Source organism: Phalacrocorax carbo, chromosome 14, assembly GCF_963921805.1.
Source record: "Phalacrocorax carbo chromosome 14, bPhaCar2.1, whole genome shotgun sequence".
Taxonomy (NCBI): domain Eukaryota; kingdom Metazoa; phylum Chordata; class Aves; order Suliformes; family Phalacrocoracidae; genus Phalacrocorax; species Phalacrocorax carbo.
This window is the reverse complement of record NC_087526.1, coordinates 9,972,767-10,097,776: the sequence shown is the minus strand read 5'-3', so window position 1 is coordinate 10,097,776 and position 125,010 is coordinate 9,972,767. Positions and strand designations below refer to the sequence as shown.

Genomic DNA, 125,010 nt, shown 5'->3' with positions numbered 1-125,010 from the left:
GGGTACAGCACTCCAGGCGTGGCCTCACCAGTGCTGAACAAAGGGCAAGGACCACCTCCCTCGACCTGCTGGCAATACTTCACCTGGTGCACCCCAGGGTGTCGTTACCCTTCTTTGCAGCAAGGGCACATTGCTGGCTCATGTGAAGGTGCAGGGGGTATGCAGCTAGAGGGCATGAGTGCAAGAACTTGCCCAGTCTAGCACTGCAAGAAGGGTTGCTGGGGCACAGAGCTGTCCTACAAGAGCCACGCTAGCATAAGTAGCGTTACCATCTCATCTTGTGCTTTCCAGCTTAGCAGAGCTGGGTAATTGCTTTGTCTATCAGAGCTCCTTGCATTAACAGGCAGTAATTGGCACCTGTGTTAAAGAGCCTGGTTTCAATTACTGCTGAATGCAGCTCAAACTCCAGAGCTGGGAGATTACATGGGGGAGGAGCGGTAATGCTCATGTTTACTCTCTGTCTTTCCACCAGGTGTTCCTCTTCCCCCAGGGATGAAGCTTTTGCATTTCTTGCGTGTGCCTTGGATCTGCAAAACCACCAGCAAGGGCTGCATGGGAAGCGTAATGGTGTGCCTCTCAGGAGCACAGAGAGCAGGCATAGCTGGCACGGTGCTCAACCCTATTCTTTTTCATGTGGATGTTTCTTACAGAAGCCTCTACTACAAGTCCTTCGCTGAATGGTGGGCTAGCAAGGTATGGGAGGGAACTGGTGTAGATGGTGGTGTTCCCCCAGCCCCATGCAACAACAATCCTGGGAGCTTTCCCAGACTCTCCTCTCAGCTATACATCTCTCTTCGGCTTCCCCTGCGTCAGCACTCCCCTGTGTGCTGGGCTCAGCCACCTCCTGCTGCCATTCATCATTTCTGATCCAATAACTTACAGCACCGTTCAAATGCACAGGGAATTGTTTTCTGTGTTTTAGAGCCATGAGCCCTTAAATTTCCATTTGTTTAGTGGGTGATGAATGGGCAGTTGTGGTTGGTGCTGGAGCCATGTGGAGAGCAGAGCAGCTAGTGCTCCCTCTCACAAGCTTTGCACCAGGGGCATTATCAGTTTGTGAGGCAACAGCTGTCTGGGGCTCCCTTTCCAACAAAACTCCCTGGTTCAGTTCCTCACAGGGGTCAAGGGAAGGGTTTGGAGGGGCTAAGGCAGAACATTTGGGCTTTATTTCTGCTCTGTGGGGAGACTTTTATGCCTGATGTCTGGGAGGGCAGAGGGAGCTGCTGTTTGGGGTACCAAAGCCAGGACAATCAGTTGTGCTACAGAAGCACCGCTAGGAGTCTTGGGCCCTTCAGCTGCCTGAAAGACTGATTCAGATAGTGGGTAGGAGCCCTTACATTGGGAAATGGGGATAAATGGAGATCCTCAGCTCAGAGTGCGGGCAGTGGAACAAGGAAGAAGGCTGGAATGGGTGGCAGAAGTGCAGAGGGCTGGCTACAGGCATCTGGGGAAAGACTGTGCTGGCATCCAAGGAATGCTATAGCTTAGCAGCTTCCCAGCGGCAGGAGAAGTCTTTCTTGATGCTGGTGGCTCTTGTAAGATAGCCATTGCTCATAGTGAGGTCCAGGACTGCTGGGAACAGTCACCAGCAATCCTTGGGGAGGCTGGCCCTGAGCAACCCCAGCATACAGCAATGGCGATGACACAACTTGTTTGATTTGGCAGCTGTTATCCAGTGCTGAGAATGGCCATCCCGAAGACAGTGAGTTATTTATCACTTATCTGTATGTGTTTCCGTGCCAGTCAGTCCATCTTCAGCTAATGGACTCTTTGCTGGGTCTGTGCTGCTTTTGCCTTTCTTCTCCCCAGTAACCTGGAGGCAAAGGCTGCACCTGCACCACAGTGCTTAAACTGTGGAGATGTGGGGCATGTGGGGGGCATGGCTTGCTTCCTTCTTTCTCTGTGTGCCTGTGTTCTTGCAAATGTAGTTTTAAGTCAGTCTTACAGCACTTTGGACCTGTATAATGGTTTTAACACTGGATGTAAGCTTTGCTGCATGGCTTTTGTCCTACAGTGTGAGTCTAAGTCCTGCCTTGAGCTCTAATAAATTCCTGATCTAAGCTGCTCTGCCTGCACTGCTGATGCATTTTAGTTTTTCCCCTTTTCCCTCTCTCTTCAGGCTGCAGGCCACTGGGAAAAGAGGCCCCTAGCTCTGTTCTCCTGCTCCAAGGCACAGTGCAGCAGCCATTCCTCTACCCTGTACCTCCAGTGCTTGCATAAGTGGCAGGAGTAGGCACAGAAGGAGTTAAACAGTGCTGGAAAAATTGGTATTTAATCCATTGCTGTCCCTTCTAGCAAACCTAGATGGGAAAATGCCTCCCTGTTGGAAATAGCGCCTCTCGGAAATGGAAATGCAGGATGGCTGGGGATTAGGGTGCCTATCGCTGGAAATGGGTTTCTTATCGTCTCTCTGAGCTGAATTGGTGGGACAGCCTCTGAAAATTGAATTGCCTTCCCTGTTTTTCTCTCTGCCACTGCATTTCTCCTGTGCTCCAGCATTACACCCACCTTCCCAGCCTCCAGCCTCCCTTGTCCCCATCCTCAGCAGAGCAGAGCCTGCCTCCGAGAGGGTGCGTGTCTGTGGAGAGGGACCGTCCCAGCTGGAAGGTGGGCAGGACTGGCTACCTCTGGGAAGATTCATCCTTTGGTTGCTTAAGGCCAGGAGGGTGTAGTCCCTCTTTCCAAGCTTCCCTCTCACCTTGCAAGGACAGTGGTAGCCTGCCACAGCCCAGTTTAGGGCAGCATGAGTGAAGGTGTGAAGCTATCAGAAGATATCAGACACAACTAGAAACGAGAGCTGGGGGCAGGGCAGGGGGGAGGCAGAGGGAAAGGTAAGGGTAGGTGGAACAGATCAAGGAGAGACCAGGTTGAACACATCAGAGCAGGAATGAGAATGACTCTATAAGACTAGGAGCAGCCTGAACCCTAGGTCTTTGCTCTGTTAGCTGGAGGCATCTCCATCAGTGCTCAGGCTCTGTCCTGGGATGGCCAAGGTGGCTCTTTCAGTTCTTCCTCATAGGTTCTGTTCATGGTTTGAAACGTCCCACACCACAAGCACCAGTCAGCCTGTACCCAGCTCTGCGTTGGCCCCAGGTGTCCCCACAGAGCCCAGGCAGTTCACCGCTCCCCGGGCCCAAAGCAGGTTAGGCTGAACACGGACTGAAAGCTTTCTCACTGTGCAGACTGCAGACCACAGCCAAGGATGTGGGTATGCTGGCTGTGGGTGTCCAGGCGTAGTGTCAGGGATTTATTTTAAGGTTTTTGTTTCCAGGTTTTGGTTTGGGGATAATTCTGTTTTACTGAGCTGTATTTTACCATAGGTTGCCAGTGCCTGATTTCATCCTTGTCTCTGTCACAGTATGTTTTTTTGAGGAATTTCCCATCTCTGTTAGAGTTACGTGTAAGCCATAAGCACAAGAGGTGCTGACTGTACACCTGTCAATGGCTTTTCAATGTACCAACATGCAGCCATGGGTGCTGCTCCAATGCATAGGTGCTGCCCTTGATTCTTCATCTGCCAGAACACATTGAGTTTGAAAATAAAAAATATTCAGGACTAACTGGGGAGTTTTTTTGCTGCTTTTACAGGGCTACCATCCGTGGTTAATGGAATCTGAAGCAGGACTCTCTTTCAGAATAGCCCCTCTGCACTGAGCTGGAACACATAAAGTAATTGCTGGCCATCAGGGCAAAGCCCTAGCTAAGGGCCTGGTTCCTCTTGCGAGAGCAGGCTTTGCTCAGGTTGCATGGGCTTGCTGTCTGCCATCTGAAAGGGTAGAAGTCCTCCCTTCTTCCTCTTCTTGCCCTCTGCTGAAGGACTGACTCAAACTGCTGACAAATAATGGGAACTTTGATTGTACAAGTGTTTCCTTACATGCTGAGGGGTAACTGCAGCCAGGTCTAGCCTCATCAGAGAGGTGGGGAGCCTTTATCTCCGCAGCAAAGGAAATTATGGACAAAGGCATTATGTTATTTGATGACCCTGTTAAAGAGCTAACTCCTGGAGTAGGATGCAGATCTGCCTCTTGATCCCTAGCAGCATCCACACTTGCATGGGGGGACACACTGCTTTGTTATGCATGATGCAAGCTCAACCTCAAGTGGTGGCCTGGAAAGCAGGGTCAGGGTTGGGGGCAGACCGCTGGCAGCCACAGAGCAATCCTTAACGCAATTTCAGAAAGTTTCATTGTTCCCAGCCCCATATGCTTCTTCACAGCCTCAGACCTGCCCCACGGCCCTGTGTGTGGGGAATGGAGCCACGGAGTTACCCCAGAAGTATTTTGCAAGGGGGTCGTTTCCCCAGCTCTTGGTCCAGAGCCCAGTTCCTTAGTGTCCAGGTCCGCCTGCGCTCTGGCACAGGAGCGGTCTCTGTGGGGGCCAGCACAGAGCTGCCTGGGTCACCTGTGGATACGAAGGGCCACCCAGCTGGGCGCAGCTGTGCCTGGCCTGGATGTGTATTTTGCCCTGTGGGGCCATTGCGGCCCCCTGGGTGTGGTCGTGTGTTTTACAGGTTATCCAAAGCAACTTCTCTTCCATTTTGGACTAAAACTGATAAATCAAGGTGACTTTGGGGAGAGAAATAATTCCTTTCGCAGGATTTGCATAATCCTAGCTGGTGATATGATAATGGTGTTTGTTAAAGACAGAACACAATGAATTAATACTGTTAAGTTACTGCTGCAAAATGCAAAGCAGGTAATTTACTGTGGGTGCAAGGAAGAGTGTGAGTACAGCAGGCATGGCTGTGGTACCATCGGGCACAGCCAGGGTGTAGCACACAGTCAGCAGCAGTTACTGCTTGCACTCTGCTTGGCCCTGGCTAGAAGCTGTGCTGAGCCTGTCCAGGGGAGGATTACCTGTTTCAATCCATTTCCCCACTGTGTTTGTGGAGTTGGGACCTGCTTTGCCTCCCAGATCACTCTGGAGAGCCAGCCCTGCAGGGCCAGTCCGTGCTGGAGGAGGGACAAGGGAGCTGAGGATGAGATGCATCATGCTGGTGCTGAAGGGGACCACCTCCAGGTACAGAGATGCCCTGGGGGGCTTGCAGTGGTGAGGAGATGGGCCCTGGCACTACACTTCTTGCCACCTTGGCCACCCCCAGCAGCCAAGAGACTTTGATGCCATTCAGCCCCTAAGAGGTTTTCCTCCCCCTGCGAAGAGTGAAGGCTCTGTGGCAGGTAAGCCAGCCTGGAGACCTGCTGGCTCTAGCCCCAGTCCTCAGCTTTCACCTTGTGCAGCCAGGCTCAGCTGGGGAGTGGTGCTGCAGGACAAGCAAGGAGGAAGAGCTGGTATGAGGCAGAGGTGGAGAGGCTTGGGAAAGGTACACTGGTGCCCCACTTGTTCCCTGGGCTGGTGCTGCAGTTCCAAAGCCATCCTTGCCTGCCAGACCCCACTGGAATCCTAATGCACCATTTATCTCTGCAGCTCCACAGCTCTATCAGAGGGAGATGCTGTGCAGGAGCCAGAGCAGGATTTCAAGCTAATTGGATTCTGTGTCTCCGTGGTTTCCCGTGTAGGCAGGCGACAGGGATTAGTGCAGTGTTTCTGAGGAATAGAGGAGAGCGAGGATGACCTGCATAGGGATTTCCTCCTGCATAGTCTCCGCTGCTAGCTTCAGCAAAGGACTTTTTTGGAAAGGCTGTCAAGGTGGAAGGGCCCAAAGCAACATGTCCCCACTTTATGGTAGCACTGCTGTCCGAATCGTTTGTGCTCATCCTAAATCTTTGAGCTGGGTGCAGTCCCCTTCCCAGGGAAGGAAACAGCTCAAACGCCTCCCGAGCCTGAGCAAGCCTGACAATGGTCTGGTCTCTTCTGCTCACTCCATGTGGGGAGAACCAGACAGGGAAGTCAAAGAACTGTAGCTCCTGTGCGTAACCAGCCAGCTGCCTGAGCTTGCTCCCCTTTCCCTCCCCGCTTCCCTTCCCAGGCCTAGCTGCTGGCTGGGAGCAGTGCGCATTTGAACCTTCTCCCTTCCCCCAAGTTCCTAGCCTTGTTTTAGAGCCTGTCAGGGCGGGAGCAGGATTCACCTCATTAACACAGATTTATTCCTCTATAAACATTTCATTCCTTTAATTGCAAAGCAGTCATACTGCAGGCAGCAGTGGTAATGGCTCCATTTGCACTTGGTGTTGAGGCAGTGCGCCAGGTGTGAGAGCCTGCAGCACAGCACGCGTGGCACACAGCTGAGTGCACATGTAGTTATGACATGCCATGGTGTCTACATGTAGAAGTGTGTGCTGTGCAATGCAGGGTCAGCCAGTCTGGATAAGCGTGTGGCCCTGAGCACCCTGCTATCCCAGCAGGTATGTGGTGTCCCTAGTTCTGCAGTAGGGCCAGAGTGTTGCCCACACTGTGGAGAGGAAAGGTAGAGGCCCAGAGGTGCCAAGACCCTGACTCTACAAGCATTGGTAACAGAACATTGAACGGGCCCACGTCAGCTGTCCCTTTGCCCTGTGCCCACCCTGTGACGTGCACACGGACATAATCACCTTGCTGTGCACCCTGAAAGCTGTCAGAGTGCTGAGTGCCCAGTGTCTGCTGTGCTGAGGGACAGTCCTCAGGCACCTGGGTGGTGGGATGGAGTCCTGGGGCAGCAAGAGCAAGGCAAGGTCTTCTGAGGTCTCTGGGGCAAAGGGGTGTGCCTGGGGTCACCGTTTCATGGCTCCTGGTGTGACAGTACATATCTTGGGCTCCCTGAGCTGTGATCTGTGGAAAAGCATGTTCCCCAGGTCCCATTGCCTTGCCAGATTCAGTACTTGCCCAGACAGCACAGGCTGACCCATGCAGAAAACTGAGGGTGGAGAGAGGGTCTGAGCCTTCTTTTCTGGTCTAACCCAAACTGAGCGAAGATGCTTCCACCACTACGATCAGGGAGTGATCCCCCAAAGAGATCTGGGATGTGGCCTGTTCCTGCCCTTGTCGCTTACTCCCCATGGCACTACCAAAATGCCAGAATCTCCTGAAAGCTCCCTGGCAACCCCTTCCTGGCAACAGAGCAGCTCTGGGGCCCCGCTCAGCGAGGCATCGATGCAGGAGGATGCACCCAGTCAACAGTGTCTGCTGGGCTCTAAATGCATGGGCGGCAGGTATTTGCCAAACTGCTGTTGCAGTTCATGGTCTCTGTTCTTCCACATGTTCATCCAAATGTTAATTTTATGGATGCCTTTATAAATCTTGTGGCTTTCCCCTGTCCACAGGCTACATAGATTTCATCTTGTTGAGAGGTGACACTTCTGGCCTTTGGTACCAGGCTATCAATTTAATACTCAGAGAGTAATAAAAAACATGGGATCATATTAACTTGTGATTAATCTGCTGCTCCTTCCTGTAACTCCTTCTGTGCCATCTGAAACCCTAGGATGCTGAATAAGTGTTTCAGCTGCCGGCAGAGCCACAGGCTTGGGGCAGCAACAGCCAGAGACAGCCTCCCAGCTGGAACAGCTACACGGTTTCCAAATGGTGAGCTGCTCCTCTGCTTGCCAAGAAGATGGAGGTTTGTGCCCACCTCTCTGTTAGACCTGGAAATCTGGAGAAATGCATGTATCCCACCTCTGAGACCCTTCCACGTGTTCTGAGCAGGGCACACCTGCAAGTCTGCCAGCCGCACAGAGTATTGGTTTGCCAGGCTGAAGGGAAAGGCATTTCTCTGCTCGTTGTGAGAGCCTTGCTGCCGAGGAGCCTGGAAGAACACGTTTAGGTCATTCCATCAACATAAAGGTTAAATGTTTAGCTGCAGCTATTGAAAACAAAGCAACAGCAGCAGCAACAACAGCGAAAGAATTGGATGCCTTATCAATGTCTGGGTTTAAGATCTGCATCTAAGCACCTACCAGGTATAGTGCACTGAGGTCCTCACGGGACAGTGCCCTGTGCCAAGAGCACTGCCTCGCAGCACTTTTTCACCTGCGGGCAGCTATGCAACAGCTCAGCCCCACTTCACCCCAGTCGATGGCTTTGCAAAATGGATTTTTGGGCTCAAATTTTTGCCTGGGGATTTTGAAGAAGTGCCTGATGTTTTAAAGCACGTCCATATAATTTCTGTGCTCTCTGCTGATTAAGAGGGCCTCTTTATGTTTTAGCCTTACTTTCAGCCTCTCAACCTCTGTGAGAATGCCAGTGACCTACTCTTAGAGTTATTTGAATATAGATCCTTTTGTGGATGTAAATAGGAACCTGGAAGAGTCATTTTTTTCTACCCTGCACATCTCCTGTTTCAGTAAATCAGTAGAATTCTCATACATTTAACTTGCTTTGCAAAAAAATACTTTATAAATTTACATTTTAGCATCATAAAGCAGGTTGTCTTATGGACAGCACGGCACACTCCTTTCGTGTCTTCATAACAACTTGCAATACGCATATTATTAAAAGAAAAAACTAAAACCTCATCATGATGCAATATGTTTAACAGTCCCGTAATGCCTGAATTCCCTCTTCCTGCCGCATTTGTGGGCATGTCACAGCAACTATCCTGCTGCCAAGCCATTGTCTCTGGAGTTTGGGCTCACCCTTTGCAGTCCTAGAAGACCTGCAGAATCCAAGGCAAACAGCAAAAGACACTTTCAAGACACAGGCAGAGGTCCTGCTCCATTCCTCCCTGTGCTCTGTCTCTCTCTGAGCCTTTCCGTGTCACGCTGTCTCCCCAGAGCCGGAGCTCTTCCAGGCTCTTGCTAGCGCGGTCTGCCTATGATAGGGCTCTTTGTGCTTCAGCTGTGCTCCAGTCACACCCTGACAGATGAGGGGGCTGCAGGGGCCTTTCCATGCTCAGGAAGGGTTGTTCAGTTTGTAGTCCTGTCTGCAGCATCCAGAGAAGCACCAGGTGCTCAGAGCCCTCTCTTCCATGCCCAAGGCCAACTCTTTGCTCCATGCAGGAGGCAATGGCTCCTGGCAGCACCTGTGTGAGAGCTGGCGAGGGGCTATGCTGAACAGGCCTAGGTGCTATGGCTGCCTTGCAGTGGCAGCTGGCACCTCCTTGGGGATGGTGCCAGGTGCTCTCGCTCTGGTGCAGGTTGTTGGCATTAGCTGCTGGTCTGTGTAAACTGCTCTCTATACCCTGTCACCATTTTTTTTATTGGTCTCTGGCAGTTGCTGCCCCGTTAGATTGAGTGTATGATCCACTACAATCCACAGCCAGCTGGCCCTAGTGATGAGAGAAGCACAGCAGACTGACCCATTGGGGGGACTTCATCAAAAGGCTCAGTGGGGAGCCGCCATGTGACTCTACTGGCTCAGAAACTGAGCTCCAGTGTGAAGCCTTGGCCCCCACCATGCTGCTGTGCATCAGCCCAGCCACAGGGAGCTGCTGAATGAGGTGGCTCTGGGGTGCAGGTACCTAGTAAGCATCCAGGTCCCAGCTGAGCTGTCACCTGAGTAGCAACACCAGATGGATGTGGAAAGCCTTCAAATTCAGCACGTGATCAATACTAAACTGATCTTATGGAGTCTCTTATAAGATTACCCCAGCCTCATGCATCCAATTGTAAAAAAGTCACTCAGCACACTAGGGAGATGTGAGAAACGCTGCAGACCCCATTTAGGATGCACAGAGCCAGGGTAAGTGACTTCACAATGGTTTCTTGCAGTAAATAATTCATCTACTTTACATTTGGTTGTATTGCTACCCCCATGCTCCTGCCTCCATTCCTTTCTACCAGTTTCTCTCTCTTGTCCTGAAATTCCTGTGCTGGGTGGTTTCTGATTCCCTATGACACACATGTGTGCTTGTACGCACACAGAGGCACAAATCTGTCCTGGTCCAACTTTTACTGATTGCCATACTAGGGAAAGCAATGCTGGGTAGAGATGATGCTGTTTCATTGCTCAGCGTCAGAACTGGGATGGACTCAGTCCGGGCCCTGGCCTGGCTTTTCCACCGTGGTCTCTGCCCCAGTGCTGCTTTTACATGGTGCCAACATGCAGAACTGTTTGGAATGCATTAACGATGCTAATAGTAGTTCTATACTAATTAGTAATGCCGTTTGAACAAACTCTCTCTTTATGACACAAATTGTCAGCCAGCCAGGTGCAGAGTAGGGGCTGCAGCTGGCACATAGAGAGTGGCAATGAAGGGGTAGAAAGCTACTCTGGCATGGGACTAGGCTGTGGCAGGCACTCCTCACCTGGTGCCCATCCAGAAGCCCTGGGGTCCCCCATGCAGTCAGAGCCAGGAGGGACAAGGCAGCAGCTGGATGGGAACCAGTACGTGGGGCATGCCGCATCTGGGCTACGGTGTCTGCTGGGCTCTGCCCTGATCACACACACCAGTGCGGACTCTGGTGGCCTTGCTGAACCGGACGGCTCACGTGTCAATGTGGATTGCTACAGCTGCTAAAAACAGGTTGATGGGAGTCACTGCCATGGGATGAAGCCTGTCTGGCCCTGTCAGCTGAGGCAAGGCTGTTACGTGCATCTCAAGCCCTTGGCAGCATGCTAACTCCTGGGCCATCCTGGTTCTGGATAGTTTTGTAGGAAAGACCGAGTACAAATTGGCATGTGTCTCTTTGAGCTGAAAAATTATTGCAGTCTGGAAGAATGTCAGGACAAGCATCACACCTGCTTGTCCTGCCCTTGTTCTGCTCCAGGCAGTTGGTCCTGGCCACTCTGGAGACACAACATGGGCTAGAAGGACTCTTGGGCCAGGCTTTTGCTGCTCCCTGTAGGAACCATTTTGACTGTGTCTGGAGCCCTGTGGATGCCTTACTGGGAGTGCTCTCATTTGCACAGGTGGGTGCTGTGAGTCTCTGATCCCACCTCTGGTTCTGTCCACCTCTGATCACTGTGAAGGGCAGGAGAGTTGATATCATGGTGCCTGTGGTCTGACCCAAACTGTATCTTCAGGAATAGATTGTCCTTTTCAGGTGTTGCCCAGCCATCTCCACTGGCTCTTTTAACACTCCTTCCAGCAAGGAAGCAGGTGACCTTTTGGAGAGAAATGGTCCCATCATCATCATGGTATTTTGCATGCTGTCCCCTTGGGATCTGTAAGTATAGGCCAAATCAGAGTTATTCTAGTCCTCTGCTTTGAGAGGTGCCAGAAGGATCCCACCATCTGGGAGGCAGTGGCTGCTCTGGGTGTTTTGGCTCCAGGCCAGACTCCCTGAAATGCCTCCAGGGCGTTTCTTGAGGTGCCTCTCAGGGGCACCCACCGGGCCCTGGGCTGTTGAGGGCTAGAGTGCCTCGGGCACAAGCTGCTTTGCCAGTTTCTGACCACTGTTGCTCCTTGCACAGGAATCTGTCAGTCCAAGGCCCCCATGCCTTGGGCATGCAGAGCATTACACTCCCAGCAGCTCCCGGTAGGCACCTGCACATCATGGGCAGTGTCCCCAGGAGTGACCTCTAGGCAGTGCAAAGGCAGTCTCCACCTGACCTTGGCTGGAGGCTGCCTGTTCTGTCACATCAGCAAAGCCTGGTCCCTAACCCGAGATCCTAACCAGGGTGGGTAGGGTAAGGGGGTGCATGCACAGCCCTGCTGGCCCCGCACTGCTCAGCTGGCTGCCAGCAAGTGGAGGGGGATGGAGGAGCACAGGGCAGGCACCGGGCATCTCTGCTGTCTCTGGGGCCAGTCCCTTGAGCAGAGCACTCTGGATACCCCTGCAGATGACAGCTGGTGGCGCTCAGCACCTCTGCAGCCATCATCAAGGCTCTGAGTTTGCTTTCCATTCAAGGTGTGTGCCTCAGCCTGACCCCACATGCTTCCCATGGGTTTAGGCATGCAATGCCCATGGGGCTGGCTGCTGACAGTCCCCCCGTGCCACCAGACAGCAGCCTGCGGATCTGGGGCTGCACACGGCCACGTCAGACTGAGCTGACAGGCCTGGTGTGAAATAAGATGAATGGGCTGAAGTTGGTGAAAATGATTCTAATTTATAATCTGCTGCTTTGTGGAGCTCCCCAATTAATTCTCCCTAGATACATAAGTAGGCCACATGTTTGCTTTGCTTCAAATGTAATAAACATTACACTCTGTCCCCTGGTTTTGGTGCTGGTTCCTGTCAGAGCATTAGTCCCTACAGCTAATTCCTCACACCTGTCTCCCAGGCTCCTGGGACCTAGGCTGAGCATGGGGCGGAAACGCCAGGCTCCAGGAAACTTGTGGCATGGAGAGATAAATTGCTGATCAAAGGGCTAGTGCACAGTGTCTCTGAATATTTAGTCGCAGGCAAGGCAGCCCAGCCCACTCAGGAAAGGGCTTTGTTCCTGGCTCTGCTCTGCGGCAGCAAGCAGCTGGGGTGCGATGGGGCGCTGGGATCTGCGCACCCTCAGGCTACAAAGAACTGGCAAGGGGTGGGGTCAGTGGGGTGTGACACCAGTGGGGTGCTGTTCTTTGCAGCTCTGCTGGGGTCTGACTGTCAGCATAGGGCTGCTGCAGAACCAAGTCACTGGCCTTGTGCAGGAAGAAAAGTCTCTGACTGGTGCAGAAGTGGCACCTGCAGCCATCTTCAGGGTAAGCGTGCTGCGTAGCCTCTGCCATGGAGCCAGGCCAGGAGCTGCAGTCCTGTTGCCCAGATCTCCTGGAAAAGCTAGGAAGAGGTGGGGAGGGTCCCAGCGGTAAGAGGGAGCCTGCCTGGGACATGCATGGCCCTAAAGTGTCAATCGAGATGCCCAAAGAAAGGCCCGTACTGCCTCTACAGCCAAAGACAGTACCTCCCAAGAGTTTGGGCACTGCTGGCCCCAGAAGTGCCCTTACCTTTGTCAGGTAGAAATAGAGGTGACGAGCAGTCCCTTGTTCCTTCAAAGGCCTCCTATGCATGTAAAAATAGAACCAATCTTGCAATGCCTTGCTGATCCCTCTCACCTCCTTCCTTACCTGCAGTGGATGGAGGCTGATTCCAGATTTGCTGATAACAAGGGTGCAGAGAGGTTTCCATGAGAAAAAGCCAAGTAGTGGACCTCGAGCTTTAGTGTGTGTTTTGATTGTTTTGTGACTGATCACAATCTTCACTCTCACTGCTCATTGTGGTCTCTCCACCTACCTAACGAGTCAAGCCCATCTCACAGGCACTGAGTGTGAAAACGGGCTGAAAAGCCCAAGTTTTGTCTTTGCCATCACATCTATCCTTCATCTAAATTCCAAGGTTGCCAGGACTGAGGCAGCAAGTTCTGATGCAGAAGCATGCATAAACTTTTGCTGACTCTCCTTGTCCTGTTGCTTGTGACTTCCATGGTCCCCGGCCATCAGGAGACCTTTCCCAGACCTTCCTCTCCTTTCCACACCCAGGAAACATCCTCCATTCTTGCTTACTTGCCCCAGCCTGCTCAGCACCCTGGCCTTGCTCTGGTTGGTTCAGCAGGTGAAGAAGCATAGAGCTCCTTTGCATGTTGAGGTGCCTTTGGTGGAGGGTGAATGAGTTGGAATCAGTGTGTGCTGGGCGAAGGTTCCCACTTCCATCTGGTTTGATGCAATGATGGCTTATTGATTGATGTACAGAAAGGTGGGGGCAGCTTACTCGGCACTGTGTTTTCACCATCTCCATAGGAAAGAGAACTTTAAAAATCAGTTTGGAGTGTAGTTCGCTCTACACACAGAGTGAAACAGTGAATTTCAGCACTCCTGCCACTAACAGCCAGGCCTTGCTCTTCTCTCCCTGGCTTTACCTCTTGCATCCACAGCTTCTCTGCTGGCATCTCAGTGTAAGCGAAGCACTTGCCTGGCCTTGGGGTCCCAACCTGCCCTGGGTGGTCCAGAGCCAGCCACTCGCGTTCTTCAGTCCTCCTTCGAGCAGGGACAAATTCCTTGAGCCCTGGTAGGCAAGAGGTGCTGGCTTCTCACTCTGCACCACAGCACCCAGTTCTGTGCTTGCTGTAGACATGAGGAGCCTGTCTCAGCATCTGCAAAGTGTCTGACTGCACCAAGGATACACACTTCCCACCTACCCTTAAGGTGTAGGGGTGAGCGTTCACTCTACACTCCCTGGGGAGGTTCTAGCAGGAGGAGCTGTGTTGGGGGCTCTCAAGAACAGAGATGCCAGCCTGGCCTTGGGGCCGGGGGCCCCCCTTTTCCTGGAGCCCCAGACACTGGCACTTGTGTGCCCCATGCAGGCCTGCCAGGGAGAGGAGCCAAGCAGCAGCTGTTATCAGTCTCACGCAGACCTTCTCATCTGGCTGCTCTTCTGAGGAGTGATCCACGCTCTCTGCAGGTGCTGGGCAGCCTTCACTGGGAGGTGCAGCCAAGGCGGGAGGTGCAGCTGCTCTGTCTGCAGAGTCTTGGTGAGCAACAGTCTCAGCCTGCCCCCTCCAAGGCAGATTGGTGCAACCCTACAGTGCCTGCAGCCCCTTTTCGCATCTCGGATACACAGATGGGAGCTGATATGGAGCCCCAGGATTTGAGTCGGCTCAGGCAGCTTGAGCTATGTTGCAAAAGGCTGGAAATACAAAGCTGAGCCTGGATCTGGGTCCAGAGCACTGGGGACGGAGAGCCAGTGGGCTGCAGCAAGCGGATGCACAAGGCCCTTGGGACTCTAAAGCCACCACTTCTCACAACTGCTGTGAGGCGCAGTCCTCTCTGAGTCCTCCCCTCTGCGCTGCGGAGGTCTGCCAGGGCACACAACACCTGGGATCAGGCACCTGCTGGCAGACATGGTCAGTGTCTGCATTGCTGCTCTCTCTGTCCTCCCCGCAGTCGTTTGCAGCGTGCCACTGGCAACAGGTGAAGGTGAAGGGAGAGCTGCCCGCCTGTCTGGACAGAGCTCAGACTGAAGACCTTCCCCGTGGTGTTGTCAAGCTCTGTGACTGCAGAGCCACTGAGACTGAGCCAGGACATTGTCATCTCTCTGGTGTCTCCTGAAGTTATCCCCAGAGCTTCTGGGAGGGGCTGAGCTAGAGGGTGCCCACCACCCTGTTGTCAGGCTCTTGCTTTTGCAAAGCCTGGCCTGAGGCAGAGGTGTGGGACTTGCGGTCGTGCTGTGGAGATTGAGCTGTGCCACTGGCTGCAGCCGCTTCTGCACGGCACAGGGCAAAGCAGCGGTACTCTCAGGTGCCTGCCGCTTGCTCTGACCCTGGCAGGTGGGGAGGGGTGCTGGCTCCTGGGGACCTGTGCCAGAACATGTTTCCAGGCCTGAGATGGGAGTGTTTCTCCCTGATCGATGCAGTTTGTTTCAGAGGTGATTGAGCATTCACTGCAGGAGCAGACTAAAGCTGGTGGGCACAGGGGCAGCCAGGCTGGTGAAGCAAGACATTTTAAATGCTTTTCATTCCAGCTCTCTGCAGCCTGTGCCTTGCCAGGAGCTGCTCTCTGTTTCTAGTTAGCTTTGTAACTGTGTTAGATCACAGTAAACAACAGCTTTCCAAGTACGTTGCAGGAGCCAAGGCAGCTCTGGGCATCTTGATTGTGTCCCTGGGGATAGGGCTGCTGGGCGCTGCTGGCACTATGACACAGCTGCTCCACACCTTGTCTTTGGGAATCCCCAACACCTTCTCTGGGGAGACTGAGCCAGGGGTCTGGCTACAGAGAGGGAGAGGGCAGTCCCATGACTGTCACCTTGGAGAGCAGGACTCCGCTCTCAGCCTGGGTTGGGCACTCTTAGCACAGCTCTACTCCCTCTGCATGTGTTTACTGCTCTTTTCTCCATCTACACCACAGGGAGAGGACAAAGGACCGTGAGGGGTTACAAGAGGTAACAGAGCTGAGCACCCAGGACCACCAAGCCCTACCAGCCTTCTCAGCCTCAGGTTCCCTTGTCTTTTGTGGTACCTGCCTCACGCGCAGAGAGTTGCCAGTGTCAGACCCTGCTTGCACCCAGCTTTACCATCCTGGCCTGGCTCCCATCCTGAATATATTTTTACGTTTTATGACTCTCAGAGGTTTTTAAATTTAATGGGTTCTTTTTTTTCTTTCTTCCTTCTTATCACCTGAGCTAGATCCTCTCTGAGCTGCTGCCAGCTTCAGGGATTACAAGTGAATAATTTAGGTCTGATGGTGCGTTTGAAGTTTAAGAGAAGGAAGTGGCATCTGTAGCCTGCTCCTCATCCCTGCCCCAGGGCCGTGGTGCAGCCTGCTGCTGTTTCTCCAAACACAGCTTCAAGGATTCCCTAAGGAGCCACACTCTGAACATTGCATGGCCCTGCTCAGGCATGGCCTTCCAGATCCGGGCAGCCTAGAGACCAAGGCTCCCAGGGCACCACAGGGCAACGGGCTCATTTTCGGCCAGCCGCCCTTACAGGCCGCTGCTCTGCAAGGAGGCAGCTCCCCAGCACTAGCACTGGATGATTGCTGTGCATGCCAGGGACTGAACCACAGCACCATGCCTGTCTGAGGGTCTCAGGGCCTTGCTTGCCAGCCCAGGGACAGGAGGGGTTAAATGCCAAACCAGCGTGTGTGTCTTGGCAGCTCTGAAGCACAGTGAAGAAGGCAATGGGCAAACATGACCTGCTGCAGAGCTGACTTACGGGATAGCTGTTGCTGGGCGAAAGGAGGTGCATTTAGGGTCAGCAGCCTGTTGTCCCCAGATACTGGTGGAGGAAGGAAGGACTTCCTTCAGTGTGCTGAGCAATGGCAATGCAGAGCTTTTGGCTGGCTTGCTCGTCTTTGCTGAGTGCAGAGCACACCGCTGCTTGACTCTCCCAGAGTGCATTGAACTCCACAGGGTCCGGAGGCAGATGAGACTTGCCTCCCCATGTCCCAGGGGGTGTGCTGCCATCGGTGGTCTCTGTGGTCTGTGCTTGCACAATGTCAAGTGTTGCTAGTTCTCAGGACAGGGGACACAGAACGATACTCTGGGAAATTATTTTTTATCCCCTGCAATTCACTGTTCAGAAAGTGAAGTCACTTTTGCCAGGACTCGTTCAGTAGCAGCCCTAATGGAGGCAATCTTTTCCTCATAAATACACTTCTCTTTGCAAGGTGGCTCTGACAAAATCTAAGTATGAACTTTAGTGGTTTCCAGGAGCTCTTGGAAGAACTAACAAGCATATCACAGGGTCCAGCATTAAATCCTTCCCTGCTGGGATGCCGTAGAGAACGGAAACTGTCAGGCAGTTTGAGATCCACTTAACAGCAATTAGTGCAGATGAAAGAAGCACTAACGCGAAAGCCCCAGTCTCTCTGCCTCGGGTGGGAGGAGGAAAGGAATGTGTAAGAGAAAATGTAAACATGACAAAATGTGGCTGTGTATCCCACAAAACAATGAATCATTTTAACATTTCCAATCCTTTTCATGCAAGCAGAAACAGCCGATCAATATGTGACAGAATTAAAGACCTGCAGTAAAACCTTGGAGCTGAGGATGTGTGAGAATTGTGAACACAGACTAATCTGCAGAATTCTGCATACAGCATAAAAGGAAAGGCAAGTGTGTATACAAGAGCCAGAAGCTGCAACAGCAGAAGTCTGCTTGGCAAGAGGACTCCTCTGCCCACCCAGAGGAGCACCCCCATTGGAGAGGAGAAACCATCACTGGCAATGGATATGGAGCACCTACAGAAAGTAGGAGTATCTCCCAGAAAACTACAAGTTACAACAAATGTGTCCCTAAACCATATCCGTGTGAAAGCCTGCAAAATGTGATTCAGAATGTGTATTCACAAAAGCTGCAGCCATAGCCAGGGCTCTGGAGGACTTTCAGACAGTAAGAGCATCTCAGACTTTACCCTGTGAAGTGGTAGCCTGATGTACCCAGTCAGGAGATGCCATTCTATGATTCTATGCCACAGCTAACTTCAGGGGAAAGGCAATTTCAAGGTAGGTCAGTAGGACAGTATCCCTGGAAAAGAAAAGGCAGGCATACAACAGCTAAACAGGCGAATACTTAGTTATGTGCACAAAGGGCGTGATGGACTATATTTGAATCTATTCTAAAAATATCTATACTGGGCCATTTGAAGGGAAGACACAATGGCACAGTTTGGAAATACTAATATTTTTAGAAAGTTAGGATCATTCTCTGGATCCTGGTAACTGAGTGAGCAGAGGAGCTCAACATGATACACTTACAAGTCTTCTGGGAGGTTCGGAGTCCTGCAGTTGCACTCTGGAAAAGCTGTAGAAGCTTATCATATATGCAGAGAAGCCTGCTACTGGAACCAGCAGAATAAATGCACAAGGAAAGAATAACTTTTAAGAGAACTCAGCACAACAGGGGCTGCCAGGGGGATGAAGGAAGCTGAGGCATTGACTGGATATGCACATAGATTGTCTGTTAAAAGCAGTGGATGTAATGGTGGTAGTGGCTGAGCAGGATTTGAGTCAGAGGGGACTGGGCATGATGAAAGATAAGCAGAGCTGGGTCTGATGCTGCACCTTCCAGATGTAGACACTGGATAGGGCTTCCTTTCCCTTGGCGTAGGAGGGCTTTGCCAGTCCCTCCCAGCCACATTATGGTGGTCTTCCCAATCCAGAGTGCATATCCTGCAGAGTGCCGGATTCAGCACTAGTGTACTACGGAAGTGGTCAGATCACTCAGTCTTTCTGGGATGTGAGTCCAAAGACCATCCTAGTACCAAAAATAAGCAACTATTTTCCAGCTTACAACTTCTCCACAGCTTCCAGCAGCCAGAATTTGGCTTTCACCACACCACAGTTCTACTACCATTGTTATGGGAAGACTATGATTGCTTTGAGCCCTGTTTCTCTGTGCTCTTGGCTGATGTCAAGGCCACAGAAGAGTATGTGTGAGTGTTGTGCATGTGTGTGTGAGAGAGAGAGAAAGCGTGCATGCCTGTGTGTTTACTAGGGAGAGAATGACAAGGAGGCTGTATCGTGCTCCTAGCTGGGACCCTTGGATGCAGCCCAGACCCGATATTCTGAACCTCTGCCTTTCCTCCATTTTCTTTGCTCTGCTTTGCTATATTGCATATCTAGGGCATAGCTTCAGTTATCCATGCTCTTGCAATGCTGAAGTGGTGAGCTGTGAGTCTAGCTGTAGGTCTTGGGAGCAAACAGCTTGGAATGAGTGCCTGTGCCACAGATGGAAGGGCATTGTGTGAACAAGTCCCAGAGCAGGGTGTCACTCTCCCCAGCTCACCTCTCAGCCACACTGTCTGCCTGCCCACTGGCAGAGCTAAATACTTGCCATTGGGCTTTCTTCAGGCCATAGTCTGGGACTGGACCAGCAAGGCAAATGCTGAATGACTGCTACAAATAACTGCCCCAACCAGTAATTTTTATAGACTGTGTGGCAGCATTTCACACTGGGCACAACCAGAAGTGAACATGAAAGCTCGAAGCCAAACAGACATCACAGAGCTGGTACAAATACTATTTATTTTAGAAGTGCCTGGATTGCAGAGGAAACAGAAAAGTGGGTCTTGAAAGGAACCTTTAACACTCATGAGCGAAAAGCAGCAAGGGCTGGGAAACAAGGGGAGCTGCCAGAAGCAACAGCTAATGGACGTGGTCCTGGAGTGGGCTGGCAGCAGGGAGGATGTGGCTGGAAGCCAAAGGGTAAGTTGCACTGCTTCATCTGTAGCCGTAAAAGCAAGAGCTGAGCAAGGGGCTGCCCAAGATGAGCTGAGAGGCAAGAAGGTACTGCTGGGGAAGGGGTATCCCCAGGTTCCCAAGGGAATTGCTGTTCTTTACTATGGTCTGTGTGCATCCATGCACCCCTGTCAGCAGGGTACATTGCATTTTGGTTCAGAAATGCACTGGAGCTGGGACTCCAGCTCCCACCTCATAGTCTGGATCCAATGCCTCAGCTGCTGAGCTCGTCTGAGCAGACTTCCCCTCCATCCCTTCCCAGTGTGTCAGCATAGCCACTCCAGGCTAGTCTCCAAGCCCTCCTTCCCCCACCACCCTCATCATTGGAAGCCTGCCCCAAGCAAGGGCAAGTTTCCAGCTTCCAACAGCTAACCAGTCCCTCTCTTCCAGCTGTACATACTCTGGCTAGGTTTAGGACACTTATGGGGGTCAGCACCACACAGGCCACTGTTACGTTTTTCCGAAACACTTCACTGGCCTCAGGCCTTGCATTTTCCCTTGCTAGCCCCCCAACTGCACAGAGTCTGTCCTGTCACGCCAGCCTCTCGGCTGGGAGTACTGCATGCGCATGCCTGTCCCCAGCCCCGGAGTCATTCCAAGCAGCAGAATCTGCTGCATTAGGTCGATTTCAAGAGCCCCTCCAGGTCAGTTAGCAATTACCTGCACCAGATATGCGCTTGGAAAGGAGCTTCTGATCTCTTCAATGCACTCGTTTTCCTCTTTCAATTTCAAATTCGCCTCACTGGAAATAGGCACTTCAGCCTCTTTTACAGACCACGGTAAATTAGGATTTTGTCCAGTTCTGTTGGTTTTGCTGATACAGATGTTTTTCCCTACAGAGGCAATGCCATGGCCAATCCAAGGTGTGTCCAGACCCCGTCCATTCAAACTCTTCCAGCTGAGCCTGCAGGTGATGTCATGGTACACAGAGTATTTCTGCACAGACCTGTGGCCCCAGTATGTGCTGAGGAGCCTCTCCTGGGATGGGCACCCTGGTACCAAAGCGCTTGTTACCGATTCAGACTGGTGCCCCGTGTTGTTGAGACATGGCCAGTGAGCGAAGGCATTCCTTCCTTCAGAGAGTCAGCTGCAGTGCAAGTTCCCCAACTGTATTCTCCAGTCTTGTCCTGGAAAGAAAAGAACTGGCAAGAAGGAAAGCCAGTGTCTTTGCATCTGTCCTTATCCTTGTGCTGAAACCTGACTGCCAACAACTTGTCACAAAGATGTTTTCTGCAGTGACACACTTCATACAGGGCTCTTCCAAGGTAGCACTGGTCACACTGTGGGAATGTTCCAGCTGGTTCGTTCTGCTGCTCAGCTGAGGGAGACACGTTCTGCTAGTGCCCGAGGACACGCTCCCGGGGAAGGGAGCTGCACTGCAGCGTTGCAGCTGATGCATCTGTGGGAGTCTCTGGGGCCGGTGCAGAGCCATCCCCTAGCACTCCCCTCCAAGGTCTCAGCTGGCAGTGGCCAGGGCCAGCTGTCTGCATGCAGGCCACAGGCAGCTGGGGAAGGGACCTGGCAGTTTGCTGCTAGCCTCTTCATGGGGCTGCCGGGGCCTGATGTGGTCACACTATACCCTATCCTAAACCAGTGGTTCAGTGCTCAGAGGCAGAAGCAATTTTACATAAAGTTCAATTAAATATTTGCTTTATAATTGCGCAACAAATTATTCATAAAGGCATTGGAATCTAATCACAAGGCTGACACCGTGGAGTCTGCAAATGACACAGTACTTGGGGAGAATAAAGATAGGGGGGAACCTGCCAGGATCTGGTGACAAGCAGTACCTAAATGTGTGGGACAGCAGGAATGCTCCCAGGTAAAAGACTCAAAGCAGCACCAAAGAGCCTCAGCAAGGCAGGGCTGTTTGGCTGGCAGGAGTAAGTGGGGCAGCATGTCAGAACTGGCTCTGGGCAACAGATTGGGGGGTTTTGGCCCATGTGTGCCCAGCAAACTTAGGGCAGCACTGGGCTGTGCCCCTCCCAGCCATGTTATGTCAGCTCTGGCTTCATATGGGCATGCTCTGTGGTGTGTTACGGAGTGGCCCCAACCCTGCAGTCGAGCACGGAACTGCTGCCTTCAGTTCTTGCCCCTATCTCCAGCAGGAATCACAGTGCTGGACCTTTTACAGGGTGCACAGGCCTCTCTGCTAGCCATGAAGAAAGATGCAACCAGCCTGTGGCTCCATCTTTCTAGACCTGTGCCAGAGCAGCATCCAGGAAAAGGTGGGAGGCAATCTGGGCGTGTAATGTGGCATCCCACATTGCAGCCCCCAGGAGACAGGCAGTGTGACGCAGGGACATGCTGCTTGCAGGAGGTGTCTGCTAAGCACAGCAGGAGCAAACATGACCACCCAGGGACCATCTGCAGGGAGTTTGGCAGGGGGACTTGCTTCCATGCAGCCTTCACGGCATCCTGAGCCACAGCTCTGGGAGCAAAGCTCTCTCTGCCTGTCCTAACACTCAGCTTTCAGCTCCTTTCAGGGTAAACTTGGAGGGCAACAGACTGAATCCCACACCCCATGAAGAGCGAGACTGGTGAGACTGAGCTGTGTGAATCTCTGCTCTGCTGAGATGAGGTGGGGTGAGGTCAGAGAATGAAAACAGGTCTGCTGGGCAGAAGCTGAGCCCAGCTGCAACTGCAGCCAGATTTTGCTTTGTCTAGCAAGCACCCATCCATCCCAGATTCTGTCCCCTACTGTCATCCTGGGCAGTGGGCTGCAGACTGCCCCTGTCCTGCCAGGGAGAAGCCCTGCAAGGCACCCAGCATTAGGCAGGCTCTGACTGACAGGGGAGCTGGATCTTGGGCAGAGAGCTGGACTGGAGATGGATTGCCTGCCAGCCAAATGTGGACATTAGACAGGGAGTTAGATTAATGGGAGCTGGTTCTGCCAACAGAGAGGTGAGTCACAGAGCTTGTCCTACGCTGAATCTGTTTCTCCAATAGGGGACAAGTAGGAGGATTTAGCGAGATTAATCTCTCGTAGAGTTGTGAGAATAGCCAGGATTCATGGGCTTCTCAGCAACAAATTTCCAAGTAAGCAGACAGCACTTTGGCGTGCTCCATGTGACACAGCACAAATCTGTACTGGTACCTCTGGAATTCCCTGCCACAGGTCACAGGTAAGATCGACCATACTTCCATGCTCACACATGATCCCTGCAAAGCACAGGCTGCACAGAAGCACCAAGAGTGGCTCGAAAGCACTTCTTCCCTGAATTTTCCTGGAGTCGTTGTCTGCAGCTGCTCTACCCCAAACAATGCTGGATGCTGCACAGAGCAAGTGAGAAAGTGGTAAGAAAGAACTCATTTTGGCAGCTGAGAGGGGTTGGTGACACACCACCTGGGAGAGCTTGCCAGGTCTCTGCCATCTTTGCATGAAGGAGGAGCAGGGAGCAGGACTGGACAAGAGCCAGCGCATCTTTCCTGGTGTGACCAACTCTTCCCTCTGGCTAGCAGTTTGTGATACAGCAGGAATGATAAACCTGGTGGGAGCTTCCAGTGGGGTGGGAGGGAAAGCAGGTTGGTTATGGCTACTTTTTGCAGGAGGTGATGGGCAGCTCTTGGGCACCTCTGTGTCTGCCCCTCCCAGCACCAAACTCACCGGGGAGGAGGATGAGGCCAGGAAGAGGAAATCCTGGTAAACAGTTTTTATGTTGGGTTTACAAGAGTTGTGAAGAGAAAACCTAATGCTAGTGAACCAGGGAGATTTTCCTGGAGAAGGCAAATTTCCATCCCATGTAGGGAGTTCTGTGTCTTTCTGATATTTCTTTAGTTGTTCATGTCATGGCTCTTCAGTCTGAGCAGTTTTACAAATGTGTTGTGGAGATGAAAGCACCAGGGAAAGCTGCTCAGGATCAAGTTGGAAAAGCTTTTAACTTTCAACTGCTTACAGACAAAGGCACACAGGGGGGTGCAAAGACTGGGAAAAAGGAAGAGGAAAGAGCAAAAGGAGATAAGGAGAATAGATGAGTAAAAGAGACAGAGCAGAGAAGGCAAATCACAAGAAAAGGAACAAGTCACTGGCAGAAAGAAAGGGAGAGATAGGGAGAGAGCAAAGCAAAGGGGCCTGGAGTTCAATGGGATGGGGAGAGTATTTCTGAAAAAGGGAAGAATGCTGCAGGAAGGGGAGAGCTAAGAAATACAGAGAAACTATTTGAATGTTGGGATAAAGCAATGCTGGGAATAAGAGGAAAGGAGAAGCCAGATGAGGACTAAATTCCTATGGAGATAAAGGGGATGGCAGCAAAATCAAAGGATAACGCATCCATCCTTCTGTCACAAGACATGACATGACAGTGACATGTCGACTTCTGAGAGAGGTGCGGGACAGATCTGTGGAGGCTGCGTTCAGTGTTCACGCATGTGGGGAGCTATGTTCCCAAAGGGAGAGATCATGTCATGGGTGGTCCTTGTTCTCCTGCTTCGCATCCTCCATCATCCCTTCCCCACAGTGCATGGGATGGCTCCTGGCCTGCGCTACTGTGTGACCTGGGCATACACTGAAGCATTCCTGATTTCAGGTTTCATGGAAGGACTGTCATAATGTGCCTTGTTACAGTGCTCTCTGGGACTCGTCTGGGAGCTGGGCTGGGCAGGCCTGGCTGGCCTTATCAGCAGCCTGCAGGGCAGCAGCAAGAGGGCATAGAATCATAGAACCATAGAATAGTTTGGGGTGGAAGGGACCTTTAAAGGTCATCTAGTCCAACCCCCCCCGCAATGAGCAGGGACATCTTCAGCTAGATCAGGCGTGGAGCAGCTGTGACATGGGGGAGAAGGTGATGGCAGGAGAGACAAACCTCCCCTGGCTCCAGGGTAAGGGGCTCTTAGCAAAAACAGATTGGAAAAGGGCACCACAACTACAGACGAGTGCTGGAACTGTCTCCACCCAGTATCGCACCAGCTTATTGGATGCTTCCTGCCAGGTGGGCTTAGCTCCCTCTGCGCTGCCACTGCAGTGTGAGATGCAGCCTCTTGGCTGTCCCAGGGAAAGGATCTGGGTGTTCCCAGTGCCTGTGTCAACGCTGGCACAAAAGCCTAGCAGCTGTCCTAGGGCGAGACTGGCATTGAGCAAGGTCTGTGTTTGCAGACAGTGTTAGCGGTGGAGCAGCTGTGCTCCAGGCTTTGCTCCTTTCCCTACAAGAGCATCAGGCACAAGTGGGATCTACTTTGGCAGCAGTGCTTGCAGCTGGGAAGTTTCTCGCTTTCACACTGGGACTGAGGACATTTCTAGATGCTTCCATGTCTGAAGGGGCTCATATGGAGCATTTCCTAGGTCATCTTCAGGTCCCCATCAGCCTTTGAGGGTGGTAGTCATACGGTAGTATGAGGATGGGAAACTTTGTGCCAGCCAGTGCAAAGGTAGGGAGGACAGATGCCTGAGCCTGCTGCTGGATCTGTGCCCTGCTTGACTCTTGGCCCTGGAAAGGAGTTGTCACTCCTCCTGGATTCATGCTGTGGTTATAAACCACTCTTGCTTTCCATCCACCTCTCCCTGATCTGCAGGCTGCCTGCCTGTGCAGGAAGCACCATACCCAGGTGGCTGGTGGATAACCTGCTGATGGGTTACCACTGTTTCTTGGCCCATATTGGCCAAGCAGAGGATCTGTTTGCCTTGTGCAAGGTGCTGCACTCATGGAGCAACAGGGCATTCCCTTGCCCAGTGTTTACTCATGTTTCTTCCAGGGCCAGACTCCAAGGCCCAATACCAGAGACCGCTGTGGAAGCAGGAGAGCATTTTCCCCAGGTAAGATGTGAGACCCTGGACAGTGGAGACTGGAAAGTGTCCCATGGGGGCTGTTTGCCTGAGTTGTGGCTAAACCCCGACTTACATGATCAGATTTAGCTGTCCCAAAATGATATTGCAGCCTCACCAGCCTTGAGCTTCTTCCCTGCTTCCACCTTCCACCTGTCCTGACCATGCCCAGAGTGGTCTGTAAACATGGCACTCTGCTGTGGATCCTGCTGGTATGTAATTCGCTACTGCAGGCAGCAGTAGCTGCTGTGCAGCCGTACCTGCCCCTGCAACCCTGAGCGCTGCTGAGCCTGGATGGTGCCCACTGTGGTTCAAGCAGGGCTCTGGAGGAGGCACCTGAGACCTGAGGATGCCAACTGCCATGACCACCCAGGTGCACATCAGGACGGGGGCCCCCAGCCTCTGCGGTACCAGCAGCCTGCCTGTCATGCCCGGAGCCCCCACTGCAGCCCCTGCCAAGCTGCCACTGGGCCATTGGGATCTGGCCCTATTTAAGGGCTGGGAAGGGTGGACTGGGGTCTCCCTGACCTGCTGGGTGCCCCGCCACCTCGGCCCAGTGCTGTGCTCCCATGCACTGAGTTTGTGTGTTCTCAGCCCCGGGCACCGCCTGGCCTTGGTGCTGGGAGGTGCCTGGCCTGAGCCGGGGGAGGCAAGGTCTATCCCCCGTCCCCAGCAGCGGGGCTCGGCCGCTGCCTCCAGGGTGGCCCCGGCCGCTCCCGGCGGTCCCGGGGCAGGCACGGTACTGCGGCCCGCGGAGGCGAGGCGGGTGCCCGGGGCGGGAGCACCGCAGGGCTGCGGGCACCGCGGGGCGGGGGAGAGGGCCGGCCTTGCGGGCAGCGGCTCCCCGCACTCCCGGGGGGTCGCGGCAGCCGGCGGGGGCGGCGGGGAGGAGGCAGCTGCCCCAGGGCCGGGGCCGGGCGGGTCCCGGGGAGCACAGGGGGGGTCGGAGAGGGCGAGCCCTGGCGCCGGGTCCCGAGGCACGGAGCGGTCCGGGCCCCCGCGGCGGGGTCCCCAGGGCCGGGCCCCGCGGCCGGTCTCCAGGGGAGGTCCCCAGGGCCGGCTGCCCGGGGCCGGTCCCGGGCGGGGACCCGGCGCTGCATTCTCAGAGTCTCCAGCAGAGGCTGGGCTGGGCTGGGCTGGCGGGGAAGGAGGGAAGGAAGGGAGCGAAGGAAGCGAGGGGGAGGAAGGCGGCTCTCGCCGCACATGCATCCCCAGCCACACACCCCGCCGCCCGCGCCCCGCCTCGCGTCGTGCCCGCCCGGTGCCAGCAGCCGGCTCCGCTCTCCGCCGCACCGCCCGCCCCGCCGAGCCCGCCATCCGCTCCGCGCCGGGGCTCCGAGCCTGCCGTCCGCGCCTTGCTCGGCTGAGCCGGGTCGCCGCTCCGCGCCGCGCCGCGCAGGATGCCGCGGGAGGCCGAGCGCCCCGCGGGGGGCGGCCGCCGCCCCAGGTAAGCGGCGGCGGGGCGGGCGGCGGGGCGGGCGCGGCGGGGGAGCCCAACTTCTCCGTCCCTCGCCGCGCCGCAAACTTTGCCGCTGCTCGGCGGGGCCGCGGCTGGCGCTCCCCGCAGGTGAGTGCGGGCTCGGCCCTGCCCCCGGCCGCCCCGGGACCGCCGGCTGCGGCCCTGGGGTCGCTTCGGTGTTTGTTGGGGTTTTTTTTTTTTGGGGGGGGGGGCGAAACCGGAGATCTTATGCCCCTTTGGGCACCGCTGCCAGGGTGCTTCGCGAGTGGTGCCCAGGGCTCCAGCACCGGCTCTGCCAGCGGCAGGGTTTCAGCATAGCCTTCAATGAAGGCGCTCGGGTGCTTGAAGAGCTGCAGCTCTTTTCTAAACCGGTGGTATCTTAAAACATCCTCTTTGGGCTCCTTCCTACCCAAGAGCTATCTCCCCAGTCTTCTTACTGAGACCAGAGCCCTTCATCCTAGTTACCACAGGGGCTTTGCTCGGGGATGTGCGTGAACGTGCAGCCGAGATGCCTGAGGAGTCCCGCCCGAGTCCTTTTAGCAGGCAGAGTAACATCTCTTTACAGGGACACAATTTTCTAACAACAAACTAAAAATAACTGTGCTAAAACTAGCACTTTCCTCATTTAAAATGTGGTTCCCAAATGGCTGTGCACAGGCCTTGTGGGAGCAAGTGCTGCAGCCACGTCTGCTCCTCCTGCATGCCCAGCTACAGCAGCTCGTCCAGGCCCGGAGCTGCCAGCGCCGAGTGCATCTTGCCGAGCGTCCTGGGAGCACAGCCTGTGGCAGCCAGGCTCCCTCGGTTGCTCACGGTGCCGGCGGGGGAAGGAGGGATGCAGTAGATGCCTCTGTTTCCTTTTTTTTTTGTTTGATTTCTGACAGTTGTAACATCCCTTAAAATCCGGGGAGATCTGTGTTGTCTTTACTTCTAACCTCATTTTATGCATGAACAAGACCAGTTACAGGGATGATGGTATAGGCAGCAGCAAGGAGACGCAGGCTCAGAGTTCAGACATAACTTCATAAGACAGTGCAGTGCATCTCAGGGAAGCCTTTGGACCTGAGAGGGCTAAAAAGGGTGGCTCCACCAGAGCTCTGGTTCTCCAGAGCTTGCTTGCATGGCCTGAGGAGGTAAATGGGGAGATGCGCCTCTCTGTCCCTGCTACTAGGGCAGTACTATGCTGTTAAAATACCATGCATCGCAACCACCGCCAATACCGTAGTCTTGAACACCACAAGGAAATCCAAGATGATGACTGTTTCTTTGGGACCTGTTTCTGTCTCTTCAGAGTACCTGATGTTCAGAGAATGGCTGAAGCCTGCAGTCTCTGTACTTGCAGATCTTGTGCCCAGCTCAGACAGAGCCTGGGCTTTGCCAGGTTTTCCCTTAAGAGACTGGTGGATGCTCTCCACCTCTTCCATGAGCACTAGGTAAGGAGTGTTTGCAGCAAACAATTGCCAGGGTTGGAGATCATGATCCTGGTACATCAGTTTTCAAATGCTGAAGATAAATTGCTTCCCTGGCTTTGGGTATCACATAGCAGGGCGAAATGGAAACAAGACTCTGAAACAGTTTTCCTGTACTGATACTGTGCTTGTTTGTGTTCAAGGCCAAAGGGCGGTTCTGCTGCTCATTGACGAAATCCCTGAAAACGTTGACAGTACCCTGAGTGCAGCACAGGGTAGAGCCCACTAAAATCTGAATAACCTGGCCCAGATTCTGTACTGACTCTTGGATCGCGTACACCTCTTTGCTCCAGTGAGGCGGGGGTCAGAGCAAGCGAGGCTTGGTCTCTGTATGAAATGCTGGCTGCTGAATAATACAATGTTGAAACTGGTGGGCTTGTGAAAGAAGTATGTGCTGTTTCATAGGTAAAAAGAGCCAGCTTTGTTCCTGCCTAAAAAAAAAAAAAAAGCCCTTTGCTTTTTGGTGCATTGACACTTTATAATATGATAGGGTGATTTCATACCTAGGACAGAGAAGTGGCTACTGAAACAAGGTCAATTTTAAAACTCTTTTTCAAAAGAAGCTAGCAGGTCTCCAGAGGGGAAAAAAAAAAACCCATAAAAAAGGCTGTTGGTGGGTTAAAAATAACCGTTAAAATCCTATCTTTCCTAGCTCTGTATCAAATAATATGATATTTTCATGATTTAAAATGCAATATCATATTTGAAAAATCTATAGTTCCTTGTTTGTGTGTAAGGATTCTTAGAATAGGGTCATAATTTACTGTTTGTTGTATATAACATCAGATCAGCTTTTTGGTTTTTTGCACTTTGAAAATGATATTGAGCTAGTAGGCTTTTTTCCTAGCAAATTTTACTTTTGTGCTCCTAATCGCTAGCCCATAGTAGTAAAATCTGTTTGCGAATATTGTGTTTGTTTGCTTGAACCCCCTTTTGCTACCCATGGACTTTATTTTATTAGAAGGATTAGATTGTTCATGGAAGCTTTGAAACAAAACTCAACTTTAGGTGGGATTTGATCTGATGTTATTCCTTTAAAGTATAATTACATATTTTTTTCAAATAAGTATTTTTATATTTTTAAAGCCCATATTTGAAAAACAAAGAAAAACAGATTGAAGAAGAAATAGCGTGGTGATACTCGTGTTTTCGTCATCAGGTCGCTAAACTGTTTATACATAAGAATACAACCATGTATGAATTTGTGTCGTTATCTTTTAACCATGTGGTTATGCAACTGTGTTTGGGTTTACAAGCAATGACACTTCTCTGCGGATAAGTCCGTACATATCCTGAGACATGGGCCATTGTGAATGTTCTGCTTTTTTGAAAAATTATACGTAAAGATTAGGTGGGTGTGAGTCCCAACAAGGTTCCTTGCCTGAGGTGGTAGGGAACGTGGTGTACAGCGCCTTGCTGTTTGCTGGAGTTCTTGTCTCTACCACCAGTTTATTCCATGGCATTTAGTTGCGGGGAAGGATGGCTGATGGGGAGGGATGTGCCTTGGACCCTGTTTGCAGCCCTGAGAACGTCCTGCCCTGCACCCTTGGCACTTGCCAGCTGTTTGCTCTCCAGCTAGCAGGGTCCCCACATTTTACCTTGTCCTTGGGTGATGTCTGTGAGTGGCTCTGCCCTGGGCTGCAGGTGAGGGTGTGGAGCTCTGCCCCTTGGATTTGGCTACTCTAGCATTTGCAGGGCTCACGCCTGCATGTCCCTGTGAGCTGTGTTGCTTGTGAAGCACAGTCCCTGCTCCAGACCAGCAGAAAAGCTGGGGCTTTGTGGCTGGGTTTGGATAGCGAATTGCTGCCTATCAGCCTTCCCTGCTCCCATGCAGACTTGGTATATGGGGAGCTCATTTCAGAGGTTTGGACTGGGACTCACCTGCTCACCTAGCACAGGTTGGGTGCCCACTACCTGCTCAGCCCTGTGGGGCATCTGTATCTGCAGTTGCATCCAGTGTGTGGGTTGGTTTCCGCTTCAGAGAGTTGTGGAGGGGGCAGTGGAAGGGCTCTCTGTTCCTGCCAGTAGCCATTGCAGAGACCCGTCCTCCCAGTTCACAATTTCTTTTTCTATTAATCATCACTTTTTAGTATTTGTGAAGTCCATAAAAGGAATACAGTAAATTACAGTAATTTTCAGTCTTACCCTTTGCAACAACCCTGTTTATAGAGACTAGTCCAGACTTTACTTTAGTCTGGCTCTGTGTTTCCTTAATTTTTCTTTCTTTTAATTGTTGTTTGTGCTGCGGCTGAGAGGAGAGAGTTCTGTGTTATCCTGTTGGGGAAGGGTTGTTGGATGGCACTTTAGTGCTGATCCTACAATGCAATGTCTGGGTGGATGTCTCCTTCAGCAATCTGTGCCTTCACTAACCCCACAAGGCTGGCCCGGGTGCCTGCAGGGCGTGTAGGTTCTTTCTTTTCCTACAGAAGCTGTGGGTTTTCTTCTTGGTGATGCCATTCCTCTGATCCTCTTGCAGTGTGGTTTGAAGTTCTCCCTGCAAATGGATGTCTCCGGTGCTTTGACAGCATCACGGCACCTTCTCTTTTTCCCTTTGAGGGCACGTGGGACACCCTGGGCATTGGCATGGGGGGTAGGTGGCAGCCAGGTGTGGAGCCCACTGCAGAGCTCCCTTTGCTGTTAACATTACCTGGTGCACATATGGCAAACAGGGATACACAACACTACTAGAAGGGGGGAGCATGAGGAGAGACTGTTCACAGTGCATGGGTTGGTCTAGGGCTGCCTGTGCCTCAGTGGGCTGGGCATGACTTTTATCTTCAAACTTTGGGCTTCAGAGCGTCCACTGTGCTGCCTCCTCGCTGAGCTGACCCGGCCGCTCTGCCCGTACCCTGCTCCAGCATGGGGAAGCGCTGTGGTGGTGAGCAAGGGAGGTGCTGTGGTGGTGAGTGTGCGCACTGATACCAGCTGGGGATAGAGGCAGCCCTGGTGCTGTCAGGTGATTCTCCCCAGAGAAGCCTCTTTGAACAAAAGGTGGAGGACAGACCCTGCTAAGCTGAGGCCCTCACATTGTTCTTCAGAGCCGGGGTAGTTGTGCCCTTGGGCACAAGCAAAGGCAGCCTGTCCAAGGGCTGGGTTTGGACTGAATAGTTTGCTGATGCTAAAGCCACAAGCAGTGCTGAAATCAAGGTGCTTTTCAGAAAGTGTCTCCTTTCTGCTGGGTGCCCCATCTCAGGATAGCTCACTAAACACAAGTGAAGGTTATAATACTCATTGCAACCTAATGCCATTTTCTCAGCAAATGGCAGCACTTCTCTGGTTTCCCAGTCCTGCCCTGCTTCTCTTCTCTGTGGGAAGTCTGCACTTGCCTCCTCTCTGCGTGCTGTGCCCCATTCTGTTGCCATGCTTTTACTCACTTCCTTGCCCCTCGCTCTGGCAGTGCCATCAATGAGTCTGGAAAAATAAGCTCAACAGAATTCTTGACTCTACTCAGTGCTACTCTTTCTAATTTCAGATCTCTTGTGAGAGCGCTACGCCTTAGCTCACACACTGCAGGACTGAGACTCTGGCTAAAGTGTCTATTAACACTGCTATCAGTGTTGTGTGCAGGGTCTGTTCCACAAACAGAGAGCAACCTTGGCTGTCTCACACACCCTGCCACTGCTGACACCTATGCTGAATTTGGCCCTGACTGGTTGATGATGGAAGCTGTGGGTACGATGGAGGTGATACAGGGCCTGGTGCTTGTCAGCAACAGCCACGGATCCGCAGCTGCCCTGTAGAATTATTTGGCCAGGTGCTTACCAAGTGGAGCTGAGGGCATCCTGCCCCTGCCTTGGAAAGTGGTGTGTCAAGGCCAGCCACTGCATAGGGTGAAGTGGTCCTGTGCTCTGGCTACAGCAGCTGTGTGAGCCTTGCTGACTAGGAAGTCCCTCCACAGAATCATGAAAACAGAACTGTTTGTCCAGCACCCTTTTGCAGATACCCCATACTCCTTTTTGTTGCTCCTCCCTGCTACAAGTACTCCAGAGAACACTGAGGGAAAGGAGACATGGGATCACTCTTCACTCGCTGACATTGCCTCACTCATCATTGCCACTTCAGGTCAGGTTTTGTTAACCTGTTCCTAATTAACTGTAGCTGGTGGCATTAACAACTGCAGGTGACTGACTTGAAGCTTGAGGTTCTCAACACACCTGATACTGTTGATGGTCAGAAGCTTTCTGCAGCCACTGATGGGATGTGAAGGGAGTCGCCATAGAAACATCTTGGGCAATGAATGGAGCCTCAGAAGGTTTGAACTCCTTTTAGCAGAAGCCTATGTGTGAATGTGGGCACAGGCAGGTAGTGGTGTGCAGGTGGATGGGGAAAGGTGTGTACACTCAGCAGACCAAGGATGTGAGACATTTGGGAACAGCAGCTGTGGGAGCAAGCACAGGATTTAAACACTGGTTTGGTAAGCTAGCTTTTCCCTGAGGTTTTGATTGCAAAACTCAGAGCAGGAGTGTGTGATACGGTCTTGATACTGGTCTGGCAGGAGAGAACTCCTTGCAGATGAGCTGTACCCAATGCCTTAGAGCATGCAGCCCTTCCTATGTGCTGCAGCCACAGGCTTGCGGGAGCAGCCAGGGAAACCTTGTCCCCCAGTGCTGTGCACAGCAGTAGCTGGGAGCTCACCACAGCCTCTGCTGGTGGCACCCAATTATCTCCAGTCCTCTTTCTTGACCACTGCTGCCCTTCCCTAGGATTTGGCGCTCAGGATCTGCGTGCAGGCAGACCCCAGCTTATGGAGGGTCTGACGCCCCATGCTCCCCACCCCAAGAGGCACTGGAATTGGGTACGCTGGGGCATGCATCCTCCACCCCCAGGCCCTGTCCTGGGTCTGCTCCTCTCAGTGCCTGTCCTGCTGCCTTCCCTGGCAGAGCCTGGATTCCCCTTGCTGTGGCTGTTCACTCGCAGGCCACTTGGCACCTGCAAGCTGGCTGGAGAGCCTGGGCTTCCTGATTGCAGGCTGTGGGGCAGATTGCTCCTCTGGGTCTGAGTCCTCATGCGAGCCAGAGTCTGGAAGGACAGGTAAATTAGTTTCGGCTGCTCCGGAGACTTAGAAACCCTAATGGTCTGGCCATCCCAGGACAGAAGGGTGCTGGGAGCCCTGTGCCAGGCCCTTGTTCTGGCATCTCTTTTTGCTGCGGGATGGCTGTTCTCCCTCTGCAAGGCAGTAGATTCTCTGTGTGCCTGGGGATGCTGCGCTCCCTTCTGCAGTCCTGCTTCTTGCATCTCTGTCTGTCATGCTGGGATTATCTTCCTCTGCTCCTACTGCAGCTGCTTCCCGGAATCCCAAATCCCCAAAATGCTGTTTCTCCATTAATCCTTGTCATTAAAAGTGGCTCCTAAGCTCAGACCACCACCTCCTCCCCACAGCCACCACCCTATCATCCTCTTTAGAGAGGAGCAGTTTGAGATGGGCACATACTAAAAGTGAGCAGATGAGCTTGTTAACCTGAGACAGGGCACTGTGTTGTTCCCCACACCCCATTACCAAACTCCAGAGTTACCCTTGGCCTTGCATCCTTCTGGATTTTCACTATTCCATTTTTTAACAGTGTAAAAACACATTATTCTCTCCTGTTGTTGCGGCCCTGACAAGGCACGTGGCTGTTGGTGACAGTGTCCTGCATGTGCGGGAGAGGGAATTGTTTCCCCTGTCACTGGAGTCTAGAAGGTCAAGGACATACAGGTGAGGGGTTCCTTCAGGAGCTGGACTTTACCAGCTTTCTGAGCTTGGCTGCCTTCCCACTTACAAAATACAGCTGAACCATTTTGATAGCAGGCAGGTAGGAATAGCTGAGCATCAGCAGAGTCCTTAAGAAATTACATCCCTGCTTAAACTTCTAAAAGTCAGCTGAACACCCATTTGTTACATCCCTCCTGGGCTGTTCCCCAGTGGCATGCTATTTTTTGCAGTAAAACTCCTGCTCCAGTAATACCGTCCAAAGGCAGGGTGCGCCTTTGCCGGGTGTCCTCACCTGCACCGCAGCGCAGGAGACGGGGAATCCTCCCGTGCCGGATCTCAGGCCCGCTGCGGTGGTGCCCGGCACTGAGGTGCGAGGCCAGCTCTGCCCACCGCCGGTGCGCGGCCCCTGGGCCCCGCGCCCGGCTTTCGGCGAGGGGGGCGGGCGTGGGGCCCCTCCTCGGGCCCGTGCCGGCAGAGGGAGCCATGCATCCTTGTTTCGTATGCACAGCCTGACGTGCCAATTAACGAATTAATTCGAAAGGTGCTGTGAGAGATGAGATTAGAACTAGGATCTTCCACAGGGCAATAGCTCAGTTAGTCTCAGTGAGGTTGAGAAGCGACTATGTCCTTCCCAAATCACTCCCCTCTGCCTTGCCACCTGATTTCATCTCTCAGGCAAACCCTTGGGTGGGTTTGATCTAGCCCAGCTTCTGGTGGCTGTGCAAGGCATGAAGAGCCTCCATGGCAGGTATGGTGGAGGTGGATGCCAGTACCTTGGTCAGCTGGGCATGTGGGCGGTGGGCAAGCCACGGGCATGCAATGGACCAGGGCTGCAACTGTGAGCCTCCACGGGCTGTGGGATGAGTGAGCAGGGACTGTGGCTGGGCCTGCAGATGCAGACAAGGCCTTGCTTTGCTTTACCCAGGTCTTGGTGATGGACCAGGTAAGGCAAGCAAGAGCTTGTGAGCAGGAGCTGGGGTCATGGAGAGTGACATCGTTAGTCCTGCCTAGAGGACTGACTGTTGTGCTGGCAGACGATGCTGCTCTTTTCCTTGGTACCACAAAGCAATTGAGGCATGAAGTGAAATGCAAGCACTGAACCCCTCCCTAGCTGGAGTAGCAACCACAGGTGAGCATTTATGGACTTTGTCTGAAAAAGCTGTTTACATTATTGTGCAATGGGAGATTCATGTCTGGCTGGGAAGGATGCTGGAACCATCAGTTCAGGCTTGAATTGGTTTTGTGCCTAGAGTGCTGACATGCTTTGGTGAATTAGAGATTGAGGGGAGTGCTTCACTGGGAGGTGATGGTGGCCAGATGAACTGGTGGTGCTGGCGTGCTCCAGGGCAGGAGACGTGAGCTCACATCGCAGGACTGAGAGGCTCAAAGCATTGTGCAAGGAGAGTGGCAGCTCTGACTCTGCCATGGCTACTGCTTTCTGGTTAATGTATTCGGAACAGGGTCAGTCTGACTTTCTCTGCTCTGGCAGTGAACATGGCCAGCAGTGGTGCTGCCAAGTGTTTTGGGACTGTTGTGCGTTAACCCTGGTAAGGAACTGAGCACCACACAGCCCTTGCTCACTTCCTCCCCTGCTTCCAAGTGGAACAAGGGAAGAGGAAAGGAAGAGTAAAAACAAGGGAACTTGTGGGTTGAGATAAAAATAGTTTAGTAAGTGAAGGAGAAGTGGAAGAAGAGAGAAAGAAAACAAAAAGGAATGCAAAGGCAAACACTCACCACCTTCCATGGGTAGATTGATGCCCAGACAGTTCCTGGGCAAAAGGTGACTAACGCTTCTGAGCTCCCTCCTCTCCCTTTTTATTGCTGAGCATGACGTTAGATGGCATGGGTTAGTCTTTGGTTAGTCTGAGTCATCCACCTGGTTGTGTTCCCTCCCAATCTCTTGTGCACCCCTAGTGCACATGGAGAGGGGGGTGAGGGGGGTGGCAGAGTGAGAAACAGAGAAGGCTTTGATGCTGTGCACACACTGTTCAGCAATACCTAAAACATTAATATTTTAGCGTTGTTTTGGTCACAAACCAAAACACAGCACCTTACAAGCTTCTGTGAAGCAAATTAACTCCACTGCAGCCGGACTCAGTACAGGGGCTGTTAAACACCTTTTATTGCATACCCCTTTGGGGTGTCTGCACTGTAGGAAGGTAGAGCCCTTGTTAGACCTGGGCGGCGCCGTGGGAGATGTGGCCTCTGCCCTGTGAATCTGGTGGCAAAGACACACTCAGACTGTCCTGGGCAGAGGCATGCCACTGCCTTCGATGCTGCCAGGTATGCTTTTTGTCATGAGAAGCTAGAGAGACAACTGAGTGCCGGAAAGCAAGCCTCATGAAGCAGGGCTGCATGGATGCAGTGAACTGCTAGCTCAGCTGGTGGAAATTAGCCTCAGTCCATCACAGTGGTGAAGCTGGCAGGGCAGACCTGTGACCACTCTCAGGGTGCTGTAGCTGCTGCTGAATATCTCCCTTCAGTTCCTGGGCACAGGCTCCAGTCAGGTTTGGTGCTTCTAGGGATGCCTTTTTCAAACCTTGCTTGGACTGTCCCAGAACCAGAAAATCCTGCAGCTGAGTCTGTGTTTCTTATACCATGCGCTGTCCTGGTTGTGAAAAGCTGTCTGCTGTGAAATAGAAATGAGAGGGAGGGACCATGAAGCACTACCTTGGAAGGCCTTTTCTTTAAACCACAGCTGAGCTGAGCTTAAGCAGAGGTAGGACACAATGTCTGGTCCTGGCTTCTACAAGACAGCACGTGCATTTCCCTTGTGAGCCATCAAAGGCTGGTACTGAGACTCATCTCTATCTTTCTTTATATCTCGTCCATCACTGTGCTATCTGGTGCCTCCCAAGTATATTTAGAAATAGCAATGACAGTTTTTCTTCCTCCTTTTCTAGCCAGTGTGTGGAGTGTTTGATAAGTTTATATGTTTTTGTGTGTGAGGTCTCTCTGTGTCTCTGTGCACCAAGATGAGGAAAGCTGTCTTGTGAGCTAATGCTTTTGGTGCACCCCACCACGGGGGGCTGAGGCCTGGACAGACACAGTGCTTGTGTCTGGCTCAGTCCTGAACCTCTCAAAAGTTTGGTGTCAGCCCTGCTCAGGGCAGCCGTGTCTTGTCATTCTGTTTTTGAATCACAGTGATTGCATGTACAGGTGTGAGGTTTGGTGTCTGTTCACTGTGAGGTCTAATAGGAGAGGTGGGTGGTGAGAGATGTGTACAGCTTCAAGTCCAGCATGGGGGAAAATGGCTGTTTTGCTTGATACCGCTTGGCTTTGGATGCCCAAACTCTAACTGAGGCTGTTGCTGGCTCAGCAACCGGAGAAGAGCGGTTATTTGGAGGGGAGGACTTGAAGGAGCACGTTTGTCTGCACTGCCGTGCTCCCAGTTAGCTTCAGCCATTCCAATGTTTACCTCTGTGGCATTAGGACTGATGGGGGCCTGGATACCGGTGTGGGGGCATGCAGGGGAATAGCACAGCACGGCCAGGTGCCTGTGCAATTCAGGATTTCAGCACTTTGGCACCTGGCTGCTTGGGTTGGGGGCGGTGGGCTCTGGATGGACCCGTTCCTGCTCCAGCACACTCTGGGGACTTCGGGGCTATGTGACCGAGTTCTAATGTGATTGTCATCAAATGAGATAAAGAGGAGTGTGGAGAGGGAGGAGGAAGTGAAAACAGGCCAGGGAGTAAGGGGAGAGACAGCAAGGGTCTGCAATGTAGTGACAGCGAGAGCAGGATGCAAATGGACAAAGTGTGTGAGGATGACAAAGCCAGACAAAGTCATGTTTGTGTGTGGGAAGGTGGGAGTGTGTCTGTGTACGTGTGTGCTGCCAGTTCTGCCCCTCTCAAGCGTGGAACTGCTTTGAGGAAGGGGTAGGAACCCCTGGTGGGGGTACTTGCAGCCAGCTTCTTTCCACCTTTTTGGCTGTGAAGGTCTTTCACAGTCACCAGTACCGAATGGCTGTTGGGCTGTGTGCTGGATGGAGTGAATTAGGTTACAGGAGTCCTGTATGTGCACTGGGGCATTCCAGGGGAGGCCCCTTGCTGAAGCAGTGCAAGGCTGCAAACGTGCAGTGGGTCTGAAGGACTCAGAGCTGCAAATGGCTGCACCTGCCCATGTGGGTTTCTGTGCTTCCTCCTGTGTGCACACATACTCACGTGTTCTAGCACGATCCTACTTGCTCACGTGTATGCATATCTCTCCTTGGCTCTGTTCTTTCACATGCACTTTGTCCATTTGCTTTTCTGTCTTCCCTGTTGCTACTGTAATCTCTCTCTCTTTCTCCCTTTGTTCCCTGGGCTGCTTTGCTGCCTCTTATTCACCATGTCCCTCTCTATTCCTTTTGATAGTAATATTAGCACCTACATATGAGGCCCCAAGGTCCCTGCTTTGTGCAGATACATCAGGAAAGACCCTTCAAAGCCTGTGTGCTGGAGAGAGAAGATTCTCATAGTCTTACTATTGCCAGGACTGGCAGAGGCGAAGGGCCTGATTGTGAAATATGACCTGTACAAAACCCCACACTGTGCCCTGTGTCCATTCTGGGATGTCAGAAGTGAAGATGTCAGTCTTGTTTGATGGAGTTTTACACCAAAGCCCTGAACCCTTATGCCTGATTGAGGAATTGGCCAATTAATCTCCTTTTATCACTTGTGCTGAGCAGAGTTGTTGTTCCCAGAGCTCCCAGTCTGTCCTTTCCTTGTTGTGCCATTGGTTTCATAGTGACATTAAGTGAAGCTACTTGTGGATTCTGTTCTAGTCTGCCGTGTTCACATGCTTCAAGCTTTCAGAAATGTTCTCCTTTTCAACTGCAATTTGCACATTTGGCCTCTGCTGAGAGCTGATGCTTCAATGGGATGCTGAAGTCTGGTGGTTGGAAAGCAGCATTTCTAGTGACACACTGAGGCTGTCTTGTTTTGCATATGTGGTGCCCATTACATTTCCTTTGCTTAAAGGTCCTATGTGACTGCTGGATGCTGGTCCACAGTCTGCAAATACAATGGTGGAGGGGGTGGTGGCGGAATAAATTTTTTTTTGTTATCACCTGAAAAAGTGGTCAGGTTTTCTTGCAGAGGGATGGTTAGTACTGTATCTGGCTTGCAGAATCATATCCAGAGACCTAGGGTGTTATTGTTGATTTGTCAAAAGGACATGGCTCTGCTGTGCTAGTCCATAATGATATCAGTGATTCAGACTCTGGCTAGGGAAGGACTCTGAATTCAAGAGTCAGATTCAACACTTTAATTTTTTTTTCCTCTTAAAGTCCTCCAAGAAATGTGCATCCTGTCTGTAGTGGTCTCTTTCAGCTTTGTTCAGCCATACTCCACAGTTTTCTGATGCTTGCGTCCACTTTGGCTCTCTCATTGGTGAAACTTTTGTTACGCCTTTGTTGGTGCTTGTGTCCTGAATCTCCTTGCTGAGAAGTGGATTTGGGAAAGAGCAAGCAGCAGGCAGTAAAACTAAAAGCCATCACCTGTTCCTGGAGTTTGCTGCTGTCTGCAGCCCTTTTGATTTATACACAGCAAAGGTCACTGAAGCAACAGGCCATTTTGGCATATTTGCCTACACTGTGTATTCTCTGTGAGCAGCATGACCTGTGTGTGGTGTCATTACTCAAGAACAGTAAAATGAAACTGGGGGTGGGGTGTAGCAGCAGGACCCTCATTTCTTGTGTCTCTGCAGTAAAGGGCAGAAAGAACAGGGAGGCTGTAAAGCCCATGCCAGCCTCTTCGTGGGAAGTGTTGGCCACTGTGGAGCCTTTTTGCTTACACTTATGTTAGTGGCTGTATTGGAACTGGCTGCCAGCAGGACCACCTCTGCCTCTTTTGGGCTTTGAAGGATCTTTCCTGATGTATGTCCACAAAGGAGAAACTTGGTCTCCCTTCTGAGCCCCAGACCTGGAGAGATGTCATTTGCTGACACAGCAGCAGCATTGGCAACTCTGCCTGGGCCCTAGGCATGAAGATTTTGGGAATCCAGGCTGGGAACACCTGTATGTCCATGCTGGCAGCAGACAGCAAAGCAGGAGGCTCCCAGAGCAGAACCATAGAAAGTCCGGAGTTGGAAGGAACCCACAAGGATCATCAAGTCCAACTCCTGTCCCTGCACAGGACAACCCCAAATTCACACCATGTCTCTGAGGGCATTGTCTAAGTGCTTCTTGAACAGCGCCAGGCTTGGTGCCATGATGCCTCCCTGGGGAGCCTGTTCCAGGGCTCCACCACCCTCTGGGGGAAGAACCTTTTCCTAATATCCAACCTAAACCTCCCCTGGCACATCTCCCTGCCATTCCCTTGGGTCCTGACATTGGTCACCAGAGAGAAGAGATCAGCACCTGCCCCCCCTCCTCCCCTTGGGAGGACGCTGCAGACCACGATGAGGGCTGCCCTCAGCCTCCTCTGCTCCAGGCTGAACAAACCAAGTGGCTTTAGCTGCTCCCTCGTACAGTTTCTCCTCTAAACCCTTCACCAACTTCGTGTCCCTTCTCTGGACACTCTCCAGTAGCTTTATATCCTGAATGTACTGTGGTGCCCAACACTGCCCACAGCACTCAGGGTGAGGCCGCCCCAGCGCGGGGCAGAGCGGGACAATCCCCTCCCTCGCCCGGCTGCGATGCAGGGCTCGGTGCCCCCCAGGGCACGGCTGGCCCTCTGGGCTGCCAGGGCACGCTGGGGGCTCGTGTTCAACTTGCCGGTGACCAGAACCCCCAGGTCTCTCTCTGCAGAGCTGCTCTCCAGCCCCTCGTTCCCCAGTCCGTATGTGCATGCAGGGTTGCTGTGCCCCAGGTGCAAAATCCGGCACTTGGCCTTGTTAAACTTCATACAGTTGGTGATTGCCCAGCTCTCTAGTTTGTCTAGATCTCTCTGCAGGGCCTCTCTGCCCTCAAGAGAGTCAACAGCTACTCCCAATTTTGTGTCATCAGGAAACTTAATTAGTATTCTTTCAAGTCCTGCATCCAAGTCACTAACAAAGAGATTAAAGAGTACTGGCCCCAAGATGGATCCCTGTGGAACCCCACTAGTGACCACCTGCCTGCCAGATGTAACCCCATTTACTATGACCCTTTGAGCCCAACCCATCAGCCAATTCCTCACCCACTGCATTACGTGTTTATCCAGCTGCGTGCTGGACATTTTGTCCAGGAGGAGACTGAGGGACAGTGTCGAAAGCTTTACTGAAATCCAAAAAGATCACATTGACTCTTTTCCCTTGGTCAGCTAGGTCGGGGGACCTTGTCATAGAAGGAAATCAAATTTGTTAGGCAAGACTTTCTCATCATGAACCCATGCTGTCTGGGACCAGTGACTGCATTGTCTTTCAGGTGTTTTTCAATAACTCCCAGAATAATCTTCTCCATAATTTTGCCAGGCACAGAAGTGAGGCTGATGGGCCTGTAGTTACCAGGGTCATCCCTGTTGCCCTCCTTGAAGACTGGGACAATGTTTGCCAGCTTTGAGTCAACTGGGACCTCTCCAGATTCCCAAGAGCATTTAAAAATCATTGAGGTGGCCACGGTCCCTTTTGATGAGGTGTCTAGTTCCATCGCAGGTTCATCACCCTCCGTGGGGGGAATGGGTGATTTGCCTTTCTCTGGTGTTAGCTGTTGCTACCCTTAGATCTACCCATGGCATTTAGAGCTCTAATCTGCTCTGGGATGCTATGCACCTGTCCGCAGCTCTCAGGAGAGCACCTAATAGCTGAAAGTGGAGGAGGAGAGTGATTCCTCCCTGGGCAAGGCATGCAAGTGAAAAATAAACTGGATCTGGCCAGGTAAAGTCTTTGAACAGCACCTGTAAGTACTGGTGGGGCTGCTCTGTGGTGGCTGCCTCTCCAAGCACCTGCATCCCTTTGGACTTCAGCAGCTGTCTGCAATGTGGAGTGGCAGACATCATTCTGCTTGTGGTGGGTATGTGAGAAGTGTGATGCAGCTGACAGAGAAGAGAAAGCCTGGGTCTGTCTGGCCAGTACAGGGCACGCTACCTGGGCAGACAGGACAGAAATGGAGCAAGGCCTTGTCACGTGTTGTAGCATTTACCGGTGCACGTGGAAGAGCCAGGATCTGCCCTTCCTTAAAGGGAGGCAAGAGGATCAGCACTCCTCACCTCTGTGCACAGGGGAAGGCAGTGGGGCTGGCATGCCTTTCTTCAAACCATCCCATCTCTCCCGGTCTGCAAACTATCCTCCTCTTGCTAGTTAATATTAGTATTCAGTTTGTGGAATGGGCTATGCAATTAACACAAAGGTACAGTCATTCATTCTGACTGGAGGACTCATGGGATCAGATGTACTGGGGATAGGAAGCGGAGGCCTTCTGCTGGGAAAGAATGTCACAGCACAGCGGACACAGAAATGAAAAGCTATTAATAATGATCCCGGAACTTCACTTCCATCAGCTGTTTATTTAAAGGTGCTCCGTATTCAAAGCCTCCTGATTTATGTGGGCAATAACACTCACAGTCCTGGGATCACTTTTTTAAGCAAGGCTAATGGGGTGAAACCATCATACTGCGACAGTAGAGATCAAGCTGGGAAAATGATACTGGAGAGAAAAATAAACTATTGCCTAGATTATCCAGGAGCTATGCTGGGCTGGGAGTTGGTGTGAGCTCCCTGCTCTTTCAGCATTTATTAAGGCTTTTACTTCCTTTATTTCTTCTTCTCTGTGAACAGAATTTACCAGGCGTGGAAGGACACAAAAATTTGATTTTACCAGACAGGATGCTAAAAGCTTCTGGTTTTGCATTCAAGTGAAGTTTTGTCTGTAGTGCAATCATGTGTAGCTGTTCTGCCATGCAGGCCCCCAGGGGAGACAGCTTCCCCGTCCTTGTCTCCAGGGGTTCCCATCCTGACTCAGCCCCATTCCTGAGGGACTGGTGCCTCTGGGGAAAGGGGTTTCTGCCCTCTTCTGTTGTTGCTTGGTTTTTGCTTGCACACCTGTGGTATCGGGCCACCTCTGCCCTCAGCTGTGTGCCTGGAGGGATGGAGATGAACCGTTCAGGGTTCTGGCGAGGCAGGGGAGAAGGGCCGCTCTGCTCTGGGGAGGGGGCCAGTTTCCATGCGGATTCTCTTCACTGGGCTGTTCGCCCTGGCAGCGTCAGTGAGGACTGCTCGCTGGGGCCGTGAGAGCTGGGCCAGCACTGACCTGTCTGATGGATGTGGCACAAACTTGTGATGTTTACCTCATCCTGCGGCAGGGAGGTTGGGTTGCGGGTGCAAGAAGGGCTTGGGGTTGGAAGAATGCAAGAGAGCTGTGCCAGTTTCTTCTCAATCTGCCAAGCGAGCCCTTGTGGGACAATAGTTGGTTTTACCAGCTCCCTCTGGACATCTGGCAGCGTGCAGGAGGACTGCCAAATATTGGCCATCCAGCGTATACGTGACTTTGTGGTATCTGCAACGCAGTGAGCCGCTTTTGGCAAAACCTGCCTGCTTTTTCTGGGGAAGTGAAATAGCACTCACGCCACCGAGCTGTGGTACTGGCACTTGTAGTTCATGTTACTCTGGACAGGGTCTGACTCCTGGGACACCACTCACAAATGCTATGCATCATCAGAAACTAGTAGTGGTGATATAGTTAGTAGAATAAAGCAAATTATTCCAAATAAATAATGCATCTATCATTAATGGTCAAATGAAAATTTAGCCTATTGGTGTTGCCTGCAACTTGCTTGCAAGGAAGTTGTAATCGTTTATTCTGTTATAGGCTGGAGAAAGCCTTTATCTACAGCTCATTGGTGAATGGTGTGCTGTGAGGATTGCTTGCTTAGAGACCTGGCCCATCTGCTCCAGTGGTTAGGTCCGTGGTGCAGCAAGAGGGTCAAATTCCTCCTGGTTGTCCTTTGTGGGGGGGAGGTGGGCTTTGGTTTGAATGAGTGTCTGCCTGGGTGACCATCCAGAAGCCCTTTTGGGTCAGTGAAGCTCTGATGCCCTTTCTTAAGAACACCTGCTTGTTACTGGCCTGTTTCTGCTCAAAGTGCAGCCTTTGGGACCCAAGGAGGGACCTAGCAGGGCTCTCATCACCTGGGGCAGCCCCAAGGGGTGTGCAGTGGCCCAGTTCTTTCTGTGCTCCTCTTGGAGATACAAACTTTCAAATAGACATGGCCAAACATGCTGCCTGTGTAGGAGACTCGGCTGCTAGGGGTTTCTGCCAACTGTGGTGGACTTCTCTGAGCAACGCTGCATCTTAGCAAAGCATATTCGCTTCCCAGCTGGGGGGATGAGGCTGTGCAACATCCAGCTTCAGGTTCCTCTATTTCTGTGGTACCAAGATTCCTTCCTTTTCCCCAGTGTGTTTGCTCAAGAATTGCTGGAGAGCGTGAAGGTTTGGGGCTGGAGCCGCCTCTTCCACATGACAGAAAAGCCTGTGTTTAGGCATGACAGTATTGCTCGGGTGGTGGTGGTTGATGGTGATGACAGTGCGTGTGGGAGTGACGTGTGCTGGCGTGGTGTTCTGGCTGCTGCAGGGATGCTACGGGGCAAGTCTGGTAGCCTGAGTGGCTGAGGAGTGCAAATGCAGAGCAGTGGAATTTGGCAGGATATTGTTGCAGAAGTATTTTTCTTATCTGTTATACTATTTTGTTTCTAATTCTTGTTTAATGAGCTCTTCTGAAAATAAGGAAATCATTGTAACAGTTTTCTGAAGTGTGAAAGATCAGGCTGAAATTGGCATTAAAGAGACTAATTACTCTCATTCTTCCACCTTTCTGACAGCTGTTTATTGCTGCAGACCTTGTCCTGAGGTGCTGAGGAAGCCACTTGCCTCTTGAGGCTGCTTTCGGCCTAAGGTACCTGCAATGGAAAGCTGGTACCTGCATCTAATTTGGGCTTTGCCCAACTTGATTGTTCTATTTCACCAGAAAAAAAGTACTGCTAAAACTGCGGGTATGAGACCTGTGGTGCAACTCCCCCAGGTCTTGTCCTGCTTTTCACTGCTCTCTTGTCCGCTTCAGTGTGGATGATCCTATGCTGACTTGGCCTTAGTCACAAAATGACCATGTGCTGCCACAGGAAGAGACTTCCTCAGTCTCATGTGTTCTGTAAAGAGGGGTCACAGGTCTCCTATGATGAAGACTGAGAGATTTCCAGGGACAAAATTTCCAAGAGGATTAAAATGTATAGGGAAGAAGAGTGAGCAGCAGGAAGACCTTCCTGAAAGCAATGTGTGCCTGCCGTAGTATTTTTTTCACCAGAGGATTGAGTCTGAGCCTGACTTTGAACCCTGAGCAGCAAATGGAAGGGAGTTTCTTTGAACCCTTCTGGCTCAGGATAATACCCACTTGTTATTCTCTGTAGGAATTTGGGGAGACTTTCACTAGAGGTGGAAAGTTGCAGACAAGAAAGCTGTGAACATCTTCAATTTTCCATTTAATCACACAATATTGAATGATAAATAATTCATGCATCTGCCAAACATTTGCTTAAAAGAACCCAATTCCCTCCACATTTGTCAAAGTGCAAGGATTCCATTTTGTGGTGTGTTTTTTTTTTTTAAATTTTAATCTGTGCTTTAACTCCCATCCAGATGCCCACTTGTCTGGGCTATCGGCCTCGATTCCACTCACCGTTTTGGGCAGTTTGGTGCTTGTGCCTTTCCTTTCTTGTCCCTTTTGCTGGCCTCCAGGGCACAAAGAAGTGGCAGCAGGAGGCAAGGAGGGGAGTGGTGGTGTTTGCTGTGTGTCCTTGGGCTGTGCCATGGGCATCAGCTCTGGTGGTGGTAGAAGCCTGAGGGGCTTCTCTGCCCAGCTGTATGGGAGCAGTTCTGGCTTCTCATGAGGTAGTGAGGCATCAAAGATGTGAGGCTGTTGGGAATGCAACTTCTGACTCTGTACAGGGTGACTGTAAGGGGATGACTTTCAGATGTAGCTATCCAGATCCTAAAATTAAAGACCCGCTCTGAGCTCTGGAGCTGTCTCCACAACAGGAGGAACTCAGTCCACCCTGGCAGTTGTGACAGAGATGCTGCAATGGCTGCAGATACCTTCCCAATAACCAGCGCCACTCACCTGTGGCCTGTGGGGACAAAGGGTCTCTGATGCTCTCTCTGCCAGCGGTGCCAAGCCTAGGGCAGGGGTGTGCAGGAAGCGTGGCGGCTGGGTCAGTGCCCATTGCTGCAGGCAGGCGTTGGAAAAGCAGCAATGTCACCTTGTCCTCCTGCCCAGCTAGAGATAGGGTCTCCTTCATGTGCTCTCCCTCAGCTTTACCTGAGTGTTAACGCCAGTTTGGCACTGACTTTCAGTTCCTGTTTGGCCAGTCCCCTGGCTTAGTCCAGTTCTTCAGAAGATTCTTGCAATAGCCTTGACTAAGATAATCTCCTGTAATCTGTGGATTTTTATTTTTTTTTCTACATGGGGTCTCTTGTCATTTTCTGCCAGGTCATGACTGAACTCATTGCTTGTTTTTTCCCTTTTGGTTTTTATATCAGATTTGGGCTCACGGCAACATGGCTTCTTTTTTGTTTGTTTAGTTTTCTGTGTCTTCCCTCTTGGTTTTTTTTTTCTCTCCCCTCAGCTGTTGAGAACTCTGATTCTTCTGCCTCTGTTAATGATTCTGTTCACAAGCCTTTGAGAAGCTGGACAGATATGTCACATTTCCTTTCTCTGCTGAAGCAATTGCTGGGTCTGGCATGCACAGTGCTTAGCAGCGTACCGCTTTCCTGGCAAAGGAAAGACTAGCCATGCCCTGTCAGATCTGAGTGCTCGAGTGCTTTGTTTTGCTTTTTTGCTAGCACTTCAGGCAGTTTGTCAGGTTCACAGGAAAGAATGACTTGCCTGGAATCCCTTGAGTCATCCCTTGGGATCAGCCGTTGGGACAGAGGTGCCAGCACTCCCGATGCATGGGGCTCAGTAGGGTGGCAGCAGGAGTTTGCGCTGCAGGTTTTTTGCTCTATGCCAACATCTGCATGTCCAGCTGTGCCAGTGCTGATGGGTGTACCCTGAGCCGTTGAATAGCCAGGCTTTAGCACTGCATCAAATCGGCAGAGAGGGATGAAGAGGCCAGTGCGTGCTAGTGTTACGTTGTCACTCAGGTGTCAGAGGCTTCTGCCTCTGGAGCTGACTGGGGATTTGTGAGGCTAGGGAGACCTCCCGTCTGGGAAGCAGGAGGGAAACACCTTCTGCTACTGCTCCTTTGAAGCTGTGCTGCGTGTTGCATACATAACCACAGCAAGCAGGATCCTGAGGGGAGCAAGGCGAAAGTCCACGAGCAGGAGGGACTGGCATGGGGCTAGCAGAGCTGGTGTGTAATGAATGAGCAGTGCAAGCACTTGCAGTCCCTGTGCTGAATGGCAGGAAGGGACCTGGGGTGCTCAAGGGCTCAGAGGGTGAAACTGGGAAAGCAGAAACCACAAACAGCATAGCAGAGCAGTGGCTGCTGTCTCTGGGGTCGAGCCGTTCCTAGGCTCTGGACACGGACAGCACACCTCTCCGGGGCTGTGGCTTCTCCCATCCATCTGACTTGCCTACCTGGCGCTCAGAGGCAGAGCTTTCGCATACTCAGCTGGGACAGCAGTTTGTCCTGGAGGCAGATTGCTCTGCCTGGTTAGTCAGAGCCTCCTGAGAGCTGTGGTCAGCTGGCTCCTTGTCCGGGGATTGGTGCAGGTATGCTGGCCTGGCTGGTGCAGCTTGCTCTGCCCAACGTGGCTAGCTGCGCTCCAGCCCGCGGATGTGTTAGGCACGGCGTGGCTCCATGCTTTCTATTCCTTCTTGGCTTGGAGGTGGTTTCTCCCAGGCCTGGGCAGAGGGAATCATGTATGTATTCAGGGCCACAGGAAGATGCCTTTGCTTCCACCTCCTCTCAGAGATTGTTTTTAAAGACAAATTAAAAGTATTGTATTCACGTAGACAAGGCATGAAAATTCCATATTTGGAAAAGAATTGCTGCAGAGCGAGACCGTTATGGCTGTAAAACCCTCTTCCCTAAGGCAGACTTTGAGATTTTCTTTGCAATTAAAATTTCTTTGAAACTTGGACCAAAGAAGATTTGGAAGAAAAAAATCTCCTGAACTTTGAAAATACTTCTTTCCAAACAATGCTTGTGTGAGAGCCTTAACAAATACTGTTCCTCCCAATGTGTCCAACAGCAGAAAGTGACTGAACATGAGAAGTCAAAAGGTTGTGAATGGCTCCTGCTCTGACAATTGTCACACTCTTCTATTAGAATTTCTCAAGGCAGCATCAAAGGGCACAATAATTAAACGTAAAGCAACTTAAAAAGAAGAGAGAAAATGGATGTTTAGTCATACAGTCCTGGGCACTGTGTAGGTAGAAATTCCTCTGGAAAAACAACTTTACCTGGACTGTGTACAAGTTTTATCTGAGAAAAAAAGCAGAGGAATGATTCCCCTGCTAGGAGAATAATTCTAAGGAAACAGAAAGAGGAAACCCAGAGATTTACTTCAAGAACAAGCATGACTAAACTTTTACTAAGTATAATGGGCTTTCTGCCCTGTTGTCAAAGCCGAGGCCAGGGTGACATTAGTGAGAAAACTTGATTTTATCATTATCTGCCTGTCGTCTGTGCTCTGTATCAGGGCTGAAGACTTGCTGAAAGGCAGATTGCTATCAAACATTGCTTTGCACAGTCTGGACCTGCACTTGGGATATGTTCATCCAGTAACTGTGGTTACACGAGCCGTTCACTGCATAAGTAAAAATAAAAGTAATTTAAATAACTTCTTTCAGAAGCCTCTATAGTTTTGAATCCCTTGGCCACATAGATAATCCAGCATTTATACACGCTGTGATGCTATGTGCCACCCAGATCAATATCTCTAGCCACCTCTCACTTGATTGGCGAAATGCGTTGAGATTCTGGAAGGGATACGGAATTAGAGTATGCCTTCTGCAGAATGTATTTCAGCAGAGGGGTGCTATGGGGGCTCCAGAGCTTGCAGTGGTGAAAACCTGTCTAACTTGCAGATGCTCTCTGTGGCACAACAATATTGTGACACGTTGTCCAGCTTTGTTTTATCCAAACATTGGGCATTAAATGCCACATCATTGGTGGGATCTGCTGTTGAATGGGGACTTGCAGTGCAGTGGCTATGATCATAATCTGTTTTGATGTGAGTGGGCATCCCACACCTTTGCTCTCACCAGTGCTGATGTCCCTTACAGAATTAGCAATGCATGTTAATGTATTCCAGCCAAATATATTTCTTTATGGTGGCTGTGGGTACTGTAGTGGTGCAAAGGGAATAGGAGCAGCAGCCAGGTTGTAGTGTTGGTCTCTAGTGTTTTAAATCTGCAGAACACTCTCTGTAGGGCTGAGGGCTGGATGCCCAGACTATTCCATTGTCCAGCCCAAAGCGGTTTCTGTAAAATGCCTTTGGGATGCAGGAAGGAACTGTGGGAAGTTATGGGGATATAGATGGGTGCCTGGCCACGGTGCAGTGGTCCCAGGTTGGTGTGGTACTGAGGTGCGTTGTCAGAGGCAGTGTGTGGGATGTTGGATGTTGCAGGTGATACGCTTGCCACATGGTCTAGCCTGGAGTTGATAGTATCTTATGTCTGGTAAGATTGCCTCCTCCTTCGTCTCTAGATTTCAAGAAGTTTGTAAAAGGGAAACGTATTTTTGCCTCATCTTGTCTTACAATATCCAGTACAGAAAGTGAGCTCCAGAGAGCCTGAGCTCATGTCTTAGCCCTAGGCCTGGAGATTATGAACCATCTTAAAGCTTTGCAGCAGCCTTGCCATGCTTGTATTACCTCCACACAACAGATACTGGAAGCATGCTCTAGCCAGCCTGTTCCTTTTCCCAGAAAGGGGAGCATTAAGTAGATTTGAATTCTGTTTAACGGGAGGAGATGTGGTTACGCACCGCGTGCTGCACTGTAGGCAGTACTAGAGAAGGATTGCTGTTGAAGTAATTGCAGGTTTTTTTGCTGCCCTGTCTCCCAGCAAGGCCTATCTGAGGCTGGGCTGTCATGCTGCCCATGGTCTCGGGTGTGAGGCGGGTGGGCTCCCTGTGGATACAGACTCTGAGCTGGCACTAACATGGTCCCCAGAGCTGCTGTTGTGCTTCCACATGGCCTCAGCTGTTCCCTTGCAGCTGGCACGTGTGGATGGTGCTGGACCCTTTGCTGAGCTCCTTGGTCTCTGCTGTTATTGCTGCATACAGTAGATGACAAAGCTGCCCTTCGGGCTCACCCTCTGAGCCCTCAGGGAAAGGCACACTGGGGTCACGAGATGCTGGGCAGAGAATGGAGGGGCCAGGTTGGTGCTGGAGGCCTGCCCCGCTATTTGGAGAGGGTCTCCGGATAGACTTGCACATTTGGGGAAGGAGCTGGTGTGGACCTGTCCTCTTCTTGCTGTGCCAACAGTGAGGCATGTCTGGCTGCTTGCTGGGGAGTCTAGCAGGAGCTTTTGTCCATCTACCTCCTGTCCTGGGTCATCTCCAAAGATGCTGTAATCCTGCCTGTTGGAAGCAGCACTGTGAACCACTGACAAGGCTGTGTCTATGCCCTACATCCATCTCCAACCTGCCTCTTGCATCTCCCTGTGTAGTAGTTATGCTCGGTGCCAAAGCTGACAGTGTTGGAGCAACCAACGTGGCATGCTCATGACTGCTCCAGACCAACAAGGCAGACCTTGGGATGCAGGCACACCACAGCTCTTCCCCGGCCCCACTTTGTCATTGTGTGGCCTGCCCTTGGGAAGCCAGTGGAGAGCACAGTGTGAGAGAAACTATACAGCCGCACAACAGTCCATAAGCTCCCAGTTTTCATCTGTGAGGTTGGACATGGGGGTCAGGACTGAGCTACTGTCTCTGATCAGCAACCTCCTTGCTGCAGCCTCCCTTTTCTTGTGTCCTTTAGGGTGTGGGTATGCCACGGAAAAACAGGAGAACGCCAAAGCTGTAGGGAGCTTCTGTCTTGTGCTTGGTATTCATTCTGTGGCTCTGCCCTCCCAGGAGAAGCGCAAGCAGTGCCTTACGCCCCAGCAGCTTTTGTAGCATCCTTGTGGCCATTCCGGACAGAGGGAGCAGTCCCAGTGCTCATGCAGGCAGTTCATGTATCTCTGCTGGGAGGTGCTGAGGAGCAAAGGCAGTGCACCCAGGCCTGCGTTAGCACAGACAGCAAGCTGGGGTCAAGGAGTGAGGGGTCTCCTTCTGCTCTGTTGCGTTTTTCATAGCTGATGGGGAGCTCTGCACTTCCTGCTGATTATAAGGGTTTGACTTAGAGGAACAGTACTGGTGTGGCTGTCCTTCTAATAGAGCTGCAGGCACAGGGAGCCCTGCATGAGCTCCCAGGGCACTCACCTGGCCTCTGGCTGGTGTCGCCCCTCCCTGGGCTCCTGGGGCCCTACTGCCCTGGCTCTGGGGCTGCAGCGGTGTTGGGCAATGATATAGTTTGGAGGTATAGGGCTGTGATGTACTGGGCAGTTCTATCTTTGTGTGTTGTTGCTTGCCTGTGTCTTCCCCCTCCCCCTGCCTGCTTTCCCCTGCATCAGCCTGCATTTGTAAAATGAAATAAATATTGACACGGATGGGATGCTATTCAATTTGTCCTGATCACTGGGCTGCGGTGAGTTCTGACAGAGCACAGTGTAAAACATAAGCTCAGGATGTAATTTCTACTGTCAACATGATGTACAGTATAGCTGTGCCAAATACACACCGACAAACTGCACAAGCTCTTGTGGGGAGGGGTGGGGGAGGGGGGGTGTGCTGATAATTGGGAAGTGGGGATCACAGAGCAGCAGGAGAGAGGGCATCACCCTGGGCCCGGGGTGGTGCAAGAGTCTGGTGCTTCACTGTATGCGTGAAAGCCTGCCTGGCACAGCGAGTGCGTGGGCGTGCAGCCATGCGTGTGCATGTGTGCTGTGCACCTGCAGCCGCATGCTACTGCCTGCTTGGGATGCTGTGCTGCGGGCTGGTTCTGCCTGCAACGGCAGCAGCTCCCACTAGTTATTTATGGCTTTGCTGCTCACGTGTGGCAGAGAGAAGTGGCACTTCCAGCTGTTGGTGAAAGGTCTTCAATAACACAGGGAAATAAATGTTGCGCTAGTCTTGGTTCCCGTGCAATGGTGCCTCTGTGGTGCTTTGCAGCCCTGGGGTACTTGGAATCCTGCTGCAGCATGTGCAGGCTGATGCAAGGGCACAAGCAGGACTTGGGGCTCTCCGGTCTGCTGCCTCTTGAAGAGGTCTGTGATGTGACAGCCAGAAAGAACAGTGTCCACAGTGAGAAGAGGTATGACACTGACCCAAGCTGCGGCCTGAAGCTGTGACAGCAGAGAAGCAGGCTGAGAATTTATGGGTGGAGTAGAGTCCAGTTTGTGACAACGAGCTTTGCTATAGATGTGGCTCTGCCAGTGTTTCTAGGTGGCTCCTGGGTATCAAGGGCTGGAGCTTGCAATATATATGCAGTATATATGGGCTTTGCAGTCTGGGACCTAAGTGTCTTAGAGGTGCATCAAGGCAAATTGGGTTACGCAGCCTCCATTGCTACCCACAGGAAGAGCATACAAACAGCTCAGCTGAATGTAGCTGAACTTTGGACACATGAGAGAGCTACCAGCAAACCACATTAGTTCAGACGTAGCAGTAAGATGAGAAATCTGTAAAATGTAAAAAACAGCATAATGGCCGAGATGCTAAACACAAGGTTGTGGTTCCCACAGCAACGGCAGCCCAGCCCATGCGTGCTCAGCGGGACTCTCCTCTCTGTGGCAGTAGCTGCTCTGTGGAGTGCTCAGATGCAACAGGGCTGAGCAAGTTGCCTTGGGAACTGTGGACCAGCTTGTCCACCAGCTGGGGAGCAGCTCGGCTGGAGCTGTGCTCACCCACTGTGGCATCTTTTGCCCTCGCTTCCTCTTCTCTGCCTTGCTTTAGTGCGTGCATTTAAATTGTTGCTTTTACTGGTTTATTGATACTGTTCAGGATTTAGCTACTTCCATTTATACGCTGTAACTCTGGCAAGGCTGAAAGAAAAGGCTCAGTGCCTGTTTCTGAATGAGTAGCAGTGCCGTCCTTGCGTGCATCCAGGGCTGGCTCCAGTGTGTGGCTCAGGTCGTCAGGTCATGGAGGAAATCTGCAGCTTGCAGCTGCCACTCAGGTGTGAAATGGTGCGATGAGGGGAATGACGATGGCTCCTACTGCCCTCACAGAGCCAGTGCTGATGCTGCCTGCCAGCTATGTGCCCTGAGCACTGCGTGCTGGAGACAGCCAGGGCAGTGTGCTGCCTTCCTGCCAGCTCAGGGCCCTTGGATGCTGACCTTACTCATAGTGCCTGGATCTGCACCACTGGGCTGACTTTCTTTCAGTCTCCCCATGTGTTCAGGTCTTCAGTGGTTGCTGTCTTGTCAGGCTTCTGGCAGGGCTTTATAAACCAGCATGGAGTAGCCTGGATGGCAAGGAGAGGGTGTCAGGGTGGGCAGAGTGGGAGACTTCGGCAGCTGGGGGCTGCTTCTCCATGAGGCTTTTCTCCCCAGGTGCTCACGGAATGCAAACTACCCTTGGCCACAGGTCTTGTATCTTTATCCCTTAGTGCCTTGTGGGTGGCTTGAAGCTTTCTCCAGAGCCCTTTCTTAAACTGTTAGCTTTAAAGTTAGCCAGGTGGTAAGTCCTTGAACAGATGCTTTTCTCCTAGCCCATGGCTGCAGAAGTGAGCTGCCAGGAAATCTTCTGCTGGGGAAGACTAGCAGCAGCGGCTGGACAGCCAGCACCTCCCACTGTTAGGTGCTGGCATCCCCTGGCATGAGTCTAGTCTGTGCATGCAGGACCCGTGTGGTCCTGCCTGTGCCTGTGCAGAGGCAGCCGCAGCTGTGCAGTGCCGGGGTGCTGCCTACAAGTCTCCCACCAGTGCAGGCAGCACTGGCAGCAGACCTCACTCCCCTCGGCAACGAGGGCAGCATGGTGAGGAGGTGCCCACAACAGTGGGGCTCCTTGGTCTCGGAGTCCCTGCTGGAGCAAATGTCCATAGTGATGAGAGCTCTACAGGTTGCTGCTCTCCTTTCCAGGGTCCCTGCTTTAGCAGGACCTGTGAGTCTGGGGTCTGCGGTGGGGCACCTGGGGCAGGGTGGGAGATACTGACCAAGGCTGCATGGGGGGGGCACAGAGCCCTGCTCTTACACCAGCACTGACACCTTGGCCTTTTCCAGACTCCTGGGGATGCTGCCGGCTGCCCTGCACCTCCCTGTGTGAGCCAGCAGAGGATGGAAGTGACTGGCATCAGCTGGGCAAAGGACCCTTCGCCAGGTGCTGGGATGTCACCCTCCTGAAGATGGGAGTTACAAATGGGCTTGTGAACTGCATGTGCGGCACAGGCACCTGCGCTGCCAGACCCCTCGTGCAGTAGTCTGGGGCCACCGCAGGACAGGCAGACATTGGCCACAGCAGCTCATCCTGTTAACTCCTCCATGGAACCGTACATGGCAAAGCTTCCCTTCGCTTCCCGTGAATGACGGTCGCAGGCGCCTGTGCCCCGCACACCACCGCGGAGCTCCCTGCCCGCTGGCGGGGTGGGCAGCAGGCTGTGCGTGACCCCGCTCCCCAGCGAGACCAGCGGCAGCCGAGCACGGAGCCGGGCAGCTCTGTCCCCGGGGACAAATGCCAGCTGCCAGACTCTTCTCTGGAGACCCAGGAGCAGCCTGTGAGGCACCAGCACTAACTGCTCCCATGCTAGCAGCGGGCGGTCTGGGACGCCTGTTGTCACAGATGTGACTCCAGCCTGCTGGGATGGGAGTGCTCCAGCTGCAGGACACGGCATGCAGCAGGGGTGGGAGCGCTCTGCATTGACCAGTGAGCCCCATGCTGCTAGTGTGGACTTTCTTCCTCCTCTTCCCTAAAGAATACTAGTTGCCTGTCCAAAAGCTACGGCTCATGCAGCCTCCTAAAGTGCAATGGCGAAGGGTCTGCAGGGCTTCTCGTGGACCATGCTGCTGCTGTTCTGCGCCATCCAGGATCTGGGGGCCTGGGCTATGCACACTGCGGTGGAGGGCCCTGGCCTAGGGCAGCCGGGGGACCCCACGCTGCTGGCCGGCGGGCGAGTGAAGCGTGGCTGGGTCTGGAATCAATTTTTTGTGGTGGAGGAGTACACAGGCACAGAGCCGCTGTATGTGGGGAAGGTAAGGTAACCCTATGACTCCATGGGGCTGACCAAGCCAGTGGCAGAGCAGGGCATGCTGGCAGCATGGTCAAACCTGGTGGGCTAGAGGGGGCCTGCATGAAGGTTGCTCATGGTGGCCTAGTTAGCAAAACACTTGGTGGACTGGGGTGGCAGGAGCCTGGTCGGTCCCTGCTGGGGGGTGGCGAGGTTAACGTGTTCCCAGAGACTTTAGAGCAGGAGCACACCAAAATTCACATCTGTGTTCTTCCAGTTGTGTGTTGGGTTCTCATGGTGTTTGGGGTGGGTGCAAGAAGGGGTGCAGCTCTGCGTGTTGTGGGGGTGGTGGGGAAAGCTCAACCTTATCTGTGTGGGAGGACCTGCTGGACTGGAGCAGATGTGCAGGCTGGGCCGGGCTGGCAGGTTGGCGTCTGCTCATGGTGGTCCCTGCTGTGTCTTGGGAGCCAAAGTGCTGCTGTAATGCCAAGGACCTTCTGCCCCCAGCAGTTGCTGCCCCTTCAGCATTGGGATAATGTGCTGGGTTTTGTTTTGTGGCTCCCTCCTGGTCCTGGAAGGACTGTGCTCTGTTGGATCTGCAGGCTACAGCAGCTGTTTCCCAAATATCTCTGCAGCCTGCGGCTGGCAGAGGTGATGTCACACTCTAGTTGTGGTGTGGAAATCCTGCTCTTGTTTGTGGCCAGAGTGAGGTGGTTGCGGGATTTATGTATCTGAGGCTGGCCTGCAAAACGTGGTATGGAAGGTGCTTGGTGTGGTTGTGCAGGGCTTGAAGGTACCCTGAGCGCCAGCACTGGTGATAGAGCTTTCCTGGGGCTTGCCAGGAGCCGTGCCCCTCAGGCCCGTACTGCGGGCGCACCTGGGTGCCGGCTGGGAGCTGCACTGTGGTACTATGCTGCTCCCAGGACCAGACCCTCGCTGGGCTTTGTGCAGGCAGTGGCACCAATAAACTTCCAGGGGGACACACTGGGAGGTTTCAGCCTTGCTGTAACCGGTGCATCCCGCTCTGCTGCGGGAAGGTGTGATAGTGATCACTGGAGCATGCTGGTCTCCCCATGCTGGAAAAGCCCTGATCTCCCTCTGGCAGTCTCCCTTCTCTGCAAGGGGGTGACTATTTGTGCTGTCCTGGCTCTTGTCATTGCTTGTGTGCCCTGCAGAGAGGAGTGCCAGCAAACCTGGAGCTGCTGGCAGGTAACAGTGCCTTGCTGGGCAGGACTGGGTCTGCTCTTGGGAACTTGCTGCTTCCCTGCTATGTGACCTCCTGGGGCATGGGGAGGCTGGATATGCACCTCTGCTCCCTCTATTCCTGGTGTCCTGAGGCTGAAGGAGCATTTTGTCTTGGGGTTGCTGGGCTTTGCCCTTTTCTGGGAGCTGTGGAGAAGCTGCCCTGTGGCTCCCATGTGCTGGGAGGACGTGTAATTTGTATATTGCTGAAGGCAGTGCTAGCTGTTGGGACAGTCAGAGGAGCGTGCTGCAAGCCAGCTAGAGCCAGCCCTGTGGAGGCATGGGCTCTCCCCAGAGAAAAATGTCCAAGAGCTCATGCAGCAGGGCTGCCTGATGGCCTCAGCTGTCTGGTCATGAGTCTGGAGGAGGCTTGAAAATGGGCTTCTTGGCTAGGGGCCAGCTGGGATTTCAGTGGTGATTTGTGTCCATTTCAGCAGGCACTCGAAAGCTGCACTCCTCCGCCACGACGCTCAATGCAGTTACAGCTAATTCACAGCTCCCCTGGGAAGCGACTGGAAGCATCAGGCCCTGTCAAACTCCAGAGGTAGCCTAGCAACCGCCTCATCTCCAAAATGAACCCAGGAACCTACAACTAACCCATTTTACAGCCCCTTTCCACATCATTCACCGCATCACCCACCCCACTCAGAATAAACAGCCAGCCTCCACTGAAAACCATTCCCTGTGAATATTGATCCCTTTGAAAGCAACCCAGGGCCAGGCTTTTCCCTGGGGCTGGGAGAAACTGGGGTGGCCTGGGTTGGGGTGGCCCAGGTTGGGGTGGTCCCCAGCTTCCCAGGGCAGTGTGCCAGCCCTCCTGGCACAGCCTGTGGGTCCAGCAGCCTTCCTGCACAAGGGACCTGCGGCTCCCTGCGGTGTAGCTGAGGCTTGCCCTCCATGGATGCCTCTTGCACACCTATATGTGCTTTTCGAAGGGCCAGTACCATTTCCATAAAATCTGGGTTCTCTAGCTAATCCTTCTTCTGAACTGTAATTTCCCCTGAGGCTGCTGTCAGTTTGATGTGGATTTCTTTGGGTTTTTTAAATAGAATTATGGGGTCAGCACTAGTTACAAACTTCTGCATGTGGACAGATCTATTTTAGATAGAGGAGAGGATTAAAGGGAAAAAAGCAGATTTAATTAAGTTGCTAATATTTAAAAAAAATTGATGAACTCCGGCTTTATGAGTTGGAGCAAACAGTGCGCCTTTATTACGGGCTAGTTTTATTTGATTTTCTTTCTTTTCCAGCCCCAGAGTCATTTTTTATTTGTGTATCTGTGCTTTCTGTTAATTGCTTTTAATAAGGAATGTGCACCTCTGCTCACATTTAATTTTGATTTAATTATTAGTAAGTAATTAATGGCATAATAAAATTCCTAGTTGTAGCCTTTCAGGACAAGGAAACTATTTTCCTGTTTAACAGACTGAAGAGATCAGCCTTTTGTCCACCTTCTGGATGGCCCTGGCTGCTGTGGACATTCTTGTCCTTGATCGGAGGAGCTGAGCTGCAGGTGGGGGATTCCCTCTGCTCCTGGGGTGCAGCACTGCAGATGGCCCGTGGGCTGGAGGGAGCTCAGTGGGGCCCTGGGGCCGGCACGGGTCTGTGCCATGCCAGGGCTGCCTAACTTTGCTCGCCTGCCGTGCCCAGTGATGACAGAGGTGCCCAAGCCTGCATGGGACTGTGGTGCTCCCTGAGCCTGCCTGCCGTAACGGCGAGGCCAGGCAGGAGAGAATCCCAGGGATGTGGTCTGGGCCTGTGGCATCTCCCCTCAGACGTCTGTAGTCTGTTATCCAGCCCTCCCCCATTAGTTGTTGTTTAGTCAAGCAGCACAGATTTAGCTCTTTTAATCTTCCCTTGTAAATCAATCTCTACAGCCCCTTGAGCCCGGGCTCCATTTTTCTTCCTAGCGTTCCAGTTTGCAGGGATGCTGGTGTCTGCTCTGAGCAGTCAGCGATGAGCAAATATGTAAAGAGGATATGCTGAGAGCTCATTGTGGTTCTGGGAAGAGGTGCTGGGTGGTTTATCTCTGGCCTAATTATTAATCATGAGCATGGTGTTCAGCAGAAAAATGCAGGTTTGTTACCTGCACTGTACAGACCAGGTGCACCTTTTTCTTTCTGAAAAGCTTGATCTCTAGCAGAGTATTAGTGACCATTAGGGAGCGGATTATATAGTGGAGGGGGCAGCAAGCTTTCTGGCAGCCAGTGGGGAGGGCTGGGGTAGGATGGCCAGGGCAGGATGCTCCTGCAGACAAGGGCAGACCATCCCTGCAGGCACTTTGCGAGAGGTGCTGCCCCAGCAGATCTGTGGCCGAGCTGCCACAGTGGTCCCAGAGCACTGCTGGGCTCACAGCCCCGTTTGCTAGCTGAGGGAAGGTCTCATTCCCGGACAAGCCTTGGGAGATGTTTCAACATGGGCAGTAATATGTGAATGTTGTGTAAAATGCATTAAATTGTCTAACGCGTGGGCCCCTCATGAAATAAATATATAAACTGTATCTAACAAGACAAATATAATGAAGGCATCATAAAAAAGAGGCAGCTCTGGTATAAATTCTTGCTGGTAGAGCTGTATGTCTGAAAGGTGGATTATAGAACTGCAGTTTAAAAGATTGAATGGCCCATAAACATTTTCATATTTCATTAGCTGATTAATGGACAGCTTTTTTCTTTTTCTTTTGGGGGGGGGGCGGAGGGGGACATACACGACTTTGCTGATTCTAAGCGGAAATTGTAGGAAGCAAATAAAGCAGCTGATGAAACCTTTCTGGGGGCCTGTCCCATTATGGATTGTCCCAATTAATGCCCGTGCTGCTCTCTATCAAGGTGCATTCTGCCTGTCCAGTTACTGTTAATAGATTTCTCATAAGTGGCTGGATTGTAAAAACCTCATAACTCAGTTTAATGCCACCAATAAAATTTTCTCTGGACGTCTGGCCTGGATTCCAGTCAGCTCCTGGTCCATGGGGAGCTGCTGTTTACCCTTTCTTGTCCTAATTTCAAGTGTTGTCTTAATTAGAAGATGAAGTGGGGACTGGCTACAAAAGCATCTTCCCCAGGGTCTGTTTTTCATCCTGAACAAGGCCCAGTTTGCCACACTGTCCTGCAGGCTTTGCTCAGGTGGGGGCTCTGGGTGTGATGTTGTGAGGGGTTGACCCCCTGCTGCCTGGCCACATAAACCCGGTACAGATATGCAGCGAGTGTGTGAGCTCTCAGGCAGGGAGACTTGTCAGCACTGACTGCCCAAAAGGCAGAGGGTGGCTGTGGCTGGAGCAGAGCTGGCAGATGAGATGGGCTTTGGGTAGCTGGCTGGGTACATGGGGACAGATGCTGGTGGTGAGCTGCCTTTACACCTTAGTCTGCTGTGCAGCTTGGGAAAGGTGATCCTCCACTGACAGGGTACTCTCAGGGACCTCTTTCTGGAGTGTTCTGAAGTTGTCCTTCCCTTTTCAAGCATCTCCTAACCTCGTAGTGGTGGGGTTTGCGGTGAGGGTGGGTACTGGCAGGACTTGTGATCTGCCAAGTGTATGGTGGCATAGGCAGGACTGAAGTTCCAGTTTATTGGGCCTTCCTCCATGCACAGGCATCGTTTGGTGGTGCTCTGTGCTGCTCTCCAGTCCAGCAGAGCAGAGGTAGCAGATGGGCATCACGCAGGGACCACGGGCACCTTGCACCAGGGGCTCCACACCCATGCGGTCTTGGCCGAGGGAGCACAAGCATGGCCCCAGCCTGCTCCCACCCTCTCCCTCTTTCCCTGGCAGATCCACTCGGACTCGGATGAGGGGGACGGCTCCATCAAGTACACTATCTCCGGGGAGGGCGCAGGGACTATCTTCCTCATCGATGAGATCACAGGTGACATCCATGCCACTGAGCGCCTGGACCGGGAGCAGAAAACCTTCTACACACTGCGGGCTCAGGCCCGCGATCGGCAGACGGACCAGCTGCTGGAGCCTGAGTCAGAGTTCATCATCAAGGTGCAGGACATCAACGACAGCGAGCCACGCTTCCTGGAGGGGCCCTACATCGGCAGTGTGGCTGAGCTGTCCCCCATCGGTAGGTCTCCTGGGTGGGAGGAGGTGGGTTGGGAAACCTGCGTGCCTCTCTTGTCAAACCTTGAGCCCTCTGTACCCCGCAAAACTGCCTGCAAATCCCAGGGATTCCAGCTGAGACGAGAGCTAGGGAGCCAAAAGGGAAAAATAAATAAGGTGGCTTAAGGAAAACAAGTGAATAAATCCTCTGAGCTGATTGCCAGCCTGTGGCTGAGCGCTCAGACTCAGCTATAAGCTGTGCCCTGGAGACAGGTTGTGATGGTGCCAGGTGCCCACTGTGCATTTACCCTGGTTTTGCACAGCCCCCTCGCTCCCAAACACTGCAGGGGTGAGGGGGATGGACTGAGCGCTTGCATGCCAAGGGGCTCATGGCTCCCTGCGGTTCAGATTATCCTGAGTGGGGTTTCTCCCTCTCTGCTTGCCTGTGCCCCAGTCCCTCCTCAGGCCATCCTCTGTGTGCTGCTTTGCTGCCCTCCAGAGCCCCGCGGCTGCCCAGCCATCCCTTGTGCATCCCCATGCAGCACTGCCGAGCCTCTGGCCTTCCTCCGAGGGGCCAGGCATTGTTGGCTGAGACTGGGGAATTCGTGTCCCCTGTGGTAGAAGTGTGGCTTCCCCATGTTACCCTTAGCTTGCCCATCCCCTCGCCACTGGGCATCTTTTAAGTCCATTGGCGATCAGCCTCGCTGAAGTGCTGAGAGCCAGGCTGGGACGCGTGCCGCGAGGCTGCATGAGTCCATGCCCCCAGGGATGGCAAAGGGGAGCAGTGAGCTTTGCACTCACCTGAGTATCAGGAGGGGTACAGGGAGGTGATGCATGAGCTGCAGTACTGCTGCCCTTGTTCCCTGTGCTGGCCTGATGGTGGGTTCCCACGCTGCTGAGCACAGCTTGAGTCCAGGGAGAGTGGCTGGCTTGCTGCACTGCCCAGCACGTCACGCCATTCCCCGTACACATGGGGCTATCTGTAATCCACCATTGACTAGCCAGAGTGTGTAGCAGACTACAAGTGCCAGCATGCGCTGCAGGCAAGGAGCTGTAAAACACTGTTCTCCAAAGTCTGCATCAAAGTAGAAGACAGCCTGCAAAAGACTGACCGACATCAAAGATAAGGCAGGTGCCCAACACTGTCAGCAAGGGGGAGAGTGCCAGCGCCAGAGCTCCAGGAGGGAGAGCACCTAGGGGGGAGCAGGGCTGAGCTGCATGAGGGGCTCGGCAGGTCAGGCGAACCGCCGAGTCCTCCTGTGCATGTGCAAGATCTGGCTGAAGAGGCGTCCTGGAAGCAGAGTGCAGGGGGTGGTGCTTGGGTCTGTGCTGCCTCAGGACAGAGCTCTGGCTCTCCATGGTTAATGTACAGCATATTGTGAGACTGGTGCATGGCCTCCAGCAGGTACAGATGTGCAGGAATTGCCCACACAAGAGGAGCTGCTGCTGCCTGGGTTTCTGTTGATGGATGGAGAACAAGCTCTCCTGAGGCATCCCAAGCTCTCCTTCCTCTTCCATTTACCTGCACAAATCCTCTCCTGAGTCAGAGAGTGACCTCTTGAATTACAGCCATGTGCTCCTGGAGAAATTAAAGACTGCATGTGGGCAGCAAAGCAGGAGGCATCCTGTTCCCAAAGGGAAGAAAGAAATTAAATTAATCTATTTTGCTTGAACAACATTTAAAAAAGAAGGAATTCTCAACTCTGAGTATTAGACAAGGATCCCAGTTCTTTGAAAGTCACTAACAATTATGGAGCTGCCTGATCAGACTGATGTGAACAAGACATATCAAAGGAGACAGTTTCTATGAGAAATTGGAGATCAGAGGGAGAAAGAAACATGGTTTCACAACATGAAAGGAGGCGATTCCTGCAAATTAAAATACTCAGAAGTTAAAAGTAAAGAGAAGTGCTGTGAACGGCGTGGGCTGTTTCCAAGCTGTGTGCTCAGAGAGGGGAGCTGGAGCCAAGCGCCTGTTCTGCTTACCAGGCTGATGTCTGTGTGCCTGTGACAACCTTGGAGCTCTCTGTAGCCTGGCCATCCCAGGGAGTGTAAGGGCTCCTCTGTAGCAGCCTAGCCCTGGAGATGGCCCAGCTAACAGGGCAGGGAGCGCTTCACGTGGCATCTTCAAGTGGCAGCATGAATGCAGAGCTGGAGGGTACCCACATGCTGCTGCTGCAAGCCCCCAGCTCCTTGGTTCTCCCACAGCTTACCGGTGCTTTGCCCAGGAACAGGTTCAGCAGCTGCCTTGCTCCTCCACTGTGGCCCTGGTGTGGACACACAGGGAGATGGGGCTGGTCATGGACCTGGTGTGTGAAGTTCAGCTCCGGTTGCTGTTGAAGGGCTGAGGATGCAGGACATGGGATGCTGCCTGGGCCAGGGAGGTAAAGTTCAGGACTTCCTTACAGGAAATACCCTGCCAGTCCCTGTTTGTGCCGGAGCGCTCCTTTTGTGGCATCAAGGCCTGGTGCAGCTGTAATTATGGGCTTTTTGTGGTTGGTAGTGGTAGTGATGTTTGCTGTCTCTGAGCTGGACAGATAATCTCCCCTAGGTCTGAGGGGTATTTTCATAAGGCTGAAAGGGGAGCATGCCTTGCTGCCTTCCTGAATGCGGATGGAGGTGATCCTCTGTACTGGCCAAGCAGGAGCAGGAAGGCTGGGCAGCTTGGGGAGAGCTTGGATTGGCTATTAATACATCAGGATCAAGGTCAAAGCCTGGGGACCTGCTGGCAAACATGCCTGGTCTCAGCCCCACTTAGGTGCAGATGTTTTCCTGGATCACCAGTGTTACTGGTTCAGCTGTGATCTCTGCTGGGGAAGGGGCTGGGAAGGGGCCACCCCAGGGGCCAGGGATACTCTCCAGCTTGGAGCTTGTTTGTAGGGAGCTGTTCATTCCCTGTCTCTGCTGCTCTGACAGCCTTTGTTCTGTGGCCCAGCCTGAAAAGTGAAGGATGACCCCCTTCCTCCTCCTCTCATGCTCCTGCCTTTCCCAGACCTCGCTGGGGTTTGTGCCTGCGGCTGCCCAAGTGGGTGGTTTTTTCTTCTCACTCATGGCAGCTCTCAGCCGCAGCTCCCCATTCCCTGCCAAAAGCATAGTCCCAGCTCCCAGAGGTGGATACCTTCTTGGGGGCATGAAGAGGAATAAAACAAATATGGTCAGATCTGCTCTGTGGCAGCAGGAGCAGATCAAAGGACATTATTTGCATAATGGAGGAGTACTAATTGGGAGGGAAAGTAATTTGATTTCCTAGTGTCTAAGAGGGAATAACAAATGAGAGAACTGCACAAGCTGTCCGAGTAGCTGGGAGTGCTTTGCAACACACCTGCCCCTGGCTCTGCGCTGGGACCAGGGCAGCACATTATGGTAGTGACAGTATATGTGCTGCTTGAGACTATAAGACTAACTCAGGGTGGTCTAAAGGCTTCTTTGTTCCAGAATCTTTTCTTAACAGTGGCCAAAGTGGATACTTATGGAGGAGGAGGAACAGTTCACACAGCATGTGTGGTGCTCCTCATAATACTCTCCCAGCCAGCAACCAGCTTCAGCTTGGGCATTTCTTCAGCTGTGGGTGGTTTCTGTGGGTTTAGTCAACTTCAGTGTCCGTCTTCCATGAAGTCATCCAGACTCACTGTAAACCTCTGCAAAGGGAAAGGAAAAGGGGTTGCTGTTGCTATCTGATGGATCAAAAATGGCAGGCGCAAGATGTTCAGGAAGGTAAGGCCAGAGTCTGGGATGCGTAAGGGGCAGAGGTGGTACTTGGAGCTAACCCCAGCCTATGGAGCCAGGCTGAGTATGTGCTGTGTCCCTGGAGAAGTCACTGTTTTCTACACACAGAGCACAGACCTGAGGTTGCCACTGAGCTCCTACACTTGGAGGGAGCACATCCAAAATGGAACCTGACCCAACAGTTTTACCTGGGCTCCCTTGGCATGGCAGGACCAGCTGCAAGAGCAGGCTTCAGATAACTTATCTCTAGAAACCTCACCCAGTCTGGAGCTGCTGGGGCATCAGGAGAAACAGCACGGCTGCTGAGGACCATTTTGCAGACAGCAGGGCACAGAGCCATCAAAAGCCGCTGTCGAGGTACAGAGGAGGCAGGCTTGACCTGCTGCTGTGTGAGGCTGGCAGGGAGGGCAGCCAGAGCTGCAGCAGGGCAGAAGGCTCTCCCTGCTCAGCCCTCCAGAGGGAGCAGGGCCTTGTCCTGCCCCAGGGCAGGCAGCAGCTGCTGGAGGCAACACACCGGGTCCACCTGGGCAGAGGAAGGCAGGTGCTGGTGGTGCAGCCTGGGAGCATTTTCGCTAACTCCCCCTGTGCCCGCTGCTAGGTCAGGACAGCTGGCTGCTGTGCGTGCGCGTGGGCTAGCCAAGGAGCAGTCTGTCTACGGGATGGGGCCTGAGCTGCAAAGAGTGTTGCAGCCCCACTGCTGTCCTGTCACCTCAAGAAGAAACTGTGGGCTAAGAGCTTTCAGGCTGCTCTCTGCTGGCACCCAAGGCTCAGCTTCTGCACGGATACCCCAGTGCAGATCACTCCAAAATGCCCGAGTTGAGCAGAGTCTAGTACCAAAGGAAGAGACCTGGAGCTGCAGAAGAAGGTAGGATGGGAGCCAGCCGACTGCCTGGGAACTGCAGGAGCTTCACCTTGTAACAGGAGATGCTAAAATTAGCTGTGTTTTGGGCTCCCTTCCTGAGCTCCCTGGGGTCTGCTTAACAGCTGTCTGCCGCACACAGGCGTGAGCCCAAATCCAGCACGCACTGCTTCCTGCAAGACAACTCCGTCGGTTGCACAGAGCGGGGTGTTGCAATGCAGGGCTTGGTTCTGGGCTGTCTGGGGGTCATGCAGAGCCTGGAGTAAGGGACGTGCTAGGAAACGTGCATCCTTTCATCAGAATATCACTCCTCCCTTGGTGCATTTTGCTTTCCTTATTTTTCTGTGTAGCACCAAGTCCAGATTAGAGATGATTTGGCTGTACAGACAGAAACTTGGGGTCAAGCCCTGACTCTAGCACAAAGCTGGCTGAATGCAGGAGTGATTATTGTGAAGAGAAATTGTTTAATCTCTGTGCTGGAAGGAGAGAAAAATACTTTGTTTAACATGCAGCCAGATCACTTGCAGGCAGTCTGATTTTTTTTTTTTTTTCCCCCTTCCCCTTGATAGAAAGTGCTCAAAACCCTTGTGTGCATCTGGAAGCTGCTGGGGCAGCAAGTAGCTGGGAGCTGGGGCTTGCCCCTTCCCCTTCAGTGCTGTGCTCTGGTTATGGTAGAAGCTCTGAGCCCTCTGCCCTGCACATCTGAGCACCTGCTACACCCTCTCTACATCCAGCCCGCATGTGCTAAGCTCCTCAAGCAACCTGTGCCCCCTTAATTTAATGCTTTGGTTTACTACCCAGGACACCACATTTTTCTGCTTGGTGCCAGAGGCTGGGGTGCCTTGTGCAACGGGTTTCTCTGGCCAGACACCCCAAAGGATGTTTCCATAGTTGTACGTTTGAGTGATTCCACCACTGCCAGGTTAGCTCCCTTGGGCTTGTCCTGCAAGGTGTGAGGGCTCTGCAGTGATCTCCTCTGGATTGGATTTGGCTTTCTACCAAGTCAGAATGTTCCTGAGATTGCAAGAAACTCAATTCTGCTCCAGTAATTTTTAAGCTCCTCTGGTTTATTTTCTTCCCTGATGTCCTGCCTGCTTGTTTCTGGGGTGCATCAGCCACTGCATGTGTTGGGCAAGACGAAAGCTGTAAATTGCATTGCTTATAAAATCTCACAGGCCTCCACCCCCACAGCAACCAGGTCCCGGAGATGAGTGCTGCACTCTGGCATCAGTCCAGGGCATGTGGCTTTGCATGACAAAGCACTCCGCTCAGGGTACTTTATATTCTGCAGGGCTGAAATGACCATGTGCTGTCCTGGAGCTAGCAGGATCTGCACAGAAAGGTGCTCTAAGCATGGGTAGAGAGTTGTCCTTTGGGCTCAGTCTGAGCTGGAGGTGCAGGTTGCAGCTCCAGAGCTGGTCTGGGGAGCGGCTGGAGGCTCGTACCTGCACCAGGGAAGGGGTGAAGGCTGCCATGAGGAGGGGCAGTCAAATTTAGCAGGTGTTGGCTTTTCCTGCTACCTGTTTACCTCTCTGCAGGCCTGGAGCCTGGCTGTACTTCGGTCTCTGGGGAAGTGACAGGTCCTGTTGGCTTGCTTGTGGATTCAGTGCAGGGCCTCTTTACTCTTGGATGTGTTTAGAGTTTGCCTGTTGACATTTCTTTTAGCTAAACCTGTTTGGAGTGAGTGGCATAGCAAGTGGTCTGGAGTCATTAGCCTTCGGTGTGCAGGTGGATGGCACCTCCAAGGATCACTGAAACTGTCCCCAGAGGCTCTGGGTCCTGTGGGGAAGGTGGTGATGGATGCTAGGACATGTCTGCATTAGTATTTCATAGGTGCTCTGCAGAGCCCAGGACCTGCAGAGCTCTGGCCATCCAAGCCAAGGCACTTCAGGCTGAGCTCTTCTTTGCCAGGCCAGCCTTGAGGACCGCCCTGTGTGGCTGCAGCGGGGGCAGCTGAGCAGGACTGATCTCCGCACTCACGGCTGCAGTGGGAAGGGGCCTTGCAAAGAAATGGCTCCTTGATCCTGCCGGCTCCCAGGGACATCAGGTGCCTTTTGGTGCTGGCAGCCTCTGTCTGCGCTGCTGATCCTGGCTCCCTGCTGGGCGCAGCGGAGATGGGATTAATCTCTCTTGCCTGCGGAGTCAAGGACTGGCTGATGTCCATGGCAGGACTCCAGGACAGCTCAGGGTGCGGAGCAGGGACAGCCCGGGCAGGGCCCATGGAGCCGGGGGATGGCTGGCAGCCAGGGTCTGTGTCCCTGTCAGTGCGGGGTCAGCTGGGGGCTCTGTGGCCCCAGCACAGGCTGTCAGGGAGGATTGCTCTGTAAGTGAGTGTCTCTGCCCTCCCTTTTCTCTGTAAAATTGTTGGTTTCCTCTGGTTCTGTGGGGTGAGCTGGCCAGGGGAGGAACTGAGGTCTTTACTTCATTTTACATGTCTAATTATCTCTCTGGATATGAGTTCAGGCTTCCCGGTTATGGGAGGTGGGTTATACAGTACATGATGGATGTTTAGATTTTATTTATCGTATCTTTTTATGGCTAAGGCACATGCCAGAAAACTAAATGAAAGTCGTACACACTGTACTTGCTGTGGGCAGTGCTACGCTTGGAGAGCAGGGACTAAGAGCAGGGGTGGGAGCCAGTGTTCCTGTGTCTCTGGAGGAAGGAGGGGGATCAAGGTAAACTGGAATTGAAGACGTTTGTTCTTCAGATTGAAAGAGGGTGAGGGAAGGGTGGAAAAGAGGTAAGTGGGAGTTAAGAGAGGGTGCTGGAAAGTTGGACTCCTAGATTCCTGATATCCTACAGGTGACCTTGAGCAGGCTGCATTGCATCTTCACAGACTAGAAGTAAAGGCACAAAGTGAGGCTAATGTTCCCTGCCTGCCTGTTGTTGCTCATCTGTTAATGAGATGCTGCAAGAGCAGGTGGGGAAGGGCAGAGCCTTCATCACGTTCAGGGTTGCTGGCTTCAGCCTAAGGGCAGTATGCCATGATCCTGCTGCCTCTGAGCTGAAGGTGCCTTGCTGCAGTGCTCCTCATGCTGCTTGTTTTCCCCTTGAACTAGAGCGGAAAGCTCTGGTCCCAGACATGGGGCTCATGTCTGGGACCCAGCAGCCTGGATCTACCACCCCATAGCCCTGTTGCTCCAGTGCTTGGGAGCACCCAGCAGCTGGAGGCAGCCCCATGGCCAGGAGCTTTCGGTGCTGGCACTGGAAAACGGAGCAGCAACCTGCCTGGCTTGTCGGGAACATGGCTTAAAATGGAGAAACGAAACCCACCTCTGGGTGGGTGTGGATCCTGCCTTCCCATTGGACTGCACTGATAGAGTTTTGCAGTGTTCAGGTAAATACTGGAACACAAAGAGTATAGCTGTTTGTCTGATAGGGATGGATTAGTAGGTGAATTATGCAATTGAACGTATCTGGGGGGAAGCAGCATGAGATGCAGAGCCTGATGCAAACTTTTAATGGCTAGCCCCCCAGTATAATGATCACTGGGCTGGCACCTATGGGGTGACACCACTGAGATGGCTGGGATAGAGGGTTGAGGCATAGTTCTTGGGGCACTTGCTCTGTCTGCATGCAGGCTGTCCTGACGCAGGTTGTACTGTATGCAGGGCAAGTGCAGGCAAATAACTGATGGGCTTGTGTATGTGTGGGTGAGTTTTGGACTTCTTAACCCTTTGCCTCTGAGGTGCCTACGCAAGAGCAAGTGGTTCTGGGAGTGTGGGCTCTTTGTGCAACGTCAACAGGTTCTGCCTGTGGTGATGATGGGTGCTACGAAGTGCAGGTGCAGGGGCGGGTGTTGCTGTGGACACTGGGCATGGACTCTCAGCTGGTTGCTGCCAGGCCGGGCACAGAGGAAGACCTACCTGTTTGCCAGGGGCAGGTGCTGCTTTTTCTGATTCTCAGACTTTGGCACCTCCAGCATCCCTAGCAGGGCTTCTCTGCTGCAGTTGGGAGAGGGGAGCTTGGAGACCCCAGTGCCATGTACTTTTCTCTCTCTGGTCTCTTCCTTCTCAGCTTTCTGATCAGAAGCTTCCCAAGGGAACATGCCAGAGTGCCTGAGGGGACATGCAGTGCGGGCGCTGGTGTGGGGGTGATCTGCCTTGGCTTATGTCTGGTGGAATAGTTGCGTGAAGGCAGGCAGGGGGAGGCAGAGGAGGGGGCAGGACAGACCCTTTCAAGGAAATGCAGCAATAGTATTTCTTAAACAGCTCTTTGCAAGGCAGGGAGCTAGTGTTGCTGTGGTGTAATCTGGATGTGCCTGGCAGGGATGCACCATAACTTCACTGGAGACAGCAAAGCATAAATAAGTTGACTCGAACTAGCTTGTTGCTGAAGACCGATGAGGGCGATTCTCATGTTATCAGCAGAGCTGCAGCTCAGAGAAGATGGCCAGGAAGAATGAAAAGCAACCATGGTAACTGCTCATTTTCTTATGTGAACACCCTTTCGAGGAGATCAGAAGTGAACTAGACTGGGGGAGCATGTGCATCCCAGCTGCCTGCAGCAGCATTGCTATCTCTGCTGTCTCATCTCTTGCCTGAGTCCAGGCTGGGCTGGTGCAGAAGTGCCCTGGCTGCCTGCCTTGCCTGCAGGCTGTGGGCTGGTGGTCTCCTGACAGGGGAAGAGGAAGGCACCGGGGACCAGAGCTCCTCATCCTCCATCTGGATGGTTCCAGCTCCATTTCTGCCCACTGTGATGTGGGAACAGAGGCTGCTTCTGACTTTGTGCCTCTGGCGTTCGGGAATGTAAATGGTCTAGACTCGGATGCTGACAACTAGTAGTAAGCCTGGCTCTGGGTTATTCATGACATGGGTCTAGCCAGCACCAGCCTGTGAGATTGTCTTTGCAGCATATAGACAGATGCACTGCAGAATAGAAGAGTTTCTGGACCAGAGTGTGGTGCCTCTGGTCCTCAGCTGGTGGCATGGCAGCCCTAACTGGTGCCTGTGGCAGAACAGAGCTGCTGGGTGCAGCAGTGAGAGCTGTGAAGTGCTCTCTCCTGGCCCCTTCAGTTTGGGTTGGTCTTGTGCCCTGGAGTTATCTCTGAACCAAAACCTACCTTTTAACTGCAGTCATTGCTGGGGGTTCTTGTCTGTTATAAATTACCAGCTTCTCTGCCAGCCTTGTCAGCTCTTGGCTCTGGCAGTAATTTGCAGCAGGGAGTTTCCCAGTTGGTTTGATCTTTCCTATGAGCAGCTCAGGGCTCTTTTCCCTGTCCTGCACCTCATCCCACCAGAGAGGTGACTGGTGCCAGTGCTCAGCCTCTGGGGCAGGGATGCTCTGAGTCTGGTGCTAGACATAGAATAGGGTAGCCTGTCCTCACAGGTCTTTGGTCACACCATCTCCTTTCTCAGGGGTGTCTGTAGGCAGAATTAGGCTTCCCCTCCTTCCTCCCTTCTGTTGTATCTGTGGATCTCAGCCCCATTCTCATGTCCTGGGTCCTGCTTTGTCAAATTGAACATAATGTCAAATTAAAGCCATCACAGGGACAGTTGGAGTGAAGCATCCAGTTTAATGAGGCAGCGTTGAAAATCAATAACTTAATTGCAGACATTTGATGGACTTTTATCCAATTTATAGTTCTTTTGCCCTGTTACGTGTAGAGCATGAGGACGTGGTACTGTGTCTGGCTATGGGCAAGCAAAAGCCTTTCCTCTCCTGTGGCTGTTGTCCCTTTGCAGGTCTGTCTGCTGCAGAGATGTGGTGCTGGAATGTGGATCGGGCCCAGGCTGGGAGATCCCTCTATGGGCTGGAGGTGACCACGAAGGGGCAGCTGTGGTGATAACATCTTGTCCCTAGCTGCTTCCCAGATGGTTCGGTAGAACTCTGCTGCGAGAAAAGCTCCAGGCTGTTTAGACCAGTGATCTCCTGGACAGCAGGTCCTGCCTAGACTGCAACACTGAGGTGGCCCGAGGTCTGGTCCCTCCTGCCACTCTGCAGGACAGAACGGGCATTTGCAGCAGCGTCTGGAGTCCTGGCTCTCAGACATTTTTGGGGAGACAATGCTGCATTTGCACCCAACTGTTCTCTTTTCCATCAGCATGTACGAGTGATCAGTGTTCGCCCCTGCTCTCCCATTCTGCCAGCCCTTGGCCCTGAGGTATGCATTGCTCTTCTCACCTTATCCCTGACTTCTTGTCTTCCTCCTTGTCCCTGCTGCAGGCACCTCTGTGATGCAGGTGATGGCATCTGATGCTGATGACCCCACATACGGGAGCAGTGCCCGGGTAGTCTACAGTGTACTGGAGGGCGAGCAGCACTTTACTGTGGACAGTAAAACAGGTGAGCAGCACGCAGCTGAGCTGGGGCAGTCTGTGTGGGATGTCAGGACACCAGACCGTGGCCATGTTTCCTGCATCTGTTCGGTGCATGGCTGTGTGCCAGCAGGCCTGCACCTCCATGCTGGGTGTTGGTGCTGGGGTACCCATGCCATGAGCATTACTGGGTGTTGGAGAGGAAGCTCAACAGCCCTGCAGGCTGCTGCCTGGCTCTGTGCAGTGCCTGCGGCAGGCAGCACCATGGAGCAAGACCTGCAGCTGCCAGCTCAGAGTGCCCTGCCTGCACCTGCACCAGCCAGAGCTCCTCTGTGCTCTATGCCCAGAGCAGGAGTGCACCCGCAGGCACATAAAATCTCAGTGTGAAAGGTTTAAGTACTACCAGAGGGGCCTTACCAAAGGCTGCATTGTTATCAGCAGGGCTTTGATTAAAGGTAACACTTTAAATTAAGGATTGGTTTATAAATGTTCTATTAATATTTAATGAAAGAACAGTAGAAGCTGCTCCATTCCTTAATAACTTATAATAGAGCCTGTTGTAAAATGCCTCTGTAATAAATCCCTAGCAGATGATGCTCTGACATACTGGTTAGAGTAGACCATAACCAGGAGATGTTGGGGTATATATTCTCCTTGCCTCCCAGGAGTGTGACTCTCATTACCCTTAATGGGAACCTTGCAAGCTTTCTAAGGAGGGAAGACACTCAAATGCTAATAAGAGGTATTTAAGGCACAAAGCATGCAGTAAAGTACCCACAGTTTAATGAAAAATTGTCAAAGGACAAGCATGCTGGGTAGCTGCAGCTCTTGTTGGAAATCTGGACAGCAAAGTCATCCCCCCCGACCCTATTGCTGAAAGTGACACAGGCTGAGATCAACCCCTGGACTGAAGTGCCAAGTCTCTGTCAGGCTGGCCTGTGTCTGCTAATAGATATTTTCTAAGGCTGTTTTTATGTAAGTCAGGGTGAAATTTGTTCGGAGGCTCTGGTGTAAGGAGAGTGTAAAGAAGGTATGTGTGCCTGAGTCTCTGCATCTGTGTGCAGTCATGCACCTGCTGAAAACCAGCCTGGTGTGCATGAGAGAGCCTGTCACAGTCCTGTCTCTGCCACCTGCCCTGGCTGCCATTGGAGCAAAGCTCAAATTTGGTAGCTCCTAAGCACACCTGACAGCAGAGCTGGGGTACTCAGTGGAAAATGCCATTGTCTGGACAGAGGCTGGTGTGGGGAGAGTGCACAGGAACAACCGTGGGGCTGCCCCCACTGCTGGCCCAGCAGCTGCTGCACCTGGGCTTTCTTCTCTCCCAGGTTTGCTTTGTTTTATTGGAGGGTTGGGGGTGTGGATGAACAATGGACTGAACGCTGAAAATTCAGATATATGTGAGATCCTGTTAGTCTGAGACAGCTTTGCGTGAGTGGAACCCTGGCTGCTGGAATGAAGAGGGGCCACTGGGAGCAAAATGCACAAGTCAGGACATGCAGAGGCTCAGCTTCCTGCAACAACATTAATGCTCTGTATTAAGGCATAAACTGAAATGTGCCCTGTGGGACTGTGGTGAGAATTAATGTCATTCTGGGAATCCAAGCTTCTTGATTCCTTGACTTTTTGTGTCTTAATTCTCAAGCTGGTTGTTTGATACACTGGTGGGGGTTGATTTGCTCTTCTACTTGCTTGTGATTCCTAAAAGCAAAACTGCTGACAATCTGCAGAAGAGTCATTGGCCCTTCTTGAGCATGTCTGTTTCCAGAATATCTGACCTAAAGCAGGTACTGGGGCTGACTCTTTGGTGATGTCTTAACTGCAAATAGCCTTTCCTAGCTGCCTCGCCTGGGCTCCAGGAATGGGGTGTGCAGCTCTGTCCATTGACCATTTAAGATGCAGCTGCAGTCTGTCCTGCACTGCCTGTGGCCTCGCGCCTGGAGTGAGCTGCGTGCCCCGCTTTCAGTGTTAGCCCGCAGGGATGCGCTGCTGGGGACAGCAGGTACAGGACTGGCAGTGCTGAGGGGGAACGTTGTTTCATCATGTCTCTTTTGGTACTGGCCACAAGCCAGCACATGCACCTAAGCAAATCCCATCTCGCTCCCACTCTGCACTTGAACAGGCCTTTAGTGCTCCACATGGGAATCCTGGCTTGGCTGCACTGGGAGGCCTGGCTTCTGCCCTGAGCATAAGATTTAATCATCCATAGCAGCAGCATAACTCTCAGAGCCACCATTGTTATTAACAGCCATAAAAAGAACCATAAAAACCTGGCATGTTACATTTCTTATAATATATGGTAATGAACAATTTGTTTTCCCGTTTTGGTTTTGACCTCCTTCTCCACCTTTTCTTGCAGCTCCATACATGCCCATGCTCCCTTGCATACCGCCTAAGCCCGTGTCTCCTTCCAGCCACGGGTTCTCCCTTCCTTGACTTCACAGCCAGCTCTTTCGCACTGTCCTCCATAGCGTAGGTGTTGCATGTACAAGTGTGGTTTGCACACTTGAGTACAGGATATGAACCGTGTGTAGGTTGCTTAGTTCGTCTCCTGTTCTTGGATGTTACTAGCTGCACTATTCAGCTAGGATTTTGGATTCAATGGACCTTTCAAAGGCAGACCCAAACTGACCTGATGCCATGCTACGCCAAGTCCTACCACTCAGTAAGCCCAAATTCCCATGGAGTCTCAGACATCTTTTTGGAGCGTGACGAGGAACTAGATGGCCTCACTGGAATAGCGGTGCTGCAGCATGGCATTTGCTGGTGTCCACAAAGCTGTGGCGAATGATTCCAGTTTCCACAGTGTGGAATAATAGTGAAGAAAAGAGCACAACTGATGTACACGAGCTTTTTCTTTCCTTTCAGATACACCAGCCACTACCTCTTGTGCTTTGAGAACTAAGTTTGAAACACTGAAACTGTCTGTGGGTTTGTGTTGTGTAGCCCAAATCAGGTCCCAGAATGTACCCTGCATGTGTTCAAGGTCTAGCTTTTTTTGGTGTGGTGGCTTTTTTGGTGGGGAGCTCTGTATGCAAAAACTTTGGAGGCGTGAATTTTTGTGCCAGCTATGAGAATATCCCCTAGGCTCCTTGCAAGAGCCTGCAGGCATTAGGCTCTGTGCTGCCCTTATTCATTCTCAGTTTGCAGATAAAGTGCAGCTGATCTTTGTCTGCTCTTTGTAACAGGTGAGCTGCCTTGCACTGTTTTGTGGCTGCCCTGTTCCTGCTGGAGGAGGCTGTGCTTTTCCAGTAGTCAGCATGGATGCGTGCTTTGCTGCTTCTGTTGGGAAACAGCCGCTTCTGCCATTGGTGATGGGTGTTGGCTCAGTGAGTGAGCGTGCTTCAGTCTGACTGCAGAGAGCCCCCTCTAACCCTGCAGCAGGCGGTGACTGGCTGTGGGGCAGGCTTGCGGCTGCGGGAGCTGTGAGCCACAGCTTTATCCAGCGGATGCAGGTTGGGACGTTTAGTGCTGCTTCCTCTTCTAGCTACAGGAATCCTGTCCTCACCGAGATCCTTCTCACTTACACTTTTCAGATGCTGAGATGGGTGCAGAGAATATGTCACTCCCGGTGCATTTCATGAGAGGAGAAATTGGAGTGCATATAAATTTGCAGGCCAAATTTTCATGTTGCTTTATATCACCCTGCGGTCTCTGTACCTTTGCAGATTATTCACCTTTACAGGGGCAAAGCTCTTCTTAGGCAGGCAGCTGTGCCTGCCTGCTCATGCCTGTTCCCATCTTCTTTGCAATGCCCTTTCTCATCTCTCTCCAGCATGGCTGGAGACTCGCCGCTGCCTGCAATCCTTGCCCACAGCCTCAGGAGGAAACCTGAAAATACTTGACACCCAGAAGGGGACCACAGCCTGGTGCCCTTGGCTCCAGCATTCTTGTTCATCCCTTTGCAGGGGATATAGATTGCTACAGAACAATCACAACAGGTAACAACGTAGACCTCATGGTATTTGCTGGTTTCCTAAAAGCCCAGCTTGTCAGTTCAGGAGAGGGCATGGGAATCTTGCTTTTTACTGAAAGGAAAAGGTTGTTCTTAAAATTTGTCATTCTGCTGTATGCAGGGAAAAGTCAGAAGGACTCAGAGGCTAATTGAAATGCAGTCTGGCATTTAATGATTACTTAAAACAGCTCCTGAGTTCTAGAGCCTGTCTCCTGATTTGGAGACTTAGCCAGTGAGGGCTGAGAGGTACTTGTGCCAGGAAGTACAGGAAATACTGGCCTGCTGGGATGAAGTTTATGGTTATTTGTGTGCAGTCATTAGTTGTTTCATCCTTACCTGTCAGCCTTGCCTTGCCCTGTTTGGAGACCGATCACAGCCCTAGTTCCAGGGTAGTAAGGGTAGGCTGGGAGAGGAGTTCTTGCTGGGGACATGCTGCATGCTGATTTGGGCTGATGAACTGTTGGATTTGTGTGATGCAGTGGTGGGAGGCAGAACGTGTTTCTCTGCTGCTCTTGCCAGTTTGTTAAAAATGCTCCTTGGTGCCTGGAAACACAGATATTGGTATGTGCATGTCTGTGCGCTCATGGGTTTATGCAGGTCTGTGTCCCACCCAGAAGCTTATTCACCAGAGCTGTGCGTAGGGACAAAGGACTCTGAGCATAGGTGATGAGAGTCTGCAGAGAAGCCATGCTTATTTTAGGTGCTCTTATTAGTAAAACTGAATGTTAGAAGTCCTTTTCAGACTGATGCAGGAACTTCAGTTGGTTTGGGACCAAACTGTATGTTTGGTCATCTTGAGCAAATCAGGGTGTATCTACTAATGTGCAATGGGAATTAATATTAAGTAATTCAGCTGCTAAAAGAAGAGACAAAGGGAGGGTAAGTGTGCTGGCCCATCTGTTGTAGCTCACTTTAGGTGTCTCCCTCCAGGGCACTGCTGCCTCTGTGCTGGCATGGGCAAGGCTGATTCTAGCCAGGTACAAGCCCCTGCTAGGTGCTCTTCTCTGAGCAGTGGCAGTAGCTCTGCCTCTGTAGGTGCTGCTCTAGGAGCTATGGGGCACGCTGGTTTGAAAAGGACTTGGCCACCCACTATGAAAGGTACTGCATTAGAAATCTGCAGGCTGCAGCATCCCTCAGTCACAATAGTTGTGTGACTCTGTACCATTCTGATTAACTTTGCTGCTTAGCTTGGTTCTGCTGATGCAACCATAATGTTTCCAGTTCCAAATTTCAGCTCTGTACTTTATTTGCTGAAGAGCCATGAGCGTCCTGAACCTTGTCCCTAATATCTTGCTCAGACCACCTGTAGCTTCTGCTTCCCAGATCGTCCTGAGCTGAAGGTCAGGAAGGGGGACTGTGCATGTAGGGTGGCTGATGTTCTGGCTTTTGGGGCTAAGACCCCATCTGCAGTGGGCTGGCCTCCTCCAGGAAGTATGCCTCAAGCAGCACTTGTGTCATGGCAGATATATTCGTATTTCTATGTCCCTGCAGGCAGGTGAGGGCACAGGTGAGGAATCTGCAATCTATTTGGCAGGTGCCTTGCCACCCCTGGGCTGAGGCAGAGATCTGTTTGCTTTAACTGGCCAAGGTGCTGGGACAAGTGAATCTGTTTTATCCAGCTACCTAATAGGAGGGCATGGAGAAGACAGCCAGGCTCTTCAGGCATGCACAGTAAAAAGACACAAATGGCAGGAAGAGAAAACTTGTCACCATGAAGGTGGCATTTCCATCCTTGGAGATACTCAAAACCTGACTGGATATGGCCCTGAGTAATCTCATCTGCCTTTGAAGACTGCCTGCTTTGATCTGTAGTTGGACCAGGGACCTCCTGAGGATACTTTCACATACATTACTCCATGACTTTCTGTCTTTGCACTTTGTGGCAGGGAGCATGTTGCTCCTGACTGCCCTCAGCTAGAAGGTGCCTTGTCCAGAGGGTCTCCGAGGATGTGGACATCTGAGCTAGGAGTATCTGAGAGCAGAGAAAGCCTGTAATGGTGGGATTCCTGGAAGGCAGTTACCTGCTGAGTACTTTGTCCTGCTTTGTTTTTATCACCCAGAGCGTCTGCTGTTTGAGCAGATTTGATGGTATTCATGTGATGCTGTAAGTGTCCCCTTGCCTGGTAATTATACTGATTAATCTGGATCATGATGGAAAGCCACATGTGCCTTGTACCAGAGGGTATGCCACCATGCGTCTGTATTATTCAACTAACAGATGCTGACAAGAACTAGGGAGATGAGTCTGAGCTGGAGGTTGTTCTTGCTTTGTTAGCAGTGTCTGGGAAGGACAAAGTTTGGCAGTTTTTTCTGGCTGGAACAAGGTGAATCTTGGGAGATGATAGCAAGGACTTTTCTGTGTTCTACACACAGCAGCAGAGATCCCTGCCTCTTCTGTCTCTGTGCGCTGAGAACAGTTCTGCCACCATCACTTGATGCTGCTTTTGCAGAGTCCCTGGGGTTCAGGTTTTAGAAGCAGAGGCACTTCTGGCTCTAGGAGATGGGACCACGCAAGTTTGCTGCTGGTGGGTGTTTATGGCAGCACTCATAGTGCCATATTCAAGGAACTGGTGTGGAGCATGTTTGGAGACCCTGATTTGTCAAGGCCACTAGCAAATGGTAAGTGGTGCCTCAGCCTAAAAGGTAAAACCAGCCTGACACTTGGGGAGTAGCCTGGTGCGGCCCATACAACTTTAGGGGGAACAACTTTCTCAGTGACAATCCTGCTGGGGCTCTTAGAGGTATGGGGCAGTTCATCTGCATCAGACCCCCACTCTCCAGGATGGACTAGACAAACAGCATCTTGGCAGGAGGTGATTTCTGCTCACAGTCTGCACTCCTGTAAAAGGCGAGGATTTTGTCTGTCTCGTGCCACTTGAAGAACAAGAGCTGGCTGGGGCCATTTGTCTGCCTGGCTCTGCATGTGCCAAATGGCCTGGACTTGCTCTCTGCTGGGACAGGTGACCTTGGAGGTGTTCTGGGAAGCGCCTGAGCACTTTCCTCCCGTCTTGCATGGTATATTATGAGCTATATCATTACGAGCAGCTCAGTTAAGTCATTACAGCCTTGGTGAATGCATGAGCTCTTTCCCTCTCATCCCAATTCATCACTATTGTGCTGACATGAATCATTTTCATTATAAAATGCTTCAGACCCTGTTAATTAACAGAATTGCTTAAATTTCAATGAGATAGTGCTTGCCCAGAAATAACAGTTTTGTATTCATAGTGGAGTGGCAAGAGGGGCCTATAAGCACGTCTGGCTGAGGCCAGTCCCATGCAGCCCTGGGGAAATGGTGCTTGTGCCAGGCCAGTCCTGCCTGCTCTCAGACAGGAGGTTGCAATTCTCACTGGGAGGCGTGCCTGGAGGTGCATTCATCAATCCCTTGTCGGTGCTCCCTCAGCCCCTTTGGATGAGGTGGGGTGGGACTCCTGGCCAAATGGCTTTATCTGAACAGACCCAGGATGAACAAGGGAGCCAGACCCTGGGCCCCATCATGGGGTAAACACCTGCTGTCTTCCCGTGGAGGGGTTGGGATGCTCCATAGCAGAAATTCTGCAGTGCTCTGTGCTGCCTCTGACCTGCATGCTGGCTGGAGCGTGGACCGTAGTGATTGAGCAACAGAAGGGCTAAGAGTTACCTGAGTGTGTAAACAGGCAGATGCTCGAAGTGCTCAAGAGATGGTGGGTAAGACAGAGCCTCCTCTCAATTCATAGGGCTGAAGGCAGTTGGGAGTCCAGGTAATTACAGAACTGAAATGACAGAGGGCCAAGGGAAGCTAGGTGACATTGTACCTATCCATGAGAGCCGGGGAGCTGCAAGGATCTGAAATGGTGGTTATGTCTTTATAATAAATCCTAACAATTATAATCATTGGAATAATTGCTAGTTTCAGAAAGCAAGGAGAGATAAATATCTCCAGAACAGTGTTGCCAGCTCTTACTGCACCTGTAACGTCATGCCAAAGGGGGAGGAATTTCATCCTCCCAGCACAGTGGCATTCTGACTGCCTTTGGGCCCCAGCATCAGTGGCTCCTTGGTGTGACCTATCCACCCACAGCCTTTGTCAGGAGATGCACAAGATCATGCCAGACATCAATGGGGAAACTGGCAGCCCACTGGCTGATGCCTGGAAAGCCTTGGGGTATGTCCCTGAAGCCACGTCTGGTCTCCTTGCAGCCTGCTGGCACCCAGCTCTCCCCTCCACTGTGCTCGTGTTGTGCTGAAGGCTTCCCAGAAGTGTCCGCTTTGAGCCAGGTGGCTTGGATGGCTGTGATGCTCTGCCACTGCTCGCTTTTTTGCATGTCAGCAAATGTCTTGCAAGTTGCTGAGAGCAACTGGATGATTCTCTGCTGTTCACTTGGCAAGGGAGCAGCTCCTTGTTCCCTTCAGGTTGATCCCACTTGCTGGAGACCCACGCCTTGCATCCAGGCAACCCCCTTCCAGCATCTTCCCTAACACCAGGAAGGATTACTGGTGAAACAAAGCAAAGATGGATTTTGCAGTTCACAGTAGGAGGAGGTAAAGATAATAGTTAAACAGAAAAGCCTGGAAGAGAGAGCAATTACAGCAACAGAAAACAATGTCTAAATCTGTAGGAACGTTAAGAAACTGAGCTGGAGGGGATTTTAAGCCATTCCTAGCTGTTCTGGGGTGTTGCTGGTATAGTGGGATTGGGAATGTGCCGCTAGTGACCTTGAATTCGTGTATGCACTCATGCTCATGTGTGCCCCTGGTGCCACCTCAGGGCAGAGTAATTTCTTTCTTTCATTCTCAAAATATTTCTTCTCTGCTTTTTTTCCATGTAAACGAAGCACTCCTGGGTAACATACGAAGTTGTAACTTCTGCCATTCACAGTGTTTTCTGGGTTTTACCTCTCTTTTTTTTTTTTCTTGCTTTACATTCCTTCATATTTTATTCCTGGTCATTTCCCCCAAGCCCAGATGACTACTGAAGACCTATAAACACTTTTTTAAAAAGGGATTTCATTTCATAAAAAGTACTAACATACCGTACATTTCGTTAAGCTTTACGGTCTTCAGTGCATTCTCAGCTCCTGACACAGAGCATGTATATCATTCTGGCCTCCTTAACTTAGAAGGATGCTTTAAAATGAGGGGGTTTGTGCAGACACACTTTTGGAAATACACTGCCCCCCCCCCCCATTCTCCAAATCAAACCGGGGGGCCCTCCAGGCATGCTTGGGCCAGAGGCACCTGTGGAATGGAGCTTGGGTTCGGAGCACCTATGTTCTGTTAGGAAGGCTGCAGCAGCAAGCCTGGCTCCTGCTAGAGCAGATAAGGATAAGTGGGCTGTTGCAGATTTGTGCCAACGGGGTTTTGTGACTCAGCCTGGGCTCCTACCCAGCCTTTCTGTGCAAACCTCGAGGCTGGCCTCAGTACAGCCCCCACATCTGGGAGAGTCCTCCCCCTCCTGTGCCTCTGGCCCCCACCAATCTTTCACCAGGCTCCTGGCCTCCCTCTAGAGAAGTACAAACCTCCTCTGAGCCAGAGTTTAACCCTGTCAGAGCTACTGGCAGCCCACAGTAGAAGCAGCAGGCGGGAACCTTTCATGCAACGTGCCTGCAAATTGGCTGCAAAGGCTTGCTGGGATCAGGTTGGGCCTGTGGCTATTCCTGGGCTCTGGGGGGATTTTCAGGGTGTTTCTGCCTGGCTGACAATCCCATGGGCTTGTTCTTCTCTCCAGAGACCTTTTCTCCCCTCAGTTGGCTTTTGCTTATGTGATCTCTGTGAAGGCTGCAGAAGGGTTTGCTCCCCTTTGCGCTGGGGCCCAGCAGATGGTGTTTTTTGTTGCCAGCAACCGTGCTCCTATGGTAAAGGCTGCTAACAGCCCCTAGGGCTGCGTTAGGAAGAGCATCACCAGCATTGAGGGATGTGACCTGTCCCTTCTACTCAGTACTGGTGAGATGACGTGAGTGCTGTGTCTGCTTCTGGGCTGCCAAATATGAGAGGCATGGGCATGTACTGGTGTGAGTCCAGGGAAGGGCCATGAAGATTATTGATGTATTGGAGTGGAGCATCTGCCATATGTGGAGAGGCTATGAGATCTAGCTGATCCTGTTTAGAGCTAGGGATTGGACAAGGTAATCTCCACTGTCCCCTTCCAGCCTCACCCTGTCTGACTCTGAGGATGCTCTGCAACCTGCCTGTGCTCACGCTGTCCTGCTGGTTTCCAGGTGTGATCCGGACAGCCGTGGCTGACCTGGACCGTGAGACGCAGGACCGCTATGAGGTGGTGATCCGCGCAACAGACATGGCAGGGCAGCTGGGTGGCCTGTCTGGATCCACCACAGTCACCATCGTAATCACCGATGTCAATGACAACCCGCCACGTTTCCCTCAGAGTAAGTCCTGGCAGCAGTGGGGGGTGAGCGCTGGCCCTTGTCCTGGCCCTGGCCCCTTGTGGGTGGTGGGACAGAAGCTCAGCTCCCAGCATAGCCTGGCACATGACTGCAAGGTGAGTCAGCCCCACTGCTCATGCCACTTGCCGGGCAGCAGCACCAGGGTACAGCAGCATGCACAGCTCCTTGCCTGGGTCTGAACGTGTCCCTGCCTGGCAGTGTGATGGAAGGGCAGCTGCCTTGGCTGAGCCTGTCCAGGGCCCTGGACAAGACCCCTGCCCCTGGTGCTAGTCCTGGGAGTGAGCAGGGCTGATGTGGTGGGGAGAGCAGAGCTGGCCCTTTCCTGACACCTCTCTGAGCAGTGCTGGGGGAGAAGGCAGCCTGGTCTGTTGTGCTGCTGTCTCCCAAGAGCTTGGGCAGGGACTCAGCCATCGGCTACTGGCCTGGTCCCTCCTGGCTGCTGCGTCAGAGCTTGGCACGCTCTGCCCCAACGTGAGGCACAGTGACACTGCCAGGCTCACAGATAGCAAGCAGCCTTGTTACGGGACAGCTCTGTTTTCCATGTCACTGCTAGTGGCCTGTGATTCATGCTTGTGTCTTCTTCGGGATCCTCCCCAAATGAGGAAGGTGGGTGATCCTGTTGCAAAGAGTGGGCTGTGCAATCTCTGCAGTGCACACCAGCTGCAGAGACTGGCAGCGTATGGCTGGTAGACCAGAAAGGGTGCTGCAGCTGGAGGAGGCTCACATCTTTAGCTGCATCTCCTAGAAATTAGAAATGGTAAAGTCTGCAAAGAATCAGAGAACACTGATTGCAGGGCAGTGTCCATACAGAGCAATCAGCCCTTACTTCACCTGGCACCTTGAAACGTTGGTGCTCCCCAATTATCTTCCCTCAGCCCTTGTTGTTGTCTGGGGTATGTTTCTCTCCTGGTAGGGCATTCTGGCACTGGTAGAGTTTGGGCAGCCCTTGTAGTCCAAGGGTACCCTGAGGGAGGTATGCAAAGGGCCGTATCAGGCTAGAGGGGGTTTGAGGGCAGAAGCAGTGACCCTGGTACCTTTGTCTCCTCCAGAGATGTATCAGTTCAGCATTATGGAAACTGCTCCTGTGGGCACTGCCATCGGTAGGGTGAAGGCAGAGGACTCTGACGTCGGGGAGAACACGGACATGACATATCAGGTGAAGGATGAGGAAGGGGTGGAGATGTTCAAAGTCACCACGGACAGCAATACCCAAGAGGCTGTAATCACAGTACAGAAGGTGAGAGATGAGGAAAGCTGGCTGGGTAGGGAGGGAACAGATCTCTAGGAGGGCCCTTTCCTTTAGGGACTCCTGCTGCTGAATTTGAGTTGAAATAAATGCTAGGCTGAGCGCTGCTCTGGCAGTGGCAGTTGCATTTTTGTGCGTGCAGGTGCAGGGAGAGACCTGCCTCTGTTCTGCCTGGATGGCAAAACACAGACCTGTGTCTGGGAGGAAAGGCTGAAAAGGCTCCAGGAGGGAGCCTGCAGAGGGTGGCTCCCTGGGTGGCAGCGAAGTGAGCTGTGCTTAGGTGAAGCTGTGCATAGGGCTATGGAGACAAGCACTTACAGCTTTTATTGATGGCACCCGTTAGGGGAGAAATATGCCCACCTAATTCCTACACCTGACCAACAGCACTCTGACTGTATCTGCTTTTGGTGGCAAAAAACAATCAAGCACTTGATGCAGGCAAGAAAGAATGATTGTACACCAAGGCCGCTGCATTCAGATCACCTCCCCTGTAGAAATAATAGCAGAGTGATGAATGATCAAAACCCGCTCACTTGCAGCAAACAGTGTGCTGTCTTCCTAGTGAATCCTGGCTGCCCACAGCCTGGATGTGCCCCTGGGGTCCCTGGGGGGAGCAGGCTGGAGGCTTCCTCTTCCTGCTGCCCCCACTTGGTGTGGGCTCTGCCGGCAGGAGGGCAGAGCACGAGCTCCCAGCCTCCTGCAGAGGTGCTGCCTGGGGAGCAGGTGGCTTTAGTGCTGCCCCTGATGTCTCTGGTGAAGGAAGGGGCAGCGGGGGTGCTCCTCGGGCTGGGTATGGCTAACCCTTTCCTGTTGTCCCAGCCTCTCGACTACGAGTCAAAAAAAGTGCACACTGTTGTGGTGGAAGCCCTCAACAAATTCGTGGACCCGCGTTTCGTGGACCTGGGCACCTTCCGGGACCAGACCATTGTGCGGGTCTCTGTGTTGGACGTTGATGAGCCCCCCGAGTTCCGGCCCCCCTCCAACCTGATGGAGGTCCAGGAGGACGTGCACGTTGGCTCTGTCGTGGGGGTGGTCACCGCCCTTGACCCAGACACAGCGAACCATCCTGTCCGGTAAAGCAGCTGCCTAAACGTCACATCATCTTCCTTCCAACAGTGGGCGTGGGGTCACCTGCAAGGGATGCACATGGCCTGAGGGGGGGCTCGTGGCAGAGGAGGAGGGACAGTGCAAGTGAAACGTGACAAGTGCTGCACACGTGGCCAAGCACGTGTGTGTGTCCTATGGGACAGGCAGCTGGCAGGTGAGTGGCAGCCTGTGCACAAGCAACAGGCAAGCAAGAGCAGCGGTCTCACAGGTGACAGGTACGTCACTGGCAAGTGATGGATTTGTGAGTGGCAAGGGAGTGTCGGGGAAGGTGGCTGGGTGATGTTTGCATGTCCTTGCTGCTGATAGTGAGGCATCTGCAACGGTGCCTGACGCAGGCCAGACAAGTGACCAGAAATGACAGGAGAGCAGTGATGAAGGATGGTAAATGAGGTGAGGCTTGGGAGGCGCAGAGCCACAGCTTGGCGCTCTGTGTGTGCGTGTATGCACAGGGATCAAAGATCAGAGGAGTTTATATTTGGGCAGGGGATATAATCCAGGCAGCAGCTTATCTGCACAGGACATTTCCCATTTCCATTTAATTTGTGGCTAAAGAGATTGTTACCTTGTTAAATTGTTATTACCTAAGGCACAAAGCAGCCTTCTGGCTCTGCCAACTGGCCTGAGTCACAAGCAGTTGGGTTGGAAAGCTGGTGTTCAGAAAACATCCTCAATGTGTGGAAAATTTCCTTGAAATGTGTGTTCTCGTGCCAGGTGACGGTGGGGCCGCAGGCACCTTGTGCAGAGCCTCTCACTTCAAATGAGCAGCAGTGGCTTTGCACATGAGTGCTCTGTGGAGAGCCCATCCCAGGCAGCAATAAACTGGGGCACAGCAGGGACAGGGATGTGGGATGGATGAGGACAGGGAGGGCTCAGTTACAGTACTGATTCCATTTGATGATGTCCCTGTGCCAGCTGCTTGGGGTGCTGAGCTCCAGTGCTGCGAAGTCATGAGGAACTCACTGATTCAAGGTTCGGTGAGGGGTATCTCCAGATCTTCATGGAAATGAAGATTGAGATGCTTAGAAAGCTCAGAGAAGAGTTTGCACACGAAAGCTGCCATCTACAGATGCCTGGCAGCTAGCAGAGAGTATTGTGTCACAGAGCTGGGTGCTGAAAGTTGTCTTTGGGGTGAATGTGAATGAAACTAGCCTTGGCATGCCAGGAACTAGAACTATGTGAGTGCTGCACTGCTTGCGCTAGCTGGTGCTGTCTGTTGGACATGTTGTCAAAGCACCTCTGCTCACCTTGTCATGTGGCTACCCTCTCCGTTCAGGCTACACATCTGATTTCTTTCTTTGTGCCCTGCCCTGAGCACGTGGCTCTTAGCTTGCACTCTTCAGATGTGTCTTTCTACACATCTCTGTGTACATGTATGCATGTGCTTTTTCACTTGACTGTTTCTACCAGTGCTACAGAACATAGATTTTATTTTCTGATCTGTAATTGTAGGAAAGGGGCCTTGGGGACAGAAGTATTCTTATTCTTGTTTTTTGGGTTTTTTTTTTGTTTTTTTTTTTTTTGTTCTTTGTGCTGCTTCCCTGTGGAGCTTGTTGCATTGTTTGCAGACAGAACAAAAGAAAGCAGAGGAGGGAGGCTTTCTACTACTGTGCAGGAGGTGATGGGGACTTGGAGCTGAAAGAAACAGATTCAAGTACTCAACAGGAGCAAGAGGGTTAGAGCCCAAACTTTGCTATGCAAGTGTCTCTCTTATAGCAAGCTTAGTGCCAGACAAGGCAATACCTCGTGCTCAGACACGAGGGCCCAGCCAACAGGACTCCCAGGCATCTGCTGCAACTTGGGAATTGCAATGTGTTTTCCCTTGTCAGGCTTGATGCATTCAAAAATCTGTCCTCCCTCCAGCTATCCCCGGGCAGGTAGCTCATCCTGCGTCCCTCATGCTCCCCGGTGGCATCTGGTCTCTATCCGTCCATCTCTCCAGTCCCCTCTGTTCTTGCAGTGCCTGCTGTCGTGAGCAGTGGTAGCTCCATCCCCTTGTGATGCTCCCTTGGCACTTGCCTGGGGAGTGCGGGTGGGTGAGCCTTCCCTGCCATTTTAACATGTACCAAGTGGAGATGCAGGTTTACGTTGGTCCCGCTGATGTGGCACCAGTGAAGGAGGGAGGTACTGTTGGATCTCGCCTGCTTTCCTGTCCTCTGGCTAGCCAGGTAATTTAATAAAATGCTTTGCTACATAGGCAGCTGTTCACAGCTTCGAAGTGGTGCACAAACATTAATGCAAGCATGCTGCAGCACCCTGCCAGGATGTGACACAAACCCGTCAGCAGGAGATGGCAGTTAAGTCACCTCACATTTCAAGTGTGCTACTCCAAAGAACAGTCACAAGAAGCCAGCACTTGTACTTCACCTCTGATACATTAGAGAGCGAGTGGTCCTGACAGCATGACCGGTATTTGATCCTTGGCTCCTTGAAGTTGGTATGAACCCTTTGAAGTCGCTGCAGTTCAGTGGATCCCTTTTAACTTCCTGATCCTCGTCTGCCAGAGGTGGGAGCAAAGACATGGCTATGTTTCTGCGGTGGCTGCTGTTTCCAGGACCCTGGTCTCCGTATTGGCTCTGCCAACAAGGGGAGAGCCACAACCTTCCGTCATGATGAGATGCACCCTCCCCTTGAGGCAGGAAGAACAAGGATTGCCAGAGACAGCAGAGCAAAAATCAGCTCTGTCAGCGTTTCCAGGTCCTGCTGACACCAGGCTGCCAATAACAAGGTTTGGGAAGTATTTTTAGCCAAATGGGAAAGGAGGTGCCCTTGGCTCTTTGTTTTCATCCCCAGGCCAGCACACAAGGGCTGTGCGGCTCCTGCTGCACCATCCAGTCTGAAGCAGCTGCTTGGAGGCACGTTTCAGCCTGTCACTGCCCTGCCCTCCTGGTGATCTGCTTGAATGTGGCCGCTTGGTGTGAGAATGAAGTCCCTTCAGACAAGCTGGGCTGGGTTGCAAAGTGACCTGTTATGAAGACATGAGGGTCGAAGGGGTGTCCGCTCCCCTGCTCTTGGGAGGCATCCCTGAGGCACTGCTCGCTGCCCCTCTCCCAGCTGCACATGGATGTAGAGCCCTTGGTGTAGCCGCTTGCCCGGATGGGAGGAGAGCTGGGGCACAGGGTGCTTGAAGAGCCCCCCATCTCTGGGTGAGCATCCCCAGCTTGTAGCTGCTCGAGCGCGATACCCTCCCTCCGGTGCCGGTGCTGCAAAGCAGGGGAGGCATGCTGCAGTTCAGCCTGGCAGAGGAACTGTGCGCATCCTCGGGGGGAGCATGAAAGCCCACCATGGTACAGGCAGGAAATGCCTTTCTAAAGGACCAGTGCTTTTTATTTAATTCCATCCTTGTTTGTTACCTAACAAAAGCTGGAACCACTCTTTTTTCAGAAAGAATTTAGTTTCCAGTTGGCTTTTTGGCTTTAGCTGCGCATTTCATGGGCGTAGTGCACTTTTTCTCAGCTGAGCCATTGTATGAGGTAATACAGTGATAGACTCTCTGTGTACGTGAGGCTTGTGTGTATGGAAGCCTTTTGTTTTTCTCTCTGCAGTGGGAGCCTGTGCTCTGATTGTGTGCATTCCAGGCTTTATCAGCACTGGGAAGATGTTGTTTGGGATTTAAGGTTCTTGGAGATATTCTTGTTTGGCATTCACCAAATCCGGAGACACGTGTTGGACATGGGCATTTTATAGGCTCCAACAGCACAGCAAGAACTACAACCTGCTTCAACACAAAAGGGAGAGGAGGAAAAAACAAACACAACAAAAAGCTTTTCACAGTGTTTGAAAAGCTCCCTATTAACAAAACACATGGCATAAAATGTGTTCCTTGTTGCATTCAGGGGGAGAAGGGAAACAAGCTGCTTGAGAAACGCATTCATGAGAAAGATGAGCACCAAGAAAGCTGTCTAAATTAAACAGTCACTTGTAACATCCAAACCAACAGGCAGTGCCAGCAGGAAGAGAGGAAAATGGATTACAAGGTCCGCATCCCAATCAGAGCTGGGGACTGCAGTTCCAGATATGGAGTGCCAGCCATCTTTAGGAGGAATTGAGCATGTGTCCTATCTCTGAGTACCTGGAGGACCCAGGGATTAATTGCCACCCCTTCCCAGGTGAGAAGCACTGTTTCACTTCAGTGAAATGGATCTATGAAGCTGGACTACTAGAGGTGGAGAGGCTTGTGATGGTCAGCACAGACTTAGGTTGGTAAAGATCATATTGCACAAAATGATGTAAACTAAGCACAGTGGACAGCTGCTCCTTCTAGCTGCTCTAGCACAGGCTTAGCCATAAGCTCTTGGAAGGGGAGGTCTGCCATTGTGTGGAGTGGGTTGATATGCAGCTCTGAGCAGGTTAAGGATGTGGCTTTGTGGGTGCAGATGGGCACCCCTGTCCCCCTGTAGTCCCCAACTCCAGTGTCAGCCTACTGCTCCAGAGCCTCCACAGCACTTGGTGCAGATGGAGAACTACAGACCCACCTTGGATCTCCAAAATCACAGTGTGTAGAAACAGGTTCAGCCCTGCTTTCATGGCAAAAGCAGGCAAGGCTCAGAGCTCTGTCTCCTTCCCCTGGTGCAGTGTTGACAAGGTGGCAGCTCTCTGTGTAGCAGTGGTGACAAAGGGATCAGATTTCTGGTTTGGTTTGTGCCCTGCCATAGGGTATGGGCATTCAATCCTCAGGAGACAATTTGGAAGTGACAGAAGACAACCTCAGCAGCAAAACAATTAGAAGCGTAAGGAAAGGTTACCAGTGGCATGAGGCAGAGTGCTCCCCTACCAGCCTCCTGCCCTCTGGCCATGCAGGCAGCTGGGGTCAGATGTTTCCAGGCTCAGTGACACCTCCCATCACTGACTGGGTTTTTCTGCGTAGCTATTTTTTGCAGACATCTTTGTTTATGTGGCAATGACATGAGTGTGAACAAAACAGGCATGTGCTTACCCGAGAAGCAGGGAAGGCATATGGAGAGTGAAGTACCGTCTTGAACACCAACAGTATTCAAAAGTGGAATGGAAAGAACAGGATGTGTTCGAGGTCAGGTGATGTGAAAGAACAATGGAAGCAGTTATGTAAATGCAATATTGGAAATATATTAGGTGTTGTCATCCTGGTTTCTGTTCCGCTTTCCAGCAGTACATTGGACTGATGTGTACAAGTCAGAGTGGCCAGACCTCTCCTTTCCCTTTGCAGTGAGCAAGTGCAGAGTGGATGAGAGGCTGCAGTACATGTCAAGACAGTGTCACTGTCCCTTCTGGAGCTGGCTACACACCTGTAGAGGCTCTGTTTCCAGCTGCGAGTTGAGGAAGAAAATGTAGGATGGCTACGAGGTCCCTGACAGTTGGTTCAGAGATGCCTAGGCTTGTACCTGGCATTGAGTGGCAGATCCCCATCGCCTCTAGGTGCAAGGAGGAAGCCAGCCACATAGGTGCAGAACATGCATGTGCACAGATGCAATTTAAATAGTGACCTTTGAACATTTTTCCTTAACTATGGTTAAGTGCTGTTGTATTTTCTGTCTCATCCCCCTGTCTGTCTGAAAGGGAGAGAGCTAGAGAACATAACCTGGTACTGTATAACACTTTAAACAGTGCATAAATGCCTTTGTATGTCCCTCCATCAGAAATAGAGCTGCTGGACTGTGTGGATAGGTACCCCGCCGGAGGCACTCTCATCTGCAGCTAGTTCCCCCCAGGGCATGAGACAGAAAGGCATGGAGGCCTCGATGCCTCTGTGCATAGTGGTCATTCTTGCATGCAGAAGGTGAGCTGGTGTTCCTCAGCTGGGAGCCATGTGGATAATGGACCCACAGACCACAGCTGGACTGTGCCAAGTGAGACACAAGCACTTGGGAAAGCCACCCCGCAGCGTGCAGAGTGCCTCCACCATGCAGAACCTGCTTATAGCCTAGAGCCTGTCATGTTCTGCTCCTCTTGTCTGATGTGGCCTCTCAGTAGTGTCCTGTCTCATCAGCTTTCCAGCTTGCTTTGTCTCTACATTTTTCTTCCTTCTGTTGTTGGACATGTGACTGAAGTCTTTAATTTATTCATAGTCCTCCTTTTGGTAATTTATCCTTTGTACTCTTTGCTGTCTTGTATTATTTAATTCTGTAAGCACTCTGGGATGCCGTGTGTATGAAAGATGCTGTACACAATAACATTATGCTTTATTGTTTGTGATTTGTGGGCCTTCTGGATTTCTAATTCTGATTGCAGTGGTGGTGTTTGTTATTTGTTATGGCTGTGCTCAAGGGCCTCAGCTGGATCGGGCTTCCCTTCCAGTCCCTGCCTCCAAGGAGCACACACCTAATTGTGCCCTGGTTTGATGTCAGCGTGCTTTATTCCGTGTGCAATGTGTATAAATGTTGGAAATGCATGACATGCCACTGGGACTGATTATGTGGGATTGAGGTGTCATGGCTAAGGTGAAGGTTAAACCCAGGTGTCTGATCCTCTTGTGAGCTGTGGCATTGCCCTTTGGGAAGAGGTGGGAGTCACCCTCTCCAGAGGTGGAATGGGGACCAGGTAGGCTGTTGAGGGGATGCCCAGGGAGGGGTCTGTTTGGGGCAGCACCGAAGCAGCTGAAGGAGAAGAGTGAGAGTTGCATTTGAAGGGTCTTTGCTGAGCAGCTGGAGCTGGTCAGAGCTGGAGGAGCTCTTCATCCTGCTCCTGTGAAAATGGGAAGCCCGAACTAGGGCAAATTTCAGCGCTGCTGGGGATGATGTGCTGTGTTGATTGTGGGGACGATGGCCATTGCCAACTTCTCTGCTGCCAGGGTTCTTGCTCCAGTTGCACAGGTTCAGTCTGGATTCAGAGGAGGCCTTGCTGTTTGTAACTGCTGTAGCTGCAGTTCAGGTTATCTGCAGGTCCAGCTCACAGCCTGCCCCTGTGCTGCTGTACTGTCCTGCAGGTTTCTCTCTTGTTTGGGTGCTGTGGCAGGATCAGACGAGAAGGTGGTAGGTGAGGTGGGCTCCTTGAGCAGGGGTGCCCTCCTTCAGTTTGGCTTAGTGTCCTTCTTGAGCCCTCCTGAACCTATAGCTCAGAAGCTTGCCAGAGGCATGAGTGGAGTTACAGCCCATGATTTCTATATCATTCTGTCTATCCTGAGCATGAGGTTCCCATCAGAGCAGGTTTTCCCCTGTGTCCACAGTCTGTGCTTAGTTACACTTTATGCACCAAAAGCCACACTGTAATTTTACTTGAGGGCTCTGGGGTTGCAGCCTGGTAGAAAAATGGCCTTCACGTACCATGCTGCAGCAGAGGAAAAGTGAGAGCAGTAATATGGGGCCTGTTGCATTAGATCCCTATACTCCTGGGGCTGATGATGAGGTTAGGCTTGGCACATCCAGCTGTTCACAGTTTCCCCTTTTGCCTGGTCTCAGGTACGCCATCGACCGCAGCACAGATGCAGAGAGGATCTTTGACATTGATGCCAACACAGGTGCCATTGTGACAGGAAAGATCCTGGACCGGGAGACAGCAGGGTGGCACAACATCACTGTCCTGGCGATGGAAGCAGGTGAGATGGAGCAGACAGTCTGTCCTGGACTGGAGTGGGGCAGAGGGGAAAATATGGGTGCATTCACTGCAGAGGTGACCAAGATGCAAGTGTTAATTAACAGTGAAATAAAAAAAGAAAAAAGCAGCAGCACTGAGTCTGACATCTCCCTAGACAACCTAAAAATACTCTTCCTGACTCGAGCATTAATAAGGGAGCATGGTCGAATAGTATATTTGATGAACACTAATCAAATTTGTGTTATCTATGCACTAGCTCTGCCAGTCATCCCTGTGCAGCTCACTCCCTGGATTCACGCCTGCCAAGCAGCTCTGGGTGCTCCCAGGAGGTCTGTGTTCACATCGGCTGCATCCCCCTGGTTCAGCCATGTGCTGTGGGTGGATGCCCACCAACTGGAGCCCTGTGGCACAGATGGCTGCCAGTGCTTGCTTCTGCTGGGGCTCACAGCGGTTGGGATTTGCCCACTGTAGCTGCACGCTGCACATGTGGCTCTGGATGCCTCCAACACCCTTCCTCCCTGGTCTCCCTGCCCTTTGTGTGGCTGCAGGCTCAGCAAGGCACAGCAAGGTGTGGGTGGGAGGTCCTGGCATGGCAGCAGTGGGAAGGAGCTGTGGAGGCAGAGCATCTGTGAGCTCCCATGCCAGGGACAGGGAGCAGCGGTGCTGCCAGGGTATCACCAGGCTGCTTCGGCTCTGGTCACAGTGCTTGGCATCACCCTGCAGCTCACCAGGAAAAGTCTCAGGCAGAGATGAGGTGAAGTTCTTTTGTCCTCTTCTGAAATTAGCTCCTTTCTGACCCTCCCACAAGAGCCCTGGTGATGGTCTCTTCCTTCCCTTATGGCTGTGCTATCCTTTAGCCTGTATTTACAGTAACTGCCAAATCTTCTTGCACCCAGCTGGGAGAGCCAGGAGGGAATAGCTTAGTGGCTCTGCAGGTTTTGTTAGTTTATCTTCCCTCTGCTTGATGAGGGCGGCAGAGCCTGGTGTAGACGCTTCCAGCAGAAGTTCTGTTTGTCTTTTCTTCTCTAGTTAAGAGCTCAAAGGAGCTCTGAATAAACTCCTCCTGAGGAATGAAAAGAAAATAATAGCAGCAAAGGACAGGCTTTGCCTCCCTGCAGGTGTTTCCCGCTGGGTAGGAAGCCAGTGAGGCTGCCCTGGGCATCCTGCTGCCCTCCATCATGTTTGCGCAGCGCCTTGGCTCATGGGCTCTGCAGGTCCTGTGTGCGATGGTGGATCTGGCCCTGCAGGCCCCAGGGAGTGCTCTGTGTTCATCCTTTTTTCTGAGCCTGAGCTTCAATCCTAGGCACCACGCCATATTCTTCAAAGTTTTCCACATTTTGGACATGCAAGTTGCCAGGGCAGCCTGGGACCTGCTGTGCCCTGCCACCCCACAGCAGCTCGTACCAGGGAGCTGCTTCAGCTGCAAAGCACCTTCTGATATCTGCAGGCGTGAGCCAAGACCTGTCTGTCGGAGCCTTCCCCAGGCTTCACTCCCAGAGACCCTTCAGGTGTTCTGGTTCCTGTTTCTTTGCTTGTTCTTGAGCAAGAAGATGCCGTTCACATTCGAGGAGCTGAGTCAGGGCCTTACTTGGGGCCCAGAGACCGGTTCCTGCTGCGGGGCCACCCCACCACAGCAGCAGCCATCGGCCTGGCCAGGCCTCGTCACAGGCCCGCTGCGCCAGGGGAGGAGGCGGCGGCAGCCCTGGCCAGACCCGCACTGCGCTGCGGGGGCGTCTCGTGCTTCGCTGCATGTCCCAGCCTCTCTGCTGATGCTTTGTGCCTGCTGGCCGAGGCCATCTCTGCACTGCCTGGCTGCAGCGCTGTTGTGAGCCCTGCCTGGCACCAGGCAGCAATGGGCAGGTGTGCCAGGGCTACCTGGCCACAACGGTAGCCCGCTGCATAGCCGCAGCATGTCCGGCCAGCTCCGCGGGGAGGCTTTGCCAGCGGTGGCCGGGGAGGAGGGGATCACAGCATTGCAGCACAACTCAGCGTCCAGAGGAAACATGAGGTGACAAGAATCAGAAGGAGAATATTTACAGGCAGCGGCTAGGATTTCAGAACAAGTCAGTAAATGCTGCGGCTCCCCTCCGGCAGGGAAGCCTGTCAGGCTGGATCGCTTCAAAAGCCGGGGAGACTCTTCAGCGCTCTGACTTCTCCCGTGGTGAGCTCTGACTCATCCGTTTTAACTGCCCAGACATTCCTCCCAGTGACATTATCCTTAACGTTTTGTAATCATGAAATATTAATGACTGATATTGAATTTAAAGTACAATTTACGCCTGAATCCTCTGGCAGAAAGGGCAGTTGTAAAGGTGCAGCCTTCCAAACGATAGAGGGGTTTCAGAGCGGGGCTGTGCGGCAGCTGTCAGGCGATGCCCGGCGCAGTGGGATCGGCTGCGGCAGTGTGAGCATGGGGCAGCTGGGAACCTCCGCGCTGGCGTCGGGGTGTCCGACGCAGTTCCGACTGGCAGCAGTTCCCCTGGCCCCAGACACCTGCGTGCGGGGGAGCTGGCGGGGGCATGCAAGTTGCAGCTGGCTGCTGCAGGGTCTGCTGCACAGCCGGGCAGGGCGTTATCAACTCCAGCAGAGGCAAGTGGTAAAATATTCTTCATCTTTCCTCAGTGAGATGTAAACTTTGCAGAGGGAATGGAGTGAGCCTACAAGGGATCCTACTGCCCAGGCTCATACCTGGCACCCCAGCTCATTGGGGCTGGTGGGGAGCCATGCCCCCTTGATTCCCACAGCACATGGGCATGTGGCCTGGAGCGCACTGCATCAAGGTCTTGCCTCCCTGCAGCTTCCTCAAGCTGCCCTCCCTGCCTGCCAGCAGGACTATCCTGAGAAGGGTTTAATGAATGGCAGCTGATGGACAGCTTGCCTGCTGACCGCACTTGTTCCTGCAGGCAGCCTCTCTGCTAGCTTTGAGCAGCTGGATACAAGAGCTGGGCCCCCACCTTTGGAAGACCCATCTGGGACCCGGTGCTGCTGCAGCAGAGACCATTTCCAGGGTTGCGTGCCGAAATAACCGAAGAGAGTGTATTTACATCTGAGGAGTAGTAAGGAAAGCTGCAGCAGGTGTCTGGCTGCACCTGTGGGGCTGGCTGGGCTGTGTGCTGCTGGCGGGAGAGGAGGGGCAGGCCTCCCCCTGCGGAACAGGCACTCCCCAGCGTGAGCTGCCTCTACCTGCTGGTGACCAGCAGAATAGTTGGCCTTGCAATGTGGCAGCCAGCAGGAAGCATGGGGCGGGGCTGTTCAGCAAATCTGGCCTGGGACCAGGCCAAGCGTTTCCAGAGATAAATCTTCATCTCACTCGCAAGCTGTTTACCTTCCTTGGGCTAATATTAGTGATTCTCTTCCTGTTTTCCTCTTTGCTCATGTAAAATGATGAGGCCTTGACTGCTGTGTCCACTGCTGGTAATTGAGATGATAAATCTTCCTGCTGGAGACTAGCTTTAATCAGAGCATTGTGTTTGGATGCAGTTTAATGACTCTCATGCTGCTGAGTTCGGGCAGGACTCAGGAGAGGTGAGAGCCATTTATATGTTACTTGGCTTAACTGCTGCTTCCGCTTTGCTTCCCCCCAGCTGGGAGCCACGTTTTCAGCTCCAGCCTCCAGTGTAGCTGCCTGTATCTGACGAGCCATACCCCTGGCATGCCCCTGCTTTGTCCTTGCCATCAGCACTCCGCTTTGCAGTCAAGCAGCTGCGCTGACATCTACAAAACCACCCTGTGATTCACAGCTATGGCATGAGTGCTGGGAAGCAGAGTGGCCCATCCCAGTCTTCTAATCTGCATTTTGTTCTCCCAATTTGCTGAGATAGTGTGGAATAAATTCCACCCCTGCCTCTTCTTGCTTCCCTACTAATGTAAAAATTTTGAATTCGCTACTGTACCAGTTTGATCTTGAGGTAGAAGAGAGTGGGTCATACACCATGCCCAACGGCGGCTGAGACCTGTATTTCCCCAGGTGCTGCAGCCACAGTCAGCAGCCTACGGTCCTCTGGGCTTTCCTCAAACTGTGCTTCAGACCCCAGGAAAGCTGCGGAGCACCTTCTGCGTGTGGTATCACTACATGGCTATGTGTGCAGGCAGGAGTGCAAATGGTATGTGTGCTTGGATTTGGAGCTTCGCAGCAGAGGTTTGGGTGTAAAAATGGGAAGTGTGAGGGTCTGGAGGGGTAAGGACTGGATCCCAGCGCAGCAGTAACCATCGATCCCCTCCTTTCTTGCCGTGGCAGGGGTGGCTGAGCATCTCTGCATTCCCTTCCCATCACCATGAGCTTCTGCTGCAAAGGCTCCAGCATTTGCGAGCAGTTGCCCAGAGCTGCTCCATGTCAGACCAGCAGGCAGTCAGCTGTCTGGAACCTGCGAAGAGGACAAGTTGTTGGCATTTTGCATCTGAATGTTTAAGACAAGAATATTGTACTGTTCAGATTACTTTCATGGTTAATTAAATTAAGAAAATATACTTTGGGATGTGGCTGAAGATTCAGCTGGAGCATTTGAGGCACGGCCTCAGCGTCACCGTGCAGCAGGGCTGTGGCTTCCTCCTGCTCCAAAGCCAGGGCGCTGCCTGTCGAGTGGCACCGTGGCATGGGGCGTCCGGGCTGCGCTTGCTGCTTGTCCTGAGGTGCACTGAGGAAGGTGCAGACACTGCCGTGTGGAAGCGGTGGGCAGAACTCTGTTTTCCATCTCCAGCAGCTCTGAAATAATTCAGCCCATGTTTGCAAAGGCAGCTGCCAGTCATCAGCCTGGAGTCCCGTACTGCACTGCTGTGTTTTCAGCATCTCTCCCTTGTTCTGTGTATTTTCCATGTCTCTTTCCTCAGTCTTCTCAGATTAATAGCGTTCCAACTCCTGAAGGAAATGCAGAAAAACGGCATGTTTAATTTTAATTTAGGAAAGCGTTTAGGTAGCAGCCTAGTTTCCTCGCTGCTGTCAATCAGGTTTTCTCAAGGCTGACATCAATTAGTTTAAAAATATTGAATGTAATTTTGCCTGACACAACATATTGCAGCCACTGCAAAATATAATTTATTTTAGAAGAAGAAATAATTAAACTAATTTGCATGTCAGTCAGCTGAGCTGGAATACCAAAGAGAGATGTTGCAATGGAAGATGACTTTTTTCCTCTCCAGTCACACTCAGCCTGTCACGTGCAACCCTCCGCCCCATCCACTGGCCACGTGCTGCTTGGCAGAGCCCTTTAAGGGGACATTTCTGTGCCTTCCCACAGCCACCATGCACCACGTCTGCTGTTCTTCCTGGCAGTGGTACATGCCTGCTGAGCATTTACTTCCGTGTGCTGGAGCACGTGCAGGCGTATGTGCGCACATTTCTGTGCATGTAGAGGAAGCACAGGTCAGAGCTTTTGGCTTTGCGGATGTCAAGTCTGCATCAGTTAAGTGCATCATGTCTTTCATCATGGATGTACACCAGCAAGCTTGTTTGCACTTCTGGCCATCATAAATTCAGTTTATGACACAAGTTGCAGAAAACATTTGAGATGTTTTACAGTTTTGGAGTTTGGATTTTTTTCAAATACATCCAATCATTTTTCATATTTTGTACCCCTAAATCCAGCTACTGGCCCAAAGGAAGACGGAGGGTGATACAGAAAGCATTTGAGGAACCTTCAAATAGACCGTGATGCAGGCAAAATAAAAAGAAACCGATGCGTGCCTCATTGGAAGAGTAGACAACAATGCAATGGTTGCATTTCTAACCTTGATGGTCCTGAGATGTCAGATTTTAATGCTGTCACTGAGCCAGAGGCAAGCATGAGCCTCAGGCTTCAGCTATTTTGGAAGGGGCAAAAAAAAGAGCTTTTTTTTCTGAGGGTGCATTTAGAAAGGACAACTGTGCTTTGAGCTGTGCGCAGGGGAGTTGGATGTTAGTTATGGCTCAGGCAGAGGGATCGGCGTAGGTCCTTGGCATGGTGACATGGTGCATGGATGACCCCACTCATGAGCATGGCATAAAACACTTCTGGCAGCTGCTCACTGATGCTGAGGAAGAGGACAGACCTATGGCTTTGCCTGACTCTAAATACATGGATAAGGCTATGAGACGTATCTTGCAGGGAAGCTGCTGTGCTCAGGCTCAGCCAGGCATCCCAGCCTGGCCCTGCAAAGCCTCCATCACACATGCTGTGCTGACAGGTCCTCGGGAGAGCTTGGTAGCACTTGGATCAGCTCCTGTTTGCAGCCAGCTCTGGCACCATGGGGTGTCATGGGAGGAACTGGTCCTCTGAGTCACAGTTAGGAAGGGGAATAAGTGGGGTCCTGGGCTCTTCTTCCTCTTTTCTCTTTCTCTCTTTCTCATCTTTCTCTCAGCAGTGCCTCCAGGGCAATGCCAGCTTGCTTCAGAGCTGAGCACCAGGGACAGTTATCCATCTTCCTGCAGGTCAAGGAGGGGGTGATGAGATGCTGTTGTCCTCCTTCTCGCAGGAATTGAACCCTTTTTCCTCCTGCTCGTTCATGGCCCCAGTGGGTATCAGGTGAACCCTCTGCCTCCCCCAGGCTCCCTGCTCCCGTACCACCCAGCTGCCTCCCCCTTCCTCTCTCCCTGAAAGCAATTGCAGTTTATTTCACTGCACCAACACGCCTTTTAAAATAACACATCGTTCCAGGCTTTTAGTCACGACTTCTGCCTCCCTCCCCCGAAAACAACCATCTAATCACCAGAGCAGCTGGTCTGGGTGAGAGGGAGTGATAATGCGAGAACAGGGTGAAGGCAGCTCTGGGGAGAGGGGCTTAGGTTCCTGGCTAATTATGGAGCAGTGTTAAATCTCCTCTCCCCTGGGTCCTCCTCCACCTGATCTGTGGGGGCCAGCATTAATTTTATAGACAAACAGTCAGCAGAGCTCCTGCCCAAGCAAGGAGAGAGGCATCGGGTCTGTCACAATCATAACCTCTGGGTAAAACAGAAGAGATGGAGTATGAGGGAGTTCTCATTTCTGGAAGCACATGAGGTACTTCAGAAAACATTAGGCCCTCCAGAGTGATTTATAATCTTATAGTGAGGGCTCAATGTACCTTTACGGTGAGTGCTGTGGGGTAGAGTGTACTGTGGTGAGTGGAGCTGTAAATGCAATCCCTGTCCCATGTGTGGAGCAAGCCCAGAGCAGCACCAGCAGCTCCATGTGCCCCCAAGGGAGGGGAGCGGGCTACGAGCTCCCAGCGCTGCTGGCTGTGCAAGGCATGGCTGGCGAGTGCAGGGGTGAAGGGGCTGCCCTAGATCTTATGATGTGACCTGCCCTGTGCCAGCTGGCAGGTGGTGCTCGGTTCAAGCTCAAGCTGCTGGTGGCAATGCAAAACCTGGCATCAGTGTGCAAGGCTTGGGTCCCAGGGCAGGAGACTCATGCCTTGACAGGGAGCATTCAACCCCGGGTCACCTGGCTGTGGTGGAGGTGCAGGTGGCAGATTTCATTGCTGTCCTGTGCTTTTAGTTGATACCAGCTGTTTCATGTACTGGCTCTGCTCGCTCGCCTCTCAGCCATTCCTGCTAGCTCCCTGGGGTGTCAGGGTCAGGATCCAAGTCAGGGTGTGATGTTCTCACTTCAGAATTTGTTTGTTCTCTTTTGGTGCTGTCTGGCTGTAGCACAGATGCTCACTGGTGGTGACTGACCCTTATTGTGGGGACTTGCTGGGGGCTGCTCAGCTTTTCCAGGGCTAGAACAAGCCAACAGTAGTGTTTTGGGAGCCCTCGGTATACAGCCCAGCGTTTGGGTTTCTTTGCTGGAAAACAGGTGGGGTGAGGCTGAGCGATGCTCTGCGGGCGCTGCTGGCCCACAGAGATGGTCTGTGCCGTGGGCAGGCAGAGGTGTGGTACTGTGCGACCCTCTGCACTGGCAGCAGCTGAGTGGCCGTGATGGCCTCCCGATTGACAGATACGAGGAGGGTTTGCTCCCTTCTAGTAGCATAGTAGCAGATGGCACTTTTTGCTGAAGCTCTGCTTCTTTTTTTTTTTTTTCTTTTTCAGATAATCACTCACAGGTATCGAGAGCCTCTCTCCGTATCCGTATCCTGGATGTGAATGACAATCCACCCGAGCTCGCCACCCCCTATGAAGCAGCTGTGTGTGAAGATGCCAAGCCTGGCCAGGTAGCAGGTGTCCCCCAGCCCTTCTCCTAGGTCTCCATCAGTGCCTGCAGCAGTCTCGTGCTGCGAGCAGTGCTCTGGACCAGTGCCAGCCTGCCCGTCCTTCCCCTTCTGCCTGAATACCTTCCCATGCAGCTGCTGTCACGCTGGGAGCCACTTTGCTGGTGTCCTACAGCTATGCCCATCTGCAGGGCAAAGGCTTATCCCTTGCTGTGGCAGAAGCCAGTGATGCTCTGCTGGAGCAGACCCTGCGAGCAGGGCCCGTGTGAGGGGCTGTGGAGGCAGCACTGATTCTCACCTCTGCTTTCTCCCTACAGCTGATCCAGACAATAAGCGTTGTGGACCGTGATGAGCCTCAGAGCGGCCACCGTTTCTACTTCACACTGGCACCTGAAGCCACCAACAACCACCATTTTTCTCTGCTGGATATTAAGGGTAAGCCCTGCTGCACCCTTCCCAGTCCTGCAGCCTCCAGGCTGAGTGGCACAGCTGGCCATGGGGAGGGAGAATGGGGCTGTGAGCTTATGGTCCATCTGTGCTGGGTGGAGCTCAGGATGTGTTGGGTACCCTGTAAGGCTCCTTGCCAACCTGAAATGGTGGGATTGGTTAGCTAGCAGTTCAGATTTCTTCAAGGAGGCTCTGCCAGCTTTCTTCTCTGCTGCAGAGAGGTCCAAAGCTCCTCTTGTGCTGTCTGGTTAGCCTTTGTTGTTTTCAGGGCTGTCAATCCCTTTCTTGATGTGAAATCTCCAACCTGCCCACTGGCAAGGAGATGATGTGGATTTACAGATGAACACGCTCCCGTTTTGAGCATTATGATTTATCCCTCTCCCAGGTAAATCCTGGAGTGTGGGTCATCCTGGGGCTGCCATGTGGGTGGGCAGCTTCCGTGCCCCTAACAAACAGGAGTAGCTCAGAAGTCCTGGGAGGTAGCGGGGCTGTACAGCAGCCAGACCTTGGCCATTGCGGGTTACCTGGGACGTGGCCAGCAGGGCCAGATTCCCTATTAGGCAATGGCTCAGGAACACAGTTCCTCTGGTTTCCTGAGGGTCATCCTGTCCTTTGGGAAATGCAGCTGGGCAGGGCTGGTCTGTTCCTCTGGGAAGCTCTGGGGTTCTTTGCGCCTCTGGGCTGAGCGGCTCAGGATGACTCAGTCCCTGCCTGTTGCTGTAACCCACGAGGTGCAACAAAGGTTTTCCTGGCTGAGTCCTGGTTGCTATTTGGCTTTACAGACTGCAAGGTCAGGCTGCTTTTGTGTGGACGATAACAATCCAGAAAGGTAGTTATCAGGCTGCTTCCTATTTTTGACTCGTATTTTGGATGAATTTAGTTGCTGATTGCAGCAGAAGTACAGCAGGGACCTTTGCAGATACTGGTATCTTCTCCGGCCAGATGTGCACTTACTTGTCAAAGGGGTCAGCCCAGATGGGAGCCAGCAGACCACACTGAAATGCTTATTTGTTTTGTTTTGTTGTTTGTTTGTTTTCAAAACAAACAAAAAATTTCCCTCTGTTTTTGCAGTTTCATCTGTTAAAAGTCTGATTTAGTTTGTTCTTATCAAAGGAACCTTCTGCTGACATAAGATCCTGCTTGCTCAGTTTGGTTCAGTATTATTAGGGATAGTCAAAATAGAACTTGCAGCAAAAAGTTTCAGACGTAATCATAGAAGGACTGATATTGCTTTGTATCCTAAAAAATGCAGCTACCCCGGCACTGATGGGCAGCTGTTCACAAGACCTTTACGTTCTTATCATGTAGCAAGCTTTGATCCTCTGCAAGATTTTGCCCCATGCCCAGCAATTAACTTCCTTCACTTTCTTGGGAGAACCTTATAAAAACATGATTGAGCATGCTGGGTTACCCCCCAGTGTCTGTCCCCACCTGGCCCCATCCAGAAACTCTGAGGGGCCCAGGGCCACGCTCCCTGCTCCGAGCCGGGATGTCTGCCACGGCTGGGTTGCGATCTCGGCCATCACTGCTGCTCTGCCTGTCTGGCAGGAGGGACCTGGCCAGGGGTGGCTGGAGCTCAGCGAGGGCTGCTTTGCTGCCTGGTGCTGTGTGGGGATCACCCCCCATTCGTTCAGCTGGGGTTCACCAGCAGCGACACGAGAGCTGGTGTTGCAGGAGGGTGCAGGACACAGGCTCGCGTGCCTCCATCTCCTCCAGAGTTGCTGCTCTCTTGAGTAGGATGAGGCTCTCGTTGCACAGGGTAATCCTTTGTGCTAAACGATCCCACAAACTTTGCATGTGGTGTAACACTGCATAAAATGAGTAAAAGCTGGCATCACCCCCCGCCTTCTGTTCTCGGGAAAACAAATGCTGTTGCTGCAGGGTTATTCCCGGGGTGTTTGGAGACCCTCCCAATTACAAAGTGATGCTGTCTTCCACAGCAAGAGGAGGCGGCTGCCTGTGCAGATGGAGGCACCCTTCATTTCAAATACATGTGCATTTTAGTGTCAACTCCCTTCCTTTGATTTCTCCCCCTTCCTTTGATTCCTCCCCACTCTTTTTCTCCAGACCACTGAGTGCCCTGGGTGCACTCACCTTCGCCCCCTGCTCTCGTGGGTTCCCTTGCTGCATCCTCCTTTGTCCCCCTCCTTGCCTCCCTCTCGTGCTTCACCCCTCTTGCACTTGTCTCCACTCCTCCATATAAATATCAGTGGTGACAAACTGCTACCACCAGCCCATCTGTTTCTTTGTACAAATTTGTAGCCAGTTTTGAAACGTGATTTATAAATATTGCTTTTGCAGCCAAGGAGTGACACTGATGAATGTCAGCACAGATGGATTCACTAAGCTCTTGCTTAAATCCTTCTTCTCTTTTTTGCTTTGCACCTACTTCCCTTGGCTCCTGCAAGGCAGCAGAAAGCCACCTCAGGAGGGTGAGTTGTCCCCAGCAGGCAGGGACCAGCATCTGCTCGGGAAGGCTCCCACTACAGTTCGTCAGGCAGGGCAAGAGCACCCGGTCATGGCAGGGCTGGTAGGTCAGGAGCCTGTGCGGCTACGGCCAGCAGCAAGTTAGCTGCGAGCTGCCAAAGAGGTGTCCGAGGCTCAGAGCTGGCCGCAGTGCGGACGGGCTCCCTCAGGGGGCTGCGGGGTGCGCCCCAGCGGGCAGGGGGGGCAAGGGAGGCAGCTGCTTGGGCAGGCCCCTTGCTGGCAAAACTGACCCTGCAGGAGGCTGGAGAAGCAGGAGTGAGAGAGTCAGTTCAACGTTGAAGTGCAGAGCTCTGTCGCATAGGTGGGAGCAGAGCCAGCTGGGGTAGTGCAGGGGAGCAGGAGAGGATGCTGAACTCTGCTTAGGCTCTTCTAGGACTCCTTCTGGGCAGCCCTAGGGTCCTAGGGGAAGCCCAGGGTGATTGATGGGGCAGGCTGTCCATCAAATTAAGATCTTGTGGACTACCTGCTAGTAGGTGGGTGTATGGCAGTGGTCATGGGGCAGGTCTGCTGCAGTCTGATACTACCATGATACAGTCACGACACTGCCACTTGCCCACACCCTGCTGGGTCAGGCCCCACGGCAGCCAAAATTGCACAGAGTGGGGGTGGCCCTTGCAAAGTGCCTGCAGTTAACACCTGCAGCCCCCCTCGTCAGCTCCCAGCGGCACGCAGAACTGCCTTGGCTCTCATGCTCTGGGTCGGAGCTACAAGAGCAAAAGGTGACCCTGCAGGAGACCTTGTATTAGCTGGTTTGCAGAGGTCAGGCTTTTAGAAACAGTGCTGTTTCCTACTGGCATCTCTCCTTGCTTTTGCTCTGCTCTAAAGGGATGCTCAGGCATTTCCTAGTTCATCAGACAAGGAATAAATATGACATGTGGTAACAACAGCCCTGATCCAGAAGGAAGATGTAGAGCAAATGAAGTGCCTAAAGGAGGAGATAGAACTGGAAAAGCTGACCTCACCATGGTCCAATCAGTTCCAAAGGCATTCACCATCCTCTGCCTCCTAACTCACCCTTTGCTGGATCCTTCTGGCCTGAGAAAATTGATTACAGAAGGATCAAAGGCAATTAAAGCCTGAAATCATGTTCTCCAAGAAATGCTAATTGTGTTGGAAGGGATGGTAAAAAGCATCCAGGCCCAACAACCTGGAAGGGGTGCTAGATAATATGGAATGACACATGGAGCTACGGACTCCAGAGCTCAAGGGCTAGGCAAGCAGATGTCTGAACTCTCTGCAGGTCTCATTAAGAGCATGTAATGGGTGATAGAAGATCTGAAAATTGTAACAATCAAAAGCAAAATGTTAGAATTCGAGGATTGCCTCAGGATAGAGGAAGCCTCCTCCAGCCCTGCAGGGATGCCGTTCTCAGCACAAGCAGCGCAGATGCTGATCTGACAGGGGTGAAAAAAAGCATCAAATCTCCGCAGGGGCTGAGCAAAAGGTAAACGAGCAGCAGTAGTGCTGTGGCCTGGCACCCAGAAAACTCAGGAACAGGAAGAGGCAAAAGGGAAAAATCAAACTCTCCTCCTACCAGCTGCAGCCACCTGGGGCTGGAGTGGGGGTCTGCTCCTTTTGGGCAGCTCCAGGGGCAACATGGCCGCAGGCCTGGCTGGAAGTTGTGTGTGCCTCCCTGGCGCTGGCATGGACTGGCACTGGTGCTGCAGAACAGCTGCTGGAGAAGGGGAAGGCAGATGCTCACGTGGCCCCAGTAGTGTGGGAGAGAGCAGGGATATCGAAATCCAAACTGGAGGTTGCTTGTTCCCTTCTGCTCTCCAAGCGCTGTTCAAGATTGAGTTATGAGAAGGATTTATTAGTTGTGTCTTTGAAGCTGCCAAGAGCCTCTTTGGAGACGGAGTCTGAGAGACTTAATTATTTTATTATTCCTAGTGATGTTACGCTACCACCAGAGTATATTGCGTTCCTAAACTTTCCTCTTACAGCAGTATTGACTGGTCCCTGCACATGGACACAACAAATTGATCCACTTTGGTTTCTGCCTTTTCTGGTGACTTGCTTCTCAGGCAGACAGAGGTGCTGTCTCCTGTCCGTCACACAAGGTGATATGATGTGACATGGGATAAAATCACTGTGTGGTCAGGGAGAGGGTGGCATAGGAAACCTTCAGAGGAAATGTCAGTTTGTGTAGCGAGATGACAATGATATGATAGTAAATGGTTTGGCTTGGGGCTTCAGAGAACACATGGCACAACCATTAAGAGTGGTGTGACCATAGTCACAAAGACTGGGCGGGAAAACGTAAGTGTGGAGGTCCAAACTTGTCTGTGCAAGAAAGCTGTGGATTAATGTCTGCTCAAATTTCAGTACCACCTCCTGGGAAATGCTGCTTCTCAACCTCATGACCCCAGAAATGGACTTAGAAGAAAGCTGCTACAGAGGAAGAGGCACAAGAGGCTGCAGGGCCAGGCCTGCCTGGCTTTTCTTTGCAACAGCTGAGGCTGTGTTGGTACAAACAAATCTACACCAAGACACACATCCTGAAGCAACTGCCTTGGGTCAGCTGCATGTAAACAAACAACTACACCAAAAGAAATTACACTGTTTTGTAGGAAGTTGCTTTGGATACATTTTCCAGGATACATTTTCCCAGATGTGGGCAAAAATTTCTTCACTCCTATGGTCTACATTGCATTGGCATTGCATGGCAGCAGCACTGCTTTTTCTGGAGTATTTTAGAAGGGAACAAAGAAGACATTTGCAAGTAACAGGGATGTAAATGCCTGCCAGAGAATTGTCCAGGGTGCCTGGGGAGCCATGGGCACAGAGGGTGGGCAGCAGGGAGGAGGCTGGAGCCGTCTCAGTACCTGGAGGGGACTTGTCTCTGCCAGACTGGTGTCTGGCTGTCCAACATTGGGCAGCAATGTCATAGGTGTAGATGTGAAATTTCTGTGGATCTCCCTTCTGTAGGAAGTGCTCATGTCACCCTGTTCAAAAGAAAAAATGTATTTTCATGATGTTTGAAATAGTGTTTTGTGGTTGGGATTTCTGTCTCTCTCTGTAGCACCGAGTTTTCTGTTACAGAGCGAGACCTCAGCCCCTTCCTGAGCTCAGCTTTCTCAGAGCAGAGCTGTCTGTCGTGCTGCTGATACATTTAAGTACTGGCTGCTTTATTTTGACTTTGTGGGTTCAGCAGTGAAAATATGTCTCCTTCCTGTACTTGGAGGTGAGGGGGCTCGGCAGTGCAACGTGCTGTCTGAGCAGTCCCAGCTGAGCTGAGGTTAGTGGCTGCCTCTCTGCGACTTGCAGATGTATTTCCCCTTGATTTCTAGAATTGGTTTCTAAAAATACAGTGTGCCTTGTGGCAGGTCTTCCTCCCTTACAGGAGCTGGAGGTGGCTATAAACAGAAAGGGAGTCGCCAGCCTTCTGCTGCATTTCCAGAGAGGTGAGGAGCTGGTGCTACACCTGCATTTATGCAGCACTAAAGGGGTGCTCACCCAGGTGGCTGGAAGAGCTCCCAAGCACAGCATTTCATCAGACCTGGACTAGAGACAGGCTGAGCAGCACAGGGAGGTACAGGGCTGTGTGCGTGGAGATCCTCTGAGTCAGGAGCCGACCATGAGATCAGGCTGGTTACCTGACTGGTGTGATGGTGCCAGTGAAGGCAACCTTCCTGGGCTGAGGGCCAGAGCCTTGCTCGCTCACAGCAAATGGGTCTGTCCCATTTTCCTGTGGCTTCGTCTCCACTGGATCCAGATACCCGAGGCTTATGTTTGGCTGGGCTATCTAGGAGTTAGTCCTGGCCTCTTGCTGAGATGGTGCCATTAATGTTATTTATATCTCCCTACTATGCTGCAGCAAGCTGAGGGAGCAGCACCAAATGAGATCTTGTTACCTTTGTGCAAATGATTAGCATAACAATAATTTTTTTCTTCCTAGCTCATCCCTGGTAGGCAATAGGCAGCTTCTCAGCAGAGTCTGCTGCTGGCAGGATGCCACACTTGTTCCAGGCTCCTGCCTCCTGGGGGGCTGGTGCTCCCCTGCTCCCTCCTGACAGCTCTGCTCAGTTGCCTCTGTGCTGGGGCCACATGCTGCTCCAGGAGTCTTGGCCACAGTGGCAGATGTCCTGCAGGACCAGGTGGCTGCCCAGGCAGAGGTTCAGTGGTCCCAGGCAATGCATGTGGTCAGAAAGATCACGCTGTCTGCTGTGAGCAATCCCCTCCATGGGCTGGTGATGCTGCAGCACTTGGATCATGTCTGACTCAGGAAGCATGGGTCGGTGCTGGGTGCTGCAGCCTTGCAGGCAGAGTGCTGACCTTTCAGGCAGTATCTCCCTTCTGAGGCAAACTGTCTCCAGATCGACTCATAAAAGCATTTGTCTTATTGTTGTCTTCTGCTCTGTGCTCTTGAGGATGTTGCCTGCCTGAATGCTGCTGAGAGCAGGGATGAGTGAGGTTACCTGGAAAATTCCCTTAATGGACAAAAGATGCTACATCCAAAGGAAGAGTTTTTCTAGTGACTTGCAGCACAGTTCTGTGTGCATGAATAAGATCTGGTTTTGAATATCTCCCTTGTGACATTCAGTGCAGCCTCCAAATGTTGGCTGGTGTGGTCTTCTCTCTGCTAGCCTTGCCTTCCCCATGTTGAGCTCTTCAAGGCAGACCTGTGCTCTCAGATGAACTGGAAGAGATTACTTTCTCCCTGTCTCCTTTTTGCTGGAATCCCAGCTCTCCCAGCTAGGGTGCCAAAACCTCTGCTCTCCCCAGCAACACAGCTGTATTCTGGCAACACAAGAAACTGGGGTGGGCTGAGTCCAGAAACCTGACAATAGGAAGCAGCAAACTGGTATTCAGCACCATGACAGCTGAGCACTGTTCTGGGCACAAGCCCATGCACTGCTGCCTCCCCTCTGGGCACAGGCAGCCCATCTTCACTACTCTTGCTGCACCCAGCCGTGCTCGGCTCCAGCACATGCTGGGTGGGCTTCTCTGCACCTGCGGGTCAGCAGGGGGGCACAGATTGCCCCAGCTCCTCCTCTTCCAGACTGCTGTGAAGCAGCTTCACCCTCGCTTCGCCTTTGCTGGGGTTGGTTGTAGCAGTCCTGTGGGCAGGTCATCTGTGCTTCTGCTATTTGTACTGGCAGAGCTGGACAAGGGCTCAGCACTGGGATCCTGGCAGGCTCTGCCCAAACTGCGTTGGCCCCAGCCCTGAGCACCAAGAGGGTAGATGAGCTCTGTGCTCTGCTCTGCCCTGGCTGCTGTGCAGTGCCTCCAGGATCTGCCCCGCTTCCTGTCTGGCCAGTGGATCTTCCCTGACCCACAGCTAGGCATGTGCCTGCCCCTCCGCTCTGCTGCTGGCTCGCCTCCTGTCCCCGCCGTGCCCCGTGTGCTCTCATGCAGCACCCGATCCATACGGCAATTTCCGTGGTGGCAGGCAGCCCAAGAGCCAGAATTAGAATAGATGTCTTTTCTGATCGAAGAGCTGATTGATAAAGAAAGGGGCCAGTCCAGCATAAATCAGGTGCAATGAGGAGAGAGTCTGTAGACAGCAGCACCTTGCTGTGAGCGGGCCAATCTATGTTTTATTAGATAAAGACTGCAGACAGTCAGCAGCGACTTCTGACATCTGGCCACAATTGTTCAGCTACTATTCCATCCCTTCTTGCCCACTCTGCTGCTGGCTGGCAGCGAATAGCACACGTGAGCAGGGAGCCTAGCTGATTTTCAGTCCCTGTTCCTACCCTCCCTGCTGCAGGTCACCTGTGTGCAGCTGCTGCTTGGGTTCATCCCTGGCACTGGGGCCTTGGAAGGGCCCATGAAGTGGCCATGTTAATAGGATTGTAATGGGTTATGCTGTGCCGGCTGAGCCCCTGAAACAGCAGGGTTTGAGCAGATGGAGAGGAGGATGGCTGGCTCAGCTGGGAGGCTTGGAAGGAGCTCTGCCTGCTCCTTCAGAAGTTATAAAGGATCCTAGAGGTATTTGGCTTGCCGGCTGAGGCAGGGCCCTTCATCCGTGGCCCTCGGGTTTGGAAGCAGTAACTGCTCTTGTAGGTTCAGTGCCATCTGCAGGCCCACATCCACGCTGGACTGAGTGGGCCAGGTCAGGTCAGGAAGGGATCTCCGTGTCAGCAACAGATTTTTTCCTCGTTCCTGCTCTGTGCCACTCTCAGAGGGTCTTCTGGAGGGTTTTTTTCCTTCTCTCTGTTCCAGTTGTGTTGTTTGTCAGCACAGCTCAAACATGTGTGTGCTGTTGGTCTTGTGTCGGGTTCACCGTGCCCTGGGCATGCTGGCAGGTCAGACACTGGGGTGGCCCCAAGGTGCCCAGCGAAGGGGTGCACGCTGGAGTGCAGCTGGCCACCTCCAGGTGCTCAGGCTGCTGAGGGGCTGCTGTGCAGGGGAGCGACAAGCTTGCTCCCCTGTGATGAAGAGGAGGGAGGCCCCGTCCCTTCTTTGGGTGGTTGCTGGAGCTGGCACACGAACAACCGCTGTGTGAGTGGTAGCAGCCCACCAGCACCCTGAGTGTTCATCTGGAGTGTGGAGGAGCCCACAGCAAGTCCTCCTGGCTGTGCTATGGGAGTGACTTTGCTGTGGGTTTACTTGTTCCCTGCAGACAACACGGCTGCGGTGCACACACAACGAATGGGCTTCAATCGCCAGGAGCAGGATGTGTACTTGCTCCCTATTTTGGTGGTGGACAGCGGCCCCCCGGCCCTCAGCAGCACAGGGACTCTGACCATCCGCATCTGTGGCTGTGACAGCAACGGAGCCATCCAGTCCTGCAACAGCACCGCCTATGTCGTATCAGCGACGCTGAGCCCCGGTGCTCTCATCGCACTGCTGGTGTGCGTCCTCATTCTGGTCGGTGAGTGTCCACCTGTCCCCCAGCCTCCTCCTGTCCTGTCCCATCTCCTCTCCATCCAGCATCACACGAACAAGTGCAGGTGGTTGCCGTGGGCATGGTGCGGGCTTCTCTGCTACCTGTCTCCTTGCTGGTAGCTGCAGCATGGGGGGCAGGAAGCCCAGCCCCCTGCCAGTCGGGGACCACTGGGGGAGCTCCCATGTTCACCCCAGCTCCCCTGCACCAGGCAGGGCCCCTGCAGGGCAGCCAGAGCAGGGCTCCCTGTGGACAGACTGGTGGGCTGCTGCCCAGCGGAGGATGGAGAGCTTCTGGCTTGCTCCCTGCCTCGCTGTGTGGGAGCCGAGAGCTGCTTGCAGGCTGCCATGCCATGGTCACCACAGGTGTCTCATAGCAGATGGGGCACGTGTGCATCCCAGCACGGTGGCCAAGGGCGGCAGGTGTGGGGTGCACAGTTGTGTTCTGACCTCGGAGCACTGGGAGGGTCAGTGTTAGAGTGTGCGGGAGCACGTGGGCAGGACATGAAGCTGGGATGCACGCAAACCAGAGCATTGCCCAGGTCGGGACCGGCACCCTGGGAATGCTGCTGGCTGCCACTGACACACTGGCACAAGCTTGTGCTGGGCCGCCACAGCAGGGTGTGAAGGTGCCCGGGAGGCGTGGGATTGTGCACACGTGGGAAGGCACTTTGAGAGAGGGATGTTGTAGTGGCCTCAGATTTAGCGTAGGGCAGTTGATGGACGCTGCTGCTGAAAGCCCTCTGGCATTGGTGCTGGCTCACAGCTGGCTCCCGAGGGCTGTCTGGACATCTGTGGAAGCCAGCACATTGTTCAGTGAAGTCTCCTCTCCTTGGCATATCTCTGCTCCCTGTCTCCTGCTGTGTGTCCGTTTAGAAAACCCTTTCCCACAGGGTGCACTTTACACTGGTTTCATTTTCCAACACAGCGCAAACAAATTTCTGCCTAATTGCCCAAACGAATAAAGTGCACATCGGTGCTTTAAAGGTGATGGGATGAATGGATGATGATCCAGGACACAGCTGCAGCTCGTTGCTCAGGCTCTATGCCATCTGCTCCACATTCACCTTCCCAACATTTGGCTGCTGCTGTGATTCATGCACCCCCTTTTCCTACTCATCTTCTGCAGAATTCATCCGTTTGTCTGTCCAGCCGTGCGTTCATCCATCCGTCCCTCCTGTCTCAGTGGTCGTGCTGCATGCGAAAGGACGCTCCCGGTCTGCACTGGAGCACAGGCAAACCTCTCTCCCAGCCAGTGACACAGCGCAGCTGCTACTTGATGAGCCTGGCTGATAGGAACCAGCTGGCATGCCGGTGGTCTCGGCTGCAGGGCTCCCTGTGCCAGAGGGTGCTGTACCTCTGCACCCTGCCGCCAAGCATGGGCCGTCCTCGCCCCACGGGAGCACAGATTGCACGAGCCCCTGCTCCCGTCTGACCATCTCTTCCTTTCCCAGTGCTGGTCCTTCTGATCCTCACGCTGAAGAGACATCACAAAAGCCACCTGACATCTGAGGATGACGAGGACATGAGGGACAATGTCATCAAATACAACGATGAAGGGGGTGGCGAGCAGGACACAGAGGCCTATGACATGTCAGCCCTGCGCAGCCTCTATGACTTCAGTGAGATCAAAGGCAGCGATGGAGGCGGGGGGCTGGGAGATGGGGGCCTCAGCGGAAACCCAGCCTCTGAGCTCCATGCCCTCCCACAGTGGGTGCAGAGCCCGGACCTGGACTTCTCCGTGTTCAGAGACTATATCTGCAAGAAGGTGGAGCAGGCGGATGAGGACCCCTCCGTGCCGCCCTACGACTCGTTCCAGACCTATGCCTTCGAGGGCTTGGACTCCCCCGTGCCCTCCCTGAGCTCCATCAACACCTGGTCCAGCGGCTCAGAGCAGGACTTCTCCTACCTGGGGGGCTGGGGGCCACGCTTCCGGCAGCTGGCAGCACTCTATGCTGGGCGCAGGGGCGAGGAGGACAGCGAGGAGTCCTAGCTGTCCCGCCAACCCCTCACGAGGCTCCTGACGCCTCCTGGACCAGGGCTCCATGCCATGAGGTGCTACACAGGGAGAGTGTGCGCCTCTGGCCAGGCTCTGTGGCTGCCAGAGAGGGGGGCTGTGCCATGGGGCCAGGGAGCACTGGGCTACATCCTCCTCGGCAGCTGCCTCCTGTTCGGGGCACCTCTGCCCCCGCATGGTGAGGCTGGAGTGCCCAAAGGAGCCGCTGTGGCCATCATCATCTCCTTAATAGCAGTCTCCATTAAAGCACTACGCATTAATTTAAGAAAGAGAAAATCTAATTCAAGAGAGTTTGGAGGGGGTTTCTCCCCCACAAATTATCATTTAAATAGATCTGTTCAGTGAGCCCAGTTCAGGAAAGGAAGAGCAAACCGGGAGCCTTTTGTTGTCTAAATTGTTTTTGTCACTTGAGTCAGAGCATTTGAAGTGCTTTGATTTCTTTAAGAGCTTTCCTTGCAGAGGGAAACAAGCTTTTACCTTCTGTTCAGCTTTTTCCCCCTTTAGGTTAGCTCGCTTTTTGGAGTCCTCCTCTCTGCGCGTGGGCTCCTCAGCAGCACCCAGCTGCTGGCATGGTGGAGCGTGCCACACTGGGGATGTGCATGCTGGATGCAGGCTCCAAAGTCACGTCCTGCACGGAGCAACCGCTGCACTAGAGTTCACTTCAAAATACACTTTGCCTCTAAGCTGCAATTGCTTCGCCTCTTAGTTCTTAGATCTTTCTTGTGGTTATCAAAGATGCTTGTGATTTGAAGGAGCTTTCCCTCCCTGCACAGCATGCATCGTCTGCAAGGTCTTGGCGTGCCCCATGGCCCCGGTGATGGACAGGGACATCCCACCCGCTGCCGAGGCATGGTGCTGTGGCCACAGAGCAGCCATGGTGATGGAAAGCACCATTGGAGTGGCACAGAGTGGCACTCCCCGGGTTGGCTCTGCCAGCCCCTTAGAGCAGGACAGGCCCTGGTCCGCAGGGCTCTCCGCCAAGCATTAGCTTTCTACCAAATGGCATTGGCTGCGCAGGGCAGAAGGGAGGACACCAACCCACCCAGTGGTGGGGGAGAGCTGTGTCCTGGCTAGAGGACCATGTAGTAGGGTGCGGGAGAACCCTAGCCCCCTGGTTTGGAGGGATAATTCCTGCTTACCCTGAGCTGACAGCAAAGCATCACCATTGGTGATAGAAAAGCCATCCCCAGGACACGTGCATGAGGCCAGACCCTGCTGGCGCTGCTGCACAGCCAAGCTGGTTGCTGCAGGCTGGCAGCGGGCCTGTGACACCTCAGGGTACCCAGGGTGTCCCTACCCTGGCACAGTGCCCCACAAGAGACCTGCATGAGCTCCCACAGCAGGGCCACCTTTGCATGAAATCTCTGGTTTCAAGAGGCACGTCAGGAGGCGGCCAGCAGGATGTGCCATTGCTCTTGGGGCTGCAGATGATATTGGAGGAAAGTCCTCAGTGCCCTGCACCTTTCCAGCCTGCTGACTTCCCCCGGGGTAAATTGAACAGTGCATTGAGCGACACCCATGGGCAGCTTCTCAGGCCGTCCTGGCTAGTGCAGCTCCTTCTCTGTTCACATTGGAAAAAAAGTCAATTATATTATTGATAGGTAACTGATAAGGTCTCTCAAGGCCTGACATCTTGGGCTTGTCATTGGGTTTGTCCTTTTAGTTTAGCCATGGTGTTTTCTATCCTTGGAGAAGGTTTAAATGTAAATGTACATGCGTGTTCATTTTTTACTGTGTTTTGCTTCCCGGCTGCTGGTGTTGGTCCTTTAGCTGCAGCATGAGACCTGACAGCGGGGAAGGGCAGGATGCATCTTTGCCACAGCTCTTGCCCTCGGTAGCTCCTGCCCTTGGCTGCTTCTGCCTGCTGCAACCACATCCACCCATGTGGGAGCTGCAGCTTGGCTTTTGCGCTGGGACCGGGAGCTGCTTGTTTCTCAGGGTCTCTCTGGTCCCCGTCGAAGGAGGCCGTGGGCACCTGCTGCTGGCGCCTGCGCCCCGGTGTGCTGCTGGTTCACTGTGATGATGCTGGGGAGGCAGCGGAGCCAAGGGGCTGCTTCGCACTGGCCCTCGAGTGCCAACTCTGGCCATGCCGCCTCAGGCAGGTGATGCCTCAAACCTTGGAGCTGGAGAATGGAGCGAGCCCTCTCTTTCCTCAGGAATGTGTTCATGTTTTCCCTTTGGGCTGAAGAGCTGTGCCCGAGCCCCTCCGGAGCTAGCCCTTCCTCTAGCAAAAGTGTTGTGCAATAGCAGGGCTCTGTCCGTAGGAGATGGGGTCTGACAGGGTACGTGTTAGCAACCCTCCCACCGGGTTATTCCCCATCCCCAACCAGCCAGTCCTCCCCTATGCGCATGCACGCACGCTTGCGTTTTTATTTCTATCCCACATGTAAATACGGGAGGAGCGCAGTGCCGAGCGAGCTGGCTGCTCCGCGCAGCACTGCCCCGCACTGCCTGCCCACCTGCACCTGGTGGGAGGAGCTGGCAGCTGCCACAACGTCTGATGGATTCACTTTGGTTTTTTTCTCTACCCAAATGAAATAAGGAGGTTGATTTCCTCACCCTTGTTATTTTTTCAAGGTCTTTCTAGGACCTGGAAATAAATTATTTCCTTGTCGTCTAGTGTGAGTCTTATATGCTTCTTTTGTCTTGTTTTGTTTCCTCAAATTGCACTGTCAATGTGGTCACGTCAGCGCCTCCCCAGAGGGACCGTGCTGGCTGCCCTGCCAGCAGGACAGGCCACGGCACTGCCTGGTGCGGCGCGTTCCCTGCCGGGAGCCTGCAGCCAAACCGCCTGCCTCCCGCAGCAAGTTCCCACTGGCAGGAGGCTGCTACTTGCTTTCTTCCTGTTTTTCATTGAAATGCTCATCAGAAAGCTTTTTCAAGAGAAGGGTCAGTTTTACGGTCTGAATTTGAAGGAAATGGTGAAAAAAATGTCCTTCGCTTTCTCCATCTCTTCAAGAGGAGAAAGCCGGGTTGTGCTTTGAGTGGCACGAGGTGCTGGGTTGTGTGCTCCAGGCTGGCTGTGGTGCCTGCCTGCCATTGTCAGCTCCCAGCAGGAGCCACCCAGCACCAGGGTCTGGGGTGCAGCTGGCACAGGCTCCTCAGCACAGCCCCAGAAGCACTGTCCCTGTGCGAGAGTGGCAGCAGCTTGTCCTGTGAGGGGGTCAACATTCCTTGGTTCTGCAGAGCAATAGGAGAAAGCACAGGAGGCAAACTTAATGCCAAGTGACAAAAGAAAGTCTGATGATGCATCCTCATGATCGTCCTGTCTCGGCCAACAGAGTTCCTTAAAGCTTTTTAAAAAGTGCATCTTTAGTGTTGTTCTCTAGAAGTTGCGGACAGCCTTATAGCTGACCAGCTGATCACTTGATGTATGGATCCTGCCCATGTACTTCTTCCCAGCTTCAGTACGGCTGGGCACTGCGAACAGGTTTTGTTACCATGACCCATTCTCATGTTGGTAATGGCATGTAACGCAGCAGTGTTCAGTTACCGGCTGCAGCAAAAAAATCTCCTTCGTACTCAATTTTAATACTGAATGGTGCAAATAAATTACACTCTAGCCTGACCAGAGATAAATCAATTGCTGATGCTTTTCTTGATGGCAAGGGACTGGGGAACAAGCAATGTGTTAGTGGCAAACAAGCGTGAATGTCCCTGGGCCCAGGAAGCCTCGTCAAGGTGCGCGGCTGCAAATGCTCTGGCACCCGTCGGTGGTGGCAGCACTCTGCAGAGGGCTGGATGCGGCACACAGCAGCTGTCTGGCACAGAGAGAGGGGGATGTGCGCTAAACTCTGTAGTGGCATCATTGTAGGTCAGCAGATAGCACAGGTAGAATTTAAACCTCTCCATAAAGTGACAGTCATTTAAATTGCATCTTGCAGTCCTCGTTCCAAAACAGGCTTATTGATCCCTGAGGTCTTTAAGCGTTTCTGTATCCTTCACCATTCCTGTGCCTCCACCCCCATCCTGCTCCCTTGATCGTTCACTAAATGTTATGGAAGAAGCATCTGGTGACCTTTGATGACAGCAGTTAGTGGGATGCTGTAACAGAAGGGAGGAGTCTTGAAGCCAGAGGGTTTTTCAGACGCACAAGGTGTGCTGCCAGACCTTACTGTACACACTATTTTTCTTTTCACAGTTGCAGCGAGTGCCTCTATAGCTGCCAGCCTTGAGGAGACCTTTTTGCGAGCGTCGTCGTTAATTGCCCACACACAGTAAGTGTGTCAGCAGTGCACTCACAGCTGTATGCTCTGGCAGTGTGGACATATCAGCCAGTTGCTGTTTGCAGAGAGCCACTGATGGTTGCTGTGTGTTTGCACCCAGGGTTTTCAGACCAGAACCTTAGCAACAAGAGTTCTCGTGTTGCAGCTGCAGCCAGCACAGAAATGTTCTCTCTTTGAATTCCGCTCTCCAACTTCAGGCACCCAAACAAGCAGCCTAGTTACCTTGGGACTCTGGGGATCAGGTGGGCTGGATTGCCCTAGGAACTCCCCACTGACAGAGGAAGTGCCTGCTGTTAATGTGCTCCTAACAAAGGAGGTAACAAGTGCCTAGTGAGAGTACACTGAGGCTGGGCCATGCAGAAGGATTTGCTGCTTGATATTGTGGAGGAATGGAGAGAGCTCAAAGCAACAAATTGCCAGCCAGAACCAAACCCTTAACTACAAAAGAGGAGGATTATTGAGAGCTCTGATTACAGAAGCATCTGTGAAGATGTTTTAAGAGCTCCATGCCCCCTCAACACAGCCGCTTTTGAGGAAATTTTTCTATAGCAACTTCTCTCTCTTCAGCAGTTGCACGGCAGCCTCTGGCTCCTTGCAGGGCAGGGCAAGGGCAGGTTGATCTCCTTGCTTCTAGAGGAGAGGAAGCCAGTCCTGCTCTGCAGACTGGTGTCCAGTGACAGAACTGTCTCCGGTCCAGGGGCTGAGCTGGCCAACTGGGCAAACCCAGGGGCTGCCCTGCCCCTGAAGTGTGGACTGAAGATGCTTCTTCCAGGTCAGTTTTCTCACATCAGCGGCAGCCCTGGGGGTGTGGAGCATGCAGTGCTATTGGCCAAGGGCTCCCAGCTCATTACCGATGCCCGCATTTGTGTGCATGGAGCGGGGCAGTGGGTGCACAGGGTAGGCAGTCGCTGGGCAGAGCGGGCTCCTGTAGAGGTAAAGCAGGTGCATGCGGAGGCAACTGCTGCACGCTCAGAAGGTGATGGAGGTGGTCAGAAGCTGGCCGTGCTGTCCCCTCCATGCTGATACCTGCAGCTTTGGGTGTTCCTTTGCCTGAAGGAAGTCAGCTGTGGCCAGTTGCTTTGTAGGAGCAGAGCACGGCAGCTCCAGTGGAGCTGCTTTGACCGGTGTTTTTGGCAAAGAGCGGCTGCTCCCCAGGTGCCCTGGCTCCTGCGGTGTTCCACATCCTTCCACAGGGCTCCTGGCACTTGCATGAGAGTCACACCCCCACCGTGCTCCTCCGAGCCCGAGACAAAATCCTCACTACATGGGATGCAGCCTGCAGCTGTCTGCTGCCAGCGAACAGTGAGTCCTGCAGGTTTGGTGCCCCTGTGCTACAACAGCAGCTGGATACTGCAGCTCTGCGCCCGGCCCTGGCACAAAGACGCTGCAGCGGTCACCTCCAATGCCTTCGCTCTGAGCCACAGCGAGCTCCAGAAGGCAAGGTGTCCAGGCCTCCTCCAGAGAGTTATTTACAAAAGATGGATGTGATCCGCTGGGATCATTAAGGGGAAATGAAAAAAGGGCAGTGATATCTGCACCCCCAGGAGAAAAATACATCTCTCGTAACTTGAGTGCAAGCAAGGCCGTGTAAGCCTCCACCTCCTGCTTGCGTTGGTAATACACTGCTCAGGAAGGTGATCACTTTTCCCCCCATATCCTCTGAGGAAGCTGCTCTGTCACCAGAAAGCTGACTCCTTTAACCACCTCTGCCAGAGCTAATATCACAGCTCCCTGCATCCTTTCATTTACCAAGCCCTTGAGCTTCCTTTAGGGTTGGTATCAGACTCTTGCTGCTCAGCATAATCTCAATATTACATCTCTGCTCTTTGTGCTCAGTGCAGACAGCAGCTGTGTCTTGTTAGGGGTTTCTTGCTGTGCCATGGTGCTCCAGTTTGTGCTCTCTCCTTGCTGAGGCTCCGCCACTTCCCATACCATCTTGGGAGTGTTTCCAGCATCCCAGAGATGACCTAGGCTTGGGGTCATTCCTCCTTGCAGGTATTCCTCCCCACTCACTGGCAGGGGAGCTGAGTTTCCAGGCAGCTGTCATGGCTATGTGTTGCTGCAAACAAACAAGTTACAGAGAAATTAAAATGAATTTTACTTGGCCTTGGAATCTTGCTCCTGGGCAGTCAGTCAGTGGGGCTGAAATCTCCCCCTCATCTTGCTAGGCATGCCAGGGCAGTGCCGTGGAGAGTGGGCATTGCTGCTGCCTGCCAGGACTGCTCCCTGCTCAGGACGCCGGTGCCATGGGGAGCAGCCAGGCTGTCTATCGGCTACTCACACATCCCAGCCTGGTCCTTCTTCTGGCCTCATGATGCTTTTCCAGATGAGTGTGGATTTAATGGCTGTTCTCCAAATTCTTAGGAAAATACCCTGGGCTTTGCAAAGCTGGATCTGATACAGGTGGACAGAGTCTGAAGCCACCGGGACATGCAGACACTGTACCAACACAGCAAAGCAAAGCCAGGGGCCCTTGCACTGTAATCTCACAACCCCAACTTTACAAAGGGCCTCAGTTCAGCCTGCCCTTGCCGTTGCCCTCGCTGTTGCTGGAACCCAGGTGCAGAGGGTCAGCATCTGGCATTTAATGTCACAACACTGGGCAGCAAGGAAGGGTAAAAACGGGAGCAGGAGCCGAGTGCCTCAGCGTTTGCCTCTCCTGGGTTGTGAAGCATGGCATGCTGCCCGCACGCCTCTTCTGCTGGTGCATTTGCCAGTCATTTGTGGTTAGGATGCCAAGCAGTTGTTCTTAGACATCCCTCATCTATTGCCAGCAACAGTGAGCAAGTGTGGCTTGAGGATTAACTGCTCTGTCCAGCTACACTGTGCTTTTATTGACATATATTTTTCATCTGTCTCCATCGCTGCTGTAGAGGAGCTGCTCAGGTGAGCAAAAATTAGTCAGCTGTTCGCTGAGGGGAGCAGGCACCAGCCATTTCTAAGCAGAATGCGTCCCCTTAGCTAGTGTTTTAACCATGGTAATTGGAGAAGTTTTAATCCCTCTTCTGCTGGGGGAAGCACGCATCACTAACAGAAACAATCCACCCCGACTTATCCCCAGCTGAGTCAGCCTACAGCAGCTTCCTCCGCGGTCAGAAGTCACTCACCTTTAGCCAGGAACCAGGCAGCTGTTGAAATCCCTTCACATTGCACGCAAATTAGGCATTGAAAATACTCATTACAGCCAACATGACACGCCTTCATTATTCCAGAATAATTGTCTGAAAGGCTCAGCTCGCAGCACAAGCTTCACTTGGTGCAGAAATGTGATAAAAAGAAAACAGGAAGTGCAATCAATGCTTGTAATCCTTTTAAATAAAAAGGTACTTGCTAGTAGCTGCCAACATCTTTAAAAAGCTGTGATTTCCCTGGAGAGAGCCCTTATCAGCTATGACTGCATGTCATTCTGGCTGTCTGTCAATCCATCAGACTTCAGTGCCACTGACATTAAGAAGCCAGGCGTTAAGATTATCACATTTAGCCGTAATGTAGCACAGATTGTGTTGACATTTGGAAAGTATTCCACCACAGGAGCCATTTGACTTCTATACTTTCTTCGTAAAGAAAAAAAAAAAATGCTTTGAAGTAATTCAGGGAGGGAGCCTGCTCTGCCTGCGGGGTGCCGGATGGCCATGCCACCCTGCCATCGCCATGAGCTGGATGAGGGTGAGGGCGCACCGATGGGATGGCGGCGAGCGGGAGGGACCCCAGTGCACACCATCCACGCAGCGGGCAGGCCCTGGCTACAAGGCAGATGTCAGGTGGTGGAAAGCTGCACTCTGCTGCTTGGAGCTTCCTCCAGAGCCCTTCTGTGCAGCTCTCCTGCGGGGCCTGTCCAGGCATGGCTTGCTTTGGAGGTTCAGCTCCCAGAGCCGCAGCCCTGCCTCGGCCTGTGGCGGGGGCTGCTTCCCAGAAACGCTGCTCTCCAATTCCTTTGCTGCACCTGGCACGAAGCACACTTATACTCTGATTAGCTGGTGTCCCCTGCGCGCGCCCTGGCCAGCCATGGAGCAGCACCTGCTTTGCCAGCAGGGACCAGGAGAGCAGCACCCTGTGCACATACCACGGGGACAAGGGCTCCTTCCCTCCTCCTGGCACACCTCCTCCCAGGAAGGCCTCAGCTCTTCCCACAACAGAGAGGGGGATATTCCAGGCCAGGCACTGGGAGGAGGCCATAGAAACAATGGTAAATAACCTGAAATGAACTGATTAATCTCTTTAAATAACTGTGAAACCATTTTCCAGAAAAAGTTAATCTACTCTAAATGGCTCTGGTGCTTTTCCTGGGCTCCAATCAATATACGGCCACTTGCTTTTCATGTGTAATTCACATTAATTGCAAAAGAGCATTTTCTGAAGAAAATTATGTTCTGCAAGCAGAAATACAAAGAGACACTAGGACCAATTTGCTTTAAATCCCAGAACAAGACATGCTGTCAGATGTACGGGCAAGCTGGAGATGCTGCAGCATCACAGCTCAGCGTCCTGGGTTCCTCTCCAGGAAGCTGCTGGAGGTGCTGGAGCATGTTATGCCCAGCTGCCTTGCTCGGGAGACAGGTCTGGCTGTTGGGACCCTGGCCTGTGGACCCCCAGACCACCAGCTGCAGAGAAAAGGTGGCTGCAGGATTACAAGCTTAGGTCCTGCCTCCAGAGCACGACATCACTGGGACCCAGAGGCAGCCGTGCTCCCCTGCCAGGCTGTCCTGTCCAGGGCAGCGAAGGCCCAGCACTGCCTCTGCACAGCAACACTCTCCCATCACCCCAGGGCCACTGTGGTCTGGGATGGGCCTCTGCACGCAGAGCCGATGTAGCCCAACCACAGGTCAGATCCCCAGGTCTGTCCCATCCCCTTCATCTCCTGCTTAGATCTGCATTTGTCAGGTTTGCCCCATCCTTGCCCAGCCTGATAGCATGTGCCCACACCACCGGCTCCCTGTCTGCACCACCCCAAAGCTAAGGAAGGCTGGCGTGGGGTGGACAGGGAGGCAGACAGGCAGGTGGGTGGATGGGCTGATGTCCCCAGCAGGGCAGAGCTTCCCCAAGGCTACCCGACATGGGGTACTGAGGTCCTGTCCAGCCTCGAGCCGTGCCTGCCTGAGAGGAAGACAGGCACCCCTTTCCAAGGAGTCCATTGCTTTTCCGTCATCTGCTGTAAAACCAGAGCATAATTTTCCAGGATGTCATTCTAATTCTAGTGGGAAAGCTTATTACTTGTGATTTACCCATAAAAAAGCCTGGTGACTTATGGCTGTGTGTCTGTGGGTTTGCCCATCAATCCATCACGGGGGCTGCGGGCAGGATCTCTGCAGGGCAGGGGGAGCACAATATAGGGACTGAAGTGAGCATGCCACTGTGATTGACATGCTGTTTTTACCATCCGTAAAGCCTCTGACATATTCCTTTTGGCTCGGTGCAGATCCGCACTGCTGAGCTCCAGCACAAATGTCATTAAAACATGTTCTACCCATGGTACCTATAAATAATTGAGGCAGCAGGTCTGCACTAAGCTCTGTGCTGGAGCTTCCTGCTCCTCCAGTGAGGGGGACCAGGAAGATGACTTTTCCTTCTCCCATTTACCATCTTTGAAATGAAGGGGTGCCTGATGCTTATCCCCACACTCATTTCTCTGGTGTGCCCCCTGCAGTGAGGTGAGCACAGACCGGTCGGGCTCCAGACCTTGTCCTTGAGAGCAGCCAAATGGAGGGTGGTGCAGAAAGCTGTAAGTTGTGGGTGGCTCCTGCCCTGGGCACTGTCGTGCCTGGACGGGTGGGGAGTGCCTGGCAGAGGGGTCTGGTGGTTTCAGCAACGCAGGCCTCCTGCGGTCAGCAGTCCCAGCCCCCGCGCTGTCACAGCCTGCAGTTCCTGACTGCTGATGCCCACCACTCGCGGATCTGCACCAGGTGTCCAGAGCTGCCCGGAGCAGTGCTCATGGGTCTCACTGCACCAATGTGTGATCTGCACAGGTGTTGGTGGATAGTAAATACGATCTGAAATAGCTTAATGCACTCAGATGCATTTCCAATACTGTCACTAAGTGGGAAATTCACAAGCCTGGCAGGGAAATCCATGGCTGAGAATGTTTGTCACTGCTGTGGCCTTGGCAGTGCCTGATATGAAGCAATCAGTCTGTGAGTACAGCTTTCCTTGCCTGACCAAGGCTGGTGGGAGCATCCCATCTCTGTGAAAGAGCCACCAGGCTGCTGACACTGTGGGATGGTGCAGTGCCTGCCACCCATCGCATTCACGGGACAGACCGCTGTGGTCCTTCTGTATGTCCTGGCACAAGGGGCAGGTGCTGTCATTGAGCTGGGCTCCCGCAGGCCAGCAGGCATGCATGGATCGTGGGCTGGCAGATGACTTTGCAGGCAAGGCAGCAGCGTGGGACACCAGCAGGCTGCTCAGCCCCTGTGAGCAGGGCCCTGTCTCTAGTGAGAGGGACGAGCTCACACCTCCAGCATCAGCCCCCCCACGCCTCCTGCCACGCAGGTGCTGGCTCCCTGCATGCCCACCAGCAAGTTGCTTCTTTTTTCCCTTCTCATGACAGCCACCAGCTCCCCCGTGTCAGTGGGAGTCATTAGCAAGCATCACGTTGGGAACATGCAGTATAAATACTGAGTGCTAATTTCACCGCTTCGCAGTGCTGGTAGCAGTAATCCTGGCGTGATGCCACCTCTCCCCAGCAGCCTGTGCCCTGCTGCCCCTCGGCTCTGCCAGCCTGCAGCCAGGCTTCTTCCAGCTGTCTCATGACTCCCTGGGGTTCAGGTGAGCACATGTGCGAGAGCGCTGTGTCGCCACACATGGAGGCATGCACGGGCACACCCGCACTGCCCGGCACAAAGGCACCCACGGAGCCATAGCAAGGTGTTCTGGTGATGGAGGAACACCCTCCTGCCCCAGGGCAGACCTGTACCACCATGTCCTCGGCCAGGCTGGCACAGCAGGAAGCAGGGCTGAGCGTGGCTGTCCCGTCCCGCCGCACACACGCCTGCACAGCGGTGGGCACGTGCCGAGGCAGGTGCTGCTGTCTGCATGTGGAGGCGTGCAGCCATGCAGAAGCATGTGTGTGCTGAGGCACAGACGCTACGCTGTGCAGCATGCATATGCCCTGACAGATCATGAAGGTATATTAACTAGCAGCTGTCGGGCTCTTCCTGAGCACAGCGGTAACACAGTTGGGACCATTGTGATGTCTTCTTAATTTAAACTTGTGTTGTCTTTCAGCCACGTGCTAATGAGGGCTAATGGGGAGATCAGCTTGCTGCTTGCCAGCATCGCTGTGTGCTTCGCCATGGCCCTGTCACTCCTGCAACCTGGCTGTCCCCACTAGCTGGTGCCTTTCCCTGCCTTGCTGCTCCAGGGGGAGGGGGACTCAGGGTCTGCTCCCCAGGGAGTGAGCTTCAGCTCGGCATGTCAAAAACTGCTCTGCTGAACCATCTTCTCTGACCACAGAGCAGCAGGACTCATTCAGGGAGATAAGCCTTCTTGTGCTTTTCGTGGGCAGCCCCCGCAGTCTCTAGGGCTCCCTTGTATCACAGCATCAACAGACCCAAGAGCCCTGATCAGACCCTGTGGCTGGGAAGCCCGCAGTGCTGGCGTGGCCCCTCCTGCCCCTGGAGCCCCAGGACAGCCGCACCCTTGGGACCCTCCTCACAGAGAAGGGGAAGCTGAATGCTCCTGCAGTCCATGCCAGCCCCTTGTATGGCCCCGCCATGCCTCGGGGTCTGCATGGGGCACAGTGGTCTCTGGTAACCAGAGGAGTGATAGCCCTGGCTGGTTTGGCCATGGCTCAGTAACTTTTTGTCACCTGTGTGCCCCTCTGGCTTGTGTGGCTGTGGTGCTGGTGGTTAGGGATGGAGCAGCTCTGCATGGGAAATTTCTGCTTCAGAGGGCTGCTGTGGGCTTCACAGGAAGGATGGAGTTCTGGGAGCAGCCCCAGGGGCCCATCATCCCTCTCCCTGCCGGTCCTGCGCTCCAGGGCTGCCTGCTCTCCCCTCTCCACAGCCTCAGGTGCTGGGTATGCAGCAAGACCTTGTCCCAGGGGCTGCAGCAGGGACACAGCAGAGCCATTGGGCATGGCTGGTGAACGGGCAGCCCCATGGGTGCCAGTGCTGGCCAGTGGGAGTGGGAGCAGGGTACTGGAAGCTCAGTGGTGGCGGCATCCCTGGAGCTTCTTCCCCCAGCCCAGTCTTCCCAGCTCTGTGTAGCACTAATCCACATATTTATCAAGATTAATGAAGCATGCAACAAATGTATAGGCGAGGCAAAGCAAGCCGCAGAAAGACAGAGACAATGGATGACAGCAGGCGAGGAGGAAGATAAGGCAGTGTATTGTGCAGACCTGGAGAGCAGTGTGAAGCCACACGTGCACTCACAGGCCAGGGCTGCACACGAGCAATGCGTGCTCCCTGTGTGCATTGCTCCTTGTGTACGCTCTCCCAAATACCTGCACAGACATGTGGGAACGCTCGCATTTGCTCACCGTCTTGTCTTTGTGCACACAGGCACAAAGAAAAAGAGAGAGTCTTACCAAAGATCAGCCATCAGTGTTTAAAGAAAGCCGTCGAATACTAATACAGCCACTTATACCGTATTTGCATACTTGCTTAATAAAAAATTATGTCTGTTCAAAGCCCAATCATTAATTACCCAGCATATTTTCTTTTAACTCCCTCCCTTTTTTATTACAGACTAAGCTGTTTTCCTGCTTATTCAGCAAAAATTCCTCACTATTCCAGCAGGATGAGACGTGCAATAAATATGTGCTTATTAAGTGTGTGTTACAACCACACAAGCTGGGAGAAGTAATAACAGGCCCAACATAAAGCTGAAGTATTTATGCATGTACCAAGGGCCACTTTAGCTATTTATTTTCACAAAGAAATTAAATTAGATAGTTTGATAGCTCTCAGTGTGATTATGGTAGGAATTTACATAGGACTCAGCCTGTCAGGTGGAGATGTGTGTGAAGGAACAAGCCTACGCTGAGGACAGGCTGCGGACATTCTGCCAAGCCGCACGTGGAGGGCAGGACCCTCTGCCAGGACAGCATGCTCCTCGCAACGGCGCGCGATGCCCCTCTGTGCAGGCAGCTGCCCGCAGCGCCCGGCCGGCCTGCCCGGCCTCCCGTGCCAGGCATCCAGCAGGGGCACTGGGTGGCGAGGATGCGACCCCATGCACGCTCACCGCTGGAACCGCGCCTGACGCTTTGTGGGAAACGCAACACTTGGAGAAAAACTCTTGGGACATGGAAGCGGAGGAAGTGTTCTCTGAAAAATTGCCTTTTAAAACCATTTTCGCTTGAAAGAATCACAGTGTCTTTGTGAGGTTTTAACTCTCGTTCTTTATAAATGATTTGAGACAAAAGTCTTGACATCTGGGCAGATGAGAAGCGGTGAGGCTGTGCGGGGAAGGGGTGCTGGTGCAGGGCAGCCGGAGCCGCCCCACCACCCGCTGTGGCAGCACCGCCGGGCGCCCCTCAGCCATCACCGCCCCGCAGGAGGCCCAGCAATGAGTGAGCTCCCTGATTAGTGCTGATTGCGCACCCCACCGCCCCGCAGCGGTGGGAGCACCCCCCTCCGACGCCCCCCCCAGCCCGCGGGCCCGGCGATGCCACCAGCCCTGCCCTGCCGTGACCCTGCACCAGCCCCCGGGGCAACACTGGGATGCAGCGGGGGACACTGAGCCCGGGGGGCACCCAGCCCCGGGGGCCAGCTGCCTGCAGCCCCCCCTGCTCTCTAGGGACCAGCTTGCCCTTGCATTTGTCCC

General features: G+C 52.7%; 1 protein-coding gene and 1 long non-coding RNA gene across 10 annotated transcripts; both read left to right on the top strand.

Annotated features, from left to right (window-relative positions):
- Positions 1–13,779: 13,779 nt before the first annotated feature.
- Positions 13,780–21,095, top strand: LOC135315736 (uncharacterized). Of its 2 annotated transcripts, none has more exons than XR_010375228.1 (3): positions 13,780–14,205; positions 15,578–17,419; positions 20,248–21,095. It is a non-coding gene; the product is annotated as an uncharacterized LOC135315736 (long non-coding RNA). The 2 variants fall into 2 exon arrangements; XR_010375227.1 differs by having other exon boundaries at positions 13,780–15,666; positions 17,161–17,419.
- Positions 21,096–25,138: 4,043 nt separating this feature from the next.
- On the top strand, positions 25,139–123,874 carry CDH22 (cadherin 22). Of its 8 annotated transcripts, none has more exons than XM_064465639.1 (12): positions 25,139–25,157; positions 53,883–54,848; positions 59,829–60,123; positions 70,852–70,971; positions 81,093–81,260; positions 82,328–82,515; positions 83,344–83,597; positions 91,002–91,138; positions 99,119–99,240; positions 99,555–99,672; positions 108,740–108,991; positions 110,457–113,638. In XM_064465639.1, exons 2-12 carry the CDS (start codon positions 54,624–54,626, stop codon positions 110,993–110,995), a joined length of 2,418 nt encoding a protein of 805 aa, XP_064321709.1. In that variant the 5' UTR covers positions 25,139–25,157; positions 53,883–54,623; the 3' UTR covers positions 110,996–113,638. The 8 variants fall into 8 exon arrangements, with proteins under 8 accessions (XP_064321709.1, XP_064321707.1, XP_064321706.1 ...); XM_064465637.1 differs by lacking the exon at positions 25,139–25,157 and adding an exon at positions 25,807–25,905; XM_064465636.1 differs by lacking the exon at positions 25,139–25,157 and adding an exon at positions 26,045–26,613.
- Positions 123,875–125,010: the final 1,136 nt, after the last annotated feature.

Coding starts and splice junctions, on each gene's coding strand:
- CDH22 (XM_064465639.1), top strand. CDS start 54,624: ATGGCGAAGGGTCTGCAGGGCTTCTCGTGGACCATGCTGCTGCTGTTC. Junction 70,972..81,092: donor TACTGTGGACAGTAAAACAG/GTGAGCAGCACG, acceptor GCTGGTTTCCAG/GTGTGATCCGGACAGCCGTG. Junction 99,241..99,554: donor AAGATGCCAAGCCTGGCCAG/GTAGCAGGTGTC, acceptor TTCTCCCTACAG/CTGATCCAGACAATAAGCGT.